This window comes from Periophthalmus magnuspinnatus, chromosome 21 (assembly GCF_009829125.3).
Source record: "Periophthalmus magnuspinnatus isolate fPerMag1 chromosome 21, fPerMag1.2.pri, whole genome shotgun sequence".
NCBI classification, from domain to species: Eukaryota; Metazoa; Chordata; class Actinopteri; order Gobiiformes; family Gobiidae; genus Periophthalmus; species Periophthalmus magnuspinnatus.
In genome coordinates, this window is record NC_047146.1 from 3,915,012 (window position 1) to 4,056,689 (window position 141,678).

General features: G+C 43.9%; 10 protein-coding genes across 10 annotated transcripts; all 10 read left to right on the plus strand.

Moving 5' to 3' along the window:
* The first annotated feature begins 23,815 nt into the window (after positions 1–23,815).
* On the plus strand, positions 23,816–57,224 carry LOC117389288 (scavenger receptor cysteine-rich type 1 protein M130-like). Its single transcript, XM_055230708.1, has 10 exons — positions 23,816–23,849; positions 23,917–24,195; positions 25,018–25,155; positions 25,909–26,214; positions 54,516–54,812; positions 55,346–55,624; positions 55,772–56,068; positions 56,381–56,707; positions 56,945–57,033; positions 57,201–57,224. The coding sequence occupies exons 1-10, from the start codon at positions 23,816–23,818 to the stop codon at positions 57,222–57,224; spliced, it is 2,070 nt and encodes a 689-aa protein (XP_055086683.1).
* Positions 57,225–64,580: 7,356 nt separating this feature from the next.
* LOC117389467 (trace amine-associated receptor 13c-like) lies at positions 64,581–66,310 on the plus strand. The gene is made up of 2 exons (XM_055230709.1): positions 64,581–64,778; positions 65,531–66,310. Exons 1-2 carry the CDS (start codon positions 64,581–64,583, stop codon positions 66,308–66,310), a joined length of 978 nt encoding a protein of 325 aa, XP_055086684.1.
* A 4,001-nt stretch (positions 66,311–70,311) lies between these two features.
* Positions 70,312–71,660, plus strand: LOC117389468 (trace amine-associated receptor 4-like). Its single transcript, XM_033987153.2, has 2 exons — positions 70,312–70,502; positions 70,832–71,660. Exons 1-2 carry the CDS (start codon positions 70,312–70,314, stop codon positions 71,643–71,645), a joined length of 1,005 nt encoding a protein of 334 aa, XP_033843044.1. The 3' UTR covers positions 71,646–71,660.
* An 8,428-nt stretch (positions 71,661–80,088) lies between these two features.
* Positions 80,089–82,716, plus strand: LOC117389550 (CD5 antigen-like). Its single transcript, XM_055230710.1, has 7 exons — positions 80,089–80,130; positions 80,194–80,308; positions 80,842–81,120; positions 81,268–81,564; positions 81,860–82,186; positions 82,437–82,525; positions 82,693–82,716. Exons 1-7 carry the CDS (start codon positions 80,089–80,091, stop codon positions 82,714–82,716), a joined length of 1,173 nt encoding a protein of 390 aa, XP_055086685.1.
* A 7,152-nt stretch (positions 82,717–89,868) lies between these two features.
* On the plus strand, positions 89,869–91,597 carry LOC117389470 (trace amine-associated receptor 13c-like). Its single transcript, XM_055230711.1, has 2 exons — positions 89,869–90,066; positions 90,818–91,597. Exons 1-2 carry the CDS (start codon positions 89,869–89,871, stop codon positions 91,595–91,597), a joined length of 978 nt encoding a protein of 325 aa, XP_055086686.1.
* A 3,997-nt stretch (positions 91,598–95,594) lies between these two features.
* Positions 95,595–96,943, plus strand: LOC117389471 (trace amine-associated receptor 4-like). Its single transcript, XM_033987154.2, has 2 exons — positions 95,595–95,785; positions 96,115–96,943. Exons 1-2 carry the CDS (start codon positions 95,595–95,597, stop codon positions 96,926–96,928), a joined length of 1,005 nt encoding a protein of 334 aa, XP_033843045.1. The 3' UTR covers positions 96,929–96,943.
* An 8,626-nt stretch (positions 96,944–105,569) lies between these two features.
* Positions 105,570–107,990, plus strand: LOC129457307 (scavenger receptor cysteine-rich type 1 protein M130-like). Its single transcript, XM_055230712.1, has 7 exons — positions 105,570–105,593; positions 106,127–106,405; positions 106,553–106,849; positions 107,146–107,314; positions 107,433–107,473; positions 107,711–107,799; positions 107,967–107,990. The coding sequence occupies exons 2-7, from the start codon at positions 106,339–106,341 to the stop codon at positions 107,988–107,990; spliced, it is 687 nt and encodes a 228-aa protein (XP_055086687.1). The 5' UTR covers positions 105,570–105,593; positions 106,127–106,338.
* A 7,178-nt stretch (positions 107,991–115,168) lies between these two features.
* On the plus strand, positions 115,169–116,897 carry LOC117389472 (trace amine-associated receptor 13c-like). The gene is made up of 2 exons (XM_055230713.1): positions 115,169–115,366; positions 116,118–116,897. The coding sequence occupies exons 1-2, from the start codon at positions 115,169–115,171 to the stop codon at positions 116,895–116,897; spliced, it is 978 nt and encodes a 325-aa protein (XP_055086688.1).
* Positions 116,898–120,891: 3,994 nt separating this feature from the next.
* On the plus strand, positions 120,892–122,330 carry LOC117389473 (trace amine-associated receptor 4-like). Its single transcript, XM_033987156.2, has 2 exons — positions 120,892–121,082; positions 121,502–122,330. The coding sequence occupies exons 1-2, from the start codon at positions 120,892–120,894 to the stop codon at positions 122,313–122,315; spliced, it is 1,005 nt and encodes a 334-aa protein (XP_033843047.1). The 3' UTR covers positions 122,316–122,330.
* A 7,736-nt stretch (positions 122,331–130,066) lies between these two features.
* On the plus strand, positions 130,067–132,660 carry LOC129457308 (CD5 antigen-like). The gene is made up of 6 exons (XM_055230714.1): positions 130,067–130,295; positions 130,855–131,133; positions 131,254–131,408; positions 131,941–132,202; positions 132,359–132,447; positions 132,637–132,660. The coding sequence occupies exons 1-6, from the start codon at positions 130,067–130,069 to the stop codon at positions 132,658–132,660; spliced, it is 1,038 nt and encodes a 345-aa protein (XP_055086689.1).
* Positions 132,661–141,678: the final 9,018 nt, after the last annotated feature.

A 141,678-nucleotide genomic window follows, 5' to 3' on the forward strand; every position in this document is an offset into this window, starting at 1 on the left:
CCTGGTTCAGTCCTGGTTTAGTCCTGGTTTAGTCCTGGTTTAGTCCTGGTTTAGTCCTGGTTTAGTCCTGGTTTAGTCCTGGTTCAGTCCTGGTTTAGTCCTGGTTTAGTCCTGGTTCAGTCCTGATTTAGTCCTGGTTCAGTCCTGGTTTAGTCCTGGTTCAGTCCTGGTTCAGTCCTGGTTTAGTCCTGGTTCAGTCCTGGTTTAGTCCTGGTTCAGTCCTGGTTTAGTCTTGGTTCAGTCCTGGTCTAGTCCTGATTCAGTCCTGGTCTAGTCCTGATCCAGTCCTGGTTTAGTCCTGGTTCAGTCCTGGTTCAGTCCTGGTTCAGTCCTGGTTTAGTCCTGGTTCAGCCCTGGTTCAGTCCTGGTTCAGCCCTGGTTCAGCCCTGGTTCAGTCCTGGTTCAGTCCTGGTTTAGTCCTGGTTTAGTCCTGGTTTAGTCCTGGTTTAGTCCTGGTTTAGTCCTGGTTCAGTCCTGGTTCAGTCCTGGTTCAGTCCTGGTTTAGTCCTGGTTCAGTCCTGATTTAGTCCTGGTTCAGTCCTGATTCAGTCCTGGTTTAGTCCTGGTTTAGTCCTGGTTTAGTCCTGGTTCAGTCCTGGTTCAGTCCTGGTTCAGTCCTGGTTCAGTCCTGGTTTAGTCCTGGTTCAGTCCTGGTTTAGTCCTGGTTCAGTCCTGGTTCAGTCCTGGTTTAGTCCTGGTTCAGTCCTGGTTCAGTCCTGGTTCAGTCCTGGTTCAGTCCTGGTTCAGTCCTGGTTCAGTCCTGGTTTAGTCCTGGTTCAGTCCTGGTTTAGTCTTGGTTCAGTCCTGGTCTAGTCCTGATTCAGTCCTGGTCTAGTCCTGATTCAGTCCTGGTCTAGTCCTGATCCAGTCCTGGTTTAGTCCTGGTTTAGTCCTGGTTCAGTCCTGGTCTAGTCCTGGTTCAGTCCTGGTCTAGTCCTGGTTCAGTCCTGGTTCAGTCCTGGTTTAGTCCTGGTTTAGTCCTGGTTCAGTCCTGGTTTAGTCCTGGTTCAGTCCTGGTTTAGTCCTGGTTTAGTCCTGGTTCAGTCCTGGTCTAGTCCTGGTTCAGTCCTGGTTTAGTCCTGGTTTAGTCCTGGTTCAGTCCTGGTTTAGTCCTGGTTCAGTCCTGGTTTAGTCTTGGTTCAGTCCTGGTCTAGTCCTGATTCAGTCCTGGTCTAGTCCTGATTCAGTCCTGGTCTAGTCCTGATTCAGTCCTGGTTTAGTCCTGGTTTAGTCCTGGTTCAGTCCTGGTCTAGTCCTGGTTCAGTCCTGGTTCAGTCCTGGTTTAGTCCTGGTTCAGTCCTGGTCTAGTCCTGGTTCAGTCCTGGTTCAGTCCTGGTTTAGTCCTGGTTTAGTCCTGGTTCAGTCCTGGTTCAGTCCTGGTTCAGTCCTGGTTTAGTCCTGGTTCAGTCCTGGTTTAGTCCTGGTTCAGTCCTGGTTCAGTCCTGGTTTAGTCCTGGTTCAGTCCTGGTTCAGTCCTGGTTCAGTCCTGGTTCAGTCCTGGTTCAGTCCTGGTTCAGTCCTGGTTCAGTCCTGGTTTAGTCCTGGTTCAGTCCTGGTTTAGTCTTGGTTCAGTCCTGGTCTAGTCCTGATTCAGTCCTGGTCTAGTCCTGATTCAGTCCTGGTCTAGTCCTGATCCAGTCCTGGTTTAGTCCTGGTTTAGTCCTGGTTCAGTCCTGGTCTAGTCCTGGTTCAGTCCTGGTCTAGTCCTGGTTCAGTCCTGGTTCAGTCCTGGTTTAGTCCTGGTTTAGTCCTGGTTCAGTCCTGGTTTAGTCCTGGTTCAGTCCTGGTTTAGTCTTGGTTTAGTCCTGGTTCAGTCCTGGTCTAGTCCTGGTTCAGTCCTGGTTTAGTCCTGGTTTAGTCCTGGTTCAGTCCTGGTTTAGTCCTGGTTCAGTCCTGGTTTAGTCTTGGTTCAGTCCTGGTCTAGTCCTGATTCAGTCCTGGTCTAGTCCTGATTCAGTCCTGGTCTAGTCCTGATTCAGTCCTGGTTTAGTCCTGGTTTAGTCCTGGTTCAGTCCTGGTCTAGTCCTGGTTCAGTCCTGGTTCAGTCCTGGTTTAGTCCTGGTTCAGTCCTGGTCTAGTCCTGGTTCAGTCCTGGTTCAGTCCTGGTTTAGTCCTGGTTTAGTCCTGGTTCAGTCCTGGTTTAGTCCTGGTTCAGTCCTGGTTTAGTCTTGGTTTAGTCCTGGTTCAGTCCTGGTCTAGTCCTGGTTCAGTCCTGGTTTAGTCCTGGTTTAGTCCTGGTTCAGTCCTGGTTTAGTCCTGGTTCAGTCCTGGTTTAGTCTTGGTTCAGTCCTGGTCTAGTCCTGATTCAGTCCTGGTCTAGTCCTGATTCAGTCCTGGTCTAGTCCTGATTCAGTCCTGGTTTAGTCCTGGTTTAGTCCTGGTTCAGTCCTGGTCTAGTCCTGGTTCAGTCCTGGTTCAGTCCTGGTTTAGTCCTGGTTTAGTCCTGGTTCAGTCCTGGTTTAGTCCTGGTTTAGTCCTGGTTTAGTCCTGGTTTAGTCCTGGTTTAGTCCTGGTTCAGTCCTGGTTTAGTCCTGGTTTAGTCCTGGTTCAGTCCTGATTTAGTCCTGGTTCAGTCCTGGTCTAGTCCTGGTTCAGTCCTGGTTCAGTCCTGGTTTAGTCCTGGTTCAGTCCTGGTTTAGTCCTGGTTCAGTCCTGGTTTAGTCTTGGTTCAGTCCTGGTCTAGTCCTGATTCAGTCCTGGTCTAGTCCTGATTCAGTCCTGGTCTAGTCCTGATCCAGTCCTGGTTTAGTCCTGGTTTAGTCCTGGTTCAGTCCTGGTCTAGTCCTGGTTCAGTCCTGGTCTAGTCCTGGTTCAGTCCTGGTTCAGTCCTGGTTTAGTCCTGGTTTAGTCCTGGTTCAGTCCTGGTTTAGTCCTGGTTCAGTCCTGGTTTAGTCTTGGTTTAGTCCTGGTTCAGTCCTGGTCTAGTCCTGGTTCAGTCCTGGTTTAGTCCTGGTTTAGTCCTGGTTCAGTCCTGGTTTAGTCCTGGTTCAGTCCTGGTTTAGTCTTGGTTCAGTCCTGGTCTAGTCCTGATTCAGTCCTGGTCTAGTCCTGATTCAGTCCTGGTCTAGTCCTGATTCAGTCCTGGTTTAGTCCTGGTTTAGTCCTGGTTCAGTCCTGGTCTAGTCCTGGTTCAGTCCTGGTTCAGTCCTGGTTTAGTCCTGGTTTAGTCCTGGTTTAGTCCTGGTTTAGTCCTGGTTTAGTCCTGGTTTAGTCCTGGTTCAGTCCTGGTTTAGTCCTGGTTTAGTCCTGGTTCAGTCCTGATTTAGTCCTGGTTCAGTCCTGGTCTAGTCCTGGTTCAGTCCTGGTTCAGTCCTGGTTTAGTCCTGGTTCAGTCCTGGTTTAGTCCTGGTTCAGTCCTGGTTTAGTCTTGGTTCAGTCCTGGTCTAGTCCTGATTCAGTCCTGGTCTAGTCCTGATCCAGTCCTGGTTTAGTCCTGGTTCAGTCCTGGTTCAGTCCTGGTTCAGTCCTGGTTTAGTCCTGGTTCAGCCCTGGTTCAGTCCTGGTTCAGCCCTGGTTCAGCCCTGGTTCAGTCCTGGTTCAGTCCTGGTTTAGTCCTGGTTTAGTCCTGGTTTAGTCCTGGTTTAGTCCTGGTTTAGTCCTGGTTCAGTCCTGGTTCAGTCCTGGTTCAGTCCTGGTTTAGTCCTGGTTCAGTCCTGATTTAGTCCTGGTTCAGTCCTGATTCAGTCCTGGTTTAGTCCTGGTTTAGTCCTGGTTTAGTCCTGGTTCAGTCCTGGTTCAGTCCTGGTTCAGTCCTGGTTCAGTCCTGGTTTAGTCCTGGTTCAGTCCTGGTTTAGTCCTGGTTCAGTCCTGGTTTAGTCCTGGTTCAGTCCTGGTTCAGTCCTGGTTTAGTCCTGGTTCAGTCCTGGTTCAGTCCTGGTTCAGTCCTGGTTCAGTCCTGGTTCAGTCCTGGTTCAGTCCTGGTTTAGTCCTTGTGTGTGGGTCCTGTGGTGCAGCTCCGTCTCTGGGCCCATCCATCACTGTCCTTTTGACCGTGATCCCGTCTGCTCTTCTGTCTCACACACTCTCCCCTTTCTCTCTCCCTCTTTCTCTTCCTTCCTTTCTTTTTCACTCTTCACTCTCCCTCATCTCTCTCCCACTCTGCCCCTCACCTCTCTTCTCTCTCTCTCTCCTCTTTTTTAGTTTTGTTTAAAGACCCATTTTCCTGTTACTCACTTGGAGAGATCGTTTCTGGTCGTCTGTCTCTTTCTTGGTGCTCCTTAGTCCTGGTCTAGTCCTGGTCTAGTCCTGGTCTAGTCCTCGTCTAGTCCTGGTCTAGTCCTGGTCTAGTCCTGGTCCAGTCCTGGTCTAGTCTCAGGTCCTGGTTTAGTCCTGGTCCAGTCCTGGTCTAGTCCTGGTTTAGTCCTTGTCCTGGTCTGTCCTTTTATCGATCGTTCTGTCTCTCTCTTCCCTCCTCCTTCTCCTCTCCTCTGTCTCTCCCTTTAACCCTCTCAGGATTAAAGCTTCACTGCGGAACATTTCATCTGACATTAGATTAGAACAGGGTCCCAGTGGACAGAGGGTGAAGTCGTTGTTTTTTCTCTCCTCTCACACTTTGGTGTTTCGTCGTCGTTGTTCCAGGTCACAGTGAGGCAGCTCCTGCAGGACTACAAACCTCCCCCTGAGAGACTACAAACATGGCCGACGCCCCAACCACCTCCACTGTGTCCTTCAGAGAGGAGCGTCCACACGGCCCTCTGTGTGTGAGGAGAGAGGGAGGGAGGAGAGGGGGGAGAGGGAGAGTGAAGAGAGAGAGGAGAGAGGAAGGGAGGAGAGTGAAGAGAGAGAGGAGAGAGGGAGGGAGAGTGAAGAGAGAGAGAGGAGAGAGGGAGGGAGGAGAGGGAGAGTGAAGAGAGAGAGAGGAGAGAGGGAGGGGGGAGAGGGAGGGAGAGTGAAGAGAGAGAGGAGAGAGGGAGGGGGAGAGGGAGGAGAGGGAGTGGGAGAGAGGGAGAGTGAAGAGAGAGAGAGGAGAGAGGGAGGGTGGAGAGGGAAGAGAGGGAGGAGAGGGAGTGGGAGAGAGGGAGAGTGAAGAGAGAGAGAGGAGAGAGGGAGGGAGCAGAGGGAGGAGAGGGAGAGAGAAGAGAGAGAGAGGAGAGAGGGAGGGAGGAGAGGGAGAAGAGGGAGAGAGGGAGAGGAAGGAGAGAGAGGGAGAGTGAAGAGAGAGGAGAGAGGAAGGGAGGAAAGGGAGTGGGAGAGAGGGAGAGTGGAGAGAGAGAGGAGAGAGGGAGGGAGGGAGGAGAGGGAGTGGGAGAGAGGGAGAGTGGAGAGAGAGAGGAGAGAGGGAGGGAGGAGAGGGAGTGGGAGAGAGGGAGAGTGGAGAGAGAGAGGAGAGGGAGTGGGAGAGAGGGAGAGTGGAGAGAAAGAGGAGAGAGGGAGGGAGGAGAGGAAGAGAGGGAGTGGGAGAGAGGGAGGGAGGAGAGGGAGAGAGAGGGAGAGTGAAGAGAGAGAGGAAAGAGGGAGGGTGGAGAGGGAGTGGGAGAGAGGGAGAGTGAAGAGAGAGAGAGGGAGAGAGGAGGGAGGGAGAAGGAGGAGAGAGAGGGAGAGAGGGCGGAGAGGGAGGGAGGGATGGAGAGAGAAGGAGAGAGAGGAAGAGAGGGAGAGTGAAGAGAGAGAGGAGAGAGGGAGAGGGAGGAGAGAGAGGGAGGAGAGGAAGGGAGGGATGGAGGGAGGGAGAGAAGGAAAGAGAGAAAGAGAGAGAAAGAGAGAGGGTGTGAGAGAGGGAGAGAGAGGGAGGAAAGGGGAGAGGGAGGGAGAGAGGGCAAGAGAGAGGGAAGGAGAGAGGGAAAGAGGGAGGGAGGGAGAGAAGGAAAGAGAGAAAGAGAGAGGGCGTGAGAGAGAGGAGAGAGAGGGAGAGGGAGGGAGGAGAGAGAGGGAGAGAGGGAGAGGGGGAGGGAGAGAGGGAGGGAGAGAAAGAGAGGAAGAGAGAGAGGAAGAGAGGGAGAGTGAACAGAGAGAGAGGAGAGACGGAGAGAGGAGGGAGGGAAAGGGAGAGAGGAGGGAGAGAGGGCAAGAGAGGAGAGGCAGAGGGAGTGAGAGAGGGAAAGAGAGAGGGAAAGGGAGAGAGAGGGAGAGGGAAAGAGAGAGACACACACAAAGAGACACACAAAACTGTCAGAATGGACACACACAGACCTACAGCTCCAAACAGGTGAACTGAACCATCTTAAATGGAGGGAGGCGGCTGCAGGTGAGACACAGGATTGGACAGGTGAGGAAACAAACGTCCAATCATCAGCGAGGACTCACACAGGCAGGATTTAATGGGAGAAATTAACAGATTCAGGGACACACACGAAACATAATAGAAAAATACAAACAATGAAAAGAAATTAAGAGGATTAGGAGGAGGGACACATGTTAACGCTCCAGTGCGCCCTCTCTCTCCTCTCACACCCCGTGAAGCAGGGGCGTCAAACTCATTTTCACCGAGGGCCACATCAGCAAAATGGCCGCCATCCAGAGCCAGATGTGACTGCGACAGTGTAAATGTCACTAAATGTAACCGGATGTCATGTAAAATAAATGTAATTACTTTTAACTTGTTAAATAACGGTTTCTGTGATAAAGTGACATTTTTAAAAGTGTGTATCTGGTCGGGACACACCTCCTCACAGACCTTCAGCTCTGCTTCAAATTCAGCCTTTTACAGCCTTTTAATTATTGGACAATTTGTTGTTTTTCTTGCAGACTCACTTTTTCATACTTAGCTCCGTGTTTGGTGTCAAAATGTCGAGGTAGATTGTACCGACTCCGCCTCATAACACAAAAAACACACAAGTTTTTCTCCTCAAAGCACAAACTTGTCTTCACTTTTCTTCCTTCCAACGTCCTTCCACGCCGATAATTTTCCTCTTCATGAACATTTTGTGATGATTATTTGCAAATATTTCTCAGTTCCACTTGCTGGGAAAGTCTCATTAGTTTATTGTCAGTGCAAACATTAAAGCAGCACAGACTTATTTTAAAATGACAGTCAAGCCTTTTAATTTACCTTCTCGCGGCCACATAAAATGACATGGGGTGCCGCATTTGGCCCCCGGGCCTTGAGTTTGACACATGTGGCGTAGAGACTGACCAGGCCCGCCAGGACAGGGTACGATGTGCGGTCGATCATTCCCATCTGCTGTACCCTCGAGAACACACACACACACACACACACACACACAAAACATACACACAACAGCTACAACAACAACAACAACAATAATCCACCACAAAATCTCCAAAAACCAACACTCATTTTTCCAATTTTTTCACTTCTACTTGTTTCCTAACTCTCTCTTGACTGCAGTGATGGAGGCAGTACTCAGTTTTGGTAGTAAAAGTACACAAACCAGAGCAAAAAAAAAAAAAATCTCTAACGCAAAAGTATCACATGAAAAACTCGAAGTAAAAGTATTAAAGTACGTGAAATTGTTCAACAGAAACAACTGAATACATTATTTCCTCGCTGTTTTCATTTGTATATTTTTCTTTATGAATGTTAAAAATAAACCCAGGTCTCAAATAATAACAAAAGTACTTTTACATTTCAGCCCTGTTAAAAAATATAGTGAAGTAGAAAGTACAGATACTGCTCTCAAATGTAGTAAAGTAAAAGTGAACAGAATCCACTTTAAAATGTACTTAAGTCAAATACAGATACTCCAGTACAGTACTTCACTACTTTTACTTTGTTACGTTCCAAAACTGATGTATATTTTGCATATTTCTATTTTTCTATCCCACCAAACCAAGTCAGAATTAGAAAAATATATGAGTTTATCAAATGTATTTTAAATTACAGGGACAATATTGTCACATGAAGGATTCTGTTTAGGATTCAGACATTTTTGTGAGTGTTTCTCGTGTGGGTTTGTGGAGGAGTCGGTCCATATTTGGCTCCTCTTCCTCGTCACTGTCATCGCGGTGCGGACACGAACCCGGAGGAGGCTCGGAGGATCGGACACTTTGACAGATTCTGCCCTGAGCCGTGAGACGAGGAGTCCAAGAGCTGACAAAAACCTGACATAATCCAACACTGAACCGAAAAAACATGAGCCAAATCTGGGACTAAACCTGCACCAAGACGACACTGGAATTCTGGGTAATAATAAGATTTGGACGGTTTGGTTTAGACCTGGTTTAGTCTTGGGTTAGTTCTGGTTTACTCCTGGTTTAGTTTTGGTTTAGTCCTGATTTAGTCCTGGTTTAGTCTTAGTTTAGTCCTGGTTTAGTCCTGGTTTAGTCTTAGTTTAGTCCTGATTTAGTCTTAGTTTAGTCCTGGTTTAGTCCTGGTTTAGTCCTGATTTAGTCCTGGTTTAGTCTTAGTTTAGTCCTGATTTAGTCCTGGTTTAGTCTTAGTTTAGACCTGGTTTAGTCTGAGATTTAACCTCAGGTCCGTAGCTCCGCCCACTACTCTGGACTTACTGTGATTCTTTAAAAGTCACACAGTCATTTAAAATAAAAACACAAACACGACTAAAAGTGTGAAACAGTGAAATGTGTCAGATCTGCAGAGTGAACAGGAAATGGATCGGTTTGTTTGTTTGTTTTACGAGTTTTAGATCAAAATTGTGGTTTAAAATGAAGTAAATGTAAAAGTAACTGTGTGTTTTTGACGTTTAAACTCCAGAGCGCCTCGTCCTCGTCTCTCAGTGTGATGATCTACAGTTAACCCTTCATCACTTTGACCAGAGCAGCTATCGTTTTAGCCTCATTTAAAGAGCAGCTCCTGAATCACATTTGGCTTTAAAGTCGTAAAACACGGCGTCCTTTGGCCATCTGCTCGTAAAATAATATATTCAGAAAATGATGTGTTTAATACGTCCTTCACTGGAACAAAAGGACGACTCTGGAAACGAGGGCAAAGAGAGTCCTGTTTAGACCTGGTTTAGACCTGGTTTAGACCTGGTTTAGTCTCAGTTTAGTCCTGGTTTAGTCCTGGTTCAGTCCTGGTTTAGTCTCAGTTTAGTCCTGGTTTAGTTCTGGTTTAGTCCTGGTTTAGTCTCCGTTTAGTCCTGGTTTAGTCCTGGTTTAGTCCTGGTTTAGTCCTGGTTTAGTCCTGGTTTAGTCTCAGTTTAGTCCTGGTTTAGTCCTGGTTTAGTCCTGGTTTAGTCCTGGTTTAGTCCTGGTTTAGTCTCAGTTTAGTCCTGGTTTAGTCCTGGTTTAGTCCTGGTTTAGTCCTGGTTTAGTTCTGGTTTAGTTCTGGTTTAGTCCTGTTTTTAGTCCTGTTTTTAGTTCTGGTTTAGTCCTGGTTTAGTCTCAGTTTAGTCCTGGTTTAGTCCTGGTTTAGTCCTGGTTTAGTCCTGGTTTAGTCCTGTTTTTAGTCCTGTTTTTAGTTCTGGTTTAGTCCTGGTTTAGTCTCAGTTTAGTCCTGGTTTAGTTCTGGTTTAGTCCTGGTTTAGTCCTGGTTTAGTCTCAGTTTAGTCCTGGTTTAGTCCTGGTTTAGTCCTGGTTTAGTCCTGGTTTAGTCCTGGTTTAGTCTCAGTTTAGTCCTGGTTTAGTCCTGGTTTAGTCCTGGTTTAGTCCTGGTTTAGTCCTGGTTTAGTCTCAGTTTAGTCCTGGTTTAGTCCTGGTTTAGTCCTGGTTTACTCCTGGTTTAGTCCTGTTTTTAGTCCTGTTTTTAGTTCTGGTTTAGTCCTGGTTTAGTCTCAGTTTAGTCCTGGTTTAGTCCTGGTTTAGTCCTGGTTTAGTCCTGTTTTTAGTCCTGTTTTTAGTTCTGGTTTAGTCCTGGTTTAGTCTCAGTTTAGTCCTGGTTTAGTCCTGGTTTAGTTCTGGTTTAGTCCTGGTTTAGTCCTGGTTTAGTCTCAGTTTAGTCCTGGTTTAGTCCTGGTTTAGTCCTGGTTTAGTCCTGTTTTTAGTCCTGTTTTTAGTTCTGGTTTAGTCCTGGTTTAGTCCTGGTTTAGTTCTGGTTTAGTCCTGGTTTAGTCCTGGTTTAGTTCTGGTTTAGTCCTGGTTTAGTCTCAGTTTAGTCCTGGTTTAGTCCTGGTTTAGTCCTGGTTTAGTTCTGGTTTAGTCCTGGTTTAGTCCTGGTTTAGTCCTGGTTTAGTCTCTCTGATCCTTGTAGTTATTTTATAATATTTTAATTGAGTTTCTTTTCTGAATTCGACCTGAGCCTTTAAAAACTGTAAAAATCTAAATCCACTGTGTTTGTGAGAGACGTCCTGAGACGTCCTGATGTCCACAATGTCCCAGAGCCACGACATATGTCCACACGATCGTCTTGTGAAGTAAAAAATATATACATGATTCTGGCCACGCCCCCTGACAAACCGGACGTGGATGGTCAGGGATCAAAAAGTCCAAAGTGCTGAGTTTGCATTTTCACTGTTGTGTTTGGACGGATCTCGTCTGAGCTGAACATCACGTCCTCTGGAGAAGTGCAGCGTGAAGAGGCATCACTTTTATTTATTTTTCCTCACGTAAATTTCCGTAAGAATATTTGAACATTTCTACATTTCCTCCCGTCGGCTCATACAAAAGTCTGATTGGGCTCAAAGTTCAATCAGTTGTAAAAGTTTCTTGCCTAAACCTTCTCACTGTGAAAGAAACACAACTGTACAGAGGCATTAAAATGTTGTTTTCTAAAATGGTACAAAATTTAACACAAAATCCTGTTGGGTCCCAATAAAAAAAAAAAACAAAAAAAAACCATGTTGTTTATAATTGTGATTCCAGTGATGAGAAGAATCAGTATTAGTATTATTATTATTATTATTATTATTATTATTATTATTATTATTATTATTATTATTATTATTATTATTATTATTATCGCCACCTTAACGTGGTGGAGGGGTTTGAGCACCTGAATGATCCTGGGAGCTATGGGATCCTGGGGGTGTTGTCGTGGGCTTTATGTCCCTGGTAGGGTCACCCATAGCAAACAGGTCCAGGGGGACGGGTCTGACTAAGAGCGGTTCAGAAGCCCCCATGAAGAGTAATACAACAAGGCCAGTTACGTCGCCCGGACTGGTGTTACCGGGGCCCCACCCTGGAGCCAGGCCTGGGGTGGGTGCTCAGCAGCGAGCGCCTGGTGGCCGGGCCTTTCCCCACGGGGCCCGGTCGGGCCCAGCCCGAAGGAATGATGTGGGGCCGTCCTCCCGTGGACCCATCACCTGCGAGAGGAGCCATGAGGGGCGGGTGCTGAGAGATCTGGGCGGCAGTCGAAGGCGGGGACCTCGACGACCGGATCTCCAGACATGGAGGCTAGCTCTGGGGACGTGGAACGTCACCTCGCTGGGGGGGAAGGAGCCGGAGCTTGTGCGGGAGGTTGAGCGTTACCGGCTAGATATAGTCGGCCTCACCTCCACGCACAGCTTGGGCTCTGGAACCCAACTCCTTGAGAGGGGTTAGACTCTCCATTTCTCTGGCGTTGCCCGCGGGGAGCGGCGGCGAGCTGGTGTGGGCTTGCTCATCGCCCCACAGCTCAGCCACTGCGTGTTGGAGTTCACCCCCGGTGAACGAGAGGGTCGCGTCCCTGCACCTCACTGTTGTGTCGGCCTACGGGCCAAACAGCAGTGCAGAGTACCCGGCCTTCTTGGAGTCCCTGGGAGGGGTACTAGACAGTGCACCAACCGGGGACTCAGTTGTTCTCCTGGGGGACTTCAACGCCCATGTGGGTAATGACAGTGAAACTTGGAGGGGCGTGATTGGGAGGAACGGCCTCCCCGATCTGAACCCGAGCGGTGTTTTGTTATTGGACTTCTGTGCTAGTCACAGTTTGTCCATAACAAAACACCATGTTCGAGCACAAGGGTGTCCATCGGTGCACGTGGCACCAGGACACTCTAGGTCGGAGGTCGATGATCGACTTTGTTGTCGTGTCATCTGACCTCTGACCGTGTGTCTTGGACACTCGGGTGAAGAGAGGGGCTGAGCTGTCAACTGATCACCACCTGGTGGTGAGTTGGATCCGCTAGCGGAGGAGGAAGCCGGACAGACCTGGCAGACCCAAGCGCATTGTGAGGGTCTGCTGGGAACGTCTGGCGGAGCCCTCTGTCAGGGGGGTCTTCAACTCCCACCTCCGGGAGAGCTTCTCCCGGATTCCGGGGGAGGTTGGAGACATGGACTCCGAGTGGGCCATGTTCTCCACCTCTATTGTCGATGCGGCTGCTCGTAGCTGTGGTCGTAAGGTCTGTGGTGCTTGTCGCGGCGGCAATCCCCGAACCCGGTGGTGGACACCGGAAGTAAGGGATGCCGTCAAGCTGAAGAAGGAGTCCTATCGAGCCTTGTTTGCTCGTGGGACTCCTGAGGCAGCTGATGAGTACCGGCGGGCCAAGCGTGCCGCGGCTCGGGCAGTCACAGAGGCAAAAACTCGGGGTTGGGAGGAGTTCGGTGAGGCCATGGAGGAGGACTATCGGACGGCCTCAAAGAGATTCTGGCAAACCGTCCGACGCCTCAGGAGGGGAAAGCAGTGCTTCACCAACACTGTTTACAGTGCGGGTGGAGAGCTGCTGACCTCGACTGGGGATGTTGTCGGGCGGTGGAAGGAATACTTTGAGGATCTCCTCAATCCCACTGTCACGTCTTCCGAGGAGGAAGCAGAAACTGGGGACCCAGATGCGGACTCGTCCATCACCCTGGCTGAAGTCACTGAGGTTGTTGGCAAGCTCCTCGGTGGCAAGGCTCCGGGGGTGGACGAGATCCGTCCTGAGTACCTCAAGTCTCTGGATGTTGTGGGGCTGTCTTGGCTGACACGTCTCTGCAACATCGCGTGGCGGTCGGGGACAGTACCTGTGGAATGGCAGACCGGGGTGGTGGTCCCTCTGTATAAGAAGGGGGACCGGAGGGTGTGCTCCAATTACAGGGGAATCACACTCCTCAGCCTTCCCAGTAAGGTCTACTCCAGGGTACTGGAGAGGAGAATCCGACTGATAGTCGAACCTCGGATTCATGAGGAGCAGTGTGGTTTTCGTCCTGGTCGTGGAACACTGGACCAGCTCTATACTCTTCATCGGGTCCTCGAGGGCTCATGGGAGTATGCCCAACCAGTCCACATGTGTTTTGTGGATCTGGAGAAGGCATTCGACCGTGTCCCTCGTGGTGTCCTTTGGGGGGTGCTCTGGGAGTATGGGGTCCGGAGCTCTTTGCTAAGGGCTGTCCGGTCCCTGTATGACCGGAGCAGGAGCTGTGTTCGCATTGCCGGCAGTAAGTCAGACCTGTTCCCGGTGCATGTTGGACTCCGCCAGGGCTGCCCTTTGTCACCGGTTCTGTTCATTATATTTATGGACAGAATTTCTAGGCGCAGCCAGGGGCCGGAGGGGGCCTGGTTTGGGAACCACAGGATCTCATCTCTGCTGTTTGCAGATGATGTTGTCCTGATGCTTCATCGAAACAGGACCTGCAGCACTGGGGCGGTTTGCAGCCGAGTGTGAAGCGGCTGGGATGAGAATCAGCTCCTCCAAATCCGAGGCCATGGTTCTCGACCGGAAAAAGGTGGTTTGCTCTCTCCGGGTGGGTGGTGAGTCTCTGCCCCAAGTGGAGGAGTTCAAGTATCTCGGGGTCTTGTTCACGAGTGAGGGAAGGATGGAGCGGGAGATTGACAGGCGGATCGGTGCAGCGTCTGCAGTGATGCGGTCGCTGTATCGGTCCGTTGTGGTAAAGAAGGAGCTGAGCCGGAAGGCGAAGCTCTCGATTTACCGGTCAATCTACGTTCCTACCCTCACCTATGGTCATGAGCTCTGGGTAATGACCGAAAGGACAAGATCGCGGATACAAGCGGCTGAAATGGGCTTCCTCCGCAGGGTGGCCGGGCGCACCCTTAGGGATAGGGTGAGGAGCTCGGTCACACGGGAGGAGGTCGGAGTAGAGCCGCTGCTCCTACACGTTGAGAGGAACCAGCTGAGGTGGCTCGGGCATCTGCTCAGGATGCCTCCTGGACGCCTCCCTAGGGAGGTGTTCTGGGCATGTCCCACCGGGAGGAGGCCCCGGGGAAGACCCAGGACACGCTGGAGGGACTATGTCTCTCGGCTGGCCTGGGAACGCCTTGGGGTCCCACCGGAGGAGCTGGAGGACGTGTCCAGGGTGAGGAAATTCTGGGAGTCCCTGCTTAGACTGCTGCCCCCGCGACCCGGCCCCGGATAAGCGGAAGAAAATGGATGGATGGATGGATAATAATAATAATATTAATATTATTATGTTATTCTTGTGGGAAATGTTCCAAAATGTGAATACTGTGATTGAAGAATGTGAAATGTGTCAGACTCTTCAGGTCCTCAAACCTCAGGGACAGTCCGGACCAGATCATCAGGTCTGAGTCAGGAGCCTGGTCTGGTTCAGCACCATGGACAGAGACTCAGGCAGAAAAAAAGAAACTGAACCAGGATCAAGATCCAGGACTAAAACAGGACTAAAACAGGACTAAACCAGGACTAAAACAGGACTAAAACAGGACCAAAACAGGACTAAACCAGGACTAAACCAGGACTAAAACAGGACTAAAGCAGGACTAAACCTGGACTAAAGCAGGACTAAACCAGGACTAAAACAGGACTAAAACAGGACTAAAACAGGACAAAAAGGACTAAAACAAGACTAAAACTGGACTAAAACAGGACTAAAACTGGACTAAACCAGGTCTAAAACAGGACTAAAACAGGACTAAAGCAGGACTAAACCTGGACTAAAGCAGGACTAAACCAGGACTAAACCAGGACTAAAACAGGACTAAAACAGGACTAAAGCAGGACTAAACCTGGACTAAAGCAGGACTAAACCAGGACTAAACCAGGACTAAACCAGGACTAAAACAGGACAAAAAGGACTAAAACAAGACTAAAACTGGACTAAAACAGGACTAAAACTGGACTAAAACTGGACTAAAACAGGACTAAAACTGGACTGAAACAGGACTAAAACTGGACTAAAACAAGACTAAAACTGGACTAAAACAGGACTAAAACCGGACTAAAACAGGACTAAAACTGGACTAAACCAGGTCTAAAACAGGACTAAAACAGGACTAAAACAGGACTAAAGCAGGACTAAACCTGGACTAAAGCAGGACTAAACCAGGACTAAACCAGGACTAAAACAGGACTAAAACAGGACTAAAGCAGGACTAAACCTGGACTAAAGCAGGACTAAACCAGGACTAAACCAGGACTAAACCAGGACTAAAACAGGACTAAAACAGGACAAAAAGGACTAAAACAAGACTAAAACTGGACTAAAACAGGACTAAAACTGGACTAAAACTGGACTAAAACAGGACTAAAACTGGACTGAAACAGGACTAAAACTGGACTAAAACAAGACTAAAACTGGACTAAAACAGGACTAAAACCGGACTAGTTTGTCATCAAACTCAGTCAAAAGACATTGAAAGTGCTGATGCAAATAATGCAAAAACATGGGTTTTTCCAGGCATCGCCATGGCAACACTGTGCAAAATATGACATGGTTCCAATTGGCTTTTTTGATGAGGATGACATGAAGAGTCATTGTGCCAATTTTCACAATTTTCCATGAAACTAATATGTTTCTGATGAAAATGTGGGAGCATTCCCATTAAAATGTGATGTGACCGAAAATGCTCAAATTGCATTTTGGAATTTTCAATCCAAGATGGCCGACATCCGGTGTGTCAGAGGGTGTGGCCATAATATGATGAATGCGTGTACCAAATTTCGTGGCTCTACGGCAAAGTCGACGTCGGGACGTCTCCCATTGACACAATGTATTTTGACTTCGTGAGCAACTTCATGAACTGTAGTGAATATGAACTTCATCCTGAAAAAGTGCTGTCATTCTTCTCGTTTTGGGGCTGAAGCAGCTTCTTACTCACTTACTGGGTGAGCGAGACTCCGTCTTTATCATTGGTCACTGTTGTTTTGGTCTCAGGGAGCTGATTGGACGAGGATGGACAATGATTGTTGCCTTCCTACATCCTTAAGGCTCTCATTTACTCTGCTCTTCCAGTCTTTAAGTAAAACATTAAAAACACAGTTGTTTCTCACTCAATACATATGTTGCCTCACTTAAGGAAACATTCTGAATGGAAGGACTTTTCTCTGCTTATGCCGTTGGTAAATAACCATTAATTTGCCCCATTGTTGTCACATACATCCTTTAATCAATGAATCAGAGGAGTGTACACACTATAAAAGAACTATTCTTACTTTTCACACGTCCCAGTGAGAGCAGAGTAAATTTAAGTTGGTATTAAGGTTTTTTAATCAAATATTTGCAGGTTAGAAGTTTTATAAAGAGCTCATTGTCTTACTTTCTAAATCAGCCTCCTGACTCTGCATCTACACTATTTCTGTCCATTTTAAAAAGCTTTGGTGACTAAAATTCATAATATTGTGTCAGTTATGGACTGTACCACCAAACTACATCACTTACAAGATGTGTGTCAGAAGGACCTGGGCATGATCATTACTGATATTCACTGGACAAAAGCTCCAGAGAATGAGCACTCCTCCTCTGTTTGTATTTGACTCAATCTTATTCAGTTTAAAGTGTTGCATAGACTGCATCTATCAAAACTCACACTGTCCTTTATGTGACACATGTAAACAGCAGTCAGCCTCATTAGCTCACATGTTTTGGAACTGTTCTAGTATTATATTTTACTGGAAAAGCCTATTTGATATTTTGTCCAAAACTCTTAAAAAAACACTGAAGTTGCTCCAATAGTTTCTCTTTGGAGTGAAGTCGGCAGCTGTCGAACTATCAAACCCTCAAGTCTGTGGTGCATTTTGTGATACTTTTAAATTTAATAAACTGGAAACAAAAAACACCCCCATCTCATTTGATCTTAATGAAACACGTCATGAAACATCTACAATTACAAAAAATAAGGTTTAACTCAACTGAACTGAACAGATAATATTGGATGAATCCTCTTGTTGTTCACTCTTCACTTTTTTGTTTTGTTTTATTTATTTATTTTATAACCTATTCTATATTGTATAATCTATATATTTGCTTGACTTATGCAAAAACACAGTAAGAGTGTGAAATATGAGAGCGTGATACTGGCTGATAGTGAGTTTCCTTCACTCTGATAAAATGGGCCTTTGTGGTTCAATTCTCAGAACAGCAGCTCTGAGCTGCACACGCTTCAAAACATGTCAGATCTCAAACTGATTTCAACTGCAGACCATGTTCTGTAAAAATGTTAAATGGCCCCTGTTTTCATATTTATGACCAACTCAAGACGACATCACTGCTGCACATAATAGATAGTTAATACTTTTTGTCAGATCAGAGATCTGAAATTTGTCTTGCACATAAAACAGTGGCTCCGTTGCTTCACATTAACATCACACATGCGACACAGACACGATACAAACATTAATTCAAGTGACACACATTTACTCACTTTCTAGCACTTTGATAGCTATGGATTAAGCTCCTTGTTTATTTTAAGGATTGACTGATGAACAAAAGAATGCTTCAGCCTAACCTTATTAAATCGTGGAACACTGAACCGTCGCCCAGATGGAAGCATTGCATATTCACAGTTCAAAACATGGTTAGAGTCAGAAATGATGTTTCTTGCCAGTCGTATTGTGTTATTGTGATAGGCAGCCTCATACTGACCTTCTAATGGCTGACCCACAGTCTTAGAACAGATCTTGATCAGGTGTTTAAGTCCAGACTTTACTGATGTGGACAAGCAGCTGTACCACACAGCATTACAGTACTGCAGCACACTGAGGATAACAGCAGTATAGAACAGTAGGAGGATCTGACGAGTGGCTCCAAAAGATCGGAGGCGACGGAGAAAGTACAGAGTACAAAGTAATGCTCCTCATTAACGAGCGGACTAACCTTAACCCTAACGAGCAGACTTCAGAGCACACGGAGCACACGGCCCTCGTGCTACAGTCACACCACAAAAATATTATATTGTTAAACCTTTGGCCAATGGGCCGGATTTGGCCCGCGGGCCGCCTATTGATGACCCCTGTCATATCAGCTCTCCCTGAATAGAAACAGGCCACTGTGTGTGAGCACAGGCCTATTCTACACTACAGGACTCCAACTCCTGTTATAGTCCTGGTCTGGACCTGGTCTGGACCTGGTCTGGTCCTGGTCTGGTCCTGGTCTGGACCTGGTCTGGACCTGGTCTGGTCCTGGTCTGGACCTGGTCTGGTCCTGGTCTAGTTCTGGTCTGGTCCTGGTCTGGTCCTGGTCTGGTCCTGGTCTGGACCTGGTCTGGTCTGGTCCTGGTCTGGACCTGGTCTGGACCTGGTCTGGACCTGGTCCTGGCCTGGTCCTGGTCTGGACCTGTTTTGGTCCTGGTCTAGTCTTGGTCTGGTCTTGGTCTGATCCTGGTCTGGTCCTGGTCTGGACCTGGTCTGGTTATTTTATGATCTATGTTATAATGTTCTTCTTCTCTCACAGAAAACACTCTGTTCCACTCTGTGATGTCATGTGGTAAAACAGGAAGTGCTCTGCTGTGTTTTTAAACTTTCACTTGAATCATTTGGATCATTTCAGACCTGGATTTGTCGATCTCTACAGAACTAAAGGTAAAAGGAGCTGTTCACTTGACAACTACCACTTCATGACATCACAAGGTGGAACAGAGCATTTTGAGCTTTGGAGATGTAACAGACTAATAATAAAGTGTTACTCAAACATGTGTGAATGAAACAAAACACAACTCCAGGTCTGTTTTTGATGAAAAAACAACATCCTCACACGTCTTACAACTCACATGAATCCATTTTGTGTAATATAGGACCTTTAATCACATCAGCAAATGGTCCAAATGCAGAGACTGACCGTGGGGGACATCTGGACACAGACACACTGGACATCGCTCCTCACTGGTTTAGTTTAGTCACAGTTTTAAAAAAGTGAACAAACACATTTGAATTATAAAAAACATCAGATTATGACGATGTTATTTAGTTTTACCAAGAAAACCCACAAACGATGAAGAGATAAGAATGTGTTTAAAACAGGAAACTCTTAAAGACACGTCTCAGTGCTGGTTTAGACCTGGTTTAGACCTGGTTTAGACCTGGTTCAGTCCTGGTTCAGTCCTGGTTCAGTCCTGGTTCGTTCCTGGTTATGGCTCTGGGAGCACTGGTCCTGGTCTGGTTCGTCTACACTTTGGGTAAGTGAGACTTGTTTGTCTTTGATTTATTTCCAAAAATATAAAACAACATGAACAGTGTCATAAAGTGAAACATACGAGACATGAATGAAACGGAGGAGAAAGAGCCGTCTGCTTTTTCTCCACACGAAACTTTCACACGAACTTAATATAAAACATGATGAACTTATAAAACATTTCAAAGTTTTTCATTTCCAGTGAAATAAGTTTAAATTTTCGTCTTATATTGAACAGTTTGTAAATGGACAAATACATGGACAGACATTAACGTTAAACATACAATTATTCAATTCTTAAACCCTTTACTTTAAACCTTTCTTTTGATTTAAAGATTTTGTTTCAGTTTTAAGTTTCTAAATTAATCCGTTGCAACCTTTTTAGTTAGTTCTAGTTTAAGTTTCTCTTATCTGTTTTATTGTTACGACGGAGTATAAGGACCAGTTAAATCAAATAAATTATGCAGGCGCTACAAGAATAAAGCATTTCGACATTAAAGACGTAATTTTACGAGAATAAACTCATAGTACTACGAGAATAAAGCTGTATTTTTATTTGAGTACAGGCTGCTGTGTGTGAATGAGTGACCAGTGCGTTATGAACAATTTGGAGCATTTTGTTCAGATAAAGCATTTTCTTCCAAATCTGTCTGGTTCCTCCGACTAAACAAACTCAAACTCTTGCAGTGTCCCTTCAAAGTACTTATACTGATGATAGTGCGGTGATGGTGGACTAAAAGACACAGTATTTCATCCTGCGTAAACCCCAGTTGAAAGTTTATCTGAACAAAATGCTCCAAATTCTCCATAAGACACAACGCACTGGTCACTCACTCACACACAGCAGCCTATAGTCTCATAAAAATATGACTTTATTCTCGTAAAATTACGACCTTAATGTCGAAATGCTACGACTTTATTCTTGTAGCGCTCGCATAATTTATTTTATTTAAGTGACCCTCATACTCCATGTATACTGTCGAGTTAATTCTGTTTAATTTAAATCATCTTTAGTTCTTTTCTATTCTGTTCAAAATTACCCTTTAAGTCTAAACCATTTTGTTTTGTTGTTTACGACCAAGAATAACCATCATTGTAAAATTCCCTTTCACAACCGTTCGTTATGGTCAGACAAATAAAAAGGTAAAATTGTACAAAACTAAAATGAATTCAGCAAAAGGCTGAATCACTCTGTATTGCACAGAATAAAGTCTCTTTCTCCTACGTATTAATCCAGTGTCCATTGTGCAGGAGTTTGGGTAAATCCTCCCAGTTCTGATGAAAACTCTGCAGTGTCCAGTAGAAAGCACAGGGTTCCTGGCGCATGCACAGCTCAGAAGGTCCGTGGGAGACTCTCCATCTTGTTTCACACATGTGGTTCCCAAAGTTCTTATTTAGCTGGATTCTTTCAAACCATACTTTAAAATCCTGTCATAGACAACATAAAATATGTGTAAGCTCTCACACAGCTACGTGAATTTCAAAATAAAAGTCTAAAGACAAATAAATTCACATATTTTTAACTTTGTAACATACTTTAGCATGAAATGAAGTATTATACACTTTTTAAATTAATTTGAACCATATCACAGATTTATTGACTTTTTAATCAAAGCATTTATTACTGTTTTTATCAACATTCTTTTACTTTGAAGATCACTATGTTAACCTGGGTTACAACTCCATAAATGAACTCCTTTCACTGTTTCGTTCCATATTCTTGGTTCTGAATCTGTTTGAAAACTTTTGTTCCTTTTTGGCTGGAGTAACTTGTTCTTATGTCAGAGTCTTTGAATGTTTACAGGTGATACATGGCACTTTGCTTTATACATGACTTTAGGATACTTAAATCAACAATATCATGACCTTAGTGTTTGACAAAGGGTTAGATGGCTCTCTATAAAGAGAGAGAGCCATTTCATGTGATACTTTTACTTGAGTATTTCTTTGCTCTGGTGTCTGTACTTTTACTTAATTAAAAGAAAGTACTTCTTCCACCACTGTTTATTTGTCAAAGTGTCTTTTGGCCTCACTCTGCAGCTACTTCAGTCTTAGGGGAACTGGCTCGTGTGTGTCTGAAACTGTCTCAGAACATGTGAAAATAAATGTACATTTATTTAATAAAAAAGTGTTTCTAAACTCAAACACAGCCTGATCAGACCAGGCCTGTTTCCTGTTTCCATCAGACGTATGAAACCAGCCTGTGGCTTTAATGAGCCCGACAGCCGCCATTTTGTGTGAAGCTCTGTGTCATGTGACCAACAACCGCCATTTTGTGACATGACTTTTGTGTGTGCAGGGCTCCTGGCAGAAGACAACAGCTCAGGTAAAGACACTCACACACCAGGATAACCACTCTGCCACAGTAACACAGGGAGAACATGCACACTCCACTCAGATCAACTAGTCATTTTGGTTTTAAAATGTTTGTATTAACCCGCTTTACATGATCCTGTTTTGTTTTTTTTTCACTATTGTGTTTGTACATCAAGAAATATTAATAAAAGACAAATGAGGCGTCTTCTTTCCCCGACGTCTCTCTCACTAGAGTTAGCAACAGGTTTGATTGACAGTGTTGCTAGGCGCCTGCTCCCTGCTAAACCAGTGGAGCAGCCTCACTAAAGTTTGGCTCTTTGGTTGCTATGATACTCACAGTCGTAATTCCCAATATGGAACATGGCTCCAAATTGGCCCCTATAACTGCAGGCCTCGATGAGCTTCATTTGACTGGAGCTGGTGATGTGACGTTTCTTTTTAACCCTCTGATGCATGAATTATGAAAGCCTTGGTCAAGATTTTTTTCTGAAGTGTTTTTATTCTTCTCAGGACATGAAACAACATTGTGAGCTGCCTGTAAAAATGAATTAACTTGTGTTCTATTGTAAATATACAAACACATGTTTCTTTTTATGCTTTGAAAAACATTTCAACATTTTTTGGAGGAAATTTCAACACTGTTTAGGCGCAATGTTTAGGCCTGAATAAGAAAACTAGAGGAAATTTACTTGCAGTTGCACCAACTGACCACTGAATTGACCTCAAAGGAGTGTGGCAGCAGAGAGCACTCTAGAGTCTGATATACAGCTCCACCATTTAAACCAATGTATTAAAGAGAAAGTTATGTTTTAGTAACTGTCCACTGCAGTGACCACTATGCACCAGAGGGTTAATTTATATGGATTTTTACACTGATGCTGAACCGACACAAGAATCAGAACAGAATCAGAGCGACACGAGCGAGAGACTTGTGCAGAAAAACAGATCATCATATGAACAGTAACAGATTCTTCGTTATTATTAATATTGTAGTCCAACATTTAGTTTAGATGTTCATAATTCCAAAGTGTAAACTCTCCCACTCTCAGTTTGAACCGTCTTAAACACATCTGAGCCTTGGTCTCACTTTTCTCTGTCATTAGTTTGTATAAAATGAGTTCTCACATTGGCTTCTGTCATAGAAATAAATAATAAAAGAGCCAGTCTTTTGAACGGCTCTTTGAAATGAACAGATCCAAAAGATTCAGATCCCAAGAAAGAGCCAAAAGTCCCATCACTAAGTGGAGCCAAACGCTGTGGGTGACGTCACACACATTTAGTCTATTTCTTTATACAGTCTGTGGTTTCTCTGCAAACAAATATATGATTTAAAAATGAGGAAATCCACAGGACTGTCCTCCTTCCATCTCCTGACAGTCTTTTCACGACAAAACTCAATCAAAATAGATCATTTTTAAAATCTCAGAGCCCCCTTGTGGCCCAAATTAGAGCCCATGGAGGGCCTAGTTTGGCTCGTGGGCCCCACTTTGCCACAACTGCACTAAAGCTTTTGTTCAGGTGACAGAAGTGAAACTTTTGTTTTGCTCTGCCCCAGAATCAAAAGAAAGATATACTCAGGTAAAGGGGCGGGGCTCCACTGCTCAGGTAAAGGGGCGGGGCCTCACTCTGTCTCTTGTCTGTTCAGAGCCGCTCAGGCTGGTGGGAGGGGCCAGTCGCTGTGCTGGGACTGTGGAGGTGAAACACAGAGGAGAGTGGAAACGGATGGGGCCCATTGCAGTCTGGCTCCTGGAGGACACAGCTGCTGTGTGCAGAGACCTGGACTGTGGCTCTGCTGTTTATGGAGAAGAGAGAGAGGATTTTCCACAGAGTCCAGTGTGGTGGGTCTTTTCTTACTGTGCGGAGAAGTCTGCAGTGAGAGACTGTGTCTATGATTCTTCCTCCTCTTCCTCCTCTTCCCGGGGTCTGGAGGTGAAGTGTTCAGGTAAAAGTCTGATCTTACATTTTTATGTTCCTCAGATGTTTTTTCTTGTCTTATTCTTATTTATTTCTTTGTAAAGGGACAGCTCATATTAATGAACATTTAAAAATGTAAATATGTAAAGATTAAAGTCAACGTGGAACATTTCCATCTTCAGTCCCTTCACAGCTCGATGTAAAATAGTCGACAACAGAGAAAAGAACAACAATCACACAAAAGCAAATGTAACACACAACACACACACACAGTTTAGACTGGTGTCTGTCATGTTTACTGTGAAAACTACAGAGAGATTCACTTCTCACGTGTTTAGTAACAAGTGAACCAGGACTAAACCAGGACTAAACCAGGACTAAACCAGGACTGAACCAGGACTAAACAGGTACTAAACCAGGACTAAATCAGGACTAAACCAGGACTAAACCAGAACTAAACCAGGACTAAACCAGGACTAAACCAGGACTGAACCAGGACTAAACCAGGACTAAAGAGGAGGACGTCCCTCAGATGAATGCAGCATGTCTCCTATTGGCTCAGAGCGGTGATGTCACAGCCCTGTGTGTGTCCTATTGGCTCAGAGCGGTGATGTCACACATGTGTGTCCACAGACTCGGTGCGTCTGGTCTCGGGGCCCAGTCTGTGCTCAGGATCAGTGCAGATCTGGGACCAGTCCTGGACCTGGGTCTGTGAAGGGGCCTTGGACCAGCAGGGGGCAGAGGTGCTGTGCAGGGAGCTGGGCTGTGGGGCTCCTTCTCTCCTCCAGGGGGCGCTCTCTCCTCTGGAGCAGACGTTCCACTGTGAGGGCCATGAGTCTGCTCTGATGGACTGTCCCCGCTCCGGCTCAGAGACCTGCTCCTCTGGAGCCGCTGTCAACCTCACCTGCTCAGGTAAAGGGGCGGGGCCTCACTGCTCAGGTAAAGGGGCGGGACTCACTGTTCAGGTAAAGGGGCGGGACCTCATTGCTCAGGTAAAGGGGTGGAGCTTCACTGCTCAGGTAAAGAGGCGGGGCTTCACTGCTCAGGTAAAGGGGCGGGGCCTCACTGCTCAGGTAAAGGGGCGGGGCCTCACTGCTCAGGTAAAGGGGCGGGGCCTCACTGCTCAGGTAAAGGGGCGGGGCCTCACTGCTCAGGTAAAGGGGCGGGGCCTCACTGCACAGGTAAAGGGGCGGGGCTTCACTACTCAGGTAAAGAGGCGGGGTTTCACTGCTCAGTTAAAGGGGCGGGGCTTCACTGCTCAGGTAAAGAGGCGGACCCTCACTGCTCAGGTAAAGGGGCGGGGCTTCACTGCTCAGGTAAAGAGGCGGGGCCTCACTGCTCAGGTGAAGGGGCGGGGCCTCACTGCTCAGTTAAAGGGGCGGGGCTTCACTGCTCAGGTAAAGAGGCGGAGCCTCACTGCTCAGGTAAAGGGGCGGGGTTTCACTGCTCAGGTAAAGGGGCGGGGCCTCACTGCTCAGGTGAAGGGGCGGGGCTTCACTGCTAAGGTAAAGAGGCGGGGTTTCACTGCTCAGGTAAAGAGGCGGGGCCTCACTGCTCAGTTAAAGGGGCGGGGCTTCACTGCTCAGGTAAAGAGGCGGAGCCTCACTGCTCAGGTAAAGGGGCGGGGTTTCACTGCTCAGGTAAAGGGGCGGGGCCTCACTGCTCAGGTAAAGGGGCGGGGTTTCACTGCTCAGGTAAAGGGGCGGGGCTTCACTCTGTCTCTTGTCTGTTCAGAGCCGCTCAGGCTGGTGGGAGGGGCCAGTCGCTGTGCTGGGACTGTGGAGGTGAGATACAGAGGAGAGTGGAGACGGATGAAGCTCGATGGACCCTGGCTCCTGGAGCACACAGCTACTGTGTGCAGAGACCTGGACTGTGGCTCTGCTGTTTATGGAGAAAAGAGAGAGGATTTTCCACAGAGTCCAGTGTGGACAGTCTCATCTGACTATGTGGAGAAGTCTGCAGGGAGACACTGTGTCTATGATTCTTCCTCCTTTCCCTCCTCTTCCTCGGGTCTGGAGGTGAAGTGTTCAGGTAAAAGTCTGATCTTACATTTTTATGTTCCTCAGATGTTTTTTCTCGTCTTATTCTTATTTATTTCTTTGTAAAGGGACAGCTCATATTAATGAACATTTAAAAATGTAAATATGTAAAGATTAAAGACAACGTGGAACATTTCCATCTTCAGTCCCTTGACAGCTTGATGTAAAATAGTCGACAACAGAGAAAAGAACAACAACAATCACACAAAAGCAAATGTAACACACAACACACTCACTACACACACACACACACACACAGTTTAGACTGGTGTCTGTCATGTTTACTGTGAAAACTACAGAGAGATTCACTTCACACGTGTTTAGTAACAAGTGAACCAGGACTGAACCAGGACTAAACCAGGACTGAACCAGGACTAAACCAGGAGTGAACCAGGACTGAACCAGGACTAAACCAGGACTAAACCAGGACTGAACCAGGACTGAACCAGGACTGAACCAGGACTAAAGAGGAGGACGTCTCTCAGATGAATGCAGCATGTGTCCTATTGGCTCAGAGCGGTGATGTCACAGCCCTGTGTGTGTCCTATTGGCTCAGAGCGGTGATGTCACACATGTGTGTCCACAGACTCGGTGCGTCTGGTCTCGGGGCCCAGTCTGTGCTCAGGATCAGTGCAGATCTGGGACCAGTCCTGGACCTGGGTCTGTGAAGGGGCCTTGGACCAGCAGGGGGCAGAGGTGCTGTGCAGGGAGCTGGGCTGTGGGGCTCCTTCTCTCCTCCAGGGGGCGCTCTCTCCTCTGGAGCAGACGTTCCACTGTGAGGGCCATGAGTCTGCTCTGATGGACTGTCCCCGCTCCGGCTCAGAGACCTGCTCCTCTGGAGCCGCTGTCAACCTCACCTGCTCAGGTAAAGGGGCGGGGCCTCACTGCTCAGGTAAAGGGGCGGAGCTTCTCTGCTCAGGTAAAGGGGCGGAGCTTCTCTGCTCAGGTAAAGGGGCGGAGCTTCTCTGCTCAGGTAAAGGGGCGGAGCTTCACTGCTCAGGTAAAGGGGCGGGGCCTCACTTTGTCCCTTGTCTGTTCAGAGCCGCTCAGGCTGGTGGGAGGGGCAAGTCGCTGTGCTGGGACTGTGGAGGTGAAACACAGAGGAGAGTGGAGACGGATGGGGCCCTATGGAGACTGGCTCCTGGAGGACACATCTGCTGTGTGCAGAGACCTGGACTGTGGCTCTGCTGTTTATGGAGAAAAGAGAGAGGATTTTCCACAGAGTCCAGTGTGGACAGTCTCACCTGACTGTGTGGAGAAGTCTGCAGTGAGACACTGTGTCTATGGTTCTTCCTCCTCTTCCTCCTCTTCCTCGGGTCTGGAGGTGAAGTGTTCAGGTAAAAGTCTGATCTTACATTTTTATGTTCCTCAGATGTTTTTTCTCGTCTTATTCTTATTTATTTCTTTGTAAAGGGACAGCTCATATTAATGAACCAGGACTAAACCAGGACTAAACCAGGACTAAACCTTGACTAAACCAGGATTAAAGAGAAAGAACAGAGAAAAGAACAACGATCACACAAAAGCAAATGTAACACACAACACACTCCATATGCACACACACACACACACACAAGGCCTGGCCTTTCGGGGGCCCTAAGCAGAATTTGCCTTGGGGCCCTCACCACATCTGCAACACAAATCCCACATTGCATCTTGATACTGCACAGATCTCTACAGATTACAGGCTGTATAAATAACACACCACAGACATCAAGGATCTTAAGTCAGACAGACCAGTGTCAAAAAAGGTGGTGCATTATAATGTGGCCCTATTGGCTAAAGTGAGAATAAACGTACAGGTTGTAAAAATATATGATAGATATTTTTACAAAAAACAGCTGTTTAGACTAAATCAGTTTTAACATAAGACCCACTAAATATACTTTTTCCTTTATATATTTATGTTTGATATGATAAACACTGCCAAGAGTAAGTGACTGAAGTCAGTCTGTTGTTGATAGATTAGTATAGATAATTTAATACAATATTGGCTTTAACATTGAGTCAAACTGTGTTACAAAAAAAGGCTATGTGTTGAATACCATATTGTATTTATTTATATCAATAAATTACTAATGTGTACACTCTGATAAATTACTTAAGTATTAAGTTATTATCACCAGGCATTACCAGCTTCAGAATCTTCAGCAGCATCTTGAGATGTGGATGTCACTTCATCTCCAACGGCAAAGAACTTGTCTAAAGAGCCTTTGCAGAAAAAAACATAAAACACAGTCAGACTAAATGTAAATCCAAATTCCTGAATAATGACAATAATGATGAAACCATTATTGAATTGTATGAAAATAACAATAAAAACAACACAGTTTATACCAAAAATAAATAAATAAATAAAAATAAATAAAATACAGGTGCAGGAAGAGGCAAAAAGCCCAAATATTAACCTTATGAATACATAAAATTGAACACTGTGGTGGTGCATTGGATAAAAAAAGACATTTATGCAACTTAAAAAGTGAATTCAAACATGGATTAAAATTCAATAAAACATCCAACAATTGAAAGATTGTTAAACATTACCCTGAAATATCAGACATTTCCTTAAACTCTTTTTAAATAAAGTTTCTGCCGTCACGAGCCACATGGCTCTACACTTTACAGCCTCTGGATCATAGGCAATGAGTTTTGTATCTATGAATCTGCATTAATTTGAAGTAAAATGTGAAATGTTTAGGGATAGGTATTATAATTATGTAATAGTTATATATAGTTTATAAATGGCATTGAATAAAATAAGACTGTTACTAACCGTGGCTTTATTATGCTGCTCTGGTCTTCTACAAATGTGAAAGACCGGTGTCCCGTTAGCTCCCAGGCTCTCTCCATAATTTAGCCGAGCAATGTAGCACCAAACACCGCAGCGACAGTGAGACTGACAGCAACGCCTTAGCCTGGATTTAATGTTAAGAGATGCACAACAGCAGATTTCCCGCTAGCTAGCTAACAACAATATACTACACACACACATAATTCACAGGCAGGAAACACGATCAGGAAAATGTTTCATAACGACACATGACTTTCACTACTGGGAAGAAGGTCACAAACACAGACCACCTTGTACTGGGCCTGGGCCCCGCCTCCTGTACACCTGCCACTGCGATGCTATGCTAAGTGCTAATATCACTTTGACATACTAGATGCTATGCTAAGTGCTAATAGCACTTTGACATACTAGATGCTATGCTAAGTGCTAATAGCACTTTGACATACTAGATGCTATGCTAGGTGCTAATAGCACTTTGACATACTAGATGCTATGCTAGGTGCTAATAGCACTTTGACATACTAGATGCTATGCTAGGTGCTAATAGTATGTTGACATACTCGAGATAGCAGTGGGTGGCGACATTGTGAATTAAAATGACGATAACGTAACTTGTCACATTAACAATTGCAGTAACCTCTGTGTAAGATTCACTCATTACCTCTAGATTGATGTTTCTTCTCTTCTTTTTACGCTTCTCCACACCCGACGGGTAGCTTCGTTTCGACACGATGAAGACGATGAAAACGAACTCGGAACAGTCGGGCACAGTACAGTTCCATTATGCATTTGTTTACTCCAAACTCGTGCTCAACTACAATAAAGTTGGTCAATCATCACAAGATCAGGTGTAGCGTCATTCAGTTGGTTGCCAGATTGTCATTACAAATACATCATGTGTGCACTACAGAGTGCACTTACTGCGCTACAGTGGAGACGTGTGAGTAGTGCGTACTGCACGAGCACTACATGCAATGTATATTATGGGGGTTGCCAGATTGGGGGCCCACTTGAGGCCTCGGGGCCCTAAGAGGCCGCTTAGTTCACTTATAGGCTGGGCCGGCCCTGCACGCACATTTGCTATACACACAACACACTCACTATACAAACAACACACTCACTATACAAACAACACACTCACTATACACACAACACACTCACTATACACACAACACACTCACTATATAAACAACACACAACACACTCACTATACACACAACACACTCACTATATAAACAACACACACACTCAGTCACTATACACACACACACACCCCCACACACACAGTTTAGACTGGTGTCTGTCATGTTTACTGTGAAAACTACAGAGAGATTCACTTCTCACGTGTTTAGTAACAAGTGAACCAGGACTAAACCAGGACTAAACCAGGACTAAACCAGGTCTAAACCAGGACTGAACCAGGACAAAACCAGGACTGAACCAGGACAAAACCAGGACTGAACCAGGACTAAACCAGGACTAAACCAGGACTAAACCAGGACTGAACCAGGACTAAACCAGGACTGAACCAGGACAAAACCAGGACTGAACCAGGACAAAACCAGGACAAAACCAGGACTGAACCAGGACTAAACCAGGACTAAACCAGGACTGAACCAGGACAAAACCAGGACTGAACCAGGACTAAACCTGGACTAAACCAGGACTGAACCAGGACTAAACCTGGACTAAACCAGGACTGAACCAGGACTAAAGAGGAGGACGTCTCTCAGATGAATGCAGCATGTGTCCTATTGGCTCAGAGCGGTGATGTCACAGCCCTGTGTGTGTCCTATTGGCTCAGAGCGGTGATGTCACACATGTGTGTCCACAGACTCGGTGCGTCTGGTCTCGGGGCCCAGTCTGTGCTCAGGATCAGTGCAGATCTGGGACCAGTCCTGGACCTGGGTCTGTGAAGGGGCCTTGGACCAGCAGGGGGCAGAGGTGCTGTGCAGGGAGCTGGGCTGTGGGGCTCCTTCTCTCCTCCAGGGGGCGCTCTCTCCTCTAGAGCAGACGTTCCACTGTGAGGGCCATGAGTCTGCTCTGATGGACTGTCCCCGCTCCGGCTCAGAGACCTGCTCCTCTGGAGCCGCTGTCAACCTCACCTGCTCAGGTAAAGAGGCGGGGCCTCACTGCTCAGGTAAAGGGGCGGGGCTCACTCTGTCTCTTGTCTGTTCAGAGCCACTCAGGCTGGTGGGAGGGGCCAGTCGCTGTGCTGGGACTGTGGAGGTGAGACACAGAGGAGAGTGGAGACGGATGGAGATCTATGACTATAAGAAACTCTGGGTCCTGGAGCACACAGCTGCTGTGTGCAGAGACCTGGACTGTGGCTCTGCTGTTTATGGAGAAAAGAGAGAGGATTTTCCACAGAGTCCAGTGTGGACAGTCTCACCTGACTGTGTGGAGAAGTCTGCAGTGAGACACTGTGTCTATGGTTCTTCCTCCTCTTCCTCCTCTTCCTTGGGTCTGGAGGTGAAGTGTTCAGGTAAAAAGTCTGATCTTACATTTTTATGTTCCTCAGATGTTTTTTCTCGTCTTATTCTTATTTATTTCTTTGTGAAGGGACAGCTCATATTAATGAACATTTACATTTTTCCTCAGATGTTTTTTTGTCTAGTTGCTCCAGAGGAGTGTCGGGTGTAAAATGTGTCACACACACTCCTCTGCGTCACACACACTCCTCTGCGTCACACTCCTCTGCGTCACACTCCTCTGCGTCACACACACTCCTCTGCGTCGCACTCCTCTTCACTGTCCAATCATCTCTCTCCACAGACTTACTGAATCGTCCGGTCATCTCTCTGTCTGTGTCTGACGGGGTTTCCGAGGCCCTGCCGCAGGGGGTCCGGGTGCTGCTGGGGTCAAAGTTCAGGGTCAAATGCTCTGTGGAGCCACAGTACCCGGGAGGCTCCTTCCAGCTCCTCTCCCACCGCGCCCCTCGGTCAGAACCACACCCTGCCCGCTGTCAATCACTCCGCACACTTCCTGTTCTCTGACACTGGCCCCGCCCACAAAGGAAACTACACCTGTGTTTACCACCTGCATGTGTTCAACCACAACTTCTCCTCTCAGAGCCCCAGCCTCCAGCTCTCTCTGGGAGGTACGTCCAGCAACAGCCTCATGTGAGGGTCAAGGGTCACACGGGGTCATGTGAGGGTCATGGGGTCACACAAACTGATCCTGGTCTTGGTCCTGGTCTTGTCCTGGTCTTGGTCCTTGTCTTGGTCCTGGTTCTTGGTCCTGGTTCTTGGTCCTGGTTCTTGGTCCTGGTTCTTGGTCCTGGTTCTTGGTCCTGGTTCTTGGTCCTGGTCCTGGTCTTGGTCTGGACTGATCTGGGTCTTTTGTGTTGCAGCTTCAGACTCAGCCCTGATCATCAGAGTCCTGCTCATTCTACTGTTGAAGCTCCTCTACATCCTTCCAATGCTCTACTACTACTGCAAGGTACTGGACCTTTAGACCTGGTTTAGACCTGGTTTAGACCAGGTTAAGATCTAGTTTAGACCTGGCTTAGACCTGGTTTAGTCCTGGTTAAGGTTTAAGGTCTGGTTTAAATTCTGGTTTACACTTTGTTTTGTGACCTGTGGATGTGCTGTTTCCTGTTGTTTCAGGTCCGGGCCAGAGGGAGGCGCTAGAGAGAGGACCTCATAGGACCTTAGACTGGTTCAGATCCACATGAGACCTGGACTTAGACCGGTTCAGATGTGAGCTCCTGGTGCTCAGGACATTTGTGTAAATACAGAGTGACTTTAAAGTGTCTGACAGGTTTGGACGATTCTCTCATTTCCACTTCATCTGGAGAACAAAACATGTTTAAATATAAATGATACTTTTATGCAAATCAAGAAGCAGTTTGTCAAGAAAACATGAAAGAAAATGCTTTAAAAATGACAGGAAGTAGAGGCTGTGTCCCAATTCACCAAAGTGCCCTTAAATGCACCATTCGAACGTGGATTTAAGGGCTTATGTAAAACTTCAGGCACAAGTGCTGTTCCTTTTCATGCACCCGACGAATGTGGTCAAAAATATGCTCTGCGTTTCCATGGAGATCGACTGAAGCCGAAGCGTGCATCCGAGCACACATCACACACTGCTATATCCCATCATCCACTGCGCCTACAAAAAAAGAGACCGAAATGAAATGCATTACTCAATACACGTTCAAATGTAAGTACTGGTTTATGTCACCGACCACAGTGCGACATGAAACTGTTAAAATGTGAGTAAAAATCTGTATGAGGCGACTCTCAGTGAAGTCCTGTTCATTTGAGTTTACAGTAATCGATGTGGAACTGACCAAACGGATTGATAATTAATCTCTACACTTGTATATTAGTGTAGCTGTTGTAATGTTTAATATTCGTCCTTATTTAAGAACATTCTTTTGTCTTTACCAAGCAACGAGCAGACAGCGGAATTTATCCACCTGAGGAGGGAGAATGGACACTTATGCACTGTCCATGCACTTCTCCGTAAGCGCACAGACAGTGGTTGAAGTACGCTCCGTGTCTCATTTCGGCGCCTACATGGAGGAGTACCCTCCATTGAGCCGGTACTTCGAACAGTACATCAAAGGGTATGAACGGTGCATTTGGCAAATTTGGGACACGACCAGAGAGTTTTATTTAGAGAGCCCCACACTGATGACATCACACTGATGACATCACACTGATGACATCACACTGATGACATCAGACTAATGACATCACACTGGGAGAATTATGTCCAAAGGTTTGGCACAATTTACACATGATTTTAACACTTTACACATGACTCCCACTATATATATATTTTTATTTTTGTATTTGTTAAACTATGTCTGTGACATTAGAGGAGTCTTGGCCCAGTGTACCACACGGTTGCTTGGTAACAGTTATGTGATTCCCCAGTGTGATGTCATCATTCACAATTAGGAAGTAAAATGTTAAACTTCAAAAAGAAAAGAAAAAAAAAAAGGCAAACTTCTTGTGTAAAATTTTACAATCTTAACTTTGTTTTTAGTAAAAATTAGTCTGACTTGTTTTAGGCATTTTATTCATGTGACTGCGTCTGTTTTGTTTAGTCACACTCTAGTGTTTGTCACACAGGGTTACTTAAACTCTAGAGTTAGTTACACTTTTTATAACCATTCTTTTCTTGTGTTTATTATTGTATAGGACACTTTAGCAGATTTTTGATAAACTTTTTAATCCTCATCCTTTTGTGAATTTAAACTTGTCCTGAGTTGCTCTGTACTTTGGTTAAACCGGCCTGGTACGTGTGTGTTCTATACAGATATTACATATACATGTGTCCATATTATCCTTATAACTCCATGAATAAGAATAACTCCAATGTTTATTAAATGTGTAGTAAACGTCTGTATCACACAAACCTGTGGATTTTCAAAATAAATGAGTTGTAAAACAAATAAAACATTTAAATATGGCATTTGAACTTCTGTGTGTGTCGTTCTTTGCTCCAGCAGCAGGGGGCATAAATGTATTATAAAGGCTAGACAGATTTTTTTTTTTTTTTTAAAGATAACTCTGTGAAATACTGTGATTATGTGACTTTTTCATATTTATTTATTTTATAAACTTATTCTAATGTTCTATCTAATGTGAAAACTCATGTGAAGAAATATTGAACAATTATAAATATTTCCTTTTAGGTCACAAATGTTATAAATATGTCATCTACATTCCCTGGGAGTGAGATGCTAACTGTAAGCACTGCTCTGTCTGAGGCTTGTTTAGACTTTAATCTGAACTTTGTTTTAACACAATCTGACAATAAAGAACTGACTTATCTGAACTACAACAGATGAGCAGATCTGTGCTGTTAAACAGGTCCCTCTCAAATAACATTACACTCACAAGCTAGCATTAGCCAAAAGTTGATCAGTTAGTCACAAGCTAGCTAGCATTAGCCAACAGTTTATCAGTTAGTCACAAGCTAACTAGCATTAGCCAACAGGACTTGCCCATGTGGGTAATGACATTGACACCTGGAGGGGTGTGATTGGGAAGAATGGCCTCCTCTGAACCCAAGTGTTGTTTTGTTATTGGACTTCTGTGCTAGTCACAGTTGAGCTGTCAACCAATCACCACCTGGTTGTGAGTTGGATCCACTGGCGGAGGAGGAAGACAGACAGGCCTGGCACGCCCAAGCGTATCGTCCAGATCTGCTGGGAACATCTGGCAGAGCCGTCTGTCAGGGACTTCAATTGACACCTCCGGGAGATTTTCTCCCTGATCCCGGGGGAGGATGGAGACATGGACTCCGAGTGGGCCATGTTCTCCACCTCTATTGTCAATGCAGCTGCTTGTAGCTGTGGTCATAAGGTCTGCGGTGCTTGTCACGGTAGCAACCCTTGAACCTGGTGGAGGACACCAGAAGTAAGGGATGCCGTCAGGCTGAAGAAGGACTCGGGCCTTGTTGGCTCGTGGGACTCCTGAGGTAGCTGGCTTGTGCAGTCACAGAGGCAAAATCTCGGGGTTGGGAAGAGTTCGGGGAGGCCATGGAGGAGGACTATCGAACAGCCTCAAAGAGATTTTGGCAAACTGTCCGACGCATCAGGAGGGGGAAGCAGTGCTTCACCAACACTGTTTACATTGCGGGTGGAGAGCAGCTGAACTCAACTGGGGATGTTGTCGAACGGTGGAAGGAACACTTTGAGGATCTCCTCAACCCCACTGTCCCGTCTTCTGAGGAGGAAGTAGAGACTGGGGACTCGCCCATCACCCTGGCTGAAGTCACTCAGGTGGTTGGGCAAGCTCCTCGGTGGCAAGGCTCCGGGGGTCAAGTTTCTGGATGTTGTGGGACTGTCTTGGCTGACACGTCTCTGGAACATCGCGTGGTGGTCGGGGACAGTGCCACTGGATTGGCAGACCAAGGTGGTCCCTCTGTATAAGAAGGGGGACTGGAGGGTGTGTTCCAATTACAGAGGAACTACAATCCTCAGCCTTCCCGGTAAGGTCTATTCCAGGGTACTGGAGAGGAGAATTCGACCAATAGTCCACCCTCAGATTCAGGAGGAGCAGTGTGGTTTTTATCCTGGTTGCGTAACACTGGACCAGCTCTATACTCTCCATCGGGTCCTCGAGGGTTCATGGGAGTTTGCCCAACCAGTCCACTTGTGCTTTGTGGATCTGGAGAAGGTATTCAACCGCATCCCTTATGGTGTCCGCTCCGGGAGTATGGGGTCCAGGGCTCTTTGCTAAGGGCTGTCCGGTCCCTGTATGACCGGAGCAGGAGCTGTGTTCATTGCCGGCAGTAAGTCAGACCTGTTCCCGGTGCATGTTGGACTCCGCCAGCGCTGCCCTTTGTCACCGGTTCTATTCATTATATTTATGGACAGAATTTCTAGGCACAGCCAGCGGTCAGAGGAGGTCCGGTGTGAGATCCACAAGATCTCATCTCTGCTGTTTGAAGATGATGTTGTCCTGATGGCTTCATCAAGCCAGGACCTGCAGCACTGGCGCGATTTGCAGCTGAGTGTGAAGCGGCTGCAATAACAATCAGCTCCTCCAAATCCGAGGCCATGGTTCTCGACCAGAAAAAGGTGGCTTGCCCTCTCCGCTCTTGATTTACTGGTCAATCTACTTTCCTGCCCTCACTTATGGTCATGAGCTTTGGTTAATAACCTATAGGAAAAGATCGTGGCTACAAGCAGCCGAAATGGGATTCATCCATAGGGTGGCCGGGCGCACCCTTAGGGATAGGATGAGGAGCTTGATCACACGAGAGGAGCTCGGAGTAGAGCCGGTGCTCCTACATGTCGAGAGGAACCAGTTGAGCTGGCTCGTCTATCTGTTCAAGATGCCTCCTGGACGCCTCCCTGGGGAGGTGTTCCAGGCACGTCTCACTGGGAGGAGGCCCCGGGGGAAGGACCAGGACACGCTGGAGGGACTATGTCTCTCGGCTGGCCTTGGAACGCCTTGGTGTCCCACCGGAGGAGCTGGAGGACGTGTCGGGGATAAGGGAAGTCTGGGAGTCCCTGCTTAGACTGCTGACCCGGCCCCGGATAAGAGGAAGAAAATGGATGGATGGATGGAATGTTAAAAGAAAAACATTTCTTTAACATTCCATCCATCCAGACTCAGGGTCGTATTTAATGAACAACTAACAGAAACAAAAGTACAGGGTTTACAATTACACAAAACAAATCAGTCTCAGAGCTAATTCGAAGGACCCAATATACAAAGGCACAAAGACTAAAAAGGCACAGGGGGCAGGTCCTTTAAAGGCGTTGCTGCCCCAGGTGAAGGCCCACGATTGGCCGAGCTCTAGGGCGTCGCACCAACACAGGGTCCAGGAGCCAATTAGGTGCCAGCTTGTGAGCAAAAGCTCCAATCAGGAGAGAGCTGTCAGATCAAAGCTTCCACAAAGAAGCAGGGATCAGCTGCAGGGACTTGATGTATATGACACTAGGAGCTAGAACAGTCTTGAATCAAAGAGTCTGATTTATTAAAGCCACAAAGAGCCACCTGTCCCGGAGCTGTGTCAGTGTCAGGACATACAACATATTTATACGACACAGATGAGAATCACATGAACCACAAAACCAGTTTAGAGCCGATAAAGGAGCAACAAGGTCAAAACACTTCTCAGGACATAAACACTAAGACAGTGGACACAGAGCACAGCACTGGATCAAAGGTCAAATAGATAAGATACATTTGAACTAAGAGTTAGGAAGAAACTAAGAGATCTGCAAACCAGTGTTGTGGAAAAATTACAGCTCTTGATGAAAAGTAATCCATTTGTGAAGCTCGGTGAGTTTTCAAATACAGACAAAAGGTTTATTTTTCGTTACAGCAGATACAGACAGGACAGGGCCCAGGCCTGCCCTGGCCACAGACTGGTAGCCTCCCGGCCTCTCCCCCAGTTCCTCAGTCTAAGTCCAAGTCTAAACCAAACCCTGAGCATCTGACTATTTTAGACCAGAATGACAATGCTACATACATTTTAAAGCAGAGTGACTTTTGCTTCACACCCATGAGATAATGAACTTTTACACTTACACAGGTAGAACAACAGCGAGTTTCCTGTGGGATGGAGACAGAGCTTCACACATGTTAATGTCTGGTCTGGGTCTGGAAGACTGACAAAAATCAAATGCTTTTTAAATACACAACATGACTATACTTAAATTTCTATCACACTTTCTCCCTTTTGATTATTCATTAATCATACTCTATAAACAATCATCACAAACAGAACATGCACAGAAACATTCATTATTGTGGATCCAAAACACAGCTCATGGAGATGAAGTCAGTTCCATTATTGTTGACTGAGATGGAGGGAAATTCAACAGTTCATTGTTATGTTCAGTTCAGTTTGTCCTTATCCAATATGATTTGTAGTCACACAGTGAATGCTGTTTTAACATGATGGTGGCGCTGTTCAGTTAAATCTTTCCCATCGCCTGTCCTCTGTCCCTTTGTCCTCCCTCTGATCACACATGGTTGTTCTCTCCGTTCGCACGCAGCTTGGCGTCTCTGGCCACAGCTCTTCTCTGGAGTTGTCCTTCATGTGTCGATTTCAGGGCTGTGGTTGGGGACACGAGCAACAGGTTGAGTTCTTCTGAGTCACATGAAAAGACGTGAATTTTTCTGAAGTTTTCCTCCGGTGACATTGAAACAGAAGAATGGATTTAATGATGTAGGTCTGATTCAGTCCAAGAGAAGACCATGTGTCCTCCAGCTCAAGAGAAGACCATGTGTCCTCCAGCTCAAGAGAAGACCATGTGTCCTCCAGCTCAAGAGAAGACCATGTGTCCTCCAGCTCAAGAGAACCTGCTCAAGAGAAGACCATGTGTCCTCCAGCTCAAGAGAAGACCATGTGTCCTCCTGCTCAAGAGAAGACCATGTGTCCTCCTGCTCAAGAGAAGACACGTGTCCTCCTGCTCAAGAGAAGACCATGTGTCCTCCTGCTCAAGAGAAGACAATGTGTCCTCCTGCTCAAGAGAAGACCATGTGTCCTCCAGCTCAAGAGAAGACCATGTGTCCTCCAGCTCAAGAGAAGACCATGTGTCCTCCAGCTCAAGAGAAGACCATGTGTCCTCCAGCTCAAGAGAAGACCATGTGTCCTCCTGCTCAAGAGGTGTTTTTGGTTCAGGGTTAGATGGAAAGTTCTCTCCTGCTTCAGATGTTGTCAGGTTACACGTCTTGTAGTTAATGGAAAACAGTCTCTAAATGATAACACCTGTTTTCACACAAACCAGTTTTGAAAACTAAAATAAAATTTGTAATTTCCCCTTTGACACATTTATATATCTATATATACATGTGTCAGTTGTGGCTTAGTTGTCTTCTGCTGCAAGAGAACAGTTAAATTGCTGTTCTGAAAGAAACATTTTGTGAAGCCCAAAACTGTTATTGGTTAGTTGTAAGTTGTTAGTTGTTAGTTGTAAGTTGTAAGTTGTAAGTTGTAAGTTGTTAGTTGTAAGTTGTAAGTTGTTAGTTGTAAGTTGTTAGTTGTTAGTTGTTAGTTGTTAGTTGTTAGTTGTTAGTTGTTAGTTGTTAGTGTTGTTAGTGTTGTTAGTGTTGTTAGTGTTGTTAGTGTTGTTAGTGTTGTTTGTGTTGTTTGTGTTGTTAGTGTGTGATTATTTCATAGGATCATGTAAAGAAAAAGAAGATAAATTATGCAGCATCCACATCTCTAACAAAAAAAAAAAAAAAAAAAAGATTAACAAAATCGCAGGCGCTTAGTCGTCAAGGATGGTCAAGTCAGTCAAGTCCAGTGTTGGGCATCTTACTTCAAAAATGTAATTAGTTATAGTTACTAGTTACTAGGCAAAGTAACTATGCTGTTACTTGTGTTAAAACAATAAAAACACAACAGATATGAACCTTTAACATTGATTTCACTTTAACAGATTGCAATTATATTGTATTTGTTCACAAGTAAATTATAGAATGTATCAAAAATTAAAAATATATATATAAAAAATTCATTTCAAGTGCAGTTTCACACAACTGTACTTCATGTCGGGCTCCCTGGACCAAGACGTCTTCTGCTACCCCCATCTGAACTCCTCGTGCAGAAAGCCCACACACCCGTACGTGGAGGCCATGCTCATATATGTGCTGCTGTCCTGCGTCTCCCTCATCACGGTGGCTCTCAACCTGCTCGTCATCATCTCCATCGCTCATTTCAGGTTAACCCCAGACTCTGTTGTAAATGTGAAGTAACAGCTTTTGATGTCGTCGTTCCAAACAGGGCAAACAGGAGTGGTTTTGTTGCACTTCTGGTTTTATTTGCAGACTTGACTCATCTCCATGTGAACATGTAAAACACTAAACTCATATTCTCACTGTCATATTAATGTGTTCTCAGGCTAGTGGCTCATATGTTTATGTAAGAATATTATTACAAATGTACGGCACTATTTCTGTTTTCTTTTGCTTGTTTAGTCGCTGATTTGTGAAGGAACATGTTTGTGACCAGTGGTGGATGGTAATGAAGTACAAGTTGTAAAGTACTGTACTGAAGTAGAATTTGTAAGTATCTGTACTTTACATGAGTATATTTTACAATGGATACTTTTTACTTTTACTTCACTACATTTTTGAACAGTACTGTAAAGTAAAAAGTACTTTTAATATGATTTGAGTGGTTATTTTTACCATGTTTGACTAAAGGTTTAGAGTTCAAGCTTCGGCTTTGAACAAACAAAAATAAATACACAAAATTCATGAGAAAAAAACAAAACAGAAATTGATTTGTTATGATTCAATGACCTAAATATGTATCATTTTGAATCAATGTCATTACAACTAACAAGACATGTGTGAAATACTTTTACTTTTTAGTCTTAAACTACTATTTGTAAATGAGTACTTAAATATTTTTACTTAAGTAGATTTTTTTTTGTCTATCTATCTGTACTTTTACTTCAGTAACAAATTTAAGTACTGATGTGATTCATAATAAGTCAAAATGGCTTGGACCAAACTGTTTTTTTTATTTTAATATCTGAAAGGAGCATTTACATCGAAAGCTGCTGGAATCTCGGCGACATCGTTTGCAGCTCCTATTACCTCATCGATTACATCATCACGTCCGCCTCCGTGGCCAACATGGTGCTTATATCTGTCGACCGATACATCGCCATATGTGACCCTTTAAACTACCACACTAAAGTCACGATGAAAAGGACAAAGTCATGTATTTTACTGTGTTGGCTTCTGTCCGTCGTTTACAGAATGGTCATAATGCACGATCAGCTGAAACACCCAGGTATGTCCAACACTTGCGCTGGAGAATGTGTGGTCATAATTCATTTCATATCTGGTGCAATAGATCTCGTGTGCACATTTGTCATTCCCATCCTCATCATAATCGTCTTATATTTGAGGGTTTTTGTGGTGGCCGTGTCCCAAGCTCGTGCCACGCGCTCCCATATTTTATCCGCAAACATGCCGCAGATGGGGAACGTGACCGCAAAGAAAAAAGAGCTTAAAGCGGCTGGGACTTTAGGCATAGTTGTGGTTGTTTTTTTGGTCTGTTTCTGTCCCTACTACGTCCCCAGTCTGTTGGGCGAGGACACTGCAGTAGATGCTTCCTCAGTGGACGTTGAGATATGGCTGGCGCATTTTAATTCATGTCTGAACCCTGTCATCTATGCCTTTTTCTACCCGTGGTTTAGGAAGTCAATCAAACTCATTCTGACAATGCAGATAGTCAAACCTGGATCTAGAGACTGGAAAATGTAAAGAGTGAATCTGTCATTTGTCACGATCATCACTTCATCGACTTGTCGTTCAAAAACATATGAAACAATCATTTTTGATGGTCAGTTTTATCGTGGGGACTTTTTCTTTGTCCTAGTGGAGAAACTGTGTTACTTTTCTGTTCTATAGTAAGAACTGAGCTTTTAGAGGGTTATAAATAACTCATTATAGACACAAACGAACTAAGAGTTTCATTATGTTGTTTATTTATTGCAGTTATTGATTTTTAACAATATTGATGATTTAGAATAGTTTATGTGGTTTAAATCTGCTCTCGGGTTTTTGTGTCAGTGGTATAAATGCGTTTCTATATTATCGTTTATCGTCTATATTTACTTCAGCGATATGTCGAAGTTTAAAATGTGTTATCGCGACAGGCTTAGGCACAACATGGTAGGGTGTAAGGCATTTCACAGTATCATTTATTATAATCGTTTGTCTTTAAAAGATGGTTTTGTTATAGACGTCTAAGAACATGTACAATGCTTCATAAATTATAAGTATTACATGAGTATATTATATAAGTATATTACTTTGTGCCGATGGTTTTACTCCAGTCAAGTCACAGTTTATGAAGATGGAAGAAACACTTTTTTTTGACAGTTCAAACCATAGACTGTGTAAGGAGGTGACTGAGTGAGTGTGACGTCACCCACAGCGTTCAGCTCGAGTCACATGAAGCTCATCAGGGCTGGCACTTATAAGGAAGGAGCTGGATTTATCTGCTGTTAATGTTCTTTAAGTTCAGAGCACATTTAAGATATATAATGTATTCTGTGTTTACACTTTTGCTAAACTGCATAACAAAGTTTCTAATAAAATCTTCAATATGCATTTTGGTGTCATTATGTAGCATCTCAAAGTGTTAACTACAGGGGAATATCAGGTAAGTGTATGCAATACTCTTCTATGGACCAATAAACTTCGGTTAGGTACGACTACTGGAGCAACTGTTGGAAGAACCTGAGTTATAAGAACCACAGACCAGAGAAATACGTTTAAATTGCCGGCTTCTTATTGAACAGTTGGTAAAATAAGACAAATACATGGACAGACATTTACATTAAATATTAATCTCAAACCTTGTTTCACTTTAATGCTTTCTTTTGATTTAAAGATTTTCTTTCAGTTTTGAGTTTCTAAATTAATCGGTTGCAACCTTTAGTTCTAGTTTTAGTTCAAGTTCTCTCATCTATTTTCTTGTGGTTGATTTAACTCTTTAATTTAAATCACCTCTAGTTCTTTCAGTTCTGTTCAACGTTACCCTTTTAGTTTGAACCATTTTTGTTACATTGTTTACAACCAAAAGAATAACCGTAATTGTAAAATAACCTTTTACAACCGTTTGTTATCATCAATCATATAAAAAAAAGTAAAATTGTACAAAACTAAAATGAATTCAGTAAAAGGCTGAATCACTCTGTATTGCACAGAATAAAGTCTCTTTGTCCTACGTATTAATCCAGTGTCCGTTGTGCAGGAGTTTGGGTAAATCCTCCCAGTTCTGATGAAAACTCTGCAGTGTCCAGTAGAAAGCACATGGCTCCTGGCGCATGCAGTTCAGAAGGTCCGTGGGAGACTCTCCATCTTGTTTCAGAATCAGAATCAGAAGACTTTTATTGCCATAGTCTGTGAACACAGTTCACAAACTAGGAACTTGCTTCGGTGAAAAAGTGCAACATAAACACACTGAATAATTACAAATACAAATAAGGGCATGCACAAAGTTAAAAAGATATGCTTAAAAAAATCAAGTGAAATACTTAAAGGGAGAAAAATATATACAACAGCAGCATCAGAACAACAGTGCAAAGTGGCTTATTAAAGTGACCACACGTGGTTCTCAAAGTTCGTATTTAGCTGGATTCTTTCAAACCATACCTTAAAAGCCTATCATAGACAACATAAAATATGCATAAGTGCACAAAATACGTTGCTAGGATAGTGTTACAATACAGAAAATTATCATCAGCGGTCTAAATTGATTCTTGTTAAGAACAAGCAGTCGCCAAAATGGCGGACACGACGGGGACAAGCCTGGGCAATGAACTTACGAAGTTGATCACTTTTTAGCTTTAAATGCACCGTGACTCACTAGTAATCTATGAATTCACTGTTTTAACATTACATTCTCTTGATAAGGTGATTACATTGCACAAAATAAAATAAAATACATTTATTTTACACTCACCAAGTCCCCTTCATCACAAAAATCAAACCGTTTCCACACAGGGACAGGTTGAAAAACAAAATATTCTCTTCTCAAGTTTTTAGTTTACAAATATCACTTTTCTCAACTTTAGACAAATGTTTGTCTCTCCTTCTCTCCTTTCTGCAGCAGCTCTGCGTGTGCTGTCTGTATCTCCCTCGTCCAGCAGAGGAAAAACCAAAACAATCCGGTTGGCTCCTGCTAGTCACGTGGTTCACGCGCTACGTGAGTTTCAAAATAAAAGTCCAAAGACAAATTAATTCACTTTTTAAACATTTTAACGTATATCTGCATGAAATAAAACATTTTAGACTTTTTTAAATTAATTGTATCCATATCACATATTTATTGTCTTTTTATCAAAAGTATTTATTTCTGTTTTTAATCAACAAGCTTTTACTTTGAAAGTCTATGCTAACCTGGGTTACAATTACTTTTTTGAAGTAGTAGTAGTAGTAGTAGTAGTTTGAAGTTGAAGTAGTAAAAACATCGACCCTTTGATCAGCAGACATGAGTTTAAGAAAAAGCGTTGAACTGCTGCCGTTAAACAGGGGTTCAAGGTCCAGGTGGGACTAGAGACGAGGCCCAAGATACAATATGTGAACATTTGTTTGCCAATGACTCTTCACTCCCATGCTCCTATTTTATTTGTGTTTTGGCAAAAGTTCAATTTGCAGAACATAATTTTCTGAGCCAGAAATCTAGCAGGCCAGTCCTTAAGTGCACAAAACATAGACTGTATATATAAATGGACATAGCCAACCTGTCTGTAAATCAAGATATGAACATTAAGGACAGACAAATCAGGCGCCTTCATTCCCTGAGGTTGCTCCTGCTCCCTGCTAAACCAGTGGTGTGGGCGGGAAGGGGCGTTACCTTCAACAGCCTCGCTCCAGATTGGCTCTTTGGTTGCTATGATACTCAAAATGAACCGCTATAACTGCTCTAGCCTCGATGAGCTTCATTTGTCTGGAGCTGCTGTCGGTGACTCACTTAGTCCACGTCTTTATACAGTCTATGGTACAAATTCTACACCGTAGGCTTGGGTTCGGCACAGTCCACTTCAAACATGTTGTGTGCTCTAAACCAGCACGGTACATGGTAAATGGTAAATGGACATGTTTTTCTGTTGCATTCTTCCACGTTCTAGTCCAGGGGTGTCAAACACATTTTCACTGAGGGCCACATCAGCAAAATGACTGCTCTCAATGGGCCAGATCCAAAATAAATCCAACTACTTTTTTTTTACTTGTTAATTAACTGTTTTTGTGTTTGTTATTTATTCAAGTTACAAATATTGCATATGAATTTGCTTAGATGTAAAATATGCCTGTGTAACTGTGTATGTCCTGGAAAAATGACATTTTAAGACCATCACACCTTTGAGTTTACCCTGTCGAGGGCCACATGAAATGATGTGGAGGGCCACATTTGACCCGTGGGCCTCGAGTTTGACACATGTGCTCTAGACTCTCAAGGCACTTTACATCGAGGAACCGCTCACACATTCACACACCAGTGTACACACACACTGGAATCACACCGCCAACCTGTGGGTCAGTGGATGTGACCGCTCTACCGATGATGTTTATGTCTAGAGCCTTCAGCGGACAAACACTCTACCAACTGAGCCGCTCTCTCATTTATGAAGTTAAGTTGTAGAAGTTCTAGCGCAGACGTCTGAGATGGTTGAATGTGACGTACAGGTTTTTGCCTTTGAGAGTGGGCGGAGAGACACCTCACTGCTATAAAAAAAACGCTTTCCCCGTGTGATGACTTCAGAACATCAGACCATGGAAGCACCGAACGAGGCCGAGCTGTGTTTCCCAACGATCAACAACTCTTGCCGAAGGAGCCCACGCCCAGAGCTGGAGAGCACCGTCATCTACATCGTGTTATCTGCCATCACGGCCATGACTGTGGTCCTCAACCTGCTCGTCATCATCTCCATCTCACACTTCAGGCACAAATAACTGCTGACTTACGTTACATAGCATAGCACTATAGAAACGGTGAATGTTTGTATTTCGTTTGCAGAATGCAGCAGGTAAACAGACGTTAACCAGGACGAAACATGTGTGTATGTGCAGGTATTTATCACACTGAGGGGACTAAAATCTATATACATCATGAACCCAGTGTGTGTAAGTGTGAGAGACTGAGTCAGACAGAGTTTTTTTTTTCATTTATTTATTCATTTAGAAGCGATCCATCACACTAACCTTAAGATAAATGTTTTGGATGTTATTAAAACAGCTTTTCATATAAAACTGTATTTCTTTCATTTTCCAGGCAGCTCCACACCAGCACTAACCTCCTCCTCCTCTCTCTGGCCGTGACAGACTTCCTCGTTGGCTCAATCCAGATGCCCTTCCAGATCTTCTACTTTGGGGGCTGCTGGCTGCTCGGTGACCTCTCGTGCGTCGTCTGTTTCGTCAGCGGATACCTGGTGATCGGCGTCTCGTGCGGGAATATGATTCTTTTATCGGCCGATCGGTACATAGCCGTTTGCGACCCCTTACTGTACCACTCTAAAGTGACTATCAGACGTGTTCAAGCCTGCGTTTGTATCTGCTGGATTTCTGTTATTGTTCACGTCAGTTGGATCATGAGGGATTTTGTCAAACAGCCGGGCGTCTTTAACACGTGCGTTGGCGAGTGTGTGTTTGTGTTAGTACACCCAGAAGAAGGAATTGCTGACATAGTGATCAGTTTGGTGAGCCCTTTCACGATCATCACGGTGCTGTATTTGAAAGTGTTTACCGTTGCAGTGTCGCAGGCCCGTGCCCTGAGATCTCAAATCACCTCTCTGGGTCTGCAGCCTTCAGGGGCAAAGAAAATGGAGCTAAAAGCAGCCAAAACATTAGGGGTTCTGCTCATCGTTTTTATCATCTGTTGTAGTCCATATTATGCATTTACTCTCTCGGCTGAGACCCCTCACCTAGACCCTTTGTCTGGAGTTGTTGAGGTTTGGCTCATCTGCTTCAACTCCTGTATAAACCCCATAATCTACGCTTTTAGTTACCCCTGGTTTAGAAAGTCTATTAAACATATCGTAACACTTCAGATTTTCAAGCCCAACTCCAGGAATAGCAGGATACTTTAAGAATTATAAAATAAAATGTATATGTAAATGTGAAATAAATGTATTAAACCTAAAAAACAAGCCTGCACACTATGTTCTTATTTTAATTTGAAATGTTTCTGTATATAGTCGCTCCATAGACGCCCTCTGGATGTCCAAGCTGGATTTCTTTCTTTCTTTTTTTTTTCCTGGGTCCTGGGGCTTCTCATAATGGACCAGTGTGGATTGGATTTGTGATGTGCAGCAACACCTTCAGTTGTATCAGTTTGAATGTGATGTGGTGAGAGGTCAAAGGTCACGTTTCAAACTGAAGACCAGAGCACCAGGGCACATTTAGAAAACATATTGTGCAAAGGCCACATTTATGAGCATTTAACCAGAAAATGGTTAATATCATTATCATAATATTATGTGTTTGCTCAAAGTTGTATTTTGATTCATGCATTAATAATTATCAATAAATTACTATTATTATTATTATTAATAATAATAAAAGCCAACCACAAGTGTGAAGCACGGCCCTCACGGGCCTCACTCGGCCGACCCGGCGCTCCTGTGGGAGGCGCTGACGTGCTGCTTGCCTCTGTTTTATTGGGGCTGTGGGCTGCACTTGTCGTCAAACTCAGCCAAAAGACATTGGAAGTGCTGATGCAAATAATGCAAAAACATGGGTTTTTCCAGGCATCGCCATGGCAACACTGTGCAAAATACAAACTTGGCCTCCCAGACTTTTTCGACGGGGACGGCCTGAAGAATCACTGTGCTAAATTTCACATTCTTCATTGAAGGTAATAATTTCTTAATTTCCATACATTTCAAAGTCTTATAATGAGTTAAGAGCTCATTGTCTTACTTTCTAAATCAGCCTCCTGACTCTGCATCTACACTATTTCTGTCCATTTTAAAAAGCTTTGGTGACTAAAATTCATAATATTGTGTCAGTTATGGACTGTACCACCAAACTACATCACTTACAAGATGTGTGTCAGAAGGACCTGGGCATGATCATTACTGATATTCACTGGACAAAAGCTCCAGAGAATGAGCACTCCTCCTCTGTTTGTATTTGACTCAATCTTATTCAGTTTAAAGTGTTGCATAGACTGCATCTATCAAAACTCACACTGTCCTTTATGTGACACATGTAAACAGCAGTCAGCCTCATTAGCTCACATGTTTTGGAACTGTTCTAGTATTATATTTTACTGGAAAAGCCTATTTGATATTTTGTCCAAAACTCTTAAAAAAACACTGAAGTTGCTCCAATAGTTTCTCTTTGGAGTGAAGTCGGCAGCTGTCGAACTATCAAACCCTCAAGTCTGTGGTGCATTTTGTGATACTTTTAAATTTAATAAACTGGAAACAAAAAACACCCCCATCTCATTTGATCTTAATGAAACACGTCATGAAACATCTACAATTACAAAAAATAAGGTTTAACTCAACTGAACTGAACAGATAATATTGGATGAATCCTCTTGTTGTTCACTCTTCACTTTTTTGTTTTGTTTTATTTATTTTTTTATAACATATTCTATTTTGTATAATCTATATATTTACTTGACTTATGGAAAAACACAGTAAGAGTGTGAAATATGAGAGCGTGATACTGGCTGATAGTGAGTTTCCTTCACTCTGATAAAATGGGCCTTTGTGGTTCAATTCTCAGAACAGCAGCTCTGAGCTGCACACGCTTCAAAACATGTCAGATCTCAAACTGATTTCAACTGCAGACCATGTTCTGTAAAAATGTTAAATGGCCCCTGTTTTCATATTTATGACCAACTCAAGACGACATCACTGCTGCACATAATAGATAGTTAATACTTTTTGTCAGATCAGAGATCTGAAATTTGTCTTGCACATAAAACAGTGGCTCCGTTGCTTCACATTAACATCACACATGCGACACAGACACGATACAAACATTAATTCAAGTGACACACATTTACTCACTTTCTAGCACTTTGATAGCTATGGATTAAGCTCCTTGTTTATTTTAAGGATTGACTGATGAACAAAAGAATGCTTCAGCCTAACCTTATTAAATCGTGGAACACTGAACCGTCGCCCAGATGGAAGCATTGCATATTCACAGTTCAAAACATGGTTAGAGTCAGAAATGATGTTTCTTGCCAGTCGTATTGTGTTATTGTGATAGGCAGCCTCATACTGACCTTCTAATGGCTGACCCACAGTCTTAGAACAGATCTTGATCAGGTGTTTAAGTCCAGACTTTACTGATGTGGACAAGCAGCTGTACCACACAGCATTACAGTACTGCAGCACACTGAGGATAACAGCAGTATAGAACAGTAGGAGGATCTGACGAGTGGCTCCAAAAGATCGGAGGCGACGGAGAAAGTACAGAGTACAAAGTAATGCTCCTCATTAACGAGCGGACTAACCTTAACCCTAACGAGCAGACTTCAGAGCACACGGAGCACACGGCCCTCGTGCTACAGTCACACCACAAAAATATTATATTGTTAAACCTTTGGCCAATGGGCCGGATTTGGCCCGCGGGCCGCCTATTGATGACCCCTGTCATATCAGCTCTCCCTGAATAGAAACAGGCCACTGTGTGTGAGCACAGGCCTATTCTACACTACAGGACTCCAACTCCTGTTATAGTCCTGGTCTGGACCTGGTCTGGACCTGGTCTGGACCTGGTCTGGTCCTGGTCTGGTCCTTGTCTGGTCCTTGTCTGGTCCTGGTCTAGACCTGGTCTGGTCCTGGTCTAGTCCTGGTCTGGACCTGGTCTGGTCCTGGTCTGGTCCTGGTCTGGTCCTGGTCCGGACCTGGTCTGGACCTGGTCTGGACCTGGTCTGGTCCTGGTCTGGTTATTTTATGATCTATGTTATAATGTTCTTCTTCTCTCACACAGAAAACACTCTGTTCCACTCTGTGATGTCATGTGGTAAAACAGGAAGTGCTCAGCTGTGTTTTTAAACTTTCACTTGAATCATTTGGATCATTTCAGACCTGGATTTGTCGATCTCTACAGAACTAAAGGTAAAAGGAGCTGTTCACTTGACAACTACCACTTCATGACATCACAAGGTGGAACAGAGCATTTTGAGCTTTGGAGATGTAACAGACTAATAATAAAGTGTTACTCAAACATGTGTGAATGAAACAAAACACAACTCCAGGTCTGTTTTTGATGAAAAAACAACATCCTAACACGTCTTACAGCTCACATGAATCCATTTTGTGTAATATAGGACCTTTAATCACATCAGCAAATGGTCCAAACGCAGAGACTGACCGTGGGGGACATCTGGACACAGACACACTGGACATCGCTCCTCACTGGTTTAGTTTAGTCACAGTTTTAAAAAAGTGAACAAACACATTTGAATTATAAAAAACATCAGATTATGACGATGTTATTTAGTTTTACCAAGAAAACCCACAAACGATGAAGAGATAAGAATGTGTTTAAAACAGGAAACTCTTAAAGACACGTCTCAGTGCTGGTTTAGACCTGGTTTAGACCTGGTTCAGTCCTGGTTCAGTCCTGGTTCAGTCCTGGTTCAGTCCTGCTTCAGTCCTGGTTCAGTCCTGGTTCAGTCCTGGTTATGGCTCTGGGAGCACTGGTCCTGGTCTGGTTCGTCTACACTTTGGGTAAGTGAGACTTGTTTGTCTTTGATTTATTTCCAAAAATATAAAACAACATGAACAGTGTCATAAAGTGAAACATACGAGACATGAATGAAACGGAGGAGAAAGAGCCGTCTGCTTTTTCTCCACACGAAACTTTCACACGAACTTATTATAAAACATGATGAACTTAATATAAAACATTTCAAAGTATTTCATTTCCATCACACTCATTCTTTGCAAACAGATCTTTCCTTTTCTTTTTTCAGACTTAATGAGTTGGTTTCATGTGTTTCTTAAATCTCATTATTGTTGTGGATCCTGGTCTTTGTCCAGATGACTCCATAAATGAACTCCTTTCACTGTTTCGTTCCATATTCTTGGTTCTGAATCTGTTTGAACACTTTTGTTCCTTTTTGGCTGTAGTAACTTGTTCTTATGTCAGAGTCTTTGAATGTTTACAGGTGATACATGGCACTTTGCTTTATACATGACTTTAGGATCCTTAAATCAACAATATCATGACCTTAGTGCAGTGGTTCTCAAATAGGGGTGAGATGCCGGGGGGCGAGTATGACTCCGTGTATGACACTGTAGATACTGTAGACAGCGCGTACGCAGCAAAGAGCAGGAGAGAGTGAACAGATCGTGACACAGGACAGTGAACAAGACACTTTTGCTAAAGAGACACTATGGAAAACATTTTAACAGGGATGAAAAGAAAGGAGAGATAGACGGAGGTAATGAGACGCACGAAACTCACCCGAAAAGTAAGACGAGGAAGTCTGATGAAGAGTATGGAGCACTTGGCTTCACCGTGACTCCGGTGGGACACGAGGACAGACCGGTGTCTGCTGTGGCAGTGGACAGTATGAAGCCAAATAAGTTAAGACGCCTCATTACACCTCAGTCACGCAGATAAGACGCTGGAGTTTTTCAGCATAAACGTGTCAAATATTAACAACAATCATCCGCTTTGTGAATGTCACTTAAAGCAGCGAGCACTGAGCATCATATAAGGGGGCGACCAAATTGCTAGGTTGGTTAGATGGCTCTCTATAAAGAGTGTGATGTTTTCATGTGATACTTTTACTTTTACTTGAGTATTTCTTTGCTCTGGTGTCTGTACTTTTACTTAATTAAAAGAAAGTACTTCTTCCACCACTGTTTCTTTGTCAAAGTGTCTTTTGGCCTCACTCTGCAGCTACTTCAGTCTTAGGGGAACTGGCTCGTGTGTGTCTGAAACTGTCTCAGAACATGTGAAAATAAATGTACATTTATTTAATAAAAAAGTGTTTCTAAACTCAAACACAGCCTGATCAGACCAGGCCTGTTTCCTGTTTCCATCAGACGTATGAAACCAGCCTGTGGCTTTAATGAGCCCAACAGCCGCCATTTTGTGTGAAGCTCTGTGTCATGTGACCAACAACCGCCATTTTGTGACATGACTTTTGTGTGTGCAGGGCTCCTGGCAGAAGACAACAGCTCAGGTAAAGACACTCACACACCAGGATAACCACTCTGCCACAGTAACACAGGGAGAACATGCACACTCCACTCAGATCAACTAGTCATTTTGGTTTTAAAATGTTTGTATTAACCCGCTTTACATGATCCTGTTTTGTTTTGTTTTTTTCACTATTGTGTTTGTACATCAAGAAATATTAATAAAAGACAAATGAGGCGTCTTCTTTCCCCGACGTCTCTCTCACTAGCGTTAGCAACAGGTTTGATTGACAGTGTTGCTAGGCGCCTGCTCCCTGCTAAACCAGTGGAGCAGCCTCACTAAAGATTGGCTCTTTGGTTGCTATGATACTCACAGTCGTAATTCCCAGTATGGAACATGGCTCCAAATTGGCCCCTATAACTGCAGGCCTCGATGAGCTTCATTTGACTGGAGCTGGTGATGTGACGTTTCTTTTTAACCCTCTGATGCATGAATTATGAAAGCCTTGGTCAAGATTTTTTTCTGAAGTGTTTTTATTCTTCTCAGGACATGAAACAACATTGTGAGCTGCCTGTAAAAATGAATTAACTTGTGTTCTATTGTAAATATACAAACACATGTTTCTTTTTATGCTTTGAAAAACATTTCAACATTTTTTGGAGGAAATTTCAACACTGTTTAGGTGCAATGTTTAGGCCTGAATAAGAAAACTAGAGGAAATTTACTTGCATTTGCACCAACTGACCACTGAATTGACCTCAAAGGAGTGTGGCAGCAGAGAGCACTCTAGAGTCTGATATACAGCTCCACCATTTAAACCAATGTATTAAAGAGAAAGTTATGTTTTAGTAACTGTCCACTGCAGTGACCACTATGCACCAGAGGGTTAATTTATATGGATTTTTACACTGATGCTGAACCGACACAAGAATCAGAACAGAATCAGAGCGACACGAGCGAGAGACTTGTGCAGAAAAACAGATCATCATATGAACAGTAACAGATTCTTCGTTATTATTAATATTGTAGTCCAACATTTAGTTTAGATGTTCATAATTCCAAAGTGTAAACTCTCCCACTCTCAGTTTGAACCGTCTTAAACACATCTGAGCCTTGGTCTCACTTTTCTCTGTCATTAGTTTGTATAAAATGAGTTTCACATTGGCTTCTGTCATAGAAATAAATAATAAAAGAGCCAGTCTTTTGAACGGCTCTTTGAAATGAACAGATCCAAAAGATTCAGATCCCATGAAAGAGCCAAAAGTCCCATCACTAAGTGGAGCCAAACGCTGTGGGTGACGTCACACACATTTAGTCTATTTCTTTATACAGTCTGTGGTTTCTCTGCAAACAAATATATGATTTAAAAATGAGGAAATCCACAGGACTGTCCTCCTTCCATCTCCTGACAGTCTTTTCACGACAAAACTCAATCAAAATAGATCATTTTTAAAATCTCAGAGCCCCCTTGTGGCCCAAATTAGAGCCCATGGAGGGCCTAGTTTGGCTCGTGGGCCCCACTTTGCCACAACTGCACTAAAGCTTTTGTTCAGGTGACAGAAGTGAAACTTTTGTTTTGCTCTGCCCCAGAATCAAAAGAAAGATATACTCAGGTAAAGGGGCGGGGCCTCACTGCTCAGGTAAAGGGGCGGGGCCTCACTGCTCAGGTAAAGGGGCGGGGCTTCACTGCTCAGGTAAAGGGGCGGGGCTCTCTCTGTCTCTTGTCTGTTCAGAGCCGCTCAGGCTGGTGGGAGGGGCCAGTCGCTGTGCTGGGACTGTGGAGGTGAGACACAGAGGAGAGTGGAGACGGATGGGGCTCGATGGAGACTGGCTCCTGGAGGACACAGCTGCTGTGTGCAGAGACCTGGACTGTGGCTCTGCTGTTTATGGAGAAGAGAGAGAGGATTTTCCACAGAGTCCAGTGTGGTGGGTCTCATCTGACTGTGTGAAGAAGTCTGCAGTGAGAGACTGTGTCGATGATTCTTCCTCCTCTTCCTGGGGTCTGGAGGTGAAGTGTTCAGGTAAAAGTCTGATCTTACATTTTTATGTTCCTCAGATGTTTTTTCTCGTCTTATTCTTATTTATTTCTTTGTAAAGGGACAGCTCATATTAATGAACATTTAAAAATGTAAATATGTAAAGATTAAAGCCAACGTGGAACATTTCCATCTTCAGTCCCTTGACAGCTCGATGTAAAATAGTCGACAACAGAGAAAAGAACAACAATCACACAAAAGCAAATGTAACACACAACACACACACACAGTTTAGACTGGTGTCTGTCATGTTTACTGTGAAAACTACAGAGAGATTCACTTCTCACGTGTTTAGTAACAAGTGAACCAGGACTAAACCAGGACTAAACCAGGACTAAACAGGTACTAAACCAGGACTAAACCAGGACTAAACCAGAACTAAACCAGGACTAAACCAGGACTAAACCAGGACTGAACCAGGACTAAACCAGGACTAAAGAGGAGGACGTCTCTCAGATGAATGCAGCATGTGTCCTATTGGCTCAGAGCGGTGATGTCACAGCCCTGTGTGTGTCCTATTGGCTCAGAGCGGTGATGTCACACATGTGTGTCCACAGACTCGGTGCGTCTGGTCTCGGGGCCCAGTCTGTGCTCAGGATCAGTGCAGATCTGGGACCAGTCCTGGACCTGGGTCTGTGAAGGGGCCTTGGACCAGCAGGGGGCAGAGGTGCTGTGCAGGGAGCTGGGCTGTGGGGCTCCTTCTCTCCTCCAGGGGGCGCTCTCTCTGGAGCAGACGTTCCACTGTGAGGGCCATGAGTCTGCTCTGATGGACTGTCCCCGCTCCGGCTCAGAGACCTGCTCCTCTGGAGCCGCTGTCAACCTCACCTGCTCAGGTAAAGGGGCGGGGCTTCACTGCTCAGGTAAAGGGGCGGGACTCACTGTTCAGGTAAAGGGGCGGGACCTCATTGCTCAGGTAAAGGGGTGGAGCTTCACTGCTCAGGTAAAGAGGCGGGGCTTCACTGCTCAGGTAAAGGGGCGGGGCCTCACTGCTCAGGTAAAGGGGCGGGGCCTCACTGCTCAGGTAAAGGGGCGGGGCCTCACTGCACAGGTAAAGGGGCGGGGCTTCACTACTCAGGTAAAGAGGCGGGGTTTCACTGCTCAGTTAAAGGGGCGGGGCTTCACTGCTCAGGTAAAGAGGCGGACCCTCACTGCTCAGGTAAAGGGGCGGGGCTTCACTGCTCAGGTAAAGGGGCGGGGCCTCACTGCTCAGGTGAAGGGGCGGGGCTTCACTGCTCAGGTAAAGAGGCGGGGTTTCACTGCTCAGGTAAAGGCTTCACTCTGTCTCTTGTCTGTTCAGAGCCGCTCAGGCTGGTGGGAGGGGCCAGTCGCTGTGCTGGGACTGTGGAGGTGAGACTCAGAGGAGAGTGGAGACGGATGGGGCTCGATGGACCCTGGCTCCTGGAGCACACAGCTACTGTGTGCAGAGACCTGGACTGTGGCTCTGCTGTTTATGGAGAAAAGAGAGGTGATTTTCCACAGAGTCCAGTGTGGAGAGTCTCATATGACTGTGTGGAGAAGTCTGCAGGGAGACACTGTGTCTATGATTCTTCCTCCTTTCCCTCCTCTTCCTGGGGTCTGGAGGTGAAGTGTTCAGGTAAAAGTCTGATCTTACATTTTTATGTTCCTCAGATGTTTTTTCTCGTCTTATTCTTATTTATTTCTTTGTAAAGGGACAGCTCATATTAATGAACATTTAAAAATGTAAATATGTAAAGATTAAAGACAACGTGGAACATTTCTATCTTCAGTCCCTTGACAGCTTGATGTAAAATAGTCGACAACAGAGAAAAGAACAACAACAATCACACAAAAGCAAATGTAACACACAACACACTCACTACACACACACACACAGTTTAGACTGGTGTCTGTCATGTTTACTGTGAAAACTACAGAGAGATTCACTTCACACGTGTTTAGTAACAAGTGAACCAGGACTAAACCAGGACTACACCAGGACTAAACCAGGACTGAACCAGGACTGAACCAGGACTGAACCTGGACTAAAGAGGAGGACGTCTCTCAGATGAATGCAGCATGTGTCCTATTGGCTCAGAGCGGTGATGTCACAGCCCTGTGTGTGTCCTATTGGCTCAGAGCGGTGATGTCACACATGTGTGTCCACAGACTCGGTGCGTCTGGTCTCGGGGCCCAGTCTGTGCTCAGGATCAGTGCAGATCTGGGACCAGTCCTGGACCTGGGTCTGTGAAGGGGCCTTGGACCAGCAGGGGGCAGAGGTGCTGTGCAGGGAGCTGGGCTGTGGGGCTCCTTCTCTCCTCCAGGGGGCGCTCTCTCCTCTGGAGCAGACGTTCCACTGTGAGGGCCATGAGTCTGCTCTGATGGACTGTCCCCACTCCAGCTCAGAGACCTGCTCCTCTGGAGCCGCTGTCAACCTCACCTGCTCAGGTAAAGGGGCGGGGCCTCACTGCTCAGGTAAAGGGGCGGAGCTTCTCTGCTCAGGTAAAGGGGCGGAGCTTCTCTGCTCAGGTAAAGAGGCGGGGCCTCACTGCTCAGGTAAAGGGGCGGGGCTCACTCTGTCTCTTGTCTGTTCAGAGCCACTCAGGCTGGTGGGAGGGGCCAGTCGCTGTGCTGGGACTGTGGAGGTGAGACACAGAGGAGAGTGGAGACGGATGGAGCCCGATAGACCCTGGCTCCTGGAGGACACAGCTGCTGTGTGCAGAGACCTGGACTGTGGCTCTGCTGTTTATGGAGAAGAGAGAGAGGATTTTCCACAGAGTCCAGTGTGGAGAGTCTCACCTGACTGTGTGGAGAAGTCTGCAGTGAGACACTGTGTCTATGGTTCTTCCTCCTCTTCCTCCTCTTCCTCGGGTCTGGAGGTGAAGTGTTCAGGTAAAAGTCTGATCTTACATTTTTATGTTCCTCAGATGTTTTTTCTCGTCTTATTCTTATTTATTTCTTTGTGAAGGGACAGCTCATATTAATGAACATTTACATTTTTCCTCAGATGTTTTTTTGTCTAGTTGCTCCAGAGGAGTGTCAGGTGTAAAATGTGTCACACACACTCCTCTGCGTCTCACACTCCTCTGCGTCTCACACACTCCTCTGCGTCTCACACTCCTCTGCGTCTCACACACTCCTCTGCGTCGCACACACTCCTCTGCGTCGCACTCCTCTTCACTGTCCAATCATCTCTCTCCACAGATTTACTGAATCGTCCGGTCATCTCTCTGTCTGTGTCTGACGGGGTTTCCGAGGCCCTGCCGCAGGGGGTCCGGGTGCTGCTGGGGTCAAAGTTCAGGGTCAAATGCTCTGTGGAGCCACAGTACCCAGGAGGCTCCTTCCAGCTCCTCTCTCCAACCGCGCCCCTCGGTCAGAACCACACCCTGCCCGCTGTCAATCACTCCGCACACTTCCTGTTCTCTGACACTGGCCCCGCCCACAAAGGAAACTACACCTGTGTTTACCACCTGCATGTGTTCAACCACAGCTTCTCCTCTCAGAGCCCCAGCCTCCAGCTCTCTCTGGGAGGTACGTCCAGCAACAGCCTCATGTGAGGGTCAAGGGTCACACAGGGTCATGTGAGGGTCATGGGGTCACACAAACTGATCCTGGTCTTGGTCCTGGTCTTGTCCTGGTCTTGGTCCTTGTCTTGGTCCTTGTCTTGGTCCTTGTCTTGGTCCTGGTTCTTGGTCCTGGTTCTTGGTCCTGGTTCTTGGTCCTGGTCCTGGTCTTGGTCTGGACTGATCTGGGTCTTTTGTGTTGCAGCTTCAGACTCAGCCCTGATCATCAGAGTCCTGCTCATTCTACTGTTGAAGCTCCTCTACATCCTTCCAATGCTCTACTACTACTGCAAGGTACTGGACCTTTAGACCTGGTTTAGACCTGGTTTAGACCAGGTTAAGATCTAGTTTAGACCTGGCTTAGACCTGGTTTAGTCCTGGTTAAGGTTTAAGGTCTGGTTTAAATTCTGGTTTACACTTTGTTTTGTGACCTGTGGATGTGCTGTTTCCTGTTGTTTCAGGTCCGGGCCAGAGGGAGGCGCTAGAGAGAGGACCTCATAGGACCTTAGACTGGTTCAGATCCACATGAGACCTGGACTTAGACCGGTTCAGATGTGAGCTCCTGGTGCTCAGGACATTTGTGTAAATACAGAGTGACTTTAAAGTGTCTGACAGGTTTGGACGATTCTCTCATTTCCACTTCATCTGGAGAACAAAACATGTTTAAATATAAATGATACTTTTATGCAAATCAAGAAGCAGTTTGTCAAGAAAACATGAAAGAAAATGCTTTAAAAATGACAGGAAGTAGAGGCTGTGTCCCAATTCACCAAAGTGCCCTTAAATGCACCATTCGAACGTGGATTTAAGGGCTTATGTAAAACTTCAGGCACAAGTGCTGTTCCTTTTCATGCACCCGACGAATGTGGTCAAAAATATGCTCTGCGTTTCCATGGAGATCGACTGAAGCCGAAGCGTGCATCCGAGCACACATCACACACTGCTATATCCCATCATCCACTGCGCCTACAAAAAAAGAGACCGAAATGAAATGCATTACTCAATACACGTTCAAATGTAAGTACTGGTTTATGTCACCGACCACAGTGCGACATGAAACTGTTAAAATGTGAGTAAAAATCTGTATGAGGCGACTCTCAGTGAAGTCCTGTTCATTTGAGTTTACAGTAATCGATGTGGAACTGACCAAACGGATTGATAATTAATCTCTACACTTGTATATTAGTGTAGCTGTTGTAATGTTTAATATTCGTCCTTATTTAAGAACATTCTTTTGTCTTTACCAAGCAACGAGCAGACAGCGGAATTTATCCACCTGAGGAGGGAGAATGGACACTTATGCACTGTCCATGCACTTCTCCGTAAGCGCACAGACAGTGGTTGAAGTACGCTCCGTGTCTCATTTCGGCGCCTACATGGAGGAGTACCCTCCATTGAGCCGGTACTTCGAACAGTACATCAAAGGGTATGAACGGTGCATTTGGCAAATTTGGGACACGACCAGAGAGTTTTATTTAGAGAGCCCCACACTGATGACATCACACTGATGACATCACACTGATGACATCACACTGATGACATCAGACTAATGACATCACACTGGGAGAATTATGTCCAAAGGTTTGGCACAATTTACACATGATTTTAACACTTTACACATGACTCCCACTATATATATATTTTTATTTTTGTATTTGTTAAACTATGTCTGTGACATTAGAGGAGTCTTGGCCCAGTGTACCACACGGTTGCTTGGTAACAGTTATGTGATTCCCCAGTGTGATGTCATCATTCACAATTAGGAAGTAAAATGTTAAACTTCAAAAAGAAAAGAAAAAAAAAAAGGCAAACTTCTTGTGTAAAATTTTACAATCTTAACTTTGTTTTTAGTAAAAATTAGTCTGACTTGTTTTAGGCATTTTATTCATGTGACTGCGTCTGTTTTGTTTAGTCACACTCTAGTGTTTGTCACACAGGGTTACTTAAACTCTAGAGTTAGTTACACTTTTTATAACCATTCTTTTCTTGTGTTTATTATTGTATAGGACACTTTAGCAGATTTTTGATAAACTTTTTGAATCCTCATCCTTTTGTGAATTTAAACTTGTCCTGAGTTGCTCTGTACTTTGGTTAAACCGGCCTGGTACGTGTGTGTTCTATACAGATATTACATATACATGTGTCCATATTATCCTTATAACTCCATGAATAAGAATAACTCCAATGTTTATTAAATGTGTAGTAAACGTCTGTATCACACAAACCTGTGGATTTTCAAAATAAATGAGTTGTAAAACAAATAAAACATTTAAATATGGCATTTGAACTTCTGTGTGTGTCGTTCTTTGCTCCAGCAGCAGGGGGCATAAATGTATTATAAAGGCTAGACAGATTTTTTTTTTTTTTTTAAAGATAACTCTGTGAAATACTGTGATTATGTGACTTTTTCATATTTATTTATTTTATAAACTTATTCTAATGTTCTATCTAATGTGAAAACTCATGTGAAGAAATATTGAACAATTATAAATATTTCCTTTTAGGTCACAAATGTTATAAATATGTCATCTACATTCCCTGGGAGTGAGATGCTAACTGTAAGCACTGCTCTGTCTGAGGCTTGTTTAGACTTTAATCTGAACTTTGTTTTAACACAATCTGACAATAAAGAACTGACTTATCTGAACTACAACAGATGAGCAGATCTGTGCTGTTAAACAGGTCCCTCTCAAATAACATTACACTCACAAGCTAGCATTAGCCAAAAGTTGATCAGTTAGTCACAAGCTAGCTAGCATTAGCCAACAGTTTATCAGTTAGTCACAAGCTAACTAGCATTAGCCAACAGGACTTGCCCATGTGGGTAATGACATTGACACCTGGAGGGGTGTGATTGGGAAGAATGGCCTCCTCTGAACCCAAGTGTTGTTTTGTTATTGGACTTCTGTGCTAGTCACAGTTGAGCTGTCAACCAATCACCACCTGGTTGTGAGTTGGATCCACTGGCGGAGGAGGAAGACAGACAGGCCTGGCACGCCCAAGCGTATCGTCCAGATCTGCTGGGAACATCTGGCAGAGCCGTCTGTCAGGGACTTCAATTGACACCTCCGGGAGATTTTCTCCCTGATCCCGGGGGAGGATGGAGACATGGACTCCGAGTGGGCCATGTTCTCCACCTCTATTGTCAATGCAGCTGCTTGTAGCTGTGGTCATAAGGTCTGCGGTGCTTGTCACGGTAGCAACCCTTGAACCTGGTGGAGGACACCAGAAGTAAGGGATGCCGTCAGGCTGAAGAAGGACTCGGGCCTTGTTGGCTCGTGGGACTCCTGAGGTAGCTGGCTTGTGCAGTCACAGAGGCAAAATCTCGGGGTTGGGAAGAGTTCGGGGAGGCCATGGAGGAGGACTATCGAACAGCCTCAAAGAGATTTTGGCAAACTGTCCGACGCATCAGGAGGGGGAAGCAGTGCTTCACCAACACTGTTTACATTGCGGGTGGAGAGCAGCTGAACTCAACTGGGGATGTTGTCGAACGGTGGAAGGAACACTTTGAGGATCTCCTCAACCCCACTGTCCCGTCTTCTGAGGAGGAAGTAGAGACTGGGGACTCGCCCATCACCCTGGCTGAAGTCACTCAGGTGGTTGGGCAAGCTCCTCGGTGGCAAGGCTCCGGGGGTCAAGTTTCTGGATGTTGTGGGACTGTCTTGGCTGACACGTCTCTGGAACATCGCGTGGTGGTCGGGGACAGTGCCACTGGATTGGCAGACCAAGGTGGTCCCTCTGTATAAGAAGGGGGACTGGAGGGTGTGTTCCAATTACAGAGGAACTACAATCCTCAGCCTTCCCGGTAAGGTCTATTCCAGGGTACTGGAGAGGAGAATTCGACCAATAGTCCACCCTCAGATTCAGGAGGAGCAGTGTGGTTTTTATCCTGGTTGCGTAACACTGGACCAGCTCTATACTCTCCATCGGGTCCTCGAGGGTTCATGGGAGTTTGCCCAACCAGTCCACTTGTGCTTTGTGGATCTGGAGAAGGTATTCAACCGCATCCCTTATGGTGTCCGCTCCGGGAGTATGGGGTCCAGGGCTCTTTGCTAAGGGCTGTCCGGTCCCTGTATGACCGGAGCAGGAGCTGTGTTCATTGCCGGCAGTAAGTCAGACCTGTTCCCGGTGCATGTTGGACTCCGCCAGCGCTGCCCTTTGTCACCGGTTCTATTCATTATATTTATGGACAGAATTTCTAGGCACAGCCAGCGGTCAGAGGAGGTCCGGTGTGAGATCCACAAGATCTCATCTCTGCTGTTTGAAGATGATGTTGTCCTGATGGCTTCATCAAGCCAGGACCTGCAGCACTGGCGCGATTTGCAGCTGAGTGTGAAGCGGCTGCAATAACAATCAGCTCCTCCAAATCCGAGGCCATGGTTCTCGACCAGAAAAAGGTGGCTTGCCCTCTCCGCTCTTGATTTACTGGTCAATCTACTTTCCTGCCCTCACTTATGGTCATGAGCTTTGGTTAATAACCTATAGGAAAAGATCGTGGCTACAAGCAGCCGAAATGGGATTCATCCATAGGGTGGCCGGGCGCACCCTTAGGGATAGGATGAGGAGCTTGATCACACGAGAGGAGCTCGGAGTAGAGCCGGTGCTCCTACATGTCGAGAGGAACCAGTTGAGCTGGCTCGTCTATCTGTTCAAGATGCCTCCTGGACGCCTCCCTGGGGAGGTGTTCCAGGCACGTCTCACTGGGAGGAGGCCCCGGGGGAAGGACCAGGACACGCTGGAGGGACTATGTCTCTCGGCTGGCCTTGGAACGCCTTGGTGTCCCACCGGAGGAGCTGGAGGACGTGTCGGGGATAAGGGAAGTCTGGGAGTCCCTGCTTAGACTGCTGACCCGGCCCCGGATAAGAGGAAGAAAATGGATGGATGGATGGAATGTTAAAAGAAAAACATTTCTTTAACATTCCATCCATCCAGACTCAGGGTCGTATTTAATGAACAACTAACAGAAACAAAAGTACAGGGTTTACAATTACACAAAACAAATCAGTCTCAGAGCTAATTCGAAGGACCCAATATACAAAGGCACAAAGACTAAAAAGGCACAGGGGGCAGGTCCTTTAAAGGCGTTGCTGCCCCAGGTGAAGGCCCACGATTGGCCGAGCTCTAGGGCGTCGCACCAACACAGGGTCCAGGAGCCAATTAGGTGCCAGCTTGTGAGCAAAAGCTCCAATCAGGAGAGAGCTGTCAGATCAAAGCTTCCACAAAGAAGCAGGGATCAGCTGCAGGGACTTGATGTATATGACACTAGGAGCTAGAACAGTCTTGAATCAAAGAGTCTGATTTATTAAAGCCACAAAGAGCCACCTGTCCCGGAGCTGTGTCAGTGTCAGGACATACAACATATTTATACGACACAGATGAGAATCACATGAACCACAAAACCAGTTTAGAGCCGATAAAGGAGCAACAAGGTCAAAACACTTCTCAGGACATAAACACTAAGACAGTGGACACAGAGCACAGCACTGGATCAAAGGTCAAATAGATAAGATACATTTGAACTAAGAGTTAGGAAGAAACTAAGAGATCTGCAAACCAGTGTTGTGGAAAAATTACAGCTCTTGATGAAAAGTAATCCATTTGTGAAGCTCGGTGAGTTTTCAAATACAGACAAAAGGTTTATTTTTCGTTACAGCAGATACAGACAGGACAGGGCCCAGGCCTGCCCTGGCCACAGACTGGTAGCCTCCCGGCCTCTCCCCCAGTTCCTCAGTCTAAGTCCAAGTCTAAACCAAACCCTGAGCATCTGACTATTTTAGACCAGAATGACAATGCTACATACATTTTAAAGCAGAGTGACTTTTGCTTCACACCCATGAGATAATGAACTTTTACACTTACACAGGTAGAACAACAGCGAGTTTCCTGTGGGATGGAGACAGAGCTTCACACATGTTAATGTCTGGTCTGGGTCTGGAAGACTGACAAAAATCAAATGCTTTTTAAATACACAACATGACTATACTTAAATTTCTATCACACTTTCTCCCTTTTGATTATTCATTAATCATACTCTATAAACAATCATCACAAACAGAACATGCACAGAAACATTCATTATTGTGGATCCAAAACACAGCTCATGGAGATGAAGTCAGTTCCATTATTGTTGACTGAGATGGAGGGAAATTCAACAGTTCATTGTTATGTTCAGTTCAGTTTGTCCTTATCCAATATGATTTGTAGTCACACAGTGAATGCTGTTTTAACATGATGGTGGCGCTGTTCAGTTAAATCTTTCCCATCGCCTGTCCTCTGTCCCTTTGTCCTCCCTCTGATCACACATGGTTGTTCTCTCCGTTCGCACGCAGCTTGGCGTCTCTGGCCACAGCTCTTCTCTGGAGTTGTCCTTCATGTGTCGATTTCAGGGCTGTGGTTGGGGACACGAGCAACAGGTTGAGTTCTTCTGAGTCACATGAAAAGACGTGAATTTTTCTGAAGTTTTCCTCCGGTGACATTGAAACAGAAGAATGGATTTAATGATGTAGGTCTGATTCAGTCCAAGAGAAGACCATGTGTCCTCCAGCTCAAGAGAAGACCATGTGTCCTCCAGCTCAAGAGAAGACCATGTGTCCTCCAGCTCAAGAGAAGACCATGTGTCCTCCAGCTCAAGAGAACCTGCTCAAGAGAAGACCATGTGTCCTCCAGCTCAAGAGAAGACCATGTGTCCTCCTGCTCAAGAGAAGACCATGTGTCCTCCTGCTCAAGAGAAGACACGTGTCCTCCTGCTCAAGAGAAGACCATGTGTCCTCCTGCTCAAGAGAAGACAATGTGTCCTCCTGCTCAAGAGAAGACCATGTGTCCTCCAGCTCAAGAGAAGACCATGTGTCCTCCAGCTCAAGAGAAGACCATGTGTCCTCCAGCTCAAGAGAACCTGCTCAAGAGAAGACCATGTGTCCTCCAGCTCAAGAGAAGACCATGTGTCCTCCTGCTCAAGAGGTGTTTTTGGTTCAGGGTTAGATGGAAAGTTCTCTCCTGCTTCAGATGTTGTCAGGTTACACGTCTTGTAGTTAATGGAAAACAGTCTCTAAATGATAACACCTGTTTTCACACAAACCAGTTTTGAAAACTAAAATAAAATTTGTAATTTCCCCTTTGACACATTTATATATCTATATATACATGTGTCAGTTGTGGCTTAGTTGTCTTCTGCTGCAAGAGAACAGTTAAATTGCTGTTCTGAAAGAAACATTTTGTGAAGCCCAAAACTGTTATTGGTTAGTTGTAAGTTGTTAGTTGTTAGTTGTAAGTTGTAAGTTGTAAGTTGTAAGTTGTTAGTTGTAAGTTGTAAGTTGTTAGTTGTAAGTTGTTAGTTGTTAGTTGTTAGTTGTTAGTTGTTAGTTGTTAGTTGTTAGTTGTTAGTGTTGTTAGTGTTGTTAGTGTTGTTAGTGTTGTTAGTGTTGTTAGTGTTGTTTGTGTTGTTTGTGTTGTTAGTGTGTGATTATTTCATAGGATCATGTAAAGAAAAAGAAGATAAATTATGCAGCATCCACATCTCTAACAAAAAAAAAAAAAAAAAAAGATTAACAAAATCGCAGGCGCTTAGTCGTCAAGGATGGTCAAGTCAGTCAAGTCCAGTGTTGGGCATCTTACTTCAAAAATGTAATTAGTTATAGTTACTAGTTACTAGGCAAAGTAACTATGCTGTTACTTGTGTTAAAACAATAAAAACACAACAGATATGAACCTTTAACATTGATTTCACTTTAACAGATTGCAATTATATTGTATTTGTTCACAAGTAAATTATAGAATGTATCAAAAATTAAAAAATATATATATAAAAAATTCATTTCAAGTGCAGTTTCACACAACTGTACTTCATGTCGGGCTCCCTGGACCAAGACGTCTTCTGCTACCCCCATCTGAACTCCTCGTGCAGAAAGCCCACACACCCGTACGTGGAGGCCATGCTCATATATGTGCTGCTGTCCTGCGTCTCCCTCATCACGGTGGCTCTCAACCTGCTCGTCATCATCTCCATCGCTCATTTCAGGTTAACCCCAGACTCTGTTGTAAATGTGAAGTAACAGCTTTTGATGTCGTCGTTCCAAACAGGGCAAACAGGAGTGGTTTTGTTGCACTTCTGGTTTTATTTGCAGACTTGACTCATCTCCATGTGAACATGTAAAACACTAAACTCATATTCTCACTGTCATATTAATGTGTTCTCAGGCTAGTGGCTCATATGTTTATGTAAGAATATTATTACAAATGTACGGCACTATTTCTGTTTTCTTTTGCTTGTTTAGTCGCTGATTTGTGAAGGAACATGTTTGTGACCAGTGGTGGATGGTAATGAAGTACAAGTTGTAAAGTACTGTACTGAAGTAGAATTTGTAAGTATCTGTACTTTACATGAGTATATTTTACAATGGATACTTTTTACTTTTACTTCACTACATTTTTGAACAGTACTGTAAAGTAAAAAGTACTTTTAATATGATTTGAGTGGTTATTTTTACCATGTTTGACTAAAGGTTTAGAGTTCAAGCTTCGGCTTTGAACAAACAAAAATAAATACACAAAATTCATGAGAAAAAAACAAAACAGAAATTGATTTGTTATGATTCAATGACCTAAATATGTATCATTTTGAATCAATGTCATTACAACTAACAAGACATGTGTGAAATACTTTTACTTTTTAGTCTTAAACTACTATTTGTAAATGAGTACTTAAATATTTTTACTTAAGTAGATTTTTTTTTGTCTATCTATCTGTACTTTTACTTCAGTAACAAATTTAAGTACTGATGTGATTCATAATAAGTCAAAATGGCTTGGACCAAACTGTTTTTTTATTTTAATATCTGAAAGGAGCATTTACATCGAAAGCTGCTGGAATCTCGGCGACATCGTTTGCAGCTCCTATTACCTCATCGATTACATCATCACGTCCGCCTCCGTGGCCAACATGGTGCTTATATCTGTCGACCGATACATCGCCATATGTGACCCTTTAAACTACCACACTAAAGTCACGATGAAAAGGACAAAGTCATGTATTTTACTGTGTTGGCTTCTGTCCGTCGTTTACAGAATGGTCATAATGCACGATCAGCTGAAACACCCAGGTATGTCCAACACTTGCGCTGGAGAATGTGTGGTCATAATTCATTTCATATCTGGTGCAATAGATCTCGTGTGCACATTTGTCATTCCCATCCTCATCATAATCGTCTTATATTTGAGGGTTTTTGTGGTGGCCGTGTCCCAAGCTCGTGCCACGCGCTCCCATATTTTATCCGCAAACATGCCGCAGATGGGGAACGTGACCGCAAAGAAAAAAGAGCTTAAAGCGGCTGGGACTTTAGGCATAGTTGTGGTTGTTTTTTTGGTCTGTTTCTGTCCCTACTACGTCCCCAGTCTGTTGGGCGAGGACACTGCAGTAGATGCTTCCTCAGTGGACGTTGAGATATGGCTGGCGCATTTTAATTCATGTCTGAACCCTGTCATCTATGCCTTTTTCTACCCGTGGTTTAGGAAGTCAATCAAACTCATTCTGACAATGCAGATAGTCAAACCTGGATCTAGAGACTGGAAAATGTAAAGAGTGAATCTGTCATTTGTCACGATCATCACTTCATCGACTTGTCGTTCAAAAACATATGAAACAATCATTTTTGATGGTCAGTTTTATCGTGGGGACTTTTTCTTTGTCCTAGTGGAGAAAACTGTGTTACTTTTCTGTTCTATAGTAAGAACTGAGCTTTTAGAGGGTTATAAATAACTCATTATAGACACAAACGAACTAAGAGTTTCATTATGTTGTTTATTTATTGCAGTTATTGATTTTTAACAATATTGATGATTTAGAATAGTTTATGTGGTTTAAATCTGCTCTCGGGTTTTTGTGTCAGTGGTATAAATGCGTTTCTATATTATCGTTTATCGTCTATATTTACTTCAGCGATATGTCGAAGTTTAAAATGTGTTATCGCGACAGGCTTAGGCACAACATGGTAGGGTGTAAGGCATTTCACAGTATCATTTATTATAATCGTTTGTCTTTAAAAGATGGTTTTGTTATAGACGTCTAAGAACATGTACAATGCTTCATAAATTATAAGTATTACATGAGTATATTATATAAGTATATTACTTTGTGCCGATGGTTTTACTCCAGTCAAGTCACAGTTTATGAAGATGGAAGAAACACTTTTTTTTGACAGTTCAAACCATAGACTGTGTAAGGAGGTGACTGAGTGAGTGTGACGTCACCCACAGCGTTCAGCTCGAGTCACATGAAGCTCATCAGGGCTGGCACTTATAAGGAAGGAGCTGGATTTATCTGCTGTTAATGTTCTTTAAGTTCAGAGCACATTTAAGATATATAATGTATTCTGTGTTTACACTTTTGCTAAACTGCATAACAAAGTTTCTAATAAAATCTTCAATATGCATTTTGGTGTCATTATGTAGCATCTCAAAGTGTTAACTACAGGGGAATATCAGGTAAGTGTATGCAATACTCTTCTATGGACCAATAAACTTCGGTTAGGTACGACTACTGGAGCAACTGTTGGAAGAACCTGAGTTATAAGAACCACAGACCAGAGAAATACGTTTAAATTGCCGGCTTCTTATTGAACAGTTGGTAAAATAAGACAAATACATGGACAGACATTTACATTAAATATTAATCTCAAACCTTGTTTCACTTTAATGCTTTCTTTTGATTTAAAGATTTTCTTTCAGTTTTGAGTTTCTAAATTAATCGGTTGCAACCTTTAGTTCTAGTTTTAGTTCAAGTTCTCTCATCTATTTTCTTGTGGTTGATTTAACTCTTTAATTTAAATCACCTCTAGTTCTTTTCAGTTCTGTTCAACGTTACCCTTTTAGTTTGAACCATTTTTGTTACATTGTTTACAACCAAAAGAATAACCGTAATTGTAAAATAACCTTTTACAACCGTTTGTTATCATCAATCATATAAAAAAAAGTAAAATTGTACAAAACTAAAATGAATTCAGTAAAAGGCTGAATCACTCTGTATTGCACAGAATAAAGTCTCTTTGTCCTACGTATTAATCCAGTGTCCGTTGTGCAGGAGTTTGGGTAAATCCTCCCAGTTCTGATGAAAACTCTGCAGTGTCCAGTAGAAAGCACATGGCTCCTGGCGCATGCAGTTCAGAAGGTCCGTGGGAGACTCTCCATCTTGTTTCAGAATCAGAATCAGAAGACTTTTATTGCCATAGTCTGTGAACACAGTTCACAAACTAGGAACTTGCTTCGGTGAAAAAGTGCAACATAAACACACTGAATAATTACAAATACAAATAAGGGCATGCACAAAGTTAAAAAGATATGCTTAAAAAAATCAAGTGAAATACTTAAAGGGAGAAAAATATATACAACAGCAGCATCAGAACAACAGTGCAAAGTGGCTTATTAAAGTGACCACACGTGGTTCTCAAAGTTCGTATTTAGCTGGATTCTTTCAAACCATACCTTAAAAGCCTATCATAGACAACATAAAATATGCATAAGTGCACAAAATACGTTGCTAGGATAGTGTTACAATACAGAAAATTATCATCAGCGGTCTAAATTGATTCTTGTTAAGAACAAGCAGTCGCCAAAATGGCGGACACGACGGGGACAAGCCTGGGCAATGAACTTACGAAGTTGATCACTTTTTAGCTTTAAATGCACCGTGACTCACTAGTAATCTATGAATTCACTGTTTTAACATTACATTCTCTTGATAAGGTGATTACATTGCACAAAATAAAATAAAATACATTTATTTTACACTCACCAAGTCCCCTTCATCACAAAAATCAAACCGTTTCCACACAGGGACAGGTTGAAAAACAAAATATTCTCTTCTCAAGTTTTTAGTTTACAAATATCACTTTTCTCAACTTTAGACAAATGTTTGTCTCTCCTTCTCTCCTTTCTGCAGCAGCTCTGCGTGTGCTGTCTGTATCTCCCTCGTCCAGCAGAGGAAAAACCAAAACAATCCGGTTGGCTCCTGCTAGTCACGTGGTTCACGCGCTACGTGAGTTTCAAAATAAAAGTCCAAAGACAAATTAATTCACTTTTTAAACATTTTAACGTATATCTGCATGAAATAAAACATTTTAGACTTTTTTAAATTAATTGTATCCATATCACATATTTATTGTCTTTTTATCAAAAGTATTTATTTCTGTTTTTAATCAACAAGCTTTTACTTTGAAAGTCTATGCTAACCTGGGTTACAATTACTTTTTTGAAGTAGTAGTAGTAGTAGTAGTAGTTTGAAGTTGAAGTAGTAAAAACATCGACCCTTTGATCAGCAGACATGAGTTTAAGAAAAAGCGTTGAACTGCTGCCGTTAAACAGGGGTTCAAGGTCCAGGTGGGACTAGAGACGAGGCCCAAGATACAATATGTGAACATTTGTTTGCCAATGACTCTTCACTCCCATGCTCCTATTTTATTTGTGTTTTGGCAAAAGTTCAATTTGCAGAACATAATTTTCTGAGCCAGAAATCTAGCAGGCCAGTCCTTAAGTGCACAAAACATAGACTGTATATATAAATGGACATAGCCAACCTGTCTGTAAATCAAGATATGAACATTAAGGACAGACAAATCAGGCGCCTTCATTCCCTGAGGTTGCTCCTGCTCCCTGCTAAACCAGTGGTGTGGGCGGGAAGGGGCGTTACCTTCAACAGCCTCGCTCCAGATTGGCTCTTTGGTTGCTATGATACTCAAAATGAACCGCTATAACTGCTCTAGCCTCGATGAGCTTCATTTGTCTGGAGCTGCTGTCGGTGACTCACTTAGTCCACGTCTTTATACAGTCTATGGTACAAATTCTACACCGTAGGCTTGGGTTCGGCACAGTCCACTTCAAACATGTTGTGTGCTCTAAACCAGCACGGTACATGGTAAATGGTAAATGGACATGTTTTTCTGTTGCATTCTTCCACGTTCTAGTCCAGGGGTGTCAAACACATTTTCACTGAGGGCCACATCAGCAAAATGACTGCTCTCAATGGGCCAGATCCAAAATAAATCCAACTACTTTTTTTTTACTTGTTAATTAACTGTTTTTGTGTTTGTTATTTATTCAAGTTACAAATATTGCATATGAATTTGCTTAGATGTAAAATATGCCTGTGTAACTGTGTATGTCCTGGAAAAATGACATTTTAAGACCATCACACCTTTGAGTTTACCCTGTCGAGGGCCACATGAAATGATGTGGAGGGCCACATTTGACCCGTGGGCCTCGAGTTTGACACATGTGCTCTAGACTCTCAAGGCACTTTACATCGAGGAACCGCTCACACATTCACACACCAGTGTACACACACACTGGAATCACACCGCCAACCTGTGGGTCAGTGGATGTGACCGCTCTACCGATGATGTTTATGTCTAGAGCCTTCAGCGGACAAACACTCTACCAACTGAGCCGCTCTCTCATTTATGAAGTTAAGTTGTAGAAGTTCTAGCGCAGACGTCTGAGATGGTTGAATGTGACGTACAGGTTTTTGCCTTTGAGAGTGGGCGGAGAGACACCTCACTGCTATAAAAAAAACGCTTTCCCCGTGTGATGACTTCAGAACATCAGACCATGGAAGCACCGAACGAGGCCGAGCTGTGTTTCCCAACGATCAACAACTCTTGCCGAAGGAGCCCACGCCCAGAGCTGGAGAGCACCGTCATCTACATCGTGTTATCTGCCATCACGGCCATGACTGTGGTCCTCAACCTGCTCGTCATCATCTCCATCTCACACTTCAGGCACAAATAACTGCTGACTTACGTTACATAGCATAGCACTATAGAAACGGTGAATGTTTGTATTTCGTTTGCAGAATGCAGCAGGTAAACAGACGTTAACCAGGACGAAACATGTGTGTATGTGCAGGTATTTATCACACTGAGGGGACTAAAATCTATATACATCATGAACCCAGTGTGTGTAAGTGTGAGAGACTGAGTCAGACAGAGTTTTTTTTTTCATTTATTTATTCATTTAGAAGCGATCCATCACACTAACCTTAAGATAAATGTTTTGGATGTTATTAAAACAGCTTTTCATATAAAACTGTATTTCTTTCATTTTCCAGGCAGCTCCACACCAGCACTAACCTCCTCCTCCTCTCTCTGGCCGTGACAGACTTCCTCGTTGGCTCAATCCAGATGCCCTTCCAGATCTTCTACTTTGGGGGCTGCTGGCTGCTCGGTGACCTCTCGTGCGTCGTCTGTTTCGTCAGCGGATACCTGGTGATCGGCGTCTCGTGCGGGAATATGATTCTTTTATCGGCCGATCGGTACATAGCCGTTTGCGACCCCTTACTGTACCACTCTAAAGTGACTATCAGACGTGTTCAAGCCTGCGTTTGTATCTGCTGGATTTCTGTTATTGTTCACGTCAGTTGGATCATGAGGGATTTTGTCAAACAGCCGGGCGTCTTTAACACGTGCGTTGGCGAGTGTGTGTTTGTGTTAGTACACCCAGAAGAAGGAATTGCTGACATAGTGATCAGTTTGGTGAGCCCTTTCACGATCATCACGGTGCTGTATTTGAAAGTGTTTACCGTTGCAGTGTCGCAGGCCCGTGCCCTGAGATCTCAAATCACCTCTCTGGGTCTGCAGCCTTCAGGGGCAAAGAAAATGGAGCTAAAAGCAGCCAAAACATTAGGGGTTCTGCTCATCGTTTTTATCATCTGTTGTAGTCCATATTATGCATTTACTCTCTCGGCTGAGACCCCTCACCTAGACCCTTTGTCTGGAGTTGTTGAGGTTTGGCTCATCTGCTTCAACTCCTGTATAAACCCCATAATCTACGCTTTTAGTTACCCCTGGTTTAGAAAGTCTATTAAACATATCGTAACACTTCAGATTTTCAAGCCCAACTCCAGGAATAGCAGGATACTTTAAGAATTATAAAATAAAATGTATATGTAAATGTGAAATAAATGTATTAAACCTAAAAAACAAGCCTGCACACTATGTTCTTATTTTAATTTGAAATGTTTCTGTATATAGTCGCTCCATAGACGCCCTCTGGATGTCCAAGCTGGATTTCTTTCTTTCTTTTTTTTTTTCCTGGGTCCTGGGGCTTCTCATAATGGACCAGTGTGGATTGGATTTGTGATGTGCAGCAACACCTTCAGTTGTATCAGTTTGAATGTGATGTGGTGAGAGGTCAAAGGTCACGTTTCAAACTGAAGACCAGAGCACCAGGGCACATTTAGAAAACATATTGTGCAAAGGCCACATTTATGAGCATTTAACCAGAAAATGGTTAATATCATTATCATAATATTATGTGTTTGCTCAAAGTTGTATTTTGATTCATGCATTAATAATTATCAATAAATTACTATTATTATTATTATTAATAATAATAAAAGCCAACCACAAGTGTGAAGCACGGCCCTCACGGGCCTCACTCGGCCGACCCGGCGCTCCTGTGGGAGGCGCTGACGTGCTGCTTGCCTCTGTTTTATTGGGGCTGTGGGCTGCACTTGTCGTCAAACTCAGCCAAAAGACATTGGAAGTGCTGATGCAAATAATGCAAAAACATGGGTTTTTCCAGGCATCGCCATGGCAACACTGTGCAAAATACAAACTTGGCCTCCCAGACTTTTTCGACGGGGACGGCCTGAAGAATCACTGTGCTAAATTTCACATTCTTCATTGAAGGTAATAATTTCTTAATTTCCATACATTTCAAAGTCTTATAATGAGTTAAGAGCTCATTGTCTTACTTTCTAAATCAGCCTCCTGACTCTGCATCTACACTATTTCTGTCCATTTTAAAAAGCTTTGGTGACTAAAATTCATAATATTGTGTCAGTTATGGACTGTACCACCAAACTACATCACTTACAAGATGTGTGTCAGAAGGACCTGGGCATGATCATTACTGATATTCACTGGACAAAAGCTCCAGAGAATGAGCACTCCTCCTCTGTTTGTATTTGACTCAATCTTATTCAGTTTAAAGTGTTGCATAGACTGCATCTATCAAAACTCACACTGTCCTTTATGTGACACATGTAAACAGCAGTCAGCCTCATTAGCTCACATGTTTTGGAACTGTTCTAGTATTATATTTTACTGGAAAAGCCTATTTGATATTTTGTCCAAAACTCTTAAAAAAACACTGAAGTTGCTCCAATAGTTTCTCTTTGGAGTGAAGTCGGCAGCTGTCGAACTATCAAACCCTCAAGTCTGTGGTGCATTTTGTGATACTTTTAAATTTAATAAACTGGAAACAAAAAACACCCCCATCTCATTTGATCTTAATGAAACACGTCATGAAACATCTACAATTACAAAAAATAAGGTTTAACTCAACTGAACTGAACAGATAATATTGGATGAATCCTCTTGTTGTTCACTCTTCACTTTTTTGTTTTGTTTTATTTATTTTTTTATAACATATTCTATTTTGTATAATCTATATATTTACTTGACTTATGGAAAAACACAGTAAGAGTGTGAAATATGAGAGCGTGATACTGGCTGATAGTGAGTTTCCTTCACTCTGATAAAATGGGCCTTTGTGGTTCAATTCTCAGAACAGCAGCTCTGAGCTGCACACGCTTCAAAACATGTCAGATCTCAAACTGATTTCAACTGCAGACCATGTTCTGTAAAAATGTTAAATGGCCCCTGTTTTCATATTTATGACCAACTCAAGACGACATCACTGCTGCACATAATAGATAGTTAATACTTTTTGTCAGATCAGAGATCTGAAATTTGTCTTGCACATAAAACAGTGGCTCCGTTGCTTCACATTAACATCACACATGCGACACAGACACGATACAAACATTAATTCAAGTGACACACATTTACTCACTTTCTAGCACTTTGATAGCTATGGATTAAGCTCCTTGTTTATTTTAAGGATTGACTGATGAACAAAAGAATGCTTCAGCCTAACCTTATTAAATCGTGGAACACTGAACCGTCGCCCAGATGGAAGCATTGCATATTCACAGTTCAAAACATGGTTAGAGTCAGAAATGATGTTTCTTGCCAGTCGTATTGTGTTATTGTGATAGGCAGCCTCATACTGACCTTCTAATGGCTGACCCACAGTCTTAGAACAGATCTTGATCAGGTGTTTAAGTCCAGACTTTACTGATGTGGACAAGCAGCTGTACCACACAGCATTACAGTACTGCAGCACACTGAGGATAACAGCAGTATAGAACAGTAGGAGGATCTGACGAGTGGCTCCAAAAGATCGGAGGCGACGGAGAAAGTACAGAGTACAAAGTAATGCTCCTCATTAACGAGCGGACTAACCTTAACCCTAACGAGCAGACTTCAGAGCACACGGAGCACACGGCCCTCGTGCTACAGTCACACCACAAAAATATTATATTGTTAAACCTTTGGCCAATGGGCCGGATTTGGCCCGCGGGCCGCCTATTGATGACCCCTGTCATATCAGCTCTCCCTGAATAGAAACAGGCCACTGTGTGTGAGCACAGGCCTATTCTACACTACAGGACTCCAACTCCTGTTATAGTCCTGGTCTGGACCTGGTCTGGACCTGGTCTGGACCTGGTCTGGTCCTGGTCTGGTCCTTGTCTGGTCCTTGTCTGGTCCTGGTCTAGACCTGGTCTGGTCCTGGTCTAGTCCTGGTCTGGACCTGGTCTGGTCCTGGTCTGGTCCTGGTCTGGTCCTGGTCCGGACCTGGTCTGGACCTGGTCTGGACCTGGTCTGGTCCTGGTCTGGTTATTTTATGATCTATGTTATAATGTTCTTCTTCTCTCACACAGAAAACACTCTGTTCCACTCTGTGATGTCATGTGGTAAAACAGGAAGTGCTCAGCTGTGTTTTTAAACTTTCACTTGAATCATTTGGATCATTTCAGACCTGGATTTGTCGATCTCTACAGAACTAAAGGTAAAAGGAGCTGTTCACTTGACAACTACCACTTCATGACATCACAAGGTGGAACAGAGCATTTTGAGCTTTGGAGATGTAACAGACTAATAATAAAGTGTTACTCAAACATGTGTGAATGAAACAAAACACAACTCCAGGTCTGTTTTTGATGAAAAAACAACATCCTAACACGTCTTACAGCTCACATGAATCCATTTTGTGTAATATAGGACCTTTAATCACATCAGCAAATGGTCCAAACGCAGAGACTGACCGTGGGGGACATCTGGACACAGACACACTGGACATCGCTCCTCACTGGTTTAGTTTAGTCACAGTTTTAAAAAAGTGAACAAACACATTTGAATTATAAAAAACATCAGATTATGACGATGTTATTTAGTTTTACCAAGAAAACCCACAAACGATGAAGAGATAAGAATGTGTTTAAAACAGGAAACTCTTAAAGACACGTCTCAGTGCTGGTTTAGACCTGGTTTAGACCTGGTTCAGTCCTGGTTCAGTCCTGGTTCAGTCCTGGTTCAGTCCTGCTTCAGTCCTGGTTCAGTCCTGGTTCAGTCCTGGTTATGGCTCTGGGAGCACTGGTCCTGGTCTGGTTCGTCTACACTTTGGGTAAGTGAGACTTGTTTGTCTTTGATTTATTTCCAAAAATATAAAACAACATGAACAGTGTCATAAAGTGAAACATACGAGACATGAATGAAACGGAGGAGAAAGAGCCGTCTGCTTTTTCTCCACACGAAACTTTCACACGAACTTATTATAAAACATGATGAACTTAATATAAAACATTTCAAAGTATTTCATTTCCATCACACTCATTCTTTGCAAACAGATCTTTCCTTTTCTTTTTTCAGACTTAATGAGTTGGTTTCATGTGTTTCTTAAATCTCATTATTGTTGTGGATCCTGGTCTTTGTCCAGATGACTCCATAAATGAACTCCTTTCACTGTTTCGTTCCATATTCTTGGTTCTGAATCTGTTTGAACACTTTTGTTCCTTTTTGGCTGTAGTAACTTGTTCTTATGTCAGAGTCTTTGAATGTTTACAGGTGATACATGGCACTTTGCTTTATACATGACTTTAGGATCCTTAAATCAACAATATCATGACCTTAGTGCAGTGGTTCTCAAATAGGGGTGAGATGCCGGGGGGCGAGTATGACTCCGTGTATGACACTGTAGATACTGTAGACAGCGCGTACGCAGCAAAGAGCAGGAGAGAGTGAACAGATCGTGACACAGGACAGTGAACAAGACACTTTTGCTAAAGAGACACTATGGAAAACATTTTAACAGGGATGAAAAGAAAGGAGAGATAGACGGAGGTAATGAGACGCACGAAACTCACCCGAAAAGTAAGACGAGGAAGTCTGATGAAGAGTATGGAGCACTTGGCTTCACCGTGACTCCGGTGGGACACGAGGACAGACCGGTGTCTGCTGTGGCAGTGGACAGTATGAAGCCAAATAAGTTAAGACGCCTCATTACACCTCAGTCACGCAGATAAGACGCTGGAGTTTTTCAGCATAAACGTGTCAAATATTAACAACAATCATCCGCTTTGTGAATGTCACTTAAAGCAGCGAGCACTGAGCATCATATAAGGGGGCGACCAAATTGCTAGGTTGGTTAGATGGCTCTCTATAAAGAGTGTGATGTTTTCATGTGATACTTTTACTTTTACTTGAGTATTTCTTTGCTCTGGTGTCTGTACTTTTACTTAATTAAAAGAAAGTACTTCTTCCACCACTGTTTCTTTGTCAAAGTGTCTTTTGGCCTCACTCTGCAGCTACTTCAGTCTTAGGGGAACTGGCTCGTGTGTGTCTGAAACTGTCTCAGAACATGTGAAAATAAATGTACATTTATTTAATAAAAAAGTGTTTCTAAACTCAAACACAGCCTGATCAGACCAGGCCTGTTTCCTGTTTCCATCAGACGTATGAAACCAGCCTGTGGCTTTAATGAGCCCAACAGCCGCCATTTTGTGTGAAGCTCTGTGTCATGTGACCAACAACCGCCATTTTGTGACATGACTTTTGTGTGTGCAGGGCTCCTCGCAGAAGACAACAGCTCAGGTAAAGACACTCACACACCAGGATAACCACTCTGCCACAGTAACACAGGGAGAACATGCACACTCCACTCAGATCAACTAGTCATTTTGGTTTTAAAATGTTTGTATTAACCCGCTTTACATGATCCTGTTTTGTTTTGTTTTTTTCACTATTGTGTTTGTACATCAAGAAATATTAATAAAAGACAAATGAGGCGTCTTCTTTCCCCGACGTCTCTCTCACTAGCGTTAGCAACAGGTTTGATTGACAGTGTTGCTAGGCGCCTGCTCCCTGCTAAACCAGTGGAGCAGCCTCACTAAAGATTGGCTCTTTGGTTGCTATGATACTCACAGTCGTAATTCCCAGTATGGAACATGGCTCCAAATTGGCCCCTATAACTGCAGGCCTCGATGAGCTTCATTTGACTGGAGCTGGTGATGTGACGTTTCTTTTTAACCCTCTGATGCATGAATTATGAAAGCCTTGGTCAAGATTTTTTTCTGAAGTGTTTTTATTCTTCTCAGGACATGAAACAACATTGTGAGCTGCCTGTAAAAATGAATTAACTTGTGTTCTATTGTAAATATACAAACACATGTTTCTTTTTATGCTTTGAAAAACATTTCAACATTTTTTGGAGGAAATTTCAACACTGTTTAGGTGCAATGTTTAGGCCTGAATAAGAAAACTAGAGGAAATTTACTTGCATTTGCACCAACTGACCACTGAATTGACCTCAAAGGAGTGTGGCAGCAGAGAGCACTCTAGAGTCTGATATACAGCTCCACCATTTAAACCAATGTATTAAAGAGAAAGTTATGTTTTAGTAACTGTCCACTGCAGTGACCACTATGCACCAGAGGGTTAATTTATATGGATTTTTACACTGATGCTGAACCGACACAAGAATCAGAACAGAATCAGAGCGACACGAGCGAGAGACTTGTGCAGAAAAACAGATCATCATATGAACAGTAACAGATTCTTCGTTATTATTAATATTGTAGTCCAACATTTAGTTTAGATGTTCATAATTCCAAAGTGTAAACTCTCCCACTCTCAGTTTGAACCGTCTTAAACACATCTGAGCCTTGGTCTCACTTTTCTCTGTCATTAGTTTGTATAAAATGAGTTTCACATTGGCTTCTGTCATAGAAATAAATAATAAAAGAGCCAGTCTTTTGAACGGCTCTTTGAAATGAACAGATCCAAAAGATTCAGATCCCATGAAAGAGCCAAAAGTCCCATCACTAAGTGGAGCCAAACGCTGTGGGTGACGTCACACACATTTAGTCTATTTCTTTATACAGTCTGTGGTTTCTCTGCAAACAAATATATGATTTAAAAATGAGGAAATCCACAGGACTGTCCTCCTTCCATCTCCTGACAGTCTTTTCACGACAAAACTCAATCAAAATAGATCATTTTTAAAATCTCAGAGCCCCCTTGTGGCCCAAATTAGAGCCCATGGAGGGCCTAGTTTGGCTCGTGGGCCCCACTTTGCCACAACTGCACTAAAGCTTTTGTTCAGGTGACAGAAGTGAAACTTTTGTTTTGCTCTGCCCCAGAATCAAAAGAAAGATATACTCAGGTAAAGGGGCGGGGCCTCACTGCTCAGGTAAAGGGGCGGGGCCTCACTGCTCAGGTAAAGGGGCGGGGCTTCACTGCTCAGGTAAAGGGGCGGGGCTCTCTCTGTCTCTTGTCTGTTCAGAGCCGCTCAGGCTGGTGGGAGGGGCCAGTCGCTGTGCTGGGACTGTGGAGGTGAGACACAGAGGAGAGTGGAGACGGATGGGGCTCGATGGAGACTGGCTCCTGGAGGACACAGCTGCTGTGTGCAGAGACCTGGACTGTGGCTCTGCTGTTTATGGAGAAGAGAGAGAGGATTTTCCACAGAGTCCAGTGTGGTGGGTCTCATCTGACTGTGTGAAGAAGTCTGCAGTGAGAGACTGTGTCGATGATTCTTCCTCCTCTTCCTGGGGTCTGGAGGTGAAGTGTTCAGGTAAAAGTCTGATCTTACATTTTTATGTTCCTCAGATGTTTTTTCTCGTCTTATTCTTATTTATTTCTTTGTAAAGGGACAGCTCATATTAATGAACATTTAAAAATGTAAATATGTAAAGATTAAAGCCAACGTGGAACATTTCCATCTTCAGTCCCTTGACAGCTCGATGTAAAATAGTCGACAACAGAGAAAAGAACAACAATCACACAAAAGCAAATGTAACACACAACACACACACACAGTTTAGACTGGTGTCTGTCATGTTTACTGTGAAAACTACAGAGAGATTCACTTCTCACGTGTTTAGTAACAAGTGAACCAGGACTAAACCAGGACTAAACCAGGACTAAACAGGTACTAAACCAGGACTAAACCAGGACTAAACCAGAACTAAACCAGGACTAAACCAGGACTAAACCAGGACTGAACCAGGACTAAACCAGGACTAAAGAGGAGGACGTCTCTCAGATGAATGCAGCATGTGTCCTATTGGCTCAGAGCGGTGATGTCACAGCCCTGTGTGTGTCCTATTGGCTCAGAGCGGTGATGTCACACATGTGTGTCCACAGACTCGGTGCGTCTGGTCTCGGGGCCCAGTCTGTGCTCAGGATCAGTGCAGATCTGGGACCAGTCCTGGACCTGGGTCTGTGAAGGGGCCTTGGACCAGCAGGGGGCAGAGGTGCTGTGCAGGGAGCTGGGCTGTGGGGCTCCTTCTCTCCTCCAGGGGGCGCTCTCTCTGGAGCAGACGTTCCACTGTGAGGGCCATGAGTCTGCTCTGATGGACTGTCCCCGCTCCGGCTCAGAGACCTGCTCCTCTGGAGCCGCTGTCAACCTCACCTGCTCAGGTAAAGGGGCGGGGCTTCACTGCTCAGGTAAAGGGGCGGGACTCACTGTTCAGGTAAAGGGGCGGGACCTCATTGCTCAGGTAAAGGGGTGGAGCTTCACTGCTCAGGTAAAGAGGCGGGGCTTCACTGCTCAGGTAAAGGGGCGGGGCCTCACTGCTCAGGTAAAGGGGCGGGGCCTCACTGCTCAGGTAAAGGGGCGGGGCCTCACTGCACAGGTAAAGGGGCGGGGCTTCACTACTCAGGTAAAGAGGCGGGGTTTCACTGCTCAGTTAAAGGGGCGGGGCTTCACTGCTCAGGTAAAGAGGCGGACCCTCACTGCTCAGGTAAAGGGGCGGGGCTTCACTGCTCAGGTAAAGGGGCGGGGCCTCACTGCTCAGGTGAAGGGGCGGGGCTTCACTGCTCAGGTAAAGAGGCGGGGTTTCACTGCTCAGGTAAAGGCTTCACTCTGTCTCTTGTCTGTTCAGAGCCGCTCAGGCTGGTGGGAGGGGCCAGTCGCTGTGCTGGGACTGTGGAGGTGAGACTCAGAGGAGAGTGGAGACGGATGGGGCTCGATGGACCCTGGCTCCTGGAGCACACAGCTACTGTGTGCAGAGACCTGGACTGTGGCTCTGCTGTTTATGGAGAAAAGAGAGGTGATTTTCCACAGAGTCCAGTGTGGAGAGTCTCATATGACTGTGTGGAGAAGTCTGCAGGGAGACACTGTGTCTATGATTCTTCCTCCTTTCCCTCCTCTTCCTGGGGTCTGGAGGTGAAGTGTTCAGGTAAAAGTCTGATCTTACATTTTTATGTTCCTCAGATGTTTTTTCTCGTCTTATTCTTATTTATTTCTTTGTAAAGGGACAGCTCATATTAATGAACATTTAAAAATGTAAATATGTAAAGATTAAAGACAACGTGGAACATTTCTATCTTCAGTCCCTTGACAGCTTGATGTAAAATAGTCGACAACAGAGAAAAGAACAACAACAATCACACAAAAGCAAATGTAACACACAACACACTCACTACACACACACACACAGTTTAGACTGGTGTCTGTCATGTTTACTGTGAAAACTACAGAGAGATTCACTTCACACGTGTTTAGTAACAAGTGAACCAGGACTAAACCAGGACTACACCAGGACTAAACCAGGACTGAACCAGGACTGAACCAGGACTGAACCTGGACTAAAGAGGAGGACGTCTCTCAGATGAATGCAGCATGTGTCCTATTGGCTCAGAGCGGTGATGTCACAGCCCTGTGTGTGTCCTATTGGCTCAGAGCGGTGATGTCACACATGTGTGTCCACAGACTCGGTGCGTCTGGTCTCGGGGCCCAGTCTGTGCTCAGGATCAGTGCAGATCTGGGACCAGTCCTGGACCTGGGTCTGTGAAGGGGCCTTGGACCAGCAGGGGGCAGAGGTGCTGTGCAGGGAGCTGGGCTGTGGGGCTCCTTCTCTCCTCCAGGGGGCGCTCTCTCCTCTGGAGCAGACGTTCCACTGTGAGGGCCATGAGTCTGCTCTGATGGACTGTCCCCACTCCAGCTCAGAGACCTGCTCCTCTGGAGCCGCTGTCAACCTCACCTGCTCAGGTAAAGGGGCGGGGCCTCACTGCTCAGGTAAAGGGGCGGAGCTTCTCTGCTCAGGTAAAGGGGCGGAGCTTCTCTGCTCAGGTAAAGAGGCGGGGCCTCACTGCTCAGGTAAAGGGGCGGGGCTCACTCTGTCTCTTGTCTGTTCAGAGCCACTCAGGCTGGTGGGAGGGGCCAGTCGCTGTGCTGGGACTGTGGAGGTGAGACACAGAGGAGAGTGGAGACGGATGGAGCCCGATAGACCCTGGCTCCTGGAGGACACAGCTGCTGTGTGCAGAGACCTGGACTGTGGCTCTGCTGTTTATGGAGAAGAGAGAGAGGATTTTCCACAGAGTCCAGTGTGGAGAGTCTCACCTGACTGTGTGGAGAAGTCTGCAGTGAGACACTGTGTCTATGGTTCTTCCTCCTCTTCCTCCTCTTCCTCGGGTCTGGAGGTGAAGTGTTCAGGTAAAAGTCTGATCTTACATTTTTATGTTCCTCAGATGTTTTTTCTCGTCTTATTCTTATTTATTTCTTTGTGAAGGGACAGCTCATATTAATGAACATTTACATTTTTCCTCAGATGTTTTTTTGTCTAGTTGCTCCAGAGGAGTGTCAGGTGTAAAATGTGTCACACACACTCCTCTGCGTCGCACACACTCCTCTGCGTCTCACACTCCTCTGCGTCTCACACACTCCTCTGCGTCGCACACACTCCTCTGCGTCGCACTCCTCTTCACTGTCCAATCATCTCTCTCCACAGATTTACTGAATCGTCCGGTCATCTCTCTGTCTGTGTCTGACGGGGTTTCCGAGGCCCTGCCGCAGGGGGTCCGGGTGCTGCTGGGGTCAAAGTTCAGGGTCAAATGCTCTGTGGAGCCACAGTACCCGGGAGGCTCCTTCCAGCTCCTCTCTCCAACCGCGCCCCTCGGTCAGAACCACACCCTGCCCGCTGTCAATCACTCCGCACACTTCCTGTTCTCTGACACTGGCCCCGCCCACAAAGGAAACTACACCTGTGTTTACCACCTGCATGTGTTCAACCACAGCTTCTCCTCTCAGAGCCCCAGCCTCCAGCTCTCTCTGGGAGGTACGTCCAGCAACAGCCTCATGTGAGGGTCAAGGGTCACACAGGGTCATGTGAGGGTCATGGGGTCACACAAACTGATCCTGGTCTTGGTCCTGGTCTTGTCCTGGTCTTGGTCCTTGTCTTGGTCCTTGTCTTGGTCCTTGTCTTGGTCCTGGTTCTTGGTCCTGGTTCTTGGTCCTGGTTCTTGGTCCTGGTTCTTGGTCCTGGTCCTGGTCTTGGTCTGGACTGATCTGGGTCTTTTGTGTTGCAGCTTCAGACTCAGCCCTGATCATCAGAGTCCTGCTCATTCTACTGTTGAAGCTCCTCTACATCCTTCCAATGCTCTACTACTACTGCAAGGTACTGGACCTTTAGACCTGGTTTAGACCTGGTTTAGACCAGGTTAAGATCTAGTTTAGACCTGGCTTAGACCTGGTTTAGTCCTGGTTAAGGTTTAAGGTCTGGTTTAAATTCTGGTTTACACTTTGTTTTGTGACCTGTGGATGTGCTGTTTCCTGTTGTTTCAGGTCCGGGCCAGAGGGAGGCGCTAGAGAGAGGACCTCATAGGACCTTAGACTGGTTCAGATCCACATGAGACCTGGACTTAGACCGGTTCAGATGTGAGCTCCTGGTGCTCAGGACATTTGTGTAAATACAGAGTGACTTTAAAGTGTCTGACAGGTTTGGACGATTCTCTCATTTCCACTTCATCTGGAGAACAAAACATGTTTAAATATAAATGATACTTTTATGCAAATCAAGAAGCAGTTTGTCAAGAAAACATGAAAGAAAATGCTTTAAAAATGACAGGAAGTAGAGGCTGTGTCCCAATTCACCAAAGTGCCCTTAAATGCACCATTCGAACGTGGATTTAAGGGCTTATGTAAAACTTCAGGCACAAGTGCTGTTCCTTTTCATGCACCCGACGAATGTGGTCAAAAATATGCTCTGCGTTTCCATGGAGATCGACTGAAGCCGAAGCGTGCATCCGAGCACACATCACACACTGCTATATCCCATCATCCACTGCGCCTACAAAAAAAGAGACCGAAATGAAATGCATTACTCAATACACGTTCAAATGTAAGTACTGGTTTATGTCACCGACCACAGTGCGACATGAAACTGTTAAAATGTGAGTAAAAATCTGTATGAGGCGACTCTCAGTGAAGTCCTGTTCATTTGAGTTTACAGTAATCGATGTGGAACTGACCAAACGGATTGATAATTAATCTCTACACTTGTATATTAGTGTAGCTGTTGTAATGTTTAATATTCGTCCTTATTTAAGAACATTCTTTTGTCTTTACCAAGCAACGAGCAGACAGCGGAATTTATCCACCTGAGGAGGGAGAATGGACACTTATGCACTGTCCATGCACTTCTCCGTAAGCGCACAGACAGTGGTTGAAGTACGCTCCGTGTCTCATTTCGGCGCCTACATGGAGGAGTACCCTCCATTGAGCCGGTACTTCGAACAGTACATCAAAGGGTATGAACGGTGCATTTGGCAAATTTGGGACACGACCAGAGAGTTTTATTTAGAGAGCCCCACACTGATGACATCACACTGATGACATCACACTGATGACATCACACTGATGACATCAGACTAATGACATCACACTGGGAGAATTATGTCCAAAGGTTTGGCACAATTTACACATGATTTTAACACTTTACACATGACTCCCACTATATATATATTTTTATTTTTGTATTTGTTAAACTATGTCTGTGACATTAGAGGAGTCTTGGCCCAGTGTACCACACGGTTGCTTGGTAACAGTTATGTGATTCCCCAGTGTGATGTCATCATTCACAATTAGGAAGTAAAATGTTAAACTTCAAAAAGAAAAGAAAAAAAAAAAGGCAAACTTCTTGTGTAAAATTTTACAATCTTAACTTTGTTTTTAGTAAAAATTAGTCTGACTTGTTTTAGGCATTTTATTCATGTGACTGCGTCTGTTTTGTTTAGTCACACTCTAGTGTTTGTCACACAGGGTTACTTAAACTCTAGAGTTAGTTACACTTTTTATAACCATTCTTTTCTTGTGTTTATTATTGTATAGGACACTTTAGCAGATTTTTGATAAACTTTTTGAATCCTCATCCTTTTGTGAATTTAAACTTGTCCTGAGTTGCTCTGTACTTTGGTTAAACCGGCCTGGTACGTGTGTGTTCTATACAGATATTACATATACATGTGTCCATATTATCCTTATAACTCCATGAATAAGAATAACTCCAATGTTTATTAAATGTGTAGTAAACGTCTGTATCACACAAACCTGTGGATTTTCAAAATAAATGAGTTGTAAAACAAATAAAACATTTAAATATGGCATTTGAACTTCTGTGTGTGTCGTTCTTTGCTCCAGCAGCAGGGGGCATAAATGTATTATAAAGGCTAGACAGATTTTTTTTTTTTTTTTAAAGATAACTCTGTGAAATACTGTGATTATGTGACTTTTTCATATTTATTTATTTTATAAACTTATTCTAATGTTCTATCTAATGTGAAAACTCATGTGAAGAAATATTGAACAATTATAAATATTTCCTTTTAGGTCACAAATGTTATAAATATGTCATCTACATTCCCTGGGAGTGAGATGCTAACTGTAAGCACTGCTCTGTCTGAGGCTTGTTTAGACTTTAATCTGAACTTTGTTTTAACACAATCTGACAATAAAGAACTGACTTATCTGAACTACAACAGATGAGCAGATCTGTGCTGTTAAACAGGTCCCTCTCAAATAACATTACACTCACAAGCTAGCATTAGCCAAAAGTTGATCAGTTAGTCACAAGCTAGCTAGCATTAGCCAACAGTTTATCAGTTAGTCACAAGCTAACTAGCATTAGCCAACAGGACTTGCCCATGTGGGTAATGACATTGACACCTGGAGGGGTGTGATTGGGAAGAATGGCCTCCTCTGAACCCAAGTGTTGTTTTGTTATTGGACTTCTGTGCTAGTCACAGTTGAGCTGTCAACCAATCACCACCTGGTTGTGAGTTGGATCCACTGGCGGAGGAGGAAGACAGACAGGCCTGGCACGCCCAAGCGTATCGTCCAGATCTGCTGGGAACATCTGGCAGAGCCGTCTGTCAGGGACTTCAATTGACACCTCCGGGAGATTTTCTCCCTGATCCCGGGGGAGGATGGAGACATGGACTCCGAGTGGGCCATGTTCTCCACCTCTATTGTCAATGCAGCTGCTTGTAGCTGTGGTCATAAGGTCTGCGGTGCTTGTCACGGTAGCAACCCTTGAACCTGGTGGAGGACACCAGAAGTAAGGGATGCCGTCAGGCTGAAGAAGGACTCGGGCCTTGTTGGCTCGTGGGACTCCTGAGGTAGCTGGCTTGTGCAGTCACAGAGGCAAAATCTCGGGGTTGGGAAGAGTTCGGGGAGGCCATGGAGGAGGACTATCGAACAGCCTCAAAGAGATTTTGGCAAACTGTCCGACGCATCAGGAGGGGGAAGCAGTGCTTCACCAACACTGTTTACATTGCGGGTGGAGAGCAGCTGAACTCAACTGGGGATGTTGTCGAACGGTGGAAGGAACACTTTGAGGATCTCCTCAACCCCACTGTCCCGTCTTCTGAGGAGGAAGTAGAGACTGGGGACTCGCCCATCACCCTGGCTGAAGTCACTCAGGTGGTTGGGCAAGCTCCTCGGTGGCAAGGCTCCGGGGGTCAAGTTTCTGGATGTTGTGGGACTGTCTTGGCTGACACGTCTCTGGAACATCGCGTGGTGGTCGGGGACAGTGCCACTGGATTGGCAGACCAAGGTGGTCCCTCTGTATAAGAAGGGGGACTGGAGGGTGTGTTCCAATTACAGAGGAACTACAATCCTCAGCCTTCCCGGTAAGGTCTATTCCAGGGTACTGGAGAGGAGAATTCGACCAATAGTCCACCCTCAGATTCAGGAGGAGCAGTGTGGTTTTTATCCTGGTTGCGTAACACTGGACCAGCTCTATACTCTCCATCGGGTCCTCGAGGGTTCATGGGAGTTTGCCCAACCAGTCCACTTGTGCTTTGTGGATCTGGAGAAGGTATTCAACCGCATCCCTTATGGTGTCCGCTCCGGGAGTATGGGGTCCAGGGCTCTTTGCTAAGGGCTGTCCGGTCCCTGTATGACCGGAGCAGGAGCTGTGTTCATTGCCGGCAGTAAGTCAGACCTGTTCCCGGTGCATGTTGGACTCCGCCAGCGCTGCCCTTTGTCACCGGTTCTATTCATTATATTTATGGACAGAATTTCTAGGCACAGCCAGCGGTCAGAGGAGGTCCGGTGTGAGATCCACAAGATCTCATCTCTGCTGTTTGAAGATGATGTTGTCCTGATGGCTTCATCAAGCCAGGACCTGCAGCACTGGCGCGATTTGCAGCTGAGTGTGAAGCGGCTGCAATAACAATCAGCTCCTCCAAATCCGAGGCCATGGTTCTCGACCAGAAAAAGGTGGCTTGCCCTCTCCGCTCTTGATTTACTGGTCAATCTACTTTCCTGCCCTCACTTATGGTCATGAGCTTTGGTTAATAACCTATAGGAAAAGATCGTGGCTACAAGCAGCCGAAATGGGATTCATCCATAGGGTGGCCGGGCGCACCCTTAGGGATAGGATGAGGAGCTTGATCACACGAGAGGAGCTCGGAGTAGAGCCGGTGCTCCTACATGTCGAGAGGAACCAGTTGAGCTGGCTCGTCTATCTGTTCAAGATGCCTCCTGGACGCCTCCCTGGGGAGGTGTTCCAGGCACGTCTCACTGGGAGGAGGCCCCGGGGGAAGGACCAGGACACGCTGGAGGGACTATGTCTCTCGGCTGGCCTTGGAACGCCTTGGTGTCCCACCGGAGGAGCTGGAGGACGTGTCGGGGATAAGGGAAGTCTGGGAGTCCCTGCTTAGACTGCTGACCCGGCCCCGGATAAGAGGAAGAAAATGGATGGATGGATGGAATGTTAAAAGAAAAACATTTCTTTAACATTCCATCCATCCAGACTCAGGGTCGTATTTAATGAACAACTAACAGAAACAAAAGTACAGGGTTTACAATTACACAAAACAAATCAGTCTCAGAGCTAATTCGAAGGACCCAATATACAAAGGCACAAAGACTAAAAAGGCACAGGGGGCAGGTCCTTTAAAGGCGTTGCTGCCCCAGGTGAAGGCCCACGATTGGCCGAGCTCTAGGGCGTCGCACCAACACAGGGTCCAGGAGCCAATTAGGTGCCAGCTTGTGAGCAAAAGCTCCAATCAGGAGAGAGCTGTCAGATCAAAGCTTCCACAAAGAAGCAGGGATCAGCTGCAGGGACTTGATGTATATGACACTAGGAGCTAGAACAGTCTTGAATCAAAGAGTCTGATTTATTAAAGCCACAAAGAGCCACCTGTCCCGGAGCTGTGTCAGTGTCAGGACATACAACATATTTATACGACACAGATGAGAATCACATGAACCACAAAACCAGTTTAGAGCCGATAAAGGAGCAACAAGGTCAAAACACTTCTCAGGACATAAACACTAAGACAGTGGACACAGAGCACAGCACTGGATCAAAGGTCAAATAGATAAGATACATTTGAACTAAGAGTTAGGAAGAAACTAAGAGATCTGCAAACCAGTGTTGTGGAAAAATTACAGCTCTTGATGAAAAGTAATCCATTTGTGAAGCTCGGTGAGTTTTCAAATACAGACAAAAGGTTTATTTTTCGTTACAGCAGATACAGACAGGACAGGGCCCAGGCCTGCCCTGGCCACAGACTGGTAGCCTCCCGGCCTCTCCCCCAGTTCCTCAGTCTAAGTCCAAGTCTAAACCAAACCCTGAGCATCTGACTATTTTAGACCAGAATGACAATGCTACATACATTTTAAAGCAGAGTGACTTTTGCTTCACACCCATGAGATAATGAACTTTTACACTTACACAGGTAGAACAACAGCGAGTTTCCTGTGGGATGGAGACAGAGCTTCACACATGTTAATGTCTGGTCTGGGTCTGGAAGACTGACAAAAATCAAATGCTTTTTAAATACACAACATGACTATACTTAAATTTCTATCACACTTTCTCCCTTTTGATTATTCATTAATCATACTCTATAAACAATCATCACAAACAGAACATGCACAGAAACATTCATTATTGTGGATCCAAAACACAGCTCATGGAGATGAAGTCAGTTCCATTATTGTTGACTGAGATGGAGGGAAATTCAACAGTTCATTGTTATGTTCAGTTCAGTTTGTCCTTATCCAATATGATTTGTAGTCACACAGTGAATGCTGTTTTAACATGATGGTGGCGCTGTTCAGTTAAATCTTTCCCATCGCCTGTCCTCTGTCCCTTTGTCCTCCCTCTGATCACACATGGTTGTTCTCTCCGTTCGCACGCAGCTTGGCGTCTCTGGCCACAGCTCTTCTCTGGAGTTGTCCTTCATGTGTCGATTTCAGGGCTGTGGTTGGGGACACGAGCAACAGGTTGAGTTCTTCTGAGTCACATGAAAAGACGTGAATTTTTCTGAAGTTTTCCTCCGGTGACATTGAAACAGAAGAATGGATTTAATGATGTAGGTCTGATTCAGTCCAAGAGAAGACCATGTGTCCTCCAGCTCAAGAGAAGACCATGTGTCCTCCAGCTCAAGAGAAGACCATGTGTCCTCCAGCTCAAGAGAAGACCATGTGTCCTCCTGCTCAAGAGAAGACAATGTGTCCTCCTGCCTCAAGAGAAGACCATGTGTCCTCCAGCTCAAGAGAAGACCATGTGTCCTCCAGCTCAAGAGAAGACCATGTGTCCTCCAGCTCAAGAGAACCTGCTCAAGAGAAGACCATGTGTCCTCCAGCTCAAGAGAAGACCATGTGTCCTCCTGCTCAAGAGGTGTTTTTGGTTCAGGGTTAGATGGAAAGTTCTCTCCTGCTTCAGATGTTGTCAGGTTACACGTCTTGTAGTTAATGGAAAACAGTCTCTAAATGATAACACCTGTTTTCACACAAACCAGTTTTGAAAACTAAAATAAAATTTGTAATTTCCCCTTTGACACATTTATATATCTATATATACATGTGTCAGTTGTGGCTTAGTTGTCTTCTGCTGCAAGAGAACAGTTAAATTGCTGTTCTGAAAGAAACATTTTGTGAAGCCCAAAACTGTTATTGGTTAGTTGTAAGTTGTTAGTTGTTAGTTGTTAGTTGTTAGTTGTTAGTTGTTAGTTGTTAGTTGTTAGTTGTTAGTTGTTAGTTGTTAGTTGTTAGTTGTTAGTGTTGTTTGTGTTGTTTGTGTTGTTTGTGTTGTTTGTGTTGTTTGTGTTGTTAGTGTGTGATTATTTCATAGGATCATGTAAAGAAAAAGAAGATAAATTATGCAGCATCCACATCTCCTCTAACAAAAAAAAAAAAAAAAAAAGATTAACAAAATCGCAGGCGCTTAGTCGTCAAGGATGGTCAAGTCAGTCAAGTCCAGTGTTGGGCATCTTACTTCAAAAATGTAATTAGTTATAGTTACTAGTTACTAGGCAAAGTAACTATGCTGTTACTTGTGTTAAAACAATAAAAACACAACAGATATGAACCTTTAACATTGATTTCACTTTAACAGATTGCAATTATATTGTATTTGTTCACAAGTAAATTATAGAATGTATCAAAAATTAAAAAATATATATATAAAAAATTCATTTCAAGTGCAGTTTCACACAACTGTACTTCATGTCGGGCTCCCTGGACCAAGACGTCTTCTGCTACCCCCATCTGAACTCCTCGTGCAGAAAGCCCACACACCCGTACGTGGAGGCCATGCTCATATATGTGCTGCTGTCCTGCGTCTCCCTCATCACGGTGGCTCTCAACCTGCTCGTCATCATCTCCATCGCTCATTTCAGGTTAACCCCAGACTCTGTTGTAAATGTGAAGTAACAGCTTTTGATGTCGTCGTTCCAAACAGGGCAAACAGGAGTGGTTTTGTTGCACTTCTGGTTTTATTTGCAGACTTGACTCATCTCCATGTGAACATGTAAAACACTAAACTCATATTCTCACTGTCATATTAATGTGTTCTCAGGCTAGTGGCTCATATGTTTATGTAAGAATATTATTACAAATGTACGGCACTATTTCTGTTTTCTTTTGCTTGTTTAGTCGCTGATTTGTGAAGGAACATGTTTGTGACCAGTGGTGGATGGTAATGAAGTACAAGTTGTAAAGTACTGTACTGAAGTAGAATTTGTAAGTATCTGTACTTTACATGAGTATATTTTACAATGGATACTTTTTACTTTTACTTCACTACATTTTTGAACAGTACTGTAAAGTAAAAAGTACTTTTAATATGATTTGAGTGGTTATTTTTACCATGTTTGACTAAAGGTTTAGAGTTCAAGCTTCGGCTTTGAACAAACAAAAATAAATACACAAAATTCATGAGAAAAAAACAAAACAGAAATTGATTTGTTATGATTCAATGACCTAAATATGTATCATTTTGAATCAATGTCATTACAACTAACAAGACATGTGTGAAATACTTTTACTTTTTAGTCTTAAACTACTATTTGTAAATGAGTACTTAAATATTTTTACTTAAGTAGATTTTTTTTGTCTATCTATCTGTACTTTTACTTCAGTAACAAATTTAAGTACTGATGTGATTCATAATAAGTCAAAATGGCTTGGACCAAACTGTTTTTTTATTTTAATATCTGAAAGGAGCATTTACATCGAAAGCTGCTGGAATCTCGGCGACATCGTTTGCAGCTCCTATTACCTCATCGATTACATCATCACGTCCGCCTCCGTGGCCAACATGGTGCTTATATCTGTCGACCGATACATCGCCATATGTGACCCTTTAAACTACCACACTAAAGTCACGATGAAAAGGACAAAGTCATGTATTTTACTGTGTTGGCTTCTGTCCGTCGTTTACAGAATGGTCATAATGCACGATCAGCTGAAACACCCAGGTATGTCCAACACTTGCGCTGGAGAATGTGTGGTCATAATTCATTTCATATCTGGTGCAATAGATCTCGTGTGCACATTTGTCATTCCCATCCTCATCATAATCGTCTTATATTTGAGGGTTTTTGTGGTGGCCGTGTCCCAAGCTCGTGCCACGCGCTCCCATATTTTATCCGCAAACATGCCGCAGATGGGGAACGTGACCGCAAAGAAAAAAGAGCTTAAAGCGGCTGGGACTTTAGGCATAGTTGTGGTTGTTTTTTTGGTCTGTTTCTGTCCCTACTACGTCCCCAGTCTGTTGGGCGAGGACACTGCAGTAGATGCTTCCTCAGTGGACGTTGAGATATGGCTGGCGCATTTTAATTCATGTCTGAACCCTGTCATCTATGCCTTTTTCTACCCGTGGTTTAGGAAGTCAATCAAACTCATTCTGACAATGCAGATAGTCAAACCTGGATCTAGAGACTGGAAAATGTAAAGAGTGAATCTGTCATTTGTCACGATCATCACTTCATCGACTTGTCGTTAAAAACATATGAAACAATCATTTTTGATGGTCAGTTTTATCGTGGGGACTTTTTCTTTGTCCTAGTGGAGAAAACTGTGTTACTTTTCTGTTCTATAGTAAGAACTGAGCTTTTAGAGGGTTATAAATAACTCATTTTAGACACAAACGAACTAAGAATTTCATTATGTTGTTTATTTATTGCAGTTATTGATTTTTAACAATATTGATGATTTAGAATAGTTTATGTGGTTTAAATCTGCTCTCGGGTTTTTGTGTCAGTGGTATAAATGCGTTTCTATATTATCGTTTATCGTCTATATTTACTTCAGCGATATGTCGAAGTTTAAAATGTGTTATCGCGACAGGCTTAGGCACAACATGGTAGGGTGTAAGGCATTTCACAGTATCATTTATTATCATCGTTTGTCTTTAAAAGATGGTTTTGTTATAGACGTCTAAGAACATGTACAATGCTTCATAAATTATAAGTATTACATGAGTATATTATATAAGTATATTACTTTGTGCCGATGGTTTTACTCCAGTCAAGTCACAGTTTATGAAGATGGAAGAAACACTTTTTTTTGACAGTTCAAACCATAGACTGTGTAAGGAGGTGACTGAGTGAGTGTGACGTCACCCACAGCGTTCAGCTCGAGTCACATGAAGCTCATCAGGGCTGGCACTTATAAGGAAGGAGCTGGATTTATCTGCTGTTAATGTTCTTTAAGTTCAGAGCACATTTAAGATATATAATGTATTCTGTGTTTACACTTTTGCTAAACTGCATAACAAAGTTTCTAATAAAATCTTCAATATGCATTTTGGTGTCATTATGTAGCATCTCAAAGTGTTAACTACAGGGGAATATCAGGTAAGTGTATGCAATACTCTTCTATGGACCAATAAACTTCGGTTAGGTACGACTACTGGAGCAACTGTTGGAAGAACCTGAGTTATAAGAACCACAGACCAGAGAAATACGTTTAAATTGCCGGCTTCTTATTGAACAGTTGGTAAAATAAGACGAATACATGGACAGACATTTACATTAAATATTAATCTCAAACCTTGTTTCACTTTAATGCTTTCTTTTGATTTAAAGATTTTCTTTCAGTTTTGAGTTTCTAAATTAATCGGTTGCAACCTTTAGTTCTAGTTTTAGTTCAAGTTCTCTCATCTATTTTCTTGTGGTTGATTTAACTCTTTAATTTAAATCACCTCTAGTTCTTTTCAGTTCTGTTCAACGTTACCCTTTTAGTTTGAACCATTTTTGTTACATTGTTTACAACCAAAAGAATAACCGTAATTGTAAAATAACCTTTTACAACCGTTTGTTATCATCAATCATATAAAAAAAAGTAAAATTGTACAAAACTAAAATGAATTCAGTAAAAGACTGAATCACCCTGTGTTGCACAGAATAAAGTCTCTTTCTCCTACGTATTAATCCAATGTCCGTTGTGCAGGAGTTTGGGTAAATCCTCCCAGTTCTGATGAAAACTCTGCAGTGTCCAGTAGAAAGCACATGGCTCCTGGCGCATGCAGTTCAGAAGGTCCGTGGGAGACTCGCCATCTTGTTTCAGAATCAGAATCAGAAGACTTTTATTGCCATAGTCTGTGAACACAGTTCACAAACTAGGAACTTGCTTCGGTGAAAAAGTGCAACATAAACACACTGAATAAATACAAATACAAATAAGGGCACAAAGTTAAAAAGATATGCTTAAAAAAATCAAGTGAAATACTTAAAGGGAGAAAAATATATACAACAGCAGCATCAGAACAACAGTGCAAAGTGGCTTATTAAAGTGACCACACGTGGTTCTCAAAGTTCGTATTTAGCTGGATTCTTTCAAACCATACCTTAAAAGCCTATCATAGACAACATAAAATATGCATAAGTGCACAAAATACGTTGCTAGGATAGTGTTACAATACAGAAAATTATCATCAGCGGTCTAAATTGATTCTTGTTAAGAACAAGCAGTCGCCAAAATGGCGGACACGACGGGGACAAGCCTGGGCAATGAACTTACGAAGTTGATCACTTTTTAGCTTTAAATGCACCGTGACTCACTAGTAATCTATGAATTCACTGTTTTTGCATTACATTCTCTTGATAAGGTGATTACATTGCACAAAATAAAATAAAATACATTTATTTTACACTCACCAAGTCCCGTTCATCACAAAAATCAAACCGTTTCCACACAGGGACAGGTTGAAAAACAAAATATTCTCTTATCAAGTTTTTAGTTTACAAATATCACTTTTCTCAACTTTAGACAAATGTTTGTCTCTCCTTCTCTCCTTTCTGCAGCAGCTCTGCGTGTGCTGTCTGTATCTCCCTCGTCCAGCAGAGGAAAAACCAAAACAATCCGGTTGGCTCCTGCTAGTCACGTGGTTCACGCGCTACGTGAGTTTCAAAATAAAAGTCCAAAGACAAATTAATTCACTTTTTAAACATTTTAACGTATATCTGCATGAAATAAAACATTTTAGACTTTTTTAAATTAATTGTATCCATATCACATATTTATTGTCTTTTTATCAAAAGTATTTATTTCTGTTTTTAATCAACAAGCTTTTACTTTGAAAGTCTATGCTAACCTGGGTTACAATTACTTTTTTGAAGTAGTAGTAGTAGTAGTAGTAGTTTGAAGTTGAAGTAGTAAAAACATCGACCCTTTGATCAGCAGACATGAGTTTAAGAAAAAGCGTTGAACTGCTGCCGTTAAACAGGGGTTCAAGGTCCAGGTGGGACTAGAGACGAGGCCCAAGATACAATATGTGAACATTTGTTTGCCAATGACTCTTCACTCCCATGCTCCTATTTTATTTGTGTTTTGGCAAAAGTTCAATTTGCAGAACATAATTTTCTGAGCCAGAAATCTAGCAGGCCAGTCCTTAAGTGCACAAAACATAGACTGTATATATAAATGGACATAGCCAACCTGTCTGTAAATCAAGATATGAACATTAAGGACAGACAAATCAGGCGCCTTCATTCCCTGAGGTTGCTCCTGCTCCCTGCTAAACCAGTGGTGTGGGCGGGAAGGGGCGTTACCTTCAACAGCCTCGCTCCAGATTGGCTCTTTGGTTGCTATGATACTCAAAATGAACCGCTATAACTGCTCTAGCCTCGATGAGCTTCATTTGTCTGGAGCTGCTGTCGGTGACTCACTTAGTCCACGTCTTTATACAGTCTATGGTACAAATTCTACACCGTAGGCTTGGGTTCGGCACAGTCCACTTCAAACATGTTGTGTGCTCTAAACCAGCACGGTACATGGTAAATGGTAAATGGACATGTTTTTCTGTTGCATTCTTCCACGTTCTAGTCCAGGGGTGTCAAACACATTTTCACTGAGGGCCACATCAGCAAAATGACTGCTCTCAATGGGCCAGATCCAAAATAAATCCAACTACTTTTTTTTTACTTGTTAATTAACTGTTTTTTGTGTTTGTTATTTATTCAAGTTACAAATATTGCATATGAATTTGCTTAGATGTAAAATATGCCTGTGTAACTGTGTATGTCCTGGAAAAATGACATTTTAAGACCATCACACCTTTGAGTTTACCCTGTCGAGGGCCACATGAAATGATGTGGAGGGCCACATTTGACCCGTGGGCCTCGAGTTTGACACATGTGCTCTAGACTCTCAAGGCACTTTACATCGAGGAACCGCTCACACATTCACACACCAGTGTACACACACACTGGAATCACACTGCCAACCTGTGGGTCAGTGGATGTGACCGCTCTACCGATGATGTTTATGTCTAGAGCCTTCAGCGGACAAACACTCTACCAACTGAGCCGCTCTCTCATTTATGAAGTTAAGTTGTAGAAGTTCTAGCGCAGACGTCTGAGATGGTTGAATGTGACGTACAGGTTTTTGCCTTTGAGAGTGGGCGGAGAGACACCTCACTGCTATAAAAAAAACGCTTTCCCCGTGTGATGACTTCAGAACATCAGACCATGGAAGCACCGAACGAGGCCGAGCTGTGTTTCCCAACGATCAACAACTCTTGCCGAAGGAGCCCACGCCCAGAGCTGGAGAGCACCGTCATCTACATCGTGTTATCTGCCATCACGGCCATGACTGTGGTCCTCAACCTGCTCGTCATCATCTCCATCTCACACTTCAGGCACAAATAACTGCTGACTTACGTTACATAGCATAGCACTATAGAAACGGTGAATGTTTGTATTTCGTTTGCAGAATGCAGCAGGTAAACAGACGTTAACCAGGACGAAACATGTGTGTATGTGCAGGTATTTATCACACTGAGGGGACTAAAATCTATATACATCATGAACCCAGTGTGTGTAAGTGTGAGAGACTGAGTCAGACAGAGTTTTTTTTTTCATTTATTTATTCATTTAGAAGCGATCCATCACACTAACCTTAAGATAAATGTTTTGGATGTTATTAAAACAGCTTTTCATATAAAACTGTATTTCTTTCATTTTCCAGGCAGCTCCACACCAGCACTAACCTCCTCCTCCTCTCTCTGGCCGTGACAGACTTCCTCGTTGGCTCAATCCAGATGCCCTTCCAGATCTTCTACTTTGGGGGCTGCTGGCTGCTCGGTGACCTCTCGTGCGTCGTCTGTTTCGTCAGCGGATACCTGGTGATCGGCGTCTCGTGCGGGAATATGATTCTTTTATCGGCCGATCGGTACATAGCCGTTTGCGACCCCTTACTGTACCACTCTAAAGTGACTATCAGACGTGTTCAAGCCTGCGTTTGTATCTGCTGGATTTCTGTTATTGTTCACGTCAGTTGGATCATGAGGGATTTTGTCAAACAGCCGGGCGTCTTTAACACGTGCGTTGGCGAGTGTGTGTTTGTGTTAGTACACCCAGAAGAAGGAATTGCTGACATAGTGATCAGTTTGGTGAGCCCTTTCACGATCATCACGGTGCTGTATTTGAAAGTGTTTACCGTTGCAGTGTCGCAGGCCCGTGCCCTGAGATCTCAAATCACCTCTCTGGGTCTGCAGCCTTCAGGGGCAAAGAAAATGGAGCTAAAAGCAGCCAAAACATTAGGGGTTCTGCTCATCGTTTTTATCATCTGTTGTAGTCCATATTATGCATTTACTCTCTCGGCTGAGACCCCTCACCTAGACCCTTTGTCTGGAGTTGTTGAGGTTTGGCTCATCTGCTTCAACTCCTGTATAAACCCCATAATCTACGCTTTTAGTTACCCCTGGTTTAGAAAGTCTATTAAACATATCGTAACACTTCAGATTTTCAAGCCCAACTCCAGGAATAGCAGGATACTTTAAGAATTATAAAATAAAATGTATATGTAAATGTGAAATAAATGTATTAAACCTAAAAAACAAGCCTGCACACTATGTTCTTATTTTAATTTGAAATGTTTCTGTATATAGTCGCTCCATAGACGCCCTCTGGATGTCCAAGCTGGATTTCTTTCTTTCTTTTTTTTTTTCCTGGGTCCTGGGGCTTCTCATAATGGACCAGTGTGGATTGGATTTGTGATGTGCAGCAACACCTTCAGTTGTATCAGTTTGAATGTGATGTGGTGAGAGGTCAAAGGTCACGTTTCAAACTGAAGACCAGAGCACCAGGGCACATTTAGAAAACATATTGTGCAAAGGCCACATTTATGAGCATTTAACCAGAAAATGGTTAATATCATTATCATAATATTATGTGTTTGCTCAAAGTTGTATTTTGATTCATGCATTAATAATTATCAATAAATTACTATTATTATTATTATTAATAATAATAAAAGCCAACCACAAGTGTGAAGCACGGCCCTCACGGGCCTCACTCGGCCGACCCGGCGCTCCTGTGGGAGGCGCTGACGTGCTGCTTGCCTCTGTTTTATTGGGGCTGTGGGCTGCACTTGTCGTCAAACTCAGCCAAAAGACATTGGAAGTGCTGATGCAAATAATGCAAAAACATGGGTTTTTCCAGGCATCGCCATGGCAACACTGTGCAAAATACAAACTTGGCCTCCCAGACTTTTTCGACGGGGACGGCCTGAAGAATCACTGTGCTAAATTTCACATTCTTCATTGAAGGTAATAATTTCTTAATTTCCATACATTTCAAAGTCTTATAATGAGTTAAGAGCTCATTGTCTTACTTTCTAAATCAGCCTCCTGACTCTGCATCTACACTATTTCTGTCCATTTTAAAAAGCTTTGGTGACTAAAATTCATAATATTGTGTCAGTTATGGACTGTACCACCAAACTACATCACTTACAAGATGTGTGTCAGAAGGACCTGGGCATGATCATTACTGATATTCACTGGACAAAAGCTCCAGAGAATGAGCACTCCTCCTCTGTTTGTATTTGACTCAATCTTATTCAGTTTAAAGTGTTGCATAGACTGCATCTATCAAAACTCACACTGTCCTTTATGTGACACATGTAAACAGCAGTCAGCCTCATTAGCTCACATGTTTTGGAACTGTTCTAGTATTATATTTTACTGGAAAAGCCTATTTGATATTTTGTCCAAAACTCTTAAAAAAACACTGAAGTTGCTCCAATAGTTTCTCTTTGGAGTGAAGTCGGCAGCTGTCGAACTATCAAACCCTCAAGTCTGTGGTGCATTTTGTGATACTTTTAAATTTAATAAACTGGAAACAAAAAACACCCCCATCTCATTTGATCTTAATGAAACACGTCATGAAACATCTACAATTACAAAAAATAAGGTTTAACTCAACTGAACTGAACAGATAATATTGGATGAATCCTCTTGTTGTTCACTCTTCACTTTTTTGTTTTGTTTTATTTATTTTTTTATAACATATTCTATTTTGTATAATCTATATATTTACTTGACTTATGGAAAAACACAGTAAGAGTGTGAAATATGAGAGCGTGATACTGGCTGATAGTGAGTTTCCTTCACTCTGATAAAATGGGCCTTTGTGGTTCAATTCTCAGAACAGCAGCTCTGAGCTGCACACGCTTCAAAACATGTCAGATCTCAAACTGATTTTCAACTGCAGACCATGTTCTGTAAAAATGTTAAATGGCCCCTGTTTTCATATTTATGACCAACTCAAGACGACATCACTGCTGCACATAATAGATAGTTAATACTTTTTGTCAGATCAGAGATCTGAAATTTGTCTTGCACATAAAACAGTGGCTCCGTTGCTTCACATTAACATCACACATGCGACACAGACACGATACAAACATTAATTCAAGTGACACACATTTACTCACTTTCTAGCACTTTGATAGCTATGGATTAAGCTCCTTGTTTATTTTAAGGATTGACTGATGAACAAAAGAATGCTTCAGCCTAACCTTATTAAATCGTGGAACACTGAACCGTCGCCCAGATGGAAGCATTGCATATTCACAGTTCAAAACATGGTTAGAGTCAGAAATGATGTTTCTTGCCAGTCGTATTGTGTTATTGTGATAGGCAGCCTCATACTGACCTTCTAATGGCTGACCCACAGTCTTAGAACAGATCTTGATCAGGTGTTTAAGTCCAGACTTTACTGATGTGGACAAGCAGCTGTACCACACAGCATTACAGTACTGCAGCACACTGAGGATAACAGCAGTATAGAACAGTAGGAGGATCTGACGAGTGGCTCCAAAAGATCGGAGGCGACGGAGAAAGTACAGAGTACAAAGTAATGCTCCTCATTAACGAGCGGACTAACCTTAACCCTAACGAGCAGACTTCAGAGCACACGGAGCACACGGCCCTCGTGCTACAGTCACACCACAAAAATATTATATTGTTAAACCTTTGGCCAATGGGCCGGATTTGGCCCGCGGGCCGCCTATTGATGACCCCTGTCATATCAGCTCTCCCTGAATAGAAACAGGCCACTGTGTGTGAGCACAGGCCTATTCTACACTACAGGACTCCAACTCCTGTTATAGTCCTGGTCTGGACCTGGTCTGGACCTGGTCTGGACCTGGTCTGGTCCTGGTCTGGTCCTTGTCTGGTCCTTGTCTGGTCCTGGTCTAGACCTGGTCTGGTCCTGGTCTAGTCCTGGTCTGGACCTGGTCTGGTCCTGGTCTGGTCCTGGTCTGGTCCTGGTCCGGACCTGGTCTGGACCTGGTCTGGACCTGGTCTGGTCCTGGTCTGGTTATTTTATGATCTATGTTATAATGTTCTTCTTCTCTCACACAGAAAACACTCTGTTCCACTCTGTGATGTCATGTGGTAAAACAGGAAGTGCTCAGCTGTGTTTTTAAACTTTCACTTGAATCATTTGGATCATTTCAGACCTGGATTTGTCGATCTCTACAGAACTAAAGGTAAAAGGAGCTGTTCACTTGACAACTACCACTTCATGACATCACAAGGTGGAACAGAGCATTTTGAGCTTTGGAGATGTAACAGACTAATAATAAAGTGTTACTCAAACATGTTGTGAATGAAACAAAACACAACTCCAGGTCTGTTTTTGATGAAAAAACAACATCCTAACACGTCTTACAGCTCACATGAATCCATTTTGTGTAATATAGGACCTTTAATCACATCAGCAAATGGTCCAAACGCAGAGACTGACCGTGGGGGACATCTGGACACAGACACACTGGACATCGCTCCTCACTGGTTTAGTTTAGTCACAGTTTTAAAAAAGTGAACAAACACATTTGAATTATAAAAAACATCAGATTATGACGATGTTATTTAGTTTTACCAAGAAAACCCACAAACGATGAAGAGATAAGAATGTGTTTAAAACAGGAAACTCTTAAAGACACGTCTCAGTGCTGGTTTAGACCTGGTTTAGACCTGGTTCAGTCCTGGTTCAGTCCTGGTTCAGTCCTGGTTCAGTCCCTGCTTCAGTCCTGGTTCAGTCCTGGTTCAGTCCTGGTTATGGCTCTGGGAGCACTGGTCCTGGTCTGGTTCGTCTACACTTTGGGTAAGTGAGACTTGTTTGTCTTTGATTTATTTCCAAAAATATAAAACAACATGAACAGTGTCATAAAGTGAAACATACGAGACATGAATGAAACGGAGGAGAAAGAGCCGTCTGCTTTTTCTCCACACGAAACTTTCACACGAACTTATTATAAAACATGATGAACTTAATATAAAACATTTCAAAGTATTTCATTTCCATCACACTCATTCTTTGCAAACAGATCTTTCCTTTTCTTTTTTCAGACTTAATGAGTTGGTTTCATGTGTTTCTTAAATCTCATTATTGTTGTGGATCCTGGTCTTTGTCCAGATGACTCCATAAATGAACTCCTTTCACTGTTTCGTTCCATATTCTTGGTTCTGAATCTGTTTGAACACTTTTGTTCCTTTTTGGCTGTAGTAACTTGTTCTTATGTCAGAGTCTTTGAATGTTTACAGGTGATACATGGCACTTTGCTTTATACATGACTTTAGGATCCTTAAATCAACAATATCATGACCTTAGTGCAGTGGTTCTCAAATAGGGGTGAGATGCCGGGGGGCGAGTATGACTCCGTGTATGACACTGTAGATACTGTAGACAGCGCGTACGCAGCAAAGAGCAGGAGAGAGTGAACAGATCGTGACACAGGACAGTGAACAAGACACTTTTGCTAAAGAGACACTATGGAAAACATTTTAACAGGGATGAAAAGAAAGGAGAGATAGACGGAGGTAATGAGACGCACGAAACTCACCCGAAAAGTAAGACGAGGAAGTCTGATGAAGAGTATGGAGCACTTGGCTTCACCGTGACTCCGGTGGGACACGAGGACAGACCGGTGTCTGCTGTGGCAGTGGACAGTATGAAGCCAAATAAGTTAAGACGCCTCATTACACCTCAGTCACGCAGATAAGACGCTGGAGTTTTTCAGCATAAACGTGTCAAATATTAACAACAATCATCCGCTTTGTGAATGTCACTTAAAGCAGCGAGCACTGAGCATCATATAAGGGGGCGACCAAATTGCTAGGTGGTTAGATGGCTCTCTATAAAGAGTGTGATGTTTTCATGTGATACTTTTACTTTTACTTGAGTATTTCTTTGCTCTGGTGTCTGTACTTTTACTTAATTAAAAGAAAGTACTTCTTCCACCACTGTTTCTTTGTCAAAGTGTCTTTTGGCCTCACTCTGCAGCTACTTCAGTCTTAGGGGAACTGGCTCGTGTGTGTCTGAAACTGTCTCAGAACATGTGAAAATAAATGTACATTTATTAATAAAAAGTGTTTCTAAACTCAAACACAGCCTGATCAGACCAGGCCTGTTTCCTGTTTCCATCAGACGTATGAAACCAGCCTGTGGCTTTAATGAGCCCAACAGCCGCCATTTTGTGTGAAGCTCTGTGTCATGTGACCAACAACCGCCATTTTGTGACATGACTTTTGTGTGTGCAGGGCTCCTCGCAGAAGACAACAGCTCAGGTAAAGACACTCACACACCAGGATAACCACTCTGCCACAGTAACACAGGGAGAACATGCACACTCCACTCAGATCAACTAGTCATTTTGGTTTTAAAATGTTTGTATTAACCCGCTTTACATGATCCTGTTTTGTTTTGTTTTTTTCACTATTGTGTTTGTACATCAAGAAATATTAATAAAAGACAAATGAGGCGTCTTCTTTCCCCGACGTCTCTCTCACTAGCGTTAGCAACAGGTTTGATTGACAGTGTTGCTAGGCGCCTGCTCCCTGCTAAACCAGTGGAGCAGCCTCACTAAAGATTGGCTCTTTGGTTGCTATGATACTCACAGTCGTAATTCCCAGTATGGAACATGGCTCCAAATTGGCCCCTATAACTGCAGGCCTCGATGAGCTTCATTTGACTGGAGCTGGTGATGTGACGTTTCTTTTTAACCCTCTGATGCATGAATTATGAAAGCCTTGGTCAAGATTTTTTTCTGAAGTGTTTTTATTCTTCTCAGGACATGAAACAACATTGTGAGCTGCCTGTAAAAATGAATTAACTTGTGTTCTATTGTAAATATACAAACACATGTTTCTTTTTATGCTTTGAAAAACATTTCAACATTTTTTGGAGGAAATTTCAACACTGTTTAGGTGCAATGTTTAGGCCTGAATAAGAAAACTAGAGGAAATTTACTTGCATTTGCACCAACTGACCACTGAATTGACCTCAAAGGAGTGTGGCAGCAGAGAGCACTCTAGAGTCTGATATACAGCTCCACCATTTAAACCAATGTATTAAAGAGAAAGTTATGTTTTAGTAACTGTCCACTGCAGTGACCACTATGCACCAGAGGGTTAATTTATATGGATTTTTACACTGATGCTGAACCGACACAAGAATCAGAACAGAATCAGAGCGACACGAGCGAGAGACTTGTGCAGAAAAACAGATCATCATATGAACAGTAACAGATTCTTCGTTATTATTAATATTGTAGTCCAACATTTAGTTTAGATGTTCATAATTCCAAAGTGTAAACTCTCCCACTCTCAGTTTGAACCGTCTTAAACACATCTGAGCCTTGGTCTCACTTTTCTCTGTCATTAGTTTGTATAAAATGAGTTTCACATTGGCTTCTGTCATAGAAATAAATAATAAAAGAGCCAGTCTTTTGAACGGCTCTTTGAAATGAACAGATCCAAAAGATTCAGATCCCATGAAAGAGCCAAAAGTCCCATCACTAAGTGGAGCCAAACGCTGTGGGTGACGTCACACACATTTAGTCTATTTCTTTATACAGTCTGTGGTTTCTCTGCAAACAAATATATGATTTAAAAATGAGGAAATCCACAGGACTGTCCTCCTTCCATCTCCTGACAGTCTTTTCACGACAAAACTCAATCAAAATAGATCATTTTTAAAATCTCAGAGCCCCCTTGTGGCCCAAATTAGAGCCCATGGAGGGCCTAGTTTGGCTCGTGGGCCCCACTTTGCCACAACTGCACTAAAGCTTTTGTTCAGGTGACAGAAGTGAAACTTTTGTTTTGCTCTGCCCCAGAATCAAAAGAAAGATATACTCAGGTAAAGGGGCGGGGCCTCACTGCTCAGGTAAAGGGGCGGGGCCTCACTGCTCAGGTAAAGGGGCGGGGCTTCACTGCTCAGGTAAAGGGGCGGGGCTCTCTCTGTCTCTTGTCTGTTCAGAGCCGCTCAGGCTGGTGGGAGGGGCCAGTCGCTGTGCTGGGACTGTGGAGGTGAGACACAGAGGAGAGTGGAGACGGATGGGGCTCGATGGAGACTGGCTCCTGGAGGACACAGCTGCTGTGTGCAGAGACCTGGACTGTGGCTCTGCTGTTTATGGAGAAGAGAGAGAGGATTTTCCCACAGAGTCCAGTGTGGTGGGTCTCATCTGACTGTGTGAAGAAGTCTGCAGTGAGAGACTGTGTCGATGATTCTTCCTCCTCTTCCTGGGGTCTGGAGGTGAAGTGTTCAGGTAAAAGTCTGATCTTACATTTTTATGTTCCTCAGATGTTTTTTCTCGTCTTATTCTTATTTATTTCTTTGTAAAGGGACAGCTCATATTAATGAACATTTAAAAATGTAAATATGTAAAGATTAAAGCCAACGTGGAACATTTCCATCTTCAGTCCCTTGACAGCTCGATGTAAAATAGTCGACAACAGAGAAAAGAACAACAATCACACAAAAGCAAATGTAACACACAACACACACACACAGTTTAGACTGGTGTCTGTCATGTTTACTGTGAAAACTACAGAGAGATTCACTTCTCACGTGTTTAGTAACAAGTGAACCAGGACTAAACCAGGACTAAACCAGGACTAAACAGGTACTAAACCAGGACTAAACCAGGACTAAACCAGAACTAAACCAGGACTAAACCAGGACTAAACCAGGACTGAACCAGGACTAAACCAGGACTAAAGAGGAGGACGTCTCTCAGATGAATGCAGCATGTGTCCTATTGGCTCAGAGCGGTGATGTCACAGCCCTGTGTGTGTCCTATTGGCTCAGAGCGGTGATGTCACACATGTGTGTCCACAGACTCGGTGCGTCTGGTCTCGGGGCCCAGTCTGTGCTCAGGATCAGTGCAGATCTGGGACCAGTCCTGGACCTGGGTCTGTGAAGGGGCCTTGGACCAGCAGGGGGCAGAGGTGCTGTGCAGGGAGCTGGGCTGTGGGGCTCCTTCTCTCCTCCAGGGGGCGCTCTCCTCTGGAGCAGACGTTCCACTGTGAGGGCCATGAGTCTGCTCTGATGGACTGTCCCCGCTCCGGCTCAGAGACCTGCTCCTCTGGAGCCGCTGTCAACCTCACCTGCTCAGGTAAAGGGGCGGGGCTTCACTGCTCAGGTAAAGGGGCGGGACTCACTGTTCAGGTAAAGGGGCGGGACCCTCATTGCTCAGGTAAAGGGGTGGAGCTTCACTGCTCAGGTAAAGAGGCGGGGCTTCACTGCTCAGGTAAAGGGGCGGGGCCTCACTGCTCAGGTAAAGGGGCGGGGCCTCACTGCTCAGGTAAAGGGGCGGGGCCTCACTGCACAGGTAAAGGGGCGGGGCTTCACTACTCAGGTAAAGAGGCGGGGTTTCACTGCTCAGTTAAAGGGGCGGGGCTTCACTGCTCAGGTAAAGAGGCGGACCCTCACTGCTCAGGTAAAGGGGCGGGGCTTCACTGCTCAGGTAAAGGGGCGGGGCCTCACTGCTCAGGTGAAGGGGCGGGGCTTCACTGCTCAGGTAAAGAGGCGGGGTTTCACTGCTCAGGTAAAGGCTTCACTCTGTCTCTTGTCTGTTCAGAGCCGCTCAGGCTGGTGGGAGGGGCCAGTCGCTGTGCTGGGACTGTGGAGGTGAGACTCAGAGGAGAGTGGAGACGGATGGGGCTCGATGGACCCTGGCTCCTGGAGCACACAGCTACTGTGTGCAGAGACCTGGACTGTGGCTCTGCTGTTTATGGAGAAAAGAGAGGTGATTTTCCACAGAGTCCAGTGTGGAGAGTCTCATATGACTGTGTGGAGAAGTCTGCAGGGAGACACTGTGTCTATGATTCTTCCTCCTTTCCCTCCTCTTCCTGGGTCTGGAGGTGAAGTGTTCAGGTAAAAGTCTGATCTTACATTTTTATGTTCCTCAGATGTTTTTTCTCGTCTTATTCTTATTTATTTCTTTGTAAAGGGACAGCTCATATTAATGAACATTTAAAAATGTAAATATGTAAAGATTAAAGACAACGTGGAACATTTCTATCTTCAGTCCCTTGACAGCTTGATGTAAAATAGTCGACAACAGAGAAAAGAACAACAACAATCACACAAAAGCAAATGTAACACACAACACACTCACTACACACACACACACAGTTTAGACTGGTGTCTGTCATGTTTACTGTGAAAACTACAGAGAGATTCACTTCACACGTGTTTAGTAACAAGTGAACCAGGACTAAACCAGGACTACACCAGGACTAAACCAGGACTGAACCAGGACTGAACCAGGACTGAACCTGGACTAAAGAGGAGGACGTCTCTCAGATGAATGCAGCATGTGTCCTATTGGCTCAGAGCGGTGATGTCACAGCCCTGTGTGTGTCCTATTGGCTCAGAGCGGTGATGTCACACATGTGTGTCCACAGACTCGGTGCGTCTGGTCTCGGGGCCCAGTCTGTGCTCAGGATCAGTGCAGATCTGGGACCAGTCCTGGACCTGGGTCTGTGAAGGGGCCTTGGACCAGCAGGGGGCAGAGGTGCTGTGCAGGGAGCTGGGCTGTGGGGCTCCTTCTCTCCTCCAGGGGGCGCTCTCTCCTCTGGAGCAGACGTTCCACTGTGAGGGCCATGAGTCTGCTCTGATGGACTGTCCCCACTCCAGCTCAGAGACCTGCTCCTCTGGAGCCGCTGTCAACCTCACCTGCTCAGGTAAAGGGGCGGGGCCTCACTGCTCAGGTAAAGGGGCGGAGCTTCTCTGCTCAGGTAAAGGGGCGGAGCTTCTCTGCTCAGGTAAAGAGGCGGGGCCTCACTGCTCAGGTAAAGGGGCGGGGCTCACTCTGTCTCTTGTCTGTTCAGAGCCACTCAGGCTGGTGGGAGGGGCCAGTCGCTGTGCTGGGACTGTGGAGGTGAGACACAGAGGAGAGTGGAGACGGATGGAGCCCGATAGACCCTGGCTCCTGGAGGACACAGCTGCTGTGTGCAGAGACCTGGACTGTGGCTCTGCTGTTTATGGAGAAGAGAGAGAGGATTTTCCACAGAGTCCAGTGTGGAGAGTCTCACCTGACTGTGTGGAGAAGTCTGCAGTGAGACACTGTGTCTATGGTTCTTCCTCCTCTTCCTCCTCTTCCTCGGGTCTGGAGGTGAAGTGTTCAGGTAAAAGTCTGATCTTACATTTTTATGTTCCTCAGATGTTTTTTTCTCGTCTTATTCTTATTTATTTCTTTGTGAAGGGACAGCTCATATTAATGAACATTTACATTTTTCCTCAGATGTTTTTTTGTCTAGTTGCTCCAGAGGAGTGTCAGGTGTAAAATGTGTCACACACACTCCTCTGCGTCGCACACACTCCTCTGCGTCTCACACTCCTCTGCGTCTCACACACTCCTCTGCGTCGCACACACTCCTCTGCGTCGCACTCCTCTTCACTGTCCAATCATCTCTCTCCACAGATTTACTGAATCGTCCGGTCATCTCTCTGTCTGTGTCTGACGGGGTTTCCGAGGCCCTGCCGCAGGGGGTCCGGGTGCTGCTGGGGTCAAAGTTTCAGGGTCAAATGCTCTGTGGAGCCACAGTACCCGGGAGGCTCCTTCCAGCTCCTCTCTCCAACCGCGCCCCTCGGTCAGAACCACACCCTGCCCGCTGTCAATCACTCCGCACACTTCCTGTTCTCTGACACTGGCCCCGCCCACAAAGGAAACTACACCTGTGTTTACCACCTGCATGTGTTCAACCACAGCTTCTCCTCTCAGAGCCCCAGCCTCCAGCTCTCTCTGGGAGGTACGTCCAGCAACAGCCTCATGTGAGGGTCAAGGGTCACACAGGGTCATGTGAGGGTCATGGGGTCACACAAACTGATCCTGGTCTTGGTCCTGGTCTTGTCCTGGTCTTGGTCCTTGTCTTGGTCCTTGTCTTGGTCCTTGTCTTGGTCCTGGTTCTTGGTCCTGGTTCTTGGTCCTGGTTCTTGGTCCTGGTCCTGGTCTTGGTCTGGACTGATCTGGGTCTTTTGTGTTGCAGCTTCAGACTCAGCCCTGATCATCAGAGTCCTGCTCATTCTACTGTTGAAGCTCCTCTACATCCTTCCAATGCTCTACTACTACTGCAAGGTACTGGACCTTTAGACCTGGTTTAGACCTGGTTTAGACCAGGTTAAGATCTAGTTTAGACCTGGCTTAGACCTGGTTTAGTCCTGGTTAAGGTTTAAGGTCTGGTTTAAATTCTGGTTTACACTTTGTTTTGTGACCTGTGGATGTGCTGTTTCCTGTTGTTTCAGGTCCGGGCCAGAGGGAGGCGCTAGAGAGAGGACCTCATAGGACCTTAGACTGGTTCAGATCCACATGAGACCTGGACTTAGACCGGTTCAGATGTGAGCTCCTGGTGCTCAGGACATTTGTGTAAATACAGAGTGACTTTAAAGTGTCTGACAGGTTTGGACGATTCTCTCATTTCCACTTCATCTGGAGAACAAAACATGTTTAAATATAAATGATACTTTTATGCAAATCAAGAAGCAGTTTGTCAAGAAAACATGAAAGAAAATGCTTTAAAAATGACAGGAAGTAGAGGCTGTGTCCCAATTCACCAAAGTGCCCTTAAATGCACCATTCGAACGTGGATTTAAGGGCTTATGTAAAACTTCAGGCACAAGTGCTGTTCCTTTTCATGCACCCGACGAATGTGGTCAAAAATATGCTCTGCGTTTCCATGGAGATCGACTGAAGCCGAAGCGTGCATCCGAGCACACATCACACACTGCTATATCCCATCATCCACTGCGCCTACAAAAAAAGAGACCGAAATGAAATGCATTACTCAATACACGTTCAAATGTAAGTACTGGTTTATGTCACCGACCACAGTGCGACATGAAACTGTTAAAATGTGAGTAAAAATCTGTATGAGGCGACTCTCAGTGAAGTCCTGTTCATTTGAGTTTACAGTAATCGATGTGGAACTGACCAAACGGATTGATAATTAATCTCTACACTTGTATATTAGTGTAGCTGTTGTAATGTTTAATATTCGTCCTTATTTAAGAACATTCTTTTGTCTTTACCAAGCAACGAGCAGACAGCGGAATTTATCCACCTGAGGAGGGAGAATGGACACTTATGCACTGTCCATGCACTTCTCCGTAAGCGCACAGACAGTGGTTGAAGTACGCTCCGTGTCTCATTTCGGCGCCTACATGGAGGAGTACCCTCCATTGAGCCGGTACTTCGAACAGTACATCAAAGGGTATGAACGGTGCATTTGGCAAATTTGGGACACGACCAGAGAGTTTTATTTAGAGAGCCCCACACTGATGACATCACACTGATGACATCACACTGATGACATCACACTGATGACATCAGACTAATGACATCACACTGGGAGAATTATGTCCAAAGGTTTGGCACAATTTACACATGATTTTAACACTTTACACATGACTCCCACTATATATATATTTTTATTTTTGTATTTGTTAAACTATGTCTGTGACATTAGAGGAGTCTTGGCCCAGTGTACCACACGGTTGCTTGGTAACAGTTATGTGATTCCCCAGTGTGATGTCATCATTCACAATTAGGAAGTAAAATGTTAAACTTCAAAAAGAAAAGAAAAAAAAAAAGGCAAACTTCTTGTGTAAAATTTTACAATCTTAACTTTGTTTTTAGTAAAAATTAGTCTGACTTGTTTTAGGCATTTTATTCATGTGACTGCGTCTGTTTTGTTTAGTCACACTCTAGTGTTTGTCACACAGGGTTACTTAAACTCTAGAGTTAGTTACACTTTTTATAACCATTCTTTTCTTGTGTTTATTATTGTATAGGACACTTTAGCAGATTTTTGATAAACTTTTTGAATCCTCATCCTTTTGTGAATTTAAACTTGTCCTGAGTTGCTCTGTACTTTGGTTAAACCGGCCTGGTACGTGTGTGTTCTATACAGATATTACATATACATGTGTCCATATTATCCTTATAACTCCATGAATAAGAATAACTCCAATGTTTATTAAATGTGTAGTAAACGTCTGTATCACACAAACCTGTGGATTTTCAAAATAAATGAGTTGTAAAACAAATAAAACATTTAAATATGGCATTTGAACTTCTGTGTGTGTCGTTCTTTGCTCCAGCAGCAGGGGGCATAAATGTATTATAAAGGCTAGACAGATTTTTTTTTTTTTTTTTAAAGATAACTCTGTGAAATACTGTGATTATGTGACTTTTTCATATTTATTTATTTTATAAACTTATTCTAATGTTCTATCTAATGTGAAAACTCATGTGAAGAAATATTGAACAATTATAAATATTTCCTTTTAGGTCACAAATGTTATAAATATGTCATCTACATTCCCTGGGAGTGAGATGCTAACTGTAAGCACTGCTCTGTCTGAGGCTTGTTTAGACTTTAATCTGAACTTTGTTTTAACACAATCTGACAATAAAGAACTGACTTATCTGAACTACAACAGATGAGCAGATCTGTGCTGTTAAACAGGTCCCTCTCAAATAACATTACACTCACAAGCTAGCTAGCATTAGCCAACAGTTTATCAGTTAGTCACAAGCTAGCTAGCATTAGCCAACAGTTTATCAGTTAGTCACAAGCTAACTAGCATTAGCCAACAGGACTTGCCCATGTGGGTAATGACATTGACACCTGGAGGGGTGTGATTGGGAAGAATGGCCTCCTCTGAACCCAAGTGTTGTTTTGTTATTGGACTTCTGTGCTAGTCACAGTTGAGCTGTCAACCAATCACCACCTGGTTGTGAGTTGGATCCACTGGCGGAGGAGGAAGACAGACAGGCCTGGCACGCCCAAGCGTATCGTCCAGATCTGCTGGGAACATCTGGCAGAGCCGTCTGTCAGGGACTTCAATTGACACCTCCGGGAGATTTTCTCCCTGATCCCGGGGGAGGATGGAGACATGGACTCCGAGTGGGCCATGTTCTCCACCTCTATTGTCAATGCAGCTGCTTGTAGCTGTGGTCATAAGGTCTGCGGTGCTTGTCACGGTAGCAACCCTTGAACCTGGTGGAGGACACCAGAAGTAAGGGATGCCGTCAGGCTGAAGAAGGACTCGGGCCTTGTTGGCTCGTGGGACTCCTGAGGTAGCTGGCTTGTGCAGTCACAGAGGCAAAATCTCGGGGTTGGGAAGAGTTCGGGGAGGCCATGGAGGAGGACTATCGAACAGCCTCAAAGAGATTTTGGCAAACTGTCCGACGCATCAGGAGGGGGAAGCAGTGCTTCACCAACACTGTTTACATTGCGGGTGGAGAGCAGCTGAACTCAACTGGGGATGTTGTCGAACGGTGGAAGGAACACTTTGAGGATCTCCTCAACCCCACTGTCCCGTCTTCTGAGGAGGAAGTAGAGACTGGGGACTCGCCCATCACCCTGGCTGAAGTCACTCAGGTGGTTGGGCAAGCTCCTCGGTGGCAAGGCTCCGGGGGTCAAGTTTCTGGATGTTGTGGGACTGTCTTGGCTGACACGTCTCTGGAACATCGCGTGGTGGTCGGGGACAGTGCCACTGGATTGGCAGACCAAGGTGGTCCCTCTGTATAAGAAGGGGGACTGGAGGGTGTGTTCCAATTACAGAGGAACTACAATCCTCAGCCTTCCCGGTAAGGTCTATTCCAGGGTACTGGAGAGGAGAATTCGACCAATAGTCCACCCTCAGATTCAGGAGGAGCAGTGTGGTTTTTATCCTGGTTGCGTAACACTGGACCAGCTCTATACTCTCCATCGGGTCCTCGAGGGTTCATGGGAGTTTGCCCAACCAGTCCACTTGTGCTTTGTGGATCTGGAGAAGGTATTCAACCGCATCCCTTATGGTGTCCGCTCCGGGAGTATGGGGTCCAGGGCTCTTTGCTAAGGGCTGTCCGGTCCCTGTATGACCGGAGCAGGAGCTGTGTTCATTGCCGGCAGTAAGTCAGACCTGTTCCCGGTGCATGTTGGACTCCGCCAGCGCTGCCCTTTGTCACCGGTTCTATTCATTATATTTATGGACAGAATTTCTAGGCACAGCCAGCGGTCAGAGGAGGTCCGGTGTGAGATCCACAAGATCTCATCTCTGCTGTTTGAAGATGATGTTGTCCTGATGGCTTCATCAAGCCAGGACCTGCAGCACTGGCGCGATTTGCAGCTGAGTGTGAAGCGGCTGCAATAACAATCAGCTCCTCCAAATCCGAGGCCATGGTTCTCGACCAGAAAAAGGTGGCTTGCCCTCTCCGCTCTTGATTTACTGGTCAATCTACTTTCCTGCCCTCACTTATGGTCATGAGCTTTGGTTAATAACCTATAGGAAAAGATCGTGGCTACAAGCAGCCGAAATGGGATTCATCCATAGGGTGGCCGGGCGCACCCTTAGGGATAGGATGAGGAGCTTGATCACACGAGAGGAGCTCGGAGTAGAGCCGGTGCTCCTACATGTCGAGAGGAACCAGTTGAGCTGGCTCGTCTATCTGTTCAAGATGCCTCCTGGACGCCTCCCTGGGGAGGTGTTCCAGGCACGTCTCACTGGGAGGAGGCCCCGGGGGAAGGACCAGGACACGCTGGAGGGACTATGTCTCTCGGCTGGCCTTGGAACGCCTTGGTGTCCCACCGGAGGAGCTGGAGGACGTGTCGGGGATAAGGGAAGTCTGGGAGTCCCTGCTTAGACTGCTGACCCGGCCCCGGATAAGAGGAAGAAAATGGATGGATGGATGGAATGTTAAAAGAAAAACATTTCTTTAACATTCCATCCATCCAGACTCAGGGTCGTATTTAATGAACAACTAACAGAAACAAAAGTACAGGGTTTACAATTACACAAAACAAATCAGTCTCAGAGCTAATTCGAAGGACCCAATATACAAAGGCACAAAGACTAAAAAGGCACAGGGGGCAGGTCCTTTAAAGGCGTTGCTGCCCCAGGTGAAGGCCCACGATTGGCCGAGCTCTAGGGCGTCGCACCAACACAGGGTCCAGGAGCCAATTAGGTGCCAGCTTGTGAGCAAAAGCTCCAATCAGGAGAGAGCTGTCAGATCAAAGCTTCCACAAAGAAGCAGGGATCAGCTGCAGGGACTTGATGTATATGACACTAGGAGCTAGAACAGTCTTGAATCAAAGAGTCTGATTTATTAAAGCCACAAAGAGCCACCTGTCCCGGAGCTGTGTCAGTGTCAGGACATACAACATATTTATACGACACAGATGAGAATCACATGAACCACAAAACCAGTTTAGAGCCGATAAAGGAGCAACAAGGTCAAAACACTTCTCAGGACATAAACACTAAGACAGTGGACACAGAGCACAGCACTGGATCAAAGGTCAAATAGATAAGATACATTTGAACTAAGAGTTAGGAAGAAACTAAGAGATCTGCAAACCAGTGTTGTGGAAAAATTACAGCTCTTGATGAAAAGTAATCCATTTGTGAAGCTCGGTGAGTTTTCAAATACAGACAAAAGGTTTATTTTTCGTTACAGCAGATACAGACAGGACAGGGCCCAGGCCTGCCCTGGCCACAGACTGGTAGCCTCCCGGCCTCTCCCCCAGTTCCTCAGTCTAAGTCCAAGTCTAAACCAAACCCTGAGCATCTGACTATTTTAGACCAGAATGACAATGCTACATACATTTTAAAGCAGAGTGACTTTTGCTTCACACCCATGAGATAATGAACTTTTACACTTACACAGGTAGAACAACAGCGAGTTTCCTGTGGGATGGAGACAGAGCTTCACACATGTTAATGTCTGGTCTGGGTCTGGAAGACTGACAAAAATCAAATGCTTTTTAAATACACAACATGACTATACTTAAATTTCTATCACACTTTCTCCCTTTTGATTATTCATTAATCATACTCTATAAACAATCATCACAAACAGAACATGCACAGAAACATTCATTATTGTGGATCCAAAACACAGCTCATGGAGATGAAGTCAGTTCCATTATTGTTGACTGAGATGGAGGGAAATTCAACAGTTCATTGTTATGTTCAGTTCAGTTTGTCCTTATCCAATATGATTTGTAGTCACACAGTGAATGCTGTTTTAACATGATGGTGGCGCTGTTCAGTTAAATCTTTCCCATCGCCTGTCCTCTGTCCCTTTGTCCTCCCTCTGATCACACATGGTTGTTCTCTCCGTTCGCACGCAGCTTGGCGTCTCTGGCCACAGCTCTTCTCTGGAGTTGTCCTTCATGTGTCGATTTCAGGGCTGTGGTTGGGGACACGAGCAACAGGTTGAGTTCTTCTGAGTCACATGAAAAGACGTGAATTTTTCTGAAGTTTTCCTCCGGTGACATTGAAACAGAAGAATGGATTTAATGATGTAGGTCTGATTCAGTCCAAGAGAAGACCATGTGTCCTCCAGCTCAAGAGAAGACCATGTGTCCTCCAGCTCAAGAGAAGACCATGTGTCCTCCAGCTCAAGAGAAGACCATGTGTCCTCCTGCTCAAGAGAAGACAATGTGTCCTCCTGCTCAAGAGAAGACCATGTGTCCTCCAGCTCAAGAGAAGACCATGTGTCCTCCAGCTCAAGAGAAGACCATGTGTCCTCCAGCTCAAGAGAACCTGCTCAAGAGAAGACCATGTGTCCTCCAGCTCAAGAGAAGACCATGTGTCCTCCTGCTCAAGAGGTGTTTTTGGTTCAGGGTTAGATGGAAAGTTCTCTCCTGCTTCAGATGTTGTCAGGTTACACGTCTTGTAGTTAATGGAAAACAGTCTCTAAATGATAACACCTGTTTTCACACAAACCAGTTTTGAAAACTAAAATAAAATTTGTAATTTCCCCTTTGACACATTTATATATCTATATATACATGTGTCAGTTGTGGCTTAGTTGTCTTCTGCTGCAAGAGAACAGTTAAATTGCTGTTCTGAAAGAAACATTTTGTGAAGCCCAAAACTGTTATTGGTTAGTTGTAAGTTGTTAGTTGTTAGTTGTTAGTTGTTAGTTGTTAGTTGTTAGTTGTTAGTTGTTAGTTGTTAGTTGTTAGTTGTTAGTTGTTAGTTGTTAGTTGTTAGTTGTTAGTTGTTAGTGTTGTTTGTGTTGTTTGTGTTGTTTGTGTTGTTTGTGTTGTTTGTGTTGTTAGTGTGTGATTATTTCATAGGATCATGTAAAGAAAAAGAAGATAAATTATGCAGCATCCACATCTCCTCTAACAAAAAAAAAAAAAAAAAAAAGATTAACAAAATCGCAGGCGCTTAGTCGTCAAGGATGGTCAAGTCAGTCAAGTCCAGTGTTGGGCATCTTACTTCAAAAATGTAATTAGTTATAGTTACTAGTTACTAGGCAAAGTAACTATGCTGTTACTTGTGTTAAAACAATAAAAACACAACAGATATGAACCTTTAACATTGATTTCACTTTAACAGATAGCAATTATATTGTATTTGTTCACAAGTAAATTATAGAATGTATCAAAAATTAAAAAATATATATATAAAAAATTCATTTCAAGTGCAGTTTCACACAACTGTACTTCATGTCGGGCTCCCTGGACCAAGACGTCTTCTGCTACCCCCATCTGAACTCCTCGTGCAGAAAGCCCACACACCCGTACGTGGAGGCCATGCTCATATATGTGCTGCTGTCCTGCGTCTCCCTCATCACGGTGGCTCTCAACCTGCTCGTCATCATCTCCATCGCTCATTTCAGGTTAACCCCAGACTCTGTTGTAAATGTGAAGTAACAGCTTTTGATGTCGTCGTTCCAAACAGGGCAAACAGGAGTGGTTTTGTTGCACTTCTGGTTTTATTTGCAGACTTGACTCATCTCCATGTGAACATGTAAAACACTAAACTCATATTCTCACTGTCATATTAATGTGTTCTCAGGCTAGTGGCTCATATGTTTATGTAAGAATATTATTACAAATGTACGGCACTATTTCTGTTTTCTTTTGCTTGTTTAGTCGCTGATTTGTGAAGGAACATGTTTGTGACCAGTGGTGGATGGTAATGAAGTACAAGTTGTAAAGTACTGTACTGAAGTAGAATTTGTAAGTATCTGTACTTTACATGAGTATATTTTACAATGGATACTTTTTACTTTTACTTCACTACATTTTTGAACAGTACTGTAAAGTAAAAAGTACTTTTAATATGATTTGAGTGGTTATTTTTACCATGTTTGACTAAAGGTTTAGAGTTCAAGCTTCGGCTTTGAACAAACAAAAATAAATACACAAAATTCATGAGAAAAAAACAAAACAGAAATTGATTTGTTATGATTCAATGACCTAAATATGTATCATTTTGAATCAATGTCATTACAACTAACAAGACATGTGTGAAATACTTTTACTTTTTAGTCTTAAACTACTATTTGTAAATGAGTACTTAAATATTTTTACTTAAGTAGATTTTTTTTGTCTATCTATCTGTACTTTTACTTCAGTAACAAATTTAAGTACTGATGTGATTCATAATAAGTCAAAATGGCTTGGACCAAACTGTTTTTTTATTTTAATATCTGAAAGGAGCATTTACATCGAAAGCTGCTGGAATCTCGGCGACATCGTTTGCAGCTCCTATTACCTCATCGATTACATCATCACGTCCGCCTCCGTGGCCAACATGGTGCTTATATCTGTCGACCGATACATCGCCATATGTGACCCTTTAAACTACCACACTAAAGTCACGATGAAAAGGACAAAGTCATGTATTTTACTGTGTTGGCTTCTGTCCGTCGTTTACAGAATGGTCATAATGCACGATCAGCTGAAACACCCAGGTATGTCCAACACTTGCGCTGGAGAATGTGTGGTCATAATTCATTTCATATCTGGTGCAATAGATCTCGTGTGCACATTTGTCATTCCCATCCTCATCATAATCGTCTTATATTTGAGGGTTTTTGTGGTGGCCGTGTCCCAAGCTCGTGCCACGCGCTCCCATATTTTATCCGCAAACATGCCGCAGATGGGGAACGTGACCGCAAAGAAAAAAGAGCTTAAAGCGGCTGGGACTTTAGGCATAGTTGTGGTTGTTTTTTTGGTCTGTTTCTGTCCCTACTACGTCCCCAGTCTGTTGGGCGAGGACACTGCAGTAGATGCTTCCTCAGTGGACGTTGAGATATGGCTGGCGCATTTTAATTCATGTCTGAACCCTGTCATCTATGCCTTTTTCTACCCGTGGTTTAGGAAGTCAATCAAACTCATTCTGACAATGCAGATAGTCAAACCTGGATCTAGAGACTGGAAAATGTAAAGAGTGAATCTGTCATTTGTCACGATCATCACTTCATCGACTTGTCGTTAAAAACATATGAAACAATCATTTTTGATGGTCAGTTTTATCGTGGGGACTTTTTCTTTGTCCTAGTGGAGAAAACTGTGTTACTTTTCTGTTCTATAGTAAGAACTGAGCTTTTAGAGGGTTATAAATAACTCATTTTAGACACAAACGAACTAAGAATTTCATTATGTTGTTTATTTATTGCAGTTATTGATTTTTAACAATATTGATGATTTAGAATAGTTTATGTGGTTTAAATCTGCTCTCGGGTTTTTGTGTCAGTGGTATAAATGCGTTTCTATATTATCGTTTATCGTCTATATTTACTTCAGCGATATGTCGAAGTTTAAAATGTGTTATCGCGACAGGCTTAGGCACAACATGGTAGGGTGTAAGGCATTTCACAGTATCATTTATTATCATCGTTTGTCTTTAAAAGATGGTTTTGTTATAGACGTCTAAGAACATGTACAATGCTTCATAAATTATAAGTATTACATGAGTATATTATATAAGTATATTACTTTGTGCCGATGGTTTTACTCCAGTCAAGTCACAGTTTATGAAGATGGAAGAAACACTTTTTTTTGACAGTTCAAACCATAGACTGTGTAAGGAGGTGACTGAGTGAGTGTCACCCACAGCGTTCAGCTCGAGTCACATGAAGCTCATCAGGGCTGGCACTTATAAGGAAGGAGCTGGATTTATCTGCTGTTAATGTTCTTTAAGTTCAGAGCACATTTAAGATATATAATGTATTCTGTGTTTACACTTTTGCTAAACTGCATAACAAAGTTTCTAATAAAATCTTCAATATGCATTTTGGTGTCATTATGTAGCATCTCAAAGTGTTAACTACAGGGGAATATCAGGTAAGTGTATGCAATACTCTTCTATGGACCAATAAACTTCGGTTAGGTACGACTACTGGAGCAACTGTTGGAAGAACCTGAGTTATAAGAACCACAGACCAGAGAAATACGTTTAAATTGCCGGCTTCTTATTGAACAGTTGGTAAAATAAGACGAATACATGGACAGACATTTACATTAAATATTAATCTCAAACCTTGTTTCACTTTAATGCTTTCTTTTGATTTAAAGATTTTCTTTCAGTTTTGAGTTTCTAAATTAATCGGTTGCAACCTTTAGTTCTAGTTTTAGTTCAAGTTCTCTCATCTATTTTCTTGTGGTTGATTTAACTCTTTAATTTAAATCACCTCTAGTTCTTTTCAGTTCTGTTCAACGTTACCCTTTTAGTTTGAACCATTTTTGTTACATTGTTTACAACCAAAAGAATAACCGTAATTGTAAAATAACCTTTTACAACCGTTTGTTATCATCAATCATATAAAAAAAAGTAAAATTGTACAAAACTAAAATGAATTCAGTAAAAGACTGAATCACCCTGTGTTGCACAGAATAAAGTCTCTTTCTCCTACGTATTAATCCAATGTCCGTTGTGCAGGAGTTTGGGTAAATCCTCCCAGTTCTGATGAAAACTCTGCAGTGTCCAGTAGAAAGCACATGGCTCCTGGCGCATGCAGTTCAGAAGGTCCGTGGGAGACTCGCCATCTTGTTTCAGAATCAGAATCAGAAGACTTTTATTGCCATAGTCTGTGAACACAGTTCACAAACTAGGAACTTGCTTCGGTGAAAAAGTGCAACATAAACACACTGAATAAATACAAATACAAATAAGGGCACAAAGTTAAAAAGATATGCTTAAAAAAATCAAGTGAAATACTTAAAGGGAGAAAAATATATACAACAGCAGCATCAGAACAACAGTGCAAAGTGGCTTATTAAAGTGACCACACGTGGTTCTCAAAGTTCGTATTTAGCTGGATTCTTTCAAACCATACCTTAAAAGCCTATCATAGACAACATAAAATATGCATAAGTGCACAAAATACGTTGCTAGGATAGTGTTACAATACAGAAAATTATCATCAGCGGTCTAAATTGATTCTTGTTAAGAACAAGCAGTCGCCAAAATGGCGGACACGACGGGGACAAGCCTGGGCAATGAACTTACGAAGTTGATCACTTTTTAGCTTTAAATGCACCGTGACTCACTAGTAATCTATGAATTCACTGTTTTTGCATTACATTCTCTTGATAAGGTGATTACATTGCACAAAATAAAATAAAATACATTTATTTTACACTCACCAAGTCCCGTTCATCACAAAAATCAAACCGTTTCCACACAGGGACAGGTTGAAAAACAAAATATTCTCTTATCAAGTTTTTAGTTTACAAATATCACTTTTCTCAACTTTAGACAAATGTTTGTCTCTCCTTCTCTCCTTTCTGCAGCAGCTCTGCGTGTGCTGTCTGTATCTCCCTCGTCCAGCAGAGGAAAAACCAAAACAATCCGGTTGGCTCCTGCTAGTCACGTGGTTCACGCGCTACGTGAGTTTCAAAATAAAAGTCCAAAGACAAATTAATTCACTTTTTAAACATTTTAACGTATATCTGCATGAAATAAAACATTTTAGACTTTTTTAAATTAATTGTATCCATATCACATATTTATTGTCTTTTTATCAAAAGTATTTATTTCTGTTTTTAATCAACAAGCTTTTACTTTGAAAGTCTATGCTAACCTGGGTTACAATTACTTTTTTGAAGTAGTAGTAGTAGTAGTAGTAGTTTGAAGTTGAAGTAGTAAAAACATCGACCCTTTGATCAGCAGACATGAGTTTAAGAAAAAGCGTTGAACTGCTGCCGTTAAACAGGGGTTCAAGGTCCAGGTGGGACTAGAGACGAGGCCCAAGATACAATATGTGAACATTTGTTTGCCAATGACTCTTCACTCCCATGCTCCTATTTTATTTGTGTTTTGGCAAAAGTTCAATTTGCAGAACATAATTTTCTGAGCCAGAAATCTAGCAGGCCAGTCCTTAAGTGCACAAAACATAGACTGTATATATAAATGGACATAGCCAACCTGTCTGTAAATCAAGATATGAACATTAAGGACAGACAAATCAGGCGCCTTCATTCCCTGAGGTTGCTCCTGCTCCCTGCTAAACCAGTGGTGTGGGCGGGAAGGGGCGTTACCTTCAACAGCCTCGCTCCAGATTGGCTCTTTGGTTGCTATGATACTCAAAATGAACCGCTATAACTGCTCTAGCCTCGATGAGCTTCATTTGTCTGGAGCTGCTGTCGGTGACTCACTTAGTCCACGTCTTTATACAGTCTATGGTACAAATTCTACACCGTAGGCTTGGGTTCGGCACAGTCCACTTCAAACATGTTGTGTGCTCTAAACCAGCACGGTACATGGTAAATGGTAAATGGACATGTTTTTTCTGTTGCATTCTTCCACGTTCTAGTCCAGGGGTGTCAAACACATTTTCACTGAGGGCCACATCAGCAAAATGACTGCTCTCAATGGGCCAGATCCAAAATAAATCCAACTACTTTTTTTTTTACTTGTTAATTAACTGTTTTTGTGTTTGTTATTTATTCAAGTAACAAATATTGCATATGAATTTGCTTAGATGTAAAATATACCTGTGTAACTGTGTTTGTCCTGGAAAAATGACATTTTAAGACCATCACACCTTTGAGTTTACCCTGTCGAGGGCCACATGAAATGATGTGGAGGGCCACATTTGACCCGTGGGCCTCGAGTTTGACACATGTGCTCTAGACTCTCAAGGCACTTTACATCGAGGAACCGCTCACACATTCATACACCAGTGTACACACACACTGGAATCACACCGCCAACCTGTGGGTCAGTGGATGTGACCGCTCTACCGATGATGTTTATGTCTAGAGCCTTCAGCGGACAAACACTCTACCAACTGAGCCGCTCTCTCATTTATGAAGTTAAGTTGTAGAAGTTCTAGCGCAGACGCCTGAGATGGTTGAATGTGACGTACAGGTTTTTGCCTTTGAGAGTGGGCGGAGAGACACCTCACTGCTATAAAAAAAAACGCTTTCCCCGTGTGATGACTTCAGAACATCAGACCATGGAAGCACCGAACGAGGCCGAGCTGTGTTTCCCAACGATCAACAACTCTTGCCGAAGGAGCCCACGCCCAGAGCTGGAGAGCACCGTCATCTACATCGTGTTATCTGCCATCACGGCCATGACTGTGGTCCTCAACCTGCTCGTCATCATCTCCATCTCACACTTCAGGCACAAATAACTGCTGACTTACGTTACATAGCATAGCACTATAGAAACGGTGAATGTTTGTATTTCGTTTGCAGAATGCAGCAGGTAAACAGACGTTAACCAGGACGAAACATGTGTGTATGTGCAGGTATTTATCACACTGAGGGGACTAAAATCTATATACATCATGAATTTGTGTTTTAATAGAAGTGATTATGATTAAGGTTTAGGATCAGTCTCCAGGGAACGAATGGAAGTCAATGTAATATCCCCCAAAAATCATGGAAACCCAGTGTGTGTAAGTGTGAGAGACTGAGTCAGAGTTTTTTTTCATTTATTTATTCATTTAGAAGAGATCCATCACACTAACCTTAAGATAAATGTTTTGGATGTTATTAAAACAGCTTTTCATATAAAACTGTATTTCTTTCATTTTCCAGGCAGCTCCACACCAGCACTAACCTCCTCCTCCTCTCTCTGGCCGTGACAGACTTCCTCGTTGGCTCAATCCAGATGCCCTTCCAGATCTTCTACTTTGGGGGCTGCTGGCTGCTCGGTGACCTCTCGTGCGTCGTCTGTTTCGTCAGCGGATACCTGGTGATCGGCGTCTCGTGCGGGAATATGATTCTTTTATCGGCCGATCGGTACATAGCCGTTTGCGACCCCTTACTGTACCACTCTAAAGTGACTATCAGACGTGTTCAAGCCTGCGTTTGTATCTGCTGGATTTCTGTTATTGTTCACGTCAGTTGGATCATGAGGGATTTTGTCAAACAGCCGGGCGTCTTTAACACGTGCGTTGGCGAGTGTGTGTTTGTGTTAGTACACCCAGAAGAAGGAATTGCTGACATAGTGATCAGTTTGGTGAGCCCTTTCACGATCATCACGGTGCTGTATTTGAAAGTGTTTACCGTTGCAGTGTCGCAGGCCCGTGCCCTGAGATCTCAAATCACCTCTCTGGGTCTGCAGCCTTCAGGGGCAAAGAAAATGGAGCTAAAAGCAGCCAAAACATTAGGGGTTCTGCTCATCGTTTTTATCATCTGTTGTAGTCCATATTATGCATTTACTCTCTCGGCTGAGACCCCTCACCTAGACCCTTTGTCTGGAGTTGTTGAGGTTTGGCTCATCTGCTTCAACTCCTGTATAAACCCCATAATCTACGCTTTTAGTTACCCCTGGTTTAGAAAGTCTATTAAACATATCGTAACACTTCAGATTTTCAAGCCCAACTCCAGGAATAGCAGGATACTTTAAGAATTATAAAATAAAATGTATATGTAAATGTGAAATAAATGTATTAAACCTAAAAAACAAGCCTGCACACTATGTTCTTATTTTAATTTGAAATGTTTCTGTATATAGTCGCTCCATAGACGCCCTCTGGATGTCCAAGCTGGATTTCTTTCTTTCTTTTTTTTTTCCTGGGTCCTGGGGCTTCTCATAATGGACCAGTGTGGATTAGATTTGTGATGTGCAGCAACACCTTCAGTTGTATCAGTTTGAATGTGATGTGGTGAGAGGTCAAAGGTCACGTTTCAAACTGAAGACCAGAGCACCAGGGCACATTTAGAAAACATATTGTGCAAAGGCCACATTTATGAGCATTTAACCAGAAAATGGTTAATATCATTATCATAATATTATGTGTTTGCTCAAAGTTGTATTTTGATTCATGCATTAATAATTATCAATAAATTACTATTATTATTATTATTAATAATAATAAAAGCAAACCACAAGTGTGAAGCACGGCCCTCACGGGCCTCACTCGGCCGACCCGGCGCTCCTGTGGGAGGCGCTGACGTGCTGCTTGCCTCTGTTTTATTGGGGCTGTGGGCTGCACTTGTCGTCAAACTCAGCCAAAAGACATTGGAAGTGCTGATGCAAATAATGCAAAAACATGGGTTTTTTCCAGGCATCGCCATGGCAACACTGTGCAAAATACAAACTTGGCCTCACAGACTTTTTCGACGGGGACGGCCTGAAGAATCACTGTGCTAAATTTCACATTCTTCATTGAAGGTAATAATTTCTTAATTTCCATACATTTCAAAGTCTTATAATGAGTTAAGAGCTCATTGTCTTACTTTCTAAATCAGCCTCCTGACTCTGCATCTACACTATTTCTGTCCATTTTAAAAAGCTTTGGTGACTAAAATTCATAATATTGTGTCAGTTATGGACTGTACCACCAAACTACATCACTTACAAGATGTGTGTCAGAAGGACCTGGGCATGATCATTACTGATATTCACTGGACAAAAGCTCCAGAGAATGAGCACTCCTCCTCTGTTTGTATTTGACTCAATCTTATTCAGTTTAAAGTGTTGCATAGACTGCATCTATCAAAACTCACACTGTCCTTTATGTGACACATGTAAACAGCAGTCAGCCTCATTAGCTCACATGTTTTGGAACTGTTCTAGTATTATATTTTACTGGAAAAGCCTATTTGATATTTTGTCCAAAACTCTTAAAAAAACACTGAAGTTGCTCCAATAGTTTCTCTTTGGAGTGAAGTCGGCAGCTGTCGAACTATCAAACCCTCAAGTCTGTGGTGCATTTTGTGATACTTTTAAATTTAATAAACTGGAAACAAAAAACACCCCCATCTCATTTGATCTTAATGAAACACGTCATGAAACATCTACAATTACAAAAAATAAGGTTTAACTCAACTGAACTGAACAGATAATATTGGATGAATCCTCTTGTTGTTCACTCTTCACTTTTTTGTTTTGTTTTATTTATTTTTTTATAACCTATTCTATATTGTATAATCTATATATTTGCTTGACTTATGGAAAAACACAGTAAGAGTGTGAAATATGAGAGCGTGATACTGGCTGATAGTGAGTTTCCTTCACTCTGATAAAATGTACCTTTGTGGTTCAATTCTCAGAACAGCAGCTCTGAGCTGCACACGCTTCAAAACATGTCAGATCTCAAACTGATTTCAACTGCAGACCATGTTCTGTAAAAATGTTAAATGGCCCCTGTTTTCATATTTATGACCAACTCAAGACGACATCACTGCTGCACATAATAGATAGTTAATACTTTTTGTCAGATCAGAGATCTGAAATTTGTCTTGCACATAAAACAGTGGCTCCGTTGCTTCACATTAACATCACACATGCGACACAGACACGATACAAACATTAATTCAAGTGACACACATTTACTCACTTTCTAGCACTTTGATAGCTATGGATTAAGCTCCTTGTTTATTTTAAGGATTGACTGATGAACAAAAGAATGCTTCAGCCTAACCTTATTAAATCGTGGAACACTGAACCGTCGCCCAGATGGAAGCATTGCATATTCACAGTTCAAAACATGGTTAGAGTCAGAAATGATGTTTCTTGCCAGTCGTATTGTGTTATTGTGATAGGCAGCCTCATACTGACCTTCTAATGGCTGACCCACAGTCTTAGAACAGATCTTGATCAGGTGTTTAAGTCCAGACTTTACTGATGTGGACAAGCAGCTGTACCACACAGCATTACAGTACTGCAGCACACTGAGGATAACAGCAGTATAGAACAGTAGGAGGATCTGACGAGTGGCTCCAAAAGATCGGAGGCGACGGAGAAAGTACAGAGTACAAAGTAATGCTCCTCATTAACGAGCGGACTAACCTTAACCCTAACGAGCAGACTTCAGAGCACACGGAGCACACGGCCCTCGTGCTACAGTCACACCACAAAAATATTATATTGTTAAACCTTTGGCCAATGGGCCGGATTTGGCCCGCGGGCCGCCTATTGATGACCCCTGTCATATCAGCTCTCCCTGAATAGAAACAGGCCACTGTGTGTGAGCACAGGCCTATTCTACACTACAGGACTCCAACTCCTGTTATAGTCCTGGTCTGGACCTGGTCTGGACTTGGTCTGGACCTGGTCTGGTCCTGGTCTGGACCTGGTCTGGACTTGGTCTGGACCTGGTCTGGTCCTGGTCTGGACCTGGTCTGGACCTGGTCTGGTCCTGGTCTGGACCTGGTCTGGTCCTGGTCTAGTTCTGGTCTGGTCCTGGTCTGGTCCTGGTCTGGTCCTGGTCTGGACCTGGTCTGGTCCTGGTCTGGACCTGGTCTGGTCCTGGTCTGGTCCTTGTCTGGTCCTGGTCTAGACCAGGTCTGGTCCTGGTCTGGACCTGGTCTGGACCTGGTCTGGTCCTGGTCTGGACCTGGTCTGGACCTGGTCTGGACCTGTTTTGGTCCTGGTCTGGACCTGTTTTGGTCCTGGTCTAGTCCTGGTCTGGTCCTGGTCTGGTCCTGGTCTGGTCCTGGTCTGGTCCTGGTCTGGACCTGGTCTGGACCTGGTCTGGTCCTGGTCTAGTCCTGGTCTAGTCCTGGTCTGGTCCTGGTCTGGTCCTGGTCTGGTCCTGGTCTGGTCCTGGTCTGGTCCTGGTCTGGACCTGGTCTGGACCTGGTCTGGTCCTGGTCTAGACCTGGTCTAGTCCTGGTCTGGACCTGGTCTGGTCCTGGTCTGGTCCTGGTCTGGTCCTGGTCTGATCCTGGTCTGGTTATTTTATGATCTATGTTATAATGTTCTTCTTCTCTCACACAGAAAACACTCTGTTCCACTCTGTGATGTCATGTGGTAAAACAGGAAGTGCTCTGCTGTGTTTTTAAACTTTCACTTGAATCATTTGGATCATTTCAGACCTGGATTTGTCGATCTCTACAGAACTAAAGGTAAAAGGAGCTGTTCACTTGACAACTACCACTTCATGACATCACAAGGTGGAACAGAGCATTTTGAGCTTTGGAGATGTAACAGACTAATAATAAAGTGTTACTCAAACATGTGTGAATGAAACAAAACACAACTCCAGGTCTGTTTTTGATGAAAAAACAACATCCTAACACGTCTTACAGCTCACATGAATCCATTTTGTGTAATATAGGACCTTTAATCACATCAGCAAATGGTCCAAACGCAGAGACTGACCGTGGGGGACATCTGGACACAGACACACTGGACATCGCTCCTCACTGGTTTAGTTTAGTCACAGTTTTAAAAAAGTGAACATTCAAACACATATTTGAATTATAAAAAACATCAGATTATGACGATGTTATTTAGTTTTACCAAGAAAACCCACAAACGATGAAGAGATAAGAATGTGTTTAAAACAGGAAACTCTTAAAGACACGTCTCAGTGCTGGTTTAGACCTGGTTCAGTCCTGGTTCAGTGCTGGTTCAGTCCTGGTTCAGTTCTGGTTCAGTCCTGGTTCAGTCCTGGTTCAGTCCTGGTTCAGTCCTGGTTCGTTCCTGGTTATGGCTCTGGGAGCACTGGTCCTGGTCTGGTTCGTCTACACTTTGGGTAAGTGAGACTTGTTTGTCTTTGATTTATTTCCAAAAATATAAAACGACATGAACAGTGTCATAAAGTGAAACATACGAGACATGAATGAAACGGAGGAGAAAGAGCCGTCTGCTTTTTCTCCACACGAAACTTTCACAGGAACTTAATATAAAACATGATGAACTTAATATAAAACATGATGAACTTACTATAAAACATTTCAAAGTTTTTCATTTCCAGTGAAATAAGTTTAAATTATCGTCTTATATTGAACAGTTTGTAAATGGACAAATACATGGACAGACATTAACGTTAAACATACAATTATTCAATTCTTACACCCTTTTTTACTTTAAACCTTTCTTTTGATTTAAAGATTTTGTTTCAGTTTTAAGTTTCTAAATTAATCGTTTGCAACCTTTTTAGTTAGTTCTAGTTTAAGTTTCTCTTATCTGTTTTATTGTTACGACGGAGTATAAGGATCAGTTAAATCAAATAAATTATGCAGGCGCTACAAGAATAAAGCATTTCGACATTAAAGACGTAATTTTAGAATAAACTCATAGTACTACGAGAATAACGTTGTATTTTTATTTGAGTACAGGCTGCTGTGCGTGAATGAGTGACCAGTGCGTTATGAAGAATTTGGAGCATTTTGTTCAGATAAAGCATTTTCTTCCAAATCTGTCTGGTTCCTCCGACTAAACAAACTCAAACTCTTGCAGTGTCCCTTCAAAGTACTTATACTGATGATAGTGCGGTGATGGTGGACTAAAAGACACAGTATTTCATCCTGCGTAAACCCCAGTTGAAAGTTTATCTGAACAAAATGCTCCAAATTCTCCATAAGACACAACGCACTGGTCACTCACTCACACACAGCAGCCTGTATTATCATAAAAATATGACTTTATTCTCGTAAAATTACGACCTTAATGTCGAAATGCTACGACTTTATTCTCGTAGCGCTCGCATAATTTATTTTATTTAAGTGACCCTCATACTCCATGTATACTGTCGAGTTAATTCTGTTTAATTTAAATCATCTTTAGTTCTTTTCTATTCTGTTCAAAATTACCCTTTAAGTCTAAACCATTTTGTTTTGTTGTTTACGACCAAGAATAACCATCATTGTAAAATTCCCTTTCACAACCGTTCGTTATGGTCAGACAAATAAAAAGGTAAAACTGTACAAAACTAAAATGAATTCAGCAAAAGGCTGAATCACTCTGTATTGCACAGAATAAAGTCTCTTTCTCCTACGTATTAATCCAGTGTCCGTTGTGCAGGAGTTTGGGTAAATCCTCCCAGTTCTGATGAAAACTGTGCAGTGTCCAGTAGAAAGCACAGGGTTCCTGGCGCATGCACAGCTCAGAAGGTCCGTGGGAGACTCTCCATCTTGTTTCACACACGTGGTTCCCAAAGTTCTTATTTAGCTGGATTCTTTCAAACCATACTTTAAAATCCTGTCATAGACAACATAAAATATGTGTAAGCTCTCACACAGCTACGTGAATTTCAAAATAAAAGTCTAAAGACAAATAAATTCACATATTTTTAACTTTGTAACATACTTTAGCATGAAATGAAGTATTATACACTTTTTAAATTAATTTGAACCATATCACAGATTTATTGACTTTTTAATCAAAGCATTTATTACTGTTTTTATCAACATTCTTTTACTTTGAAGATCACTATGTTAACCTGGGTTACAACTCCATAAATGAACTCCTTTCACTGTTTCGTTCCATATTCTTGGTTCTGAATCTATTTGAACACTTTTGTTCCTTTTTGGCTGGAGTAACTTGTTCTTATCTCAGTCTTTGAATGTTTACAGGTGATACATGGCACTTTGCTTTATACATGACTTTAGGATACTTAAATCAACAATATCATGACCTTAGTGTTTGACAAAGGGTTAGATGGCTCTCTATAAAGAGAGAGAGCCATTTCATGTGATACTTTTACTTGAGTATTTCTTTGCTCTGGTGTCTGTACTTTTACTTAATTAAAAGAAAGTACTTCTTCCACCACTGTTTATTTGTCAAAGTGTCTTTTGGCCTCACTCTGCAGCTACTTCAGTCTTAGGGGAACTGGCTCGTGTGTGTCTGAAACTGTCTCAGAACATGTGAAAATAAATGTACATTTATTTAATAAAAAAGTGTTTCTAAACTCAAACACAGCCTGATCAGACCAGGCCTGTTTCCTGTTTCCATCAGACGTATGAAACCAGCCTGTGGCTTTAATGAGCCCAACAGCCGCCATTTTGTGTGAAGCTCTGTGTCATGTGACCAACAACCGCCATTTTGTGACATGACTTTTGTGTGTGCAGGGCTCCTGGCAGAAGACAACAGCTCAGGTAAAGACACTCACACACCAGGATAACCACTCTGCCACAGTAACACAGGGAGAACATGCACACTCCACTCAGATCAACTAGTCATTTTAGTTTTAAAATGTTTGTATTAACCCGCTTTACATGATCCTGTTTTGTTTTGTTTTTTTCACTATTGTGTTTGTACATCAAGAAATATTAATAACAGACAAATGAGGCGTCTTCTTTCCCCGACGTCTCTCTCACTAGAGTTAGCAACAGGTTTGATTGACAGTGTTGCTAGGCGCCTGCTCCCTGCTAAACCAGTGGAGCAGCCTCACTAAAGATTGGCTCTTTGGTTGCTATGATACTCACAGTCGTAATTCCCAATATGGAACATGGCTCCAAATTGGCCCCTATAACTGCAGGCCTCGATGAGCTTCATTTGACTGGAGCTGGTGATGTGACATTTCTTTTTAATTTATGTGGATTTTTACACTGATGCTGAACTGACACAAGAATCAGAACAGAATCAGAGCGACACGAGCGAGAGACTTGTGCAGAAAAACAGATCATCATATGAACAGTAACAGATTCTTCGTTATTATTAATATTGTAGTCCAACATTTAGTTTAGATGTTCATAATTCCAAAGTGTAAACTCTCCCACTCTCAGTTTGAACCGTCTTAAACACATCTGAGCCTTGGTCTCACTTTTCTCTGTCATTAGTTTGTATAAAATGAGTTCTCACATTGGCTTCTGTCATAGAAATAAATAATAAAAGAGCCAGTCTTTTGAACGGCTCTTTGAAAAGAACAGATCCAAAAGATTCAGATCCCATGAAAGAGCCAAAAGTCCCATCACTAAGTGGAGCCAAACGCTGTGGGTGACGTCACACACATTTAGTCTATTTCTTTATACAGTCTGTGGTTTCTCTGCAAACAAATATATGATTTAAAAATGAGGAAATCCACAGGACTGTCCTCCTTCCATCTCCTGACAGTCTTTTCACGACAAAACTGAATCAAAACAGATCATTTTTAAAATCTCAGAGCCCCCTTGTGGCCTAAATTAGAGCCCCTGGAGGGCCTAGTTTGGCTCGTGGGCCCCACTTTGCCACAACTGCACTAAAGCTTTTGTTCAGGTGACAGAAGTGAAACTTTTGTTTTGCTCTGCCCCAGAAACAAAAGAAAGATATACTCAGGTAAAGGGGCGGGGCCTCACTGCTCAGGTAAAGGGGCGGGGCTTCACTGCTCAGGTAAAGGGGCGGGGCTCACTCTGTCTCTTGTCTGTTCAGAGCCGCTCAGGCTGGTGGGAGGGGCCAGTCGCTGTGCTGGGACTGTGGAGGTGAGACACAGAGGAGAGTGGAGACGGATGGGGCTCAATAGACACTGGTTCCTGGAGGACACAGCTGCTGTGTGCAGAGACCTGGACTGTGGCTCTGCTGTTTATGGAGAAGAGAGAGAGGATTTTCCACAGAGTCCAGTGTGGTGGGTCTTATCTTTCTGTGTGAAGAAGTCTGCAGTGAGACACTGTGTCTATGATTCATCCTCCTCTTCCTCCTCTTCCTCCTCTTCCTCGGGTCTGGAGGTGAAGTGTTCAGGTAAAAGTCTGATCTTACATTTTTATGTTCCTCAGATGTTTTTTTTTGTCTTATTCTTATTTATTTCTTTGTAAAGGGACAGCTCATATTAATGAACATTTAAAAATGTAAATATGTAAAGATTAAAGCCAACGTGGAACATTTCCATCTTCAGTCCCTCGACAGCTTGATGTAAAATAGTCGACAACAGAGAAAAGAACAACAACAATCACACAAAAGCAAATGTAACACACAACACACTCACTACACACACACAGTTTAGACTGGTGTCTGTCATGTTTACTGTGAAAACTACAGAGAGATTCACTTCTCACGTGTTTAGTAACAAGTGAACCAGGACTAAACCAGGACTAAACCAAGACTAAACCAGGACTAAACCAGGACTAAACCAGGACAAAAGAGGAGGACGTCTCTCAGATGAATGCAGCATGTGTCCTATTGGCTCAGAGCTGTGATGTCACAGCCCTGTGTGTGTCCTATTGGCTCAGAGCGGTGATGTCACAGCCCTGTGTGTGTCCTATTGGCTCAGAGCGGTGATGTCACACATGTGTGTCCACAGACTCGGTGCGTCTGGTCTCGGGGCCCAGTCTGTGCTCAGGATCAGTGCAGATCTGGGACCAGTCCTGGACCTGGGTCTGTGAAGGGGCCTTGGACCAGCAGGGGGCAGAGGTGCTGTGCAGGGAGCTGGGCTGTGGGGCTCCTTCTCTCCTCCAGGGGGCGCTCTCTCCTCTGGAGCAGACGTTCCACTGTGAGGGCCATGAGTCTGCTCTGATGGACTGTCCCCGCTCCGGCTCAGAGACCTGCTCCTCTGGAGCTGCTGTCAACCTCACCTGCTCAGGTAAAGGGGCGGGGCCTCACTGCTCAGGTAAAGGGGCGGGGCCTCACTGCTCAGGTAAAGGGGCGGGGCCTCACTGCTCAGGTAAAGGGGCGGGGCTCACTCTGTCTCTTGTCTGTTTAGAGCCGCTCAGGCTGGTGGGAGGGGCCAGTCGCTGTGCTGGGACTGTGGAGGTGAGACACAGAGGAGAGTGGAGACGGATGAAGCCCTATAGACACTGGGTCCGGGGGGACAAAACTGTTCTCTATGGACCCTGGGTCCTGGAGGACACAGCTGCTGTGTGCAGAGACCTGGACTGTGGCTCTGCTGTTTATGGAGAAAAGAGAGAGGATTTTCCACAGAGTCCAGTGTGGAGAATCTCATCTAACTGTGTGGAGAAGTCTGCAGTGAGAGACTGTGTCGATGATTCTTCCTCCTCTTCCTCCTTTTCCTCGGGTCTGGAGGTGAAGTGTTCAGGTAAAAGTCTGATCTTACATTTTTATGTTCCTCAGATGTTTTTTCTCGTCTTATTCTTATTTATTTATTTGTGAAGGAACTGCTCATATTAATGAACATTTTTCCTCAGATGTTTTTTTGTGTAGTTGCTCCAGAGGAGTGTCAGGTGTAAAATGTGTCACACACACTCCTCTGCGTCTCACACTCCTCTGCGTCACACACACTCCTCTGCGTCTCACACACTCCTCTGCGTCACACACACTCCTGTGCGTCACACTCCTCTTCACTGTCCAATCATCTCTCTCCACAGACTTACTGAATCGTCCGGTCATCTCTCTGTCTGTGTCTGACGGGGTTTCCGAGGCCCTGCCGCAGGGGGTCCGGGTGCTGCTGGGGTCAAAGTTCAGGGTCAAATGCTCTGTGGAGCCACAGTACCCGGGAGGCTCCTTCCAGCTCCTCTCTCCCACGGCGCCCCTCGGTCAGAACCACACCCTGCCCGCTGTCAATCACTCCGCACACTTCCTGTTCTCTGACACTGGCCCCGCCCACAAAGGAAACTACACCTGTGTTTACCACCTGCATGTGTTCAACCACAGCTTCTCCTCTCAGAGCCCCAGCCTCCAGCTCTCTCTGGGAGGTACGTCCAGCAACAGCCTCATGTGAGGGTCAAGGGTCACACAGGGTCATGTGAGGGTCATGGGGTCACACAAACTGATCCTGGTCTTGGTCTTGGTCCTGGTCTTGTCCTGGTCTTGGTCCTGGTCTGGACTGATCTGGGTCTTTTGTGTTGCAGCTTCAGACTCAGCCCTGATCATCAGAGTCCTGCTCATTCTACTGTTGAAGCTCCTCTACATCCTTCCAATGCTCTACTACTACTGCAAGGTACTGGACCTTTAGACCTGGTTTAGACCTGGCTTAGACCAGGTTAAGATCTAGTTTAGACCTGGCTTAGACCTGGTTTAGTTCTGATTTAGATCTGGTTTAGTCCTGGTTAAGGTTTAAGGTCTGGTTTAAATTCTGGTTTACACTTTGTTTTGTGACCTGTGGATGTTCTGTTTCCTGTTGTTTCAGGTCCGGGCCAGAGGGAGGCGCTAGAGAGAGGACCTCATAGGACCTTAGACTGGTTCAGATCCACATGAGACCTGGACTTAGACCGGTCCAGATCCACATGAGACCTGGACTTAGACCGGTCCAGATCCACGTGAGACCTGGACTTAGACCGGTCCAAATGTGAGCTCCTGGTGCTCAGGACATTTGTGTAAATACAGAGTGACTTCTGGGAAGTGAAAAGTGAGAATTCTTTTGCTTGTGTTTATTTTTGTATAGGACACTTTAGCAGATTTTTGATAAACTTTTTGAATCCTCATCCTTTTGTGAATTTAAACTTGTCCTGAGTTGCTCTGTACTTTGGTTAAACCGGCCTGGTACGTGTGTGTTCTATACAGATATTACATATACATGTGTCCATATTATCCTTATAACTCCATGAATAAGAATAACTCCAATGTTTATTAAATGTGTAGTAAACGTCTGTATCACACAAACCTGTGGATTTTCAAAATAAATGAGTTGTAAAACAAATAAAACATTTAAATATGGCATTTGAACTTCTGTGTGTGTCGTTGCTTCAGCAGCAGGGGGCATAAAGGCTAAACAGATTTTTTTTTTTTTAAAGATAACTCTCTTAAATACTGTGATTATGTGACTTTTTCATGTTTATTTATTTTATAATCTTGTTCTAATGTTTTATGTAATTTGAAAACTCAAGTGAAGAAATATTGAACAATTATAATATTTCCTTTTAGGTAAAAAATGTTATAAATATGTCATCTACATTCCCTGGGAGTGAGATGCTAACTGTAAGCACTGCTCTGTCTGAGGCTTGTTTAGACTTTAATCTGAACTTTGTTTTAACACAATCTGACAATAAAGAACTGACTTATCTGAACTACAACAGATGAGCAGATCTGTGCTGTTAAACAGGTCCCTCTCAAATAACATCACAGTCACAAGCTAGCTAGCATTAGCCAAAAGTTTATCAGTTAGTCACAAGCTAGCTAGCATTAGCCAGCAGTTTATCAGTTAGTCACAAGCTAGCTAGCATTAGCCAACAGGACTTGCCCATGTGGGTAATGACATTGACACCTGGAGGGGTGTGATTGGGAAGAATGGCCTCCCTGATCTGAACCCAAGTGTTGTTTTGTTATTGGACTTCTGTGCTAGTCACAGTTGAGCTGTCAACCAATCACCACCTGGTCGTGAGTTGGATCCACTGGCGGAGGAGGAAGACAGACAAGCCTGGCAGGCCCAAGCGTATCGTCAAGGTCCGCTGGGATAATCTGGCAGAGCCGTCTGTCAGGGACTTCAATTGACACCTCCGGGAGATTTTCTCCCTGATCCCGGGGGAGGATGGAGACATGGACTCCGAGTGGGCCATGTTCTCCACCTCTATTGTCAATGCAGCTGGTCGTAAGGTCTGTGGTGTTTCTCATGGTAGCAACCCTTGAACCTGGTGGAGGACACCAGAAGTAAGGGATGCCGTCAGGCTGAAGAAGGACTCGGGCCTTGTTGACTCGTGGGACTCCTGAGATAGCTGGTTTGTGCGGTTGCAGAGGCAAAATGTCGGGGTTGGGAAGAGTTCGGGGAGGCCATGGAGGAGGACTACCGAACAGCCTCAAAGAGATTTTGGCAAACTGTCCGACGCTTCAGGAGGGGGAAGCAGTGCTTCACCAACACTGTTTACAGTGCGGGTGAACAGCAGCTGAACTCAACTGGGGATGTCGAACGGTGGAAGGAATACTTTGAGGATCTCCTCAATCCCACTGTCCCATCTTCTGAGGAGGAAGCAGAGACTGGGGACTCGTCCATCACCCTGGCTGAAGTCACTCAGGTGGTTGGCAAGCTCCTCGGTGGCAAGGCTCCGGGGGTCAACGAGATCCGTCGTGAGTACCTCAAATTTCTGGATGTTGTGGGGCTGTCTTGGCTGACACATCTCTGCAACATCGCGTGGCGGTCAGGGACAGTGCCACTGGATTGGCAGACCAAGGTGGTCCCTCTGTATAAGAAGGGGGGCCGGAGGGTGTGTTCCAATTACAGAGGAACTACAATCCTCAGCCTTCCCGGTAAGGTCTATTCCAGGGTACTGGAGAGGAGAATTCGACCAATAGTCCACCCTCAGATTCCTTGTCCTTCATGTGTCGATTTCAGGGCTGTGGTTGGGAACACGAGGAACAGGTTGAGTTCTTCTGAGTCACATGAAAAGACGTGAATGCTGAATTTTTCTGAAGTTTTCCTCCAGTGACATTGAAACAGAAGAATAGATTTAATGATGTAGGTCTGATTCAGTCCAAGAGAAGACCATTTGTCCTCCAGCTCAAGAGAAGACCATGTGTCCTCCTGCTCAAGAGAAGACATGTGTCCTCCTGCTCAAGAGAAGACCATGTGTCCTCCTGCTCAAGAGAAGACCATGTGTCCTCCTGCTCAAGAGAAGACCATGTGTCCTCCTGCTCAAGAGAAGACACGTGTCCTCCTGCTCAAGAGAAGACCATGTGTCCTCCTGCTCAAGAGAAGACCATGTGTCCTCCAGCTCAAGAGAAGACCATGTGTCCTCCAGCTCAAGAGAAGACCATGTGTCCTCCTGCTCAGGAGGTGTTTTTGGTTCAGGGCTAGATGGAAAGTTCTCTCCTGCTTCAGATGTTGTCAGGTTACACGTCTTGTAGTTAATGGAAAACAGTCTCTAAATGATAACACCTGTTTTCACACAAACCAGTTTTGAAAACTAAAATTAAATTTGTAATTTCCCCTTTGACACATTTATATATCTATATATACATGTGTCAGTTGTGGCTTAGTTGTCTTCTGCTGCAAGAGAACAGTTAAATTGCTGTTCTGAAAGAAACATTTTGTGAAGCCCAAAACTGTTATTGGTGTAAGTTGTTAGTAGTTAGTGTTGTTAGTAGTTAGTGTTGTTAGTTGTTAGTGTTGTTAGTTGTTAGTGTTGTTAGTTGTTAGTTTTTTTAGTTGTTAGTGTTGTTAGTTGTAGTGTTGTTAGTTGTTAGTGTTGTTAGTTGTTAGTTTTGTTAGTTGTTAGTTGTAAGTTGTTAGCTGTTAGTTTTAGTTTTGTTAGTTGTTAGTTGTTAGTGTTGTTAGTTGTTAGTTTTGTTAGTTGTTAGTTGTTAGTGTTGTTAGTTGTTAGTTTTGTTAGTTGTTAGTTGTTAGTGTTGTTAGTTGTTAGTTTTGTTACTTGTTAGCTGTTAGTTGTTAGTGTAGTTAGTTGTTAGTTTTGTTAGTTGTTAGTGTTGTTAGTTGTTAGTGTTGCTAGTTGTTAGTGTTGTTAGTTGTTAGTGTTGTTAGTTGTTAGTGTTGTTAGCTGTTAGTTGTAGTTTTGTTAGTTGTTAGTGTTGTTAGTTTTGTTAGTTGTTAGTGTTGTTAGTTGTTAGTGTTTTAGTTGTTAGTTTTGTTAGTTTTGTTAGTTGTTAGTTGTTAGTGTTGTTAGTTGTTAGTTGTAGTTTTGTTAGTTGTTAGTGTTGTTAGTTGTTAGTTTTGTTAGTTTTGTTAGTTGTTAGTGTTGTTAGTTTTGTTAGTTGTTAGTGTTGTTAGTTGTTAGTGTTTTTAGTTGTTAGTTTTGTTAGTTGTTAGTGTTGTTAGTTGTTAGTTTTGTTAGTTGTTAGTTGTTTGTGTTTTTAGTTGTTAGTTGTTAGTTTTGTTAGTTGTTAGTTGTAGTTTTGTTAGTTGTTAGTGTTGTTAGTTGTTAGTTTTGTTAGTTGTTAGTTTTGTTAGTTGTTAGTGTTGTTAGTTTTGTTAGTTGTTAGTGTTGTTAATTGTTAGTGTTTTTAGTTGTTAGTTTTGTTAGTTGTTAGTGTTGTTAGTTGTTAGTTTTGTTAGTTGTTAGTTGTTTGTGTTTTTAGTTGTTGTTAGTTTTGTTAGTTGTTAGTGTTGTTTGTTGTTAGTGTTGTTAGTTGTTAGTGTTGTTAGTTGTTAGTTGTTAGTTTTTAGTTTTGTTAGTTGTTAGTGTTGTTAGTTGTTAGTGTTGTTAGTTGTTAGTGTTGTTAGTTGTTAGTGTTGTTAGTTGTTAGTGTTGTTAGTTGTTAGTTGTAAGTTGTAAGTTGTTAGTTGTAAGTTGTTAGTTGTAAGTTGTAAGTTGTTAGTGTGTGATTATTTCATAGGATCATGTAAAGAAAAAGAAGAGAAATTATGCAGCATCCACATCTCCTGTAAAAAACCCAAAAAAACAAAAACAAAATCGCAGGCGCTTAGTCGTCAAGGATGGTCAAGTCAGTCAAGTCCAGTGTTGGGCATCTTACTTCAAAAATGTAATTAGTTATAGTTACAAGTTACTAGGCAAAGTAACTATGCCGTTACTTATTATGTTAAAACAATAAAAACACAACAGATATGAACCTTTAACATTGATTTCACTTTAACAGATTGCAATTATATTGTATTTGTTTACAAGTAAATTATAGAATGTATCAAAAATTAAAAAATATATATATAAAAATTCATTTCAAGTGCAGTTTCACACAACTGTACTTCAAATATTTTCTTCGTTAAAATAAACAATAACAAAGTGCTTTCAGTAAAATATTGAAAAAATTCATTACCATGTTTTGCAAAACTAAGGCATTCAAATGTAAACCTGAAATAAAATAATACAAAACCTTTAAGCTTCTCTGATCAGACACTGTAATTCTCTGTCCAGTATTCAAATATTAATCACTCTTATTTCAACATAAACTGAACTTTATCCAACTCTTGAACATTCATTAAAAGATTCACACAATCCTGACTAACACTTATCTATTCCTTTATTTATTGATCTATCCATCCTCACGATTGAACTGGACTAAAACAAGACTAAAACTGGACTAAAACAGGACTAAAGCAGGACTAAAACAGGACTAAAACACGACTAAAACAAGACTAAAACAAGACTAAAACTGGACTAAAACAGGACTAAAACAGGACTAAAACAGGACTAAAATTGGACTGGATCAGGACTAAAACAGGACTGGATTAGGACTAAAACAGGACTGGATCAAGACTGGATCAGGACTGGATTAGGACTAAAACAGGACTGGATCAAGACTGGATCAGGACAGGATGAGGACTAAAACAGGACTGGATCAAGACTGGTTCAGGACTGCATCAGGACTAAAACAGGACTGGATCAGGATTTCAGACGACACTCTGGAATCTTTCTAGTTTTACCTGAGCTGGAGACAAGTGGAGCTGTCAGGTGGAGCTGTCAGGTAAAACATAAGATTAATATGACGGGTTTATGGAGCTGATCCCAAACAAATAATGAGAAGGTTCAGTGTTTGTGGATCATAAATTTGGAGATTTCTTTAAAAAAAAACAAAAACGTGAATCTCCCAAACAGGAATTTTACCGCCAACCTGACCGCTCAACTGTGTTTATGTAGAGAACCTTCAGATCAGTGGACAAATACTCTTGTCGTAACGGCTTGTGCCGGTGCGGACCAATGAGTGCAGACTCAGGGCAAGTTGACAGTGTTTATTTACAGAATAGTGAATTTCAGTCTTTAACAGTTCATTCAAACACACACGAGGAACCAGGGAGCGGGAGGCAGGCCAGGTGGGCGGAGTGCAGGTCGGGGACGGGAAAGCCAGGACCGGAGTGAAGACACTGAAGACGAGACTGGGACAGGTGGGGCCGGCGTAGTCCAGAGAGCGGGACCCAGGGCAGGAGGCAGGCAGCAAGCCGGAGACCAAGACAGGACAGGTGGCAAGACAGAGGGATGACTGTACCGGAGCTGGAGCGCAGAGGCAGGAGCAGGAACGAGCGAGGACAGGAATCTGGAAGGTGGCAAAAAATCCAATAAGAGCATGCAGACGGGCAACAAAGATGCAATGAGCTGGAGCATTCACGTTTACATGCGGATGGTCTGGCTCGGAGTGTATTCTGCCAAGCCCTCATATAGTCGGCAGCAGGTGACGATAATTGTGCTGATGCGCTCCAGGTGCATCGCTGGTCCGGACTGGTTTGATCTGGGACACGTGGAAGGTTGGATGGATCTGGAGAGACGGGGGCAACTGGAGACGCACCACGAACGGATTTATGACTTTTATAAGTTTAAATGGCCCCAGGAAGCGGGGGGACAACTTGCGGGAGTCAGTCTTCAGCAGGATGGTCTTTGAAGAGAGCCAAACCATTTGGCCAGGTTGGTATGCGGGCGCCGGGACGCGGTGGCGATCGGCCGCTGCCTTGGTGCACGCCCCGGCCCGAAGGAGGGCCGCCCTGGTCTTGCTCCAGACCCGGCGGCAGTGCTGGAGGTGACGCTGGACGAATGGGACGGCAGTCCTTCTCCTCTGTGGGGAAGAGCGGAGGCCGGTATCCCAGGGACGCTGGGAAAGGAGACATCCCGGTGGCTGAGCTCACAAGGGAATTATGAGCGTATTCTATCCAGGGTAGGTGAGAACTCCAGGTTGCGGGATTTGCGGAGACTGTGCATCGTAGTGCTGATTCTAGGTCCTGGTTGGTCCGCTCCGTCTGCCCATTTGACTGCGGGTGAAAGCCGGACGTGAGACTGACCGTGGCTCCTAAACCGTCGCAGAAGGCCCGCCACACCTGGGACGTGAATTGAGTTCTTCTGTCGGATATCCACTGGGATGCCGTGTAGGCGGAAGACATGGTTAGTGAGCTGGTCGGCGGTCTCCTTGGCAGTTGGGAGCTTGGGCAGGGCTATATAGTGGGCGGCCTTGGAGAAGCGGTCCACCACTGTGAGGATTACCGTGTTCCCCTGAGAGGGAGGTAGTCCCGTCACAAAGTCCACTGCGATATGGGACCAAGGCCGCCGAGGAACTGTGAGGGGATACAAGAGACCAGAAGGGGGTGAATGGGAGGCCTTGGCCCGAGCACATACCTGGCAGGCTGAGACAAAGGCCCGGGTGTCCGTGTCCATAGTGGGCCACCAGAAGTGTCTCTTGAGCAGGGAGAGAGAGCGACTCGCACCGGGATGGCAGGCGAACCTGGAGGCGTTGATCCACTGGAGCACCTGGGATCGAACAGAATCGGGGACAAACAATTTACCAGGTGGGCCGTTACCTGGGTCTGGATCGTTGGCCTGGGCCTCTCGGATGGTGTCCTCGATCTCCCAGTGGACCGCGGCGACAACACATGAGGGGGAAATGATCGTCTCCGCAGGGCCAGGGCTGTCCTCCAGGGTGAACTGAAGTTTCGAGATCCGGGACGGTAGGTCAGGAGGAAATTGAAGCGGCTGAAGAACAGGGACCAACGAGCCTGACGGGAGTTGAGTCGCTTGGCGGACGGGATATATTCCAAATTCTTATGGTCTGTCCAAACTACAAACGGCTGCTCCGCTCCCTCCAGCCAATGGCGCCACTCCTCTAAGGCGAGTTTGACGGCCAGGAGTTCCCGGTCCCCCACGTCATAGTTGGCCTCGGCTGAGGACAACCGACGGGAGAAGAAGGCGCAGGGGCAGAGGCAATTGTGGGGTTCAAATCTCTGAGACAGCACGGCCCCCACTCCCGAGTCGGAGGCGTCTACTTTCACAATGAATTGGCGCAGGGGGTCGGGCTGGTGCAGGATGGGAGCGGAGGTAAACAACTTCTTGAGTTTCTCGAAGGCTGATTGCGCCTCGGGGGACCAGGAAAACTGCAATGAAGGAGAGGTAAGTTTAGTAAGGGGCGAGATAACCCTACTAAAATCCCGTATAAACCGTCTATAAAAATTGGCGAAGCCGATGAATCTCTGGAGCTGTTTGCGATTGGTCGGGACGGGCCAATCCGTGATGGCCTGGATCTTCTCCGCATTGGCTTTCACTTGGCCCCGCCCCACAATGAAGCCCAAAAAACTTACCTCCTCTGCATGAAACTCTCATTTCTCAGCTTTGACGAGCAGCTTATTTTCTAGGAGGCGCTGAAGAACCTGGCGTACATGACAGCGATGCTCCTGAGGGAACTGAGAAAAAATCAAAATGTCATCCAGGTACACGAAGACAAAGCGGTTCAAAAAATTATGAAGCACATCATTTATTAGGGCTTGGAACACAGCAGGGGTGTTGGTAAGGCCAAAGGGCATGACCAAATATTCAAAGTGGCCAAGAGGGGTCTTAAAAGCCGTCTTCCACTCGTCCCCCTCCCTTATGCGCACCAGGTGGTATGCGTTTCGCAGATCCAATTTCGAAAAAATGGTGGCTCCGTGGAGGGGCGTGAAGGCGGAGTCCAGTAGGGGAAGCGGGTATTTGTTCTTGACAGTGATATTGTTCAAGCCCTGGTAATCGATGCAGGGCTGCAGGGACTTATCCTTTTTGGCCACGAAGAAGAAGCCCGCCCCCACCGGGGAAGTAGGACGGATAATTCCAGCGGTCAGGGACCCACGGATATACTCCTCCGTGGACTCTCGTTCAGGTCTCGACAGGTTATACAGTCGACTAAATGGTAATGGGGCACCCGGCAGGAGGTCTATGGCACAGTCATACGGGCTGTGTGGAGGTAAGGAAAGCACCTTACTCTTACTAAAAACTTCCCCAAGGTCGTGATACTCCGCCGGAACTGAAAACAGATTGGGAACGTCCTGGGACGGGCCGATGATGGGACCCCCCATCATCCCCGGCGGGAGGTAGGGAAGACTGGAGACACTTGGTGTGGCACTCGGGACTCCACCCCGAAACTCCACCCCAGGACCAATCAAAGACGGGGTTATGAGTTCTTAACCAGGGGTAGCCTAAAACTAGCGGAGAGGCGGAGGAAGACAGAACATGAAACCGCCGGGTCTCACAGTGGTTGCCGGACAAAACCACGGTGACGGGTTCCGTGACGTGCGCCATGCGGCCCAGAAAACGTCCATTGAGTCCCTGGGCATTTAGGGGGCGTTCGCGGGGTTCCAGTCGTACGCCGAGCTGCTCCGCGACTTGGGCGTTGATAAAGTCCTTCTCGGCCCCGGAATCGACAAGAGCTGAAACAGGTAAAGTCTCTGAACGTACACACAGGTTGGCACTGAGCCGCAGTCTATTGTTTGTATCCGGGATGTGAGACTCACCCACCAGTACTCCCAGCGCTACTGGTGGGCGCCGCCTTTTGGCCGAGCCGGACAAGTGGCCACAAAATGCCCGCGCTTGCCACAGTAGAG

Coding starts and splice junctions, on each gene's coding strand:
- LOC117389288 (XM_055230708.1), top strand. CDS start 23,816: ATGAATGCAGCATGTCTCCTATTGGCTCAGAGCG. Junction 23,850..23,916: donor TCTCCTATTGGCTCAGAGCG/GTGATGTCACAG, acceptor GTGTGTCCACAG/ACTCGGTGCGTCTGGTCTCG. Junction 56,069..56,380: donor TCTGGAGGTGAAGTGTTCAG/GTAAAAGTCTGA, acceptor CTCTCTCCACAG/ATTTACTGAATCGTCCGGTC.
- LOC117389467 (XM_055230709.1), top strand. CDS start 64,581: ATGTCGGGCTCCCTGGACCAAGACGTCTTCTGCTACCCCCATCTGAAC. Junction 64,779..65,530: donor CCCCAGACTCTGTTGTAAAT/GTGAAGTAACAG, acceptor ATTCATAATAAG/TCAAAATGGCTTGGACCAAA.
- LOC117389468 (XM_033987153.2), top strand. CDS start 70,312: ATGACTTCAGAACATCAGACCATGGAAGCACCGAACGAGGCCGAGCTG. Junction 70,503..70,831: donor ATCTCCATCTCACACTTCAG/GCACAAATAACT, acceptor TTCATTTTCCAG/GCAGCTCCACACCAGCACTA.
- LOC117389550 (XM_055230710.1), top strand. CDS start 80,089: ATGGGGCTCGATGGACCCTGGCTCCTGGAGCACACAGCTACT. Junction 80,309..80,841: donor TCTGGAGGTGAAGTGTTCAG/GTAAAAGTCTGA, acceptor GTGTGTCCACAG/ACTCGGTGCGTCTGGTCTCG. Junction 81,121..81,267: donor TGTCAACCTCACCTGCTCAG/GTAAAGGGGCGG, acceptor TTGTCTGTTCAG/AGCCACTCAGGCTGGTGGGA.
- LOC117389470 (XM_055230711.1), top strand. CDS start 89,869: ATGTCGGGCTCCCTGGACCAAGACGTCTTCTGCTACCCCCATCTGAAC. Junction 90,067..90,817: donor CCCCAGACTCTGTTGTAAAT/GTGAAGTAACAG, acceptor ATTCATAATAAG/TCAAAATGGCTTGGACCAAA.
- LOC117389471 (XM_033987154.2), top strand. CDS start 95,595: ATGACTTCAGAACATCAGACCATGGAAGCACCGAACGAGGCCGAGCTG. Junction 95,786..96,114: donor ATCTCCATCTCACACTTCAG/GCACAAATAACT, acceptor TTCATTTTCCAG/GCAGCTCCACACCAGCACTA.
- LOC129457307 (XM_055230712.1), top strand. CDS start 106,339: ATGGACTGTCCCCACTCCAGCTCAGAGACCTGCTCCTCTGGAGCCGCT. Junction 106,406..106,552: donor TGTCAACCTCACCTGCTCAG/GTAAAGGGGCGG, acceptor TTGTCTGTTCAG/AGCCACTCAGGCTGGTGGGA. Junction 107,315..107,432: donor CTCTCCAACCGCGCCCCTCG/GTCAGAACCACA, acceptor GTTCAACCACAG/CTTCTCCTCTCAGAGCCCCA.
- LOC117389472 (XM_055230713.1), top strand. CDS start 115,169: ATGTCGGGCTCCCTGGACCAAGACGTCTTCTGCTACCCCCATCTGAAC. Junction 115,367..116,117: donor CCCCAGACTCTGTTGTAAAT/GTGAAGTAACAG, acceptor ATTCATAATAAG/TCAAAATGGCTTGGACCAAA.
- LOC117389473 (XM_033987156.2), top strand. CDS start 120,892: ATGACTTCAGAACATCAGACCATGGAAGCACCGAACGAGGCCGAGCTG. Junction 121,083..121,501: donor ATCTCCATCTCACACTTCAG/GCACAAATAACT, acceptor TTCATTTTCCAG/GCAGCTCCACACCAGCACTA.
- LOC129457308 (XM_055230714.1), top strand. CDS start 130,067: ATGGGGCTCAATAGACACTGGTTCCTGGAGGACACAGCTGCTGTGTGC. Junction 131,134..131,253: donor TGTCAACCTCACCTGCTCAG/GTAAAGGGGCGG, acceptor TTGTCTGTTTAG/AGCCGCTCAGGCTGGTGGGA. Junction 132,448..132,636: donor TGCTCTACTACTACTGCAAG/GTACTGGACCTT, acceptor CTGTTGTTTCAG/GTCCGGGCCAGAGGGAGGCG.